This window comes from Phascolarctos cinereus, unplaced genomic scaffold (assembly GCF_003287225.1).
Source record: "Phascolarctos cinereus isolate Bilbo 61053 unplaced genomic scaffold, phaCin_HiC Scaffold_9;HRSCAF=440, whole genome shotgun sequence".
Classification (NCBI taxonomy): Eukaryota; Metazoa; Chordata; class Mammalia; order Diprotodontia; family Phascolarctidae; genus Phascolarctos; species Phascolarctos cinereus.
This window is the reverse complement of record NW_027556402.1, coordinates 131196320-131340498: the sequence shown is the minus strand read 5'-3', so window position 1 is coordinate 131340498 and position 144179 is coordinate 131196320. Positions and strand designations below refer to the sequence as shown.

Sequence of the window (144179 nt, the reverse complement as noted above, 5' to 3'; positions counted from 1 at the left end):
CTCAACAGAGTCTTCTTGGCAACTTGGGCACCTTCCCTGAGGCTATGTAGTTTTCAGTGAAGAACTTACCATTCATAGAAAGTGTTCCCCATCCTGTAACAACAGCCATGTCACCTGCTGAAAAATTCTGTGTGGCTTCAGGAAGACAAATGGCACGAATGTTGTTTGTGAAAGGGACTCCTTCAGCAAGATGCACCAAAGCAATGTCATCATGGGTCAGTTCAGGTCGATAATCTTCATGAACAATGATGGTTTTAATATTTCGTGTCATGTAAGGACGATTTATCACATTTCCAAAAGTGACAGTCCATTGTTTGGCGTCATTATTCCTAAGGGCAAAGTGTAATTTGGATATCCTCATCTCCATGTCAAAGTGGTGCTCTAAGGATTTATTACTTCATAATATTAAGATGTTTTTAGGTAACCTATTATGTCCACTTTTCACACCGATTCACCTCAGTCTATCTTTCCAGCTCTATCTCCCACATGCCACACAAAAACTCAATTCCAACCAAAACTCCTGGCAAACTGTTGTGTTCATTATGCCCATTATTTTGCACTTTCCTACTTGTAGTCCAATTTTCCAAAGTGATTTGCCTTTGCAAAATATATTTTGTCTTCCTAGAATGTCCTTCATTCCCACTGTATTTTTCCCCATCTCCTTTGAAATCTTACTGGTTCTTGAAAGCCTAGTTCAAATCTCACTTCTTCAGTGAAAAAAAAATCTCTGGCTGTCATAGATAGAAGTGATCTTTCTTCCTTCTGAACTCCTAGAATATTTATTGTTTGTGCCATTCATTTTATAGAAGTGCTGCCAACTTATTACTTTTTTCCTTTTAACATAAGATTTTTAAATATCATATTAATCTCTTGGGAGACAGTCTCATATATATAATAATAAAATCTCAGTTAGAAGAAACCTCAAAGAGTGACCAGATACCTGAAGTTGACTAGATAATAAGAACCAATTGCATTTATTTAACACTTTCTATAAAATAACCCTTTGAGTTATGTAGGGCAAGTATTATTTCCCCCCACTTTAGAGTAGTAAAAACTAGCTCCAAAAAGTTATGGTTTGCCTATGATCACATAGCTAATGTCTGAGGCAGGATTTAAGTACATCCAGCATGCTGCCTTGTACTTGAACACTGGAAATCATCTACCCTTTGTTTGAAGACCACCAGTGATGGGCGACTTGCTACCTCCTGAGGAAGACCATTTCATTTTTCTGTTCAAATACTGGCTATGCCACTTGCTGCCTGTAGGACCTCATGCAACTCACTTAGCTCCTCTGGTCCTCAATTTCCTCAATTATAAAATGAGGTAGGACCAGAAGATCTCAAAGATTTCTTCCATCTCTGAACCTAAGATCCTACGATAGTCCTTATTGTTAGGAGGTTTTTTCCTCTATAGAACCCAGTCTACCATTCTTAAAATTTGACCCATTGCTACTAGTTTTACCTTACGTTCTTGGAGAACAAGTCTGATCCCCCTTATAAGTAATGATCCTTTGAAAAGTAATTTAAGGCATCTATCACTTGCTTTACTAAGTCCTGTCTTCTCCAAGCTAAAAATTTCTCAGTTCCTTCAGCCAGTCTTCATATGGAATGATCTTGAAGCCCTCTGCCATCCTGATTTCCTTCTTCTGACTTGCTATAGCTTATCAGTGTTCTTCCTAAAATGTGGTTTTTGTATTATATTCCTCTGTATTTCCTATAGCACCAAGCAAAATATTTTACACATAATAGGAACACATAGAATATTTCTTGCTTGATAATTGTTATAATCCCACCTCTTCATATTTCACCTGTAGATCTGAACTTGGTGTCGGTACTCCAGAGCAGAAATATCAAACATGGGGCCTCTGCAGCCAGCAACACTACCAAGAATGGTCTAAACCAGTTTAAAATGTAATTGGGAAATATAAACAAAAATACGGTAAAACTTAGATAATACTACATTTTAAAGCTAATATTCAGCCTTCAGGGCTAATTGGATTATGTATTAGTGGCTCCCACCCTGTTTCTATTTGAATTTGGCACCACTGATCTAGAGAACATGGTAGTCTTAATTTAACAGTGGAATACATAAGAGCACAAGGCTTCCCAATTTTACCTCAGGTCTATGAGAAATTCAGAAGATGCTTTAAAAGCTTATCATTCCTAAAGGAACTATGATATATCTGAGATTATAGATGTTATTCATCTGCTGAGCTGAGCGTAGAACTGAGCTGAGCTGAACTGAGCTAGACTGGAACAGAAGAGAACTCTCACACTTCATATTTTATGTGCTGCTGTGAGCTATGTGTCACCAGCCATCAAAGGAAGTGGATCAGTGAGATAAGTTATGATATATTTTCAGAACTGAATTCTGTATACATAAACAGCAATGAGGAAGTGGTGACCCCATTTAACAGCGACAACTGAGCTAGAAAAGTATACCACTAATGTGTAGAGATAGAAACGTTGTAAAGCAAAAGGGAATTAGACATTGGTAAGCATAACAGGCCCTGGATTGCAGTGGCTGTGGCAGATGCTACAGTAGTGCCACTTGTAAAGGTGACACCAAGCAACATAGTATCAATATAGGAATTGGGACTATTAACTACCTATATTGGCTAGGTTGACCACAGATAAGACCAATTAATAGGGCTTGAATTGGGTCTTTCTTTTTTTACTAACTTGAGAGATTCAAAAGTCTCCTTTGAACTAAAGATACAGTGATAAGAGCACTCAATTGAGAGTCAAGGGACCTGTGTTCAAATTCTATTTGCCACTGAGTAGCCATGTGAAACTTGGATGATTCACTTCATCTCTCTGGTCCTCAGTATCTTCATCTATAAAATCTGAGGGTTGAACTAGAATGATCTTCCAGTTCTAAATCTATTATTTCCCTCACTTTTTTTTTAACTAGACCTGAGATTTCATTGCTATAAGGAACTTCCAATGAGGTAACTTTCTCTACCAATGTAGTTTATTGGCCACTCTGCAACTGGTAGCCTTAAATGTTGTATGGGCCAATGAGATGTTAAGCAATTTGTCCAGGTTCACACAGTCAGTGTATGTCAGAGGTGTGACTTGAGCTCAGCTCTTCTTGACTCCAAGGTAACACCTGAAGGAGTAACCTCAAATTTCATCTGTCTCTGGAGATCTTCCAATATGTGCTTTAAGTTCCAAAGGCCAATCTGTATTTATCCTTAGCTGTACCTCCATTAGAATGTAAGCTCTTTGAAAACATGAACTGTAGGGGCAGCTAGGTGGTGCAGTGGATAGAACACCAGCCCTAAAGTGAGGAGGACCTGAGTTTAAATCCAGCCTTAGACCAAACGCTTGACACTTACTAGCTGTGCGACCCTGGGCAAGTCATTTAACCCCAATTGCCTAATTAAAAAAAAAAGAAAATACGGGCTGTGTATATTTTTTTTCTCTGCATCCCCAGAGTATAACCACGTGTACAGCATGTAGTAAGTTCTTGTTGATTGATTGACTGATTGAAGTAAACATTCAGATCTACATTTTGCATGTGTTGTCATTCAATTGTTTCAGTCGTGTCCAACTCTTTGTGACCCCGTTTTGGGTTTTCTTGGCAAAGATACTGTAATAATTTACCATTTCCTTCTCCAGCTCATTTTATAGATGACGAACTGAAACAAACAGGGTTAAGTGACTTGCCCAGGGTCACATAGCTAGCAAGTGTCTGAGGCTAAATTTGAACTCAGGTTCTCCTGACTGCAGAGCTGGTGCTCTAACCATCATGCAAGATCCTAGGCAAGTCCTTATATCACCATTTTATAGCTAGGTAAACTGGGGCTCAGAGATAGTAAATGATTTAACTTAGCTCACAAAGCTAATACGTGATGAGTCAGAACTTGAAACCGAGTCTCATGACTTAAAGTGCAGTGCTCTTTAATCTGCACTAGACTGTTTCACTCTTTGCTTTTCACCTCAACTGATGAACTTACTTTGCAAAACAATGAGCTGCAGACACCAGCCACTTATTGCTGATCAGAGATGCCCCACAGCTGTGCTTCCCATTCAGTTTTAGACCAGCTTGCCATGGCCATTCTCCTTCCTCAGAAGGCTTTCCTCCTATGATTCTGTTATTTCTTGTGATTAAGTCATCTGACAACAGTCTTAGTCGTCTCCCACAGCCTGTCAGAAAGAGTTGTCAGTTTATGAGCATTAAGAACAGGAGTGCTGATTATGGTAATAAGCCACTGTTTCCATTGACTGGAAGAGAACACTAAATGTAAATGTAAACAGGGATGTCAAAACTGCAGTAAGTGACATTTTTCTTCAGGGATCCCAGTCTCCTATTCTATTCTGTTTTCCCTATTTAATAAAATCTTCATCTTCCCCTTTGGTGACCATTAACCTCCTTTTTTCCCCTTTTCTTCACTAGAATTAACTCACAGCAAACCCATTCACATTAAGGTTTGCTCACACTCACAAGAGGAATTGCTGGGCACTCTACATATAGTGGAAACCTTGGGAGGTAATAGCCTGTCATCTGAGAGTCACAAGGAGAGGAGAGTCAGGCGTAATTTGAAGTATAGCCTAGATTTTAGGAGAAGAGATTTCAAAGAGTAGACTCCCATAGCTTGAGATTATACAAAGAAACTTGGATCATCAGATATGAAAGACACTCAAGAATGAAATTCTGGTGATATAAACTGAGGTGCTCCAGTTATTTTTAATGACCTTCCTTAAAAGTGGCACCCAGACTTGAACACAATACTTTAGAAGACTTCTGACCAAGAGAGAGTACAATGGGACTATGGATTCCCTTTCTAAGGACACTATGTTTCTGTTACATTAACTCTTTTAACTCCTATGACACATTGCTATTTCACATTAAGTTTGTGGTCATTATATAACCCTAGTATGCAATTGCCATCCATTCTGATGAGGAATAATAATAACAGAATATGTGTGTGTACATATATGTATATATATATATATATATATATATACATATATATATACATATATATAAGCATATATATATGATACATATATGCATATATATACTTTTATACATATATGTGCATATATGTATCATATATATGTATATACATATATAAGCATATATATATGATACATATATGCATATATATACTTTTATACATATATGTGCATATATAAAGCACTTTACTTTCCACAGAGTTGGATAAAGACACCAGTGTGGCTGCACGACAAACTAACTCACTAACCACTTCAGACTTACAAGAACATGTATGAGAGGTGGAAGTAAGGGGCACGTAGCTGAAGACTCATCCAAAGAATATTATAAGGAAGGCTAAGGTCCAATATCCAGTGAGTCTTATAATAAATATTAATGAGGATAAAATTAACTTTTAAAGTTATGTGGGGCAAGAGGAAAATCAAGGAAAAAAATGGAACCCTGACTTAAAGTGGATGACTAAATGAAAACAGATGATAGAGAAAAGGAAAGAGTATCTAATTGCTAATTTGCTTCATTTTTTTCCTGCCAAATATGATCCTTAAACAGGAAAGAATAAAAACAAAAATGGCTAGTAGGAATTAAAATCAATAATATGTGAGGAGGTAGTAAGGGAAAGACAGTGAGTTTAGGAAGCCCCTGACTTGGATGAACTACAATCAGGACACTGAGGGTGCTTTCTGATAAACTTGATATGATTGCTGGACTGCTCTCAGGGATGTTTGAGGAACTCTGGTGAGAAAGAAAAGTGCTTTGGGTGTAGAGATAGACCAACCCAATTTTCAAATGGGAACGAATTGGCTTCTTCAAACAATAGTCCATTGCACTTGGCACTGATTCACAGCAAAATTTTAGAACTGTATTATTGAAAGGCAAGGCAGCAAGGGTGTAAGTACTTACTATGGACCAGACACTGTGCTAAGCACAGGAGATAAAAACACAAGCCAAAAGAAATATAGCTTAGATTCCAAGTAGCTTAGATTCCAATGGGGGAAGATAGTATGCAAAAGGACAGTGATTTGAGCTCTTTGAAAGGAAAGAAGTAATTGTGAAGAGCCCACAGGCATTCATTAAGTCATACCAGACTCACTTTATTCCTTTTTTTTTTTTGGAGGGAGGATGGGGCTACTAGTATAGTAGATCAGAAGAATGATGATGACATATATTTAGATCTATTCTTTGTGGTTAAGATGGACAAATATGTGCAAGATGATAGTATAGTTAAGTGGCTTCTGAATCTATTGACCAGATCCAAAGAGTGTCTAATTTCCTCATAAGTAAGTCTTAATGAAGTGCCTGGAATATAGTAGGCCATTAATAAATGTTGACTAAGTGACTGGTTTCTATAGCAGAGCTTCTGAGCCTTGAGTCCACGAGCTTATTTTTTAAATATTTTGGTAACTATTTCAATATAATTGGCTTCTCATGTAATACTATTTTTAAAAATTGTGTATTTAAAACATCATGAGAAAGAGCCCATTGACTTCACCAAACCAGCAAGGGGGGACCATGACATAAAAAAAGAGTTAAACTAGAAACCCTGTTTTACTGGAAACTCCCTCAAATAACTTTTTTGTTGCCCTCTTCTAGTCAATCTTTTTACCAAAGACTTAAACAGAAGCAGAGATGTCATACTTGTCAAATTTACAATTATGCATAGCTATGATGGAGGTCTAATATTGTTAATGACAGAACTTGGATAAAAAAATTATCTAAATACGCTGAAATGGTGAACCGGTGAAAAGAAAATGAACTTGAACAATGATAAAAATGAAGTCTTACACATGGGCTAAAAATATCAACTATATAATTACAAGATGAAGATATATCTGGAAAACAATAGATGTAAAATTAAAAAAATAGAGAAGAGTTTGAATGGAGTCAGCAGTATGTTGTGGCAATCAAAATGCTAATGTGACCTTTGACTTCAATAATAAAAGCATAGTGTTGCAAGGGAGACATTGATAGCTCCACATTTGTCTCTTCTGCTCAAACAGCATCTTGAACATTACATTCAGTTATGTGTACCATGTTTTATAGAGGACACAGAAAAGCTGGAGTACATTCACAGGAGTGTGACCAAGTACATGAGAAGAAAGCAACCATGCCACATGAAAGCTGGTTGAACAATGTAGAAAATAAAACAGTGACCTCAAGGGGATAAAGAATTACCCTAAAATGAGTGTTCATAATTCAAGATGTAATAATTTATATTGTCCCATGAAGTTTACTGTTATTTCATGTCTTCTCTCCTCAACTAGGTTATAAATTGCTTGAGGTCAGAGAATATGCATCTCCCATGGAACCTAGAACAACATTAATCAGTAAACACTTACTGAATGGTTTATTCAGCACCCTCTCTAGAGATAAGAAAGGTTCTATTCACATAGCGGGTGCTGTTAAATATTTTGTAACAGAAATGCTAAGAATATAAAACACTAGGATTTTTAACTAATTTTCCCCCTGGGATTTTTACCTCAGAATCAACCGTGTATGTGAATGAGCTATGAAAAGACATGAGTCTTCTAAAAGCATTATGTATTAAAATCCAAGCTAATGGTACCTAGACATAAAATCCTAGTTCTTTTAACTCCAGTGACAGATAGCTTGGTCAAAAATTTTGCCTTCACAGCCTGACTTTCCAAAGTTATTTCTGGGAGTTGATTCTAATTTCATAATTATCATCTATGACCATCTACTTCATCCACCCCACCCCCACTCTAGGCTACTGGGCATTGTTAGAAAAAAATTATAAAGCTTCATTGACTGGTTCCACTAGAAACAGTTGCCATTTAGCCATACTGAGGCTCTTGTTGGTGTTACACATTTCACTACTTGGTGATTCCCTGACACAGAGCCCACAGTTTCAAACGTTTTTCATTCTTCTCAACTCCCCAACTCTATTATCAGTCTCTTCCCACTCAAATCAATGGGTTTGTCTCTTAATGGAGTGTTTTAATGAAACAAGACCCCCTTTCATCCTTTATACAAATGTACTTGGTGCATCTACTTTGGAAAACATTACTACATATTTCAACATATGATGCATTTTAACATTTAGAGTGATGGTGGGAGATGTGTTGAATATATCTATGTGTATATTTCTACACATGATATATTTTTATTGTAATGTTTCTAAACTTACAGTTGATAACAAGCTTCTCAGCATCACCTTTGCTGATTTCTGGAATAAGAAAAAAAGTAAAGCATAAAGTTAGCAAGAATGTGATATTTCACCAAGAAGCTCAAGTTTGTTCAAGAAACAGAGGCATAGCTCGAGTTGGGTAGATAGGGTTTTTTCTTTGGCATTGACCTCCCATGGGAGGGTATATTTTCCCCCCATAATGGGCTGGAGACCAGGGTCTCCAGACTTGCAACTCTTCTGCTGGCCTGCCCTTTTTAGGGAATTGGGGAAAATTTGGGCTAGGACTTGATTAGGCCACACCAAAACTGAGGAAAGCAAGAAGTATAGATTATTCTGTCTCTCAGCATGATAGTACCCATGGTCAGACTTTCTGTTCTAGGACTGCCTGGACTCTCCACTCTTCACCCAACCACCTCCTTCAACCCTTTGCTCAATTGGACTTCCCCCAGATGCCAGAATTCCTGATTATGGCTCTGATAAGGATTTTAACATATTTTTGGAACCTGATTACATGAAGACAATATTAAGTCTTATCATTCAATTGAGTATATTAGCTGGGGTCTCTTACTTCTACTTGATTTAATAACAATACTCTATCTTGTTATATAAAGATGAATAAATGAAACACCCATTGATTAGTCACTCCGCTATGCTGCCATCAAAACAGGACAGGATATAAAAATCAAACTAATCAGTTTTACTATATGTGAGTTGATTTGGTGAAATGTTCAAAATCAAAGGAGCCTGTAATTAACACAAAAGACCTCTGAGATCCCTCCCAACTCTGTTGTTATAATATTATGAGTATGACTGAAATGTGAGATCAGGATTACCTATAGATTTTCTTTCCTAATCCCTATTATCATGGATAATTGAGAACCTACTAAATGTTAGGAAACATTTCATTTATTATAAAGGTTTTGTTTGATTTCATTTTTTCAATAAAGGAAAGGTGAAAGGGTACTAAAATGAATGCCTGTTAAGTGAAAAGTATTAAAAATATATTAAATAAAGCCATAATTTAATCCATGGAACTAGATGACTATGTTTTTGGATAAGAAGAATGATTTGTTGTGATTTCCTGTTATGGAATTACTGAGCTTAGTTCTTTCTTTCCATGGGAGAGGAAGGATGGAGTAGGAAGGAATACTACCCTACTCAACCTCTTTGACCACTGAGGGGAGAAAAGCTGTCCATTCCCATTTGACTAGCTGTTTCCTCCAGAGGAGTATTACTGTTCCCTTTAGATGTAATATTATAAAGTGTGTAGTATTATGTTATAATATATTTATAGTATACATACTATAAATATAATATAAGGTATTATTTTATGTAGTATTATAAAGTCTTTATTGGAGAACCAGTTGTTGTCTGCCATTTCAATGTCAGAGTAGGTCATAGCTCTCAGTCATTCTGCCTTCAGCTTTGTCAGGCAGCCAAGAAATCCAAGTTGACATCCAGGGATGTGAACAAATGGTATTTAATCATAGTATGCTACCCTCCTACAACTTGTTATCCAATAGGAATTCAATAATAATCTTTTGATTGGTAAATGTCTTACAAAGTATAAATGTTTACTACATGTAAAATACTCTAATTTACTCTTTAGGGACCTCTTCCAGTGCTTTTATTTATAAGAAATGGCAACCTTCTCTACCATTGAAATAAAAGTATTCCTTTTTTCCCTCTCCTCCCCCCCAAAAAAACCCCATTCTCCTCAAGCCCAGAATCTGCTTCCTACGAGCAAAACTGAAGGGAGAAGGAAGATGCTACAAGTGGAATGTTAAAAAACTATCCATCTTCCTACAAATAGCCTTCACCTACTTTCACATTTACATACCTTTTCTTTCCCCATTCACAAAGTGTACTTATATAACTTACTCACTGAAGTTCATTTTTTCTAAATAAATTCCTTAAATTATCATTGCTTCCAATGACCCATAAAATTAAGCATTAGGAAATAATGATAAATTAGATATCACACAAAGTGTTTTGCAATTCTAAATGTACTACATTTAGTAGTTAGTATTACTGTTACTATCACTGTTGTTATTATCAATATTAAATAAATGAAAATACCGATAATCTTAAGAGAAGAGGGGTCTGTGGTCAAGGATGTTTTGTTGTCCTTTAGCATTTGATGTAAGATACTTTCAATTTTTCTCCTCATGTCATCCCTCTTTGCAAGAACAAACTTAAATGCCAGCCAAATTTTAGCCATCACACCATTGGTCTCAGCACTAGAAACAATAAGAATAGTTCACTATGTTGGTAATAGTACCATATTCTTCGCTCTGATAGCTCACAATCTCTTAGCTCTTTTATGGATTTATACAATCTTCCTATTTTAATCATGAAATCTTTTATTGACCAAAAAAAAATTTACTCTATCCATGCCCGAGGTACAGTTGGCTTTGTCAAGTTTCTAAGGACTTGAGGAATGTGGTATATGAAAGGAAATGTGATCCAGAACTAGAATCAAATGTAATTATTACAAACATGTGAACTGACATCAGTGGGTCAGGCAATGGGCCAGACTGCAACAATCAATGAGCAGTGATGCTAGGATTAGCTTTAAAACCTCAATTAAGCTGAATCTATTTAACTAGCAGCCTCAACAATGTTTTTTCTCCTGATTTTTAGCATGTCACAGAAAGATTCAATTGGCTATTAATAAAAGCTGATTGTTGGGTTGTATTCAAAGTAACTACATCAAAGACAGGGCCACTAGGTACTGCAATGGATAGTGTGCTGGGCCTGGAGTCAGAAAGAATCATCTTCATGAGTTCAAATCTGGACTCAGATACTTACTAGTTGTATGACCCTGGGCAAGTCACTTAACCCTGTTTGCCTCAGTTTTCTCATCTGTAAAATGAGCTGGAGAAGGACGTGATAAACCACTCCAGTATCTTTGCCAAGAAAATCCCAAATGGGGTCATGAAGGGCAGATACAACTGGAAAAATGACTGAACAGCAATAACATCAAAGGCATGCCAAAGACGTCTGTAGCAATCCTGCCTAATCTACTCCTTCATTTATGGCACTGAATAAAAGAATTCGTTAACAGTGATAATTCTGAGTCATTGCAAAGAACCTGAATCATCAGAAAAAGAGTCATCTGTTTAATAGGCTCTTTTTAAAAGTTTTTATCCAAACCTGTGATTTCATTAATATGGAGAACTTCTGGTGAAGGAACTTCATTTACCAGCACAGAATGTCACCTGATCTCAAGCTTAGAGTGTTAGTTGTACTGAGAGGTTAGATGACTTAGCCAAGGGTACACAGCCAGTCCATTTCAGAGATAGCAGTTGAATCAATCCTTCCTTCCTCTGAGGCCAGGTCATATTGCCTCTGTATTCTCCTTATTAAGGATCTACTTACTAAGGCATGGCATTATTGTTTTAGACATTTTCCACAAGAAGAATTGGGGAGGAAGGGGAAGATTTAGTGATTAACACAGTTAAATATAATACCAAGTTTCTCACTCATAGTAAATGAGGGCTTTGCTATGATTCAATACATCCCCAGAATTGAGAATCCTAGGCCAAAATATTAGCCACTTGGCATATTTGGACTAGTTTAAACCTGAACAATCTATTCTGTCCCACAACTATAGTGGATCAATTCTGTGTTTAAGAAAACAAAATCTTGTGGGGAGAAAACAGTTCCTAGCCCTCATTTTCCAGAGTTCCAGGGATCCCCTATTCAAAAATCCACTTAAAGTTCCTAGTGGATCTTCAGATATTGTCCCCACCAATACAGGAGATCTATCAGAGTTGTCTAAAAGAAAAATGGATTGCCTTGGAAGGTAAGGAGTTTCCCATCATTAGAAATCTTCAAAAAGAGACTGGTTAATAATTTTTCAGGTGTGTTAAGTTGGGATTGCTTTTTGGATATAGGTTGGACTAAAATGGTGGTTGAGATCCCTTTTGACCCTAAAATGCTGTGATTCTGTTATTCTAAATCTAAAGGATAGAGGTGTTATTGTGACTTTGGGGACTGACCCAGGATAGTGTTGAATGATCCCAATTTTTATATAATGGAAACTATTCTAATTTATTATAATGTTATCTTGTTTATCACTTGATAGAGCAAGTGATGTTAGTTATCTAGTCAGCTGAGGAATCACTTAAGGAATTATGCTGGGTTAAGGGTCATGAAACTTGAGGGGTTCCTCAAGCTTTGTGTTGGGAAGTTTAGAGATGAAGGAAGTATTAGGAAAGAATGCAGGGGCAGCTAGGTGGTGCAATGGCTACAGCTCTGACCTTGGAGTCAAGAAGACCTGAGTTCAAATCTGGCCTCAGATACTTGACACTTACTAGCTGTGTGACCCTGGGCAAGGCACTTAACCCCATTGCCTAACCAAAAAAAAAAAATGCAAGAGGAAAGAATCCTGGAACCAAAGGTAAAGTTTCCTAGAACGATTCTGAGAGGAAAATTGTTCTCTTCTGATACCCTGGGGAAATTGACTAAGAGTCAATAAGGACCAGGGCTGGATTTTAGCTTCCTGTGTGCTTGAACAGTAGAAGGATTTATGACTTCTTCAGTCTAAAGAAATCCCTGCTTGGAAACTCCCTCTGCCATCACAGATTGCAACCAATCCATTACTTAGTAGACAAGACTAGGGAGTTGCTGAAGGTACACAGTAGTAAAATTTCATAGTAGTAAAAATTCCTTTCAAGAGAGGACATTAATGGTTCCGTTTGTTTATATACATTTACTTAGCTAGTGCTCTCCTGCACAAAAAGGGGAAAATGGCCTAGTGACACTATATCTCTGAAGAGTATTGTTTGATTTTTTTATCCCAAAGGATCGTGAAGTATAAGGTCTTGTAAACATTTGTCAAGTGTTAGCTTCTCATTTTGTCTTAATTTGGTGGGCAGTGAGTTCCCCACCACTTCAGGCTACATGACCACTTACTGGAAATGGTCTCTTCCAAATCAAAGAAGAATCTATGCTACTAGTTATTGAAAGAAATGACTTACGATAGACTGATGACTTGTGAGTTAATATACTCTCTGGATATGCTAGAATTATAAAATGTATCATATATCTGTGAAAAGAAAAAAAAAGTCAATAAGCAAATTGTCTTAGTATGCTTACATTTCCAGGAATGCTAGAATGAAGTAAGAATAGGCTGGCTCTGACTTACCAGATTCTCTGTTTTTTCAAACAGAGCTTTGCTTTCCTGTGAAGCTCTCTTCCCACAGTCATAACTGTCTGAGACACCAGCGACATGAAAGCTACCTTGGTAATAGTGGATCCTTTCTGTAAGAAAAAGAAATCTTTAGAGAAACAGACAGTGGAAAGGAATATTAAGTTCAAATCCCTAGCTTCAAACAATAATGTCCAGAATCATAGATATAGCACTAGAAGGCACCTTTGGAGCTATCTTGTCCAACTCTCTCACTTTCAGATTAGGAAACTGAGGCCCAGAGAAGCAGATAACCAAGGTCACACAGATCGTAAATGGCAGAGCCTATATTTTAATTTAGGTCTTCTGACTCTAGATAAAAATGTCCCTACTTAGGAATCTTTTTTTGGTTTTTTTGGACGACTAAAAGAGAAAACTGATTTTAGTCATTTTCCCCCCTAGAGTAGCTTTTGAGGAAAGAAAAGGCTAGAAATTAATTTATTTGGGCCACTTCATTGTGGTTACTTACTTACCCAAATTACCCTAGCCCAGTAACCATCCAACTTTATACTATCATGTAAGCAAGAATATATGGGAAACTCTTCCTGCATCCCTTTCTTCTTTGGGGAAGCATCTCCATCTTTCCAGTGTAACCCCCCCCCCGCCCCGCAACATTCATTGTTCAATGCCACAGAAGCATTTTTCCTGCACTTCTTTGTTCAAAGGCTTTGTGCTGTGCCTTATTACCTTCAGCATACTGCTATCAAGCTTTGCTGTTTCCTGGTTCTCATGCCCAAAGTACCCACTATCTAGTTCAACCACCTTATCCATACTCGTGTAAGGGGGCGGGGGTGAGTGCTGTTTATTGCTTTGTCCATGTAGGTTATATGTGTCTTTATGGGACTGTCTAGATATGTCTCATAAGGAAGCAAGAATATTTCTCTCTAGAGTAGGGGTGAGAAAGCTGTGGCCTTGAGGCCATGTGTGGCCCTCTAGGTCCTCAAGTGTGGCCCTTCAACTGAATCCAAACTTCACAGAACAAAACCCCCTAATAAAAGGATTTGTTCTGTAAAACTTAGACTCAGTCAAAAGGTGGCACTCAAGGACCTAGAAGGCCACATGTGACCTCAAGGCTGCAGGTTCCCCACCCCTGCTCTAAAGTCTCCTTTTCCTACTCTGATTTCAAGTGAGACTGATTCCTGTTGGGAGGGGAAGCAGGAGGTTTGGGCCAGAAAGTGAACACTCTGATCTCCTCAAAGAGAAGAGATACAAGTCTAGAGTTATATCCATCTGCTTCTTTAGCTATTGATAGTCTAGGGGAGATAATTTTTTAGATTCAAGTTGTATTTCTCATTATTATCCCTTAACAGGAAAGGAGGACCTCATGCTTGAATACATATGCAAGGCGTGCCCACCTTCCCGCCAGATTCCATTTCCACAATGAACACATGTAGTGAATAGTAACCAAACCCATTTATCCAAGCAAATAGCAAACAGAAATCAGAAGAGAATATATCCATATGAGACTATATATCAGATAATACAGAGTGAATAAGCTCTTGCTTTGAGAGTGACATCATTCCAGTTCAACTGAGAAAGTGTCTCAGATGTCACCCAAGAGGAAATTCCCCAAAGTCTCTAGTGTAACAAGCTGGCAACAGGATCATGATAGGGACCACCAGTTCCTCTACAAGTCAGCTTCTTCCCAGAGTCTTTTTCTCCCTTCAAGAACTTGAAAAGAACTAGGAAAGGTGGGTCTTCCCTCTCAAAACTGGAAGCCTGAAGACAGGAAGGAATAGATGTCTTCTTTCTAGCTCTTGTGAACTCCCTTCCTTATTCAAACATGGGACATTGAATAACCAATCTCCACACTTGAGGAGAGACCTATGCAAATGGCCATTTGAACCAAGGGTTTCATTGATATCTAACGTGAAAGAGAAAGATGCTATATTAGCTCCTAGAGATACAAACATGAAATGTCACAGTCCTATCCTTAAGATAAGAAAAGAACAAAAGAAAGGAAGGAGGGAGGGGAAAAAGAAGATACAACAAAACAAAAATTATTTCTGTGAAATAAGGTGATAGTTTTAGGGCAGGGGTGGGGAACCTGAGACTTTACAGTCACATGTGGTCCTCTAGGTGCTCAAGTGCGGCCCTTTGACTGAATCCAAACTTCACAGAACAACAAATCCCATAATGTTCTTTGTTTTCGGGAAAGATTATTGGAGTCCTCTCTTTAGGTTAAGATGTATCTCTAGAATGTTCTATTGCTATGGAAATAGATTACTTGTCTGAGTAACCTTTTCAACCATTAACATCTGCTAACATCTTAAAGGCTTTGCTTTTCAGCTTTACTTTAGTTGAAAAGCAGAAAGACAGAAAGGGTAGGTAAATTTTGATTAGAGGAAGTGAACAAGTATTTATTAAGTGCCTGTTATGTGTCAGACTCTGCACTGATGATTAGAGAGAGGAAAAATATGGAATGTGGGATACCATTAGTAGAGAATAGTGGGCTTCTGCGCCTAGAGAGCTGAAGGACATTAAAGGGAAGGAAAAAGTGCTAAAAGGAAAAGTGAGGTAAATATCAAAGACAAACTCCATCTTCTCAAGATGCTACCAAGCACCAGGCCTGTGGGTAAGTTAGGAGAGTGATTATTCTGTCATCAGGAGATCATAGATTTAGAGCTAAAAGAGACATTCAAGGATATCCAGCACAGTCTGCTCCTTTTACCCATGAGAAGATGAGGGATTAAATGATTTGTCCAAGACAGTGCAAGTTGCAGGGCGAGACTCAAATGTGAATCTCTGATTCCAAATCTTACTCACTTTGCACTACCACGTTGCCCTACTTATCACAAACACCAAACACAAAACTATTTACAAGAGAGAAAAATAAGAACAAGACAAGGCAAGAGTAGTTAACAAGAAGTTGTAAACTGAAGCAAAGGGTTGAAGAATATTGTCATGTATTCATTTTGGTTATCTGCTGTTAGAAGAACCATTTTCTGGATAATCCATTGCTATGGGGACCTTCAACTCAATAGCTCCACAGTTAGGAATAATAAATCTGAGATATTAAGGTGTAGTAAATAGGTTGATCACATTTTCTGTCATATTAGATGAAGGGTATATAAAAGTTTGACTACAACCAACTATACAGGACCACTATTGACTATTCAGTGTTCTTATCACAATCTTAGTCACTCCATTCCTCCCAAATACTCTCATCTTTCCACGCCCACCTACAATCACATAGTTGCATAGCCTATTTATGATGGTGTTTTAAAACATAAACCAGAAAAATAGTAGCTGAGTCAATTAATATTGCCAATGCTGGCTTTTTGTTTTTCAAAGGTGAACATATTGTTGTGAAATGAATATTGCACACCATAAAATAGTTTTTTCAGGACATAATCAACTACTCATAAGAGCGTATAACAATTTGAAAAAGGGAAGTAGAGTTGTTATAAACTGACAAAAATGAAAACATAAACAACACTGACCAATTGCCAAAAAATGAACAAGGAGACCAATGGTTACTCCCAAGATGGCCAGAATTCCAAACGTGATAAGGGCAATCATCCATAATGGTAGGTACGTCCTTTGGGAAGCTCTACCTGCACTGTGAAGGAGAAAGAAGATAAATAAGATAAAGAGTCAGGCTATTGCTATCTTATTTCTCTAGCTAGGTAACTAGAGCACTGGACTTAGAGTCAGGAAGAGCTGAGTTCAAATCTAGCTCCAGACACTATCTGTGTGATCCTGGGCAAGTCACTCAGCCATTATATGCCTGTTCTCTACCTAATGGTATCCCACATTCCATGTTTTTCCCCTCTCTAACCTCAATGCAGAGTCTGACACATAAGGCATTATGTGCCTTGTAAAACAAGGGGATTGGATTCAGCCTCCAAGATCTCTTCTAGCTCCAAATTTTATGATTCCATAATGATTTAGGTTATCCAACAAAATATACAATGTGCATTTATATATGACTCTTTGTGACCTTTGGCAAAGATATTGGAGTGGTTTGCCATTTCTTTCTCCAGCTCATTGTACAGATGAGGGTTTCCTGAAGCAGACAGGGTTAAGTGACTTGCCCAGGGGCACACACCTAGAAGGGTGTCTGAGGCTGGATTTGAACTCAGGTCTTCCTGCCTCCAGGTCCAGCACTCTATCCATTGCGCCCCATACAATGTAGTCACAACAGTGTTAAATTGGACAAAAATTAAAAGTCCAAAATAAATATATTAAAAATGGATAACATTCAGAAAAAATTAAAGTGGAAATAGCTTTAGCTATGTAAATGTAATATCAAAATATCTTCAATCAACTTGATTCAATTCAACAAAAATTTAGCAAAAAAATTAATTAATTCGGTAGGGGAAATTGTGAACTTTGGTTGTTTGGCACTGTGTAGACAAAACCTTAGAGATCACTATAGCCAGGCTTAGTCTAGTGTTTGCAACACTTAGGTCTATGATTATTTTACAGTTTTTAATGGCGATATACCTAATGTCATGGTCAGAGCCATATGAAAGAAATGATGCAGTAGATGGGTCCATTTTAAAAATTAATATAATATTTTATTTTTTCCACCAATTACATGTTAAAATAATTTTTGAAGTTTTTAGAGTTTTAAAATCTAAAGTTTAAATTTTATCCCTCCCTTCTTCCTTCCCTCCTCTCCACCCTTTCTGAGATGTGAGCAATTTGATATAGTTTGCTTGTGCAAGCATGTAAAACATTTCCATGTTAGTGAATTTGTACAAGAAGAATCAAATAAAAAAAGAATGAATGAAAGAAAGTGAAAAATAGCATGCTTCTGTCTGTATACAGATAGTATCAGTTCTTTCTCTGGAGATGAGTCTATTCTTAATTAAAGTTTCATCTACACTCTGTCATTTTAAATTCCATATTATCTGTAATTTCATCTCCATTTTCATGGATAAAACATACAACAATAGAAAGGCCTATACTCTGCAAGATGGGTTTGCCAACTTTGATGTTACCATTAAAAAGGGAGTACCTCATTAATGGCCTTTCTGTCCTTTCAAGAATCATCCTACTATGATAAATATATCCTTTTTGGATCTTCAGTCTTTACCACAACCCACAGTAATGTTTTTTCTCCATGCTGTTATGCAAGACTTCAGTCTCTGTTCTTAAAACCACATTCATTTCCTCTCCTTTGACCATTTGCTAATTAATATTTCTTAAGAGCCTTCTTGATTCTCAAAGAAATAGTCAATTCATGATGAATTCCAAGAATAAGTTCCTTTGCTTTGCATATTGTAATTTACCTGGTTCTGTTTGGAGCTCATTGGCAGTGCAGAAAGTCTTACTTATATTGGTGCAATGTTTCTTTCCTGTGTGACTTGATGACACATTTTAGAAGTGGCTTGTTGTTCAGCATTGTCATGAAAGATGTGCTGAACAGAGTGTGACTAGACAAGGGGTGTCAAAGTATATTTGTATATGCCACTGTGCTAAGCCCTTAATAAGTCCTCACAGATTGACTAATGGCAGGACAGGACTATGATTTCATTAGTATGAGGAACTTTTGATGAGGAAACTCCCTCTATCAATACAACTTGGTCTTAGATAATTGCCTTGAGGACCAAGAATGAAGTGACTTGTTCAATGTCACACAACCACAATGGATTAGAGGTAGATTGGACCCCAGCCCTTCCTAACTTCAAAATCATCTCTCCTCTATACCACACTGCCTCTTAATGGCATCATGACCCAAAATTAAACCTATTCAATGAAATCTATACTGTTCAGTTCAACTCAACAAATGTTTGAGTGCCTAGGTTATGTTAAACCATGGAACACCAGGATCTTCCCCCCCCAAAAAAAAAAACCAGTGATGGAAAGAGATGTGGTGGATGCAAGGAGCTGTGGCATATTATCATTTCATGTATGAGAAGCAGCATGAAAGATACCAAGGACATCCATTCCCAGAAAAAGAAGTAGACTAGTCATTTAGTGAAAGTGAAGAAATACAGAAAGATAATCTAAGTACTGCACTGATGCCCCTGAAGTAGCAAAAGAATCTGTTAAAGGCTTTGAACAGATTTTCTATGGTAGATTTGTAGGAGGCATGGTAATTGCACTAGATGGGAAGTGTGGAACAATGGGGATCCCTACCAGTGGAGAACATACTCACACAGATAAGATAATGGATTCAATAAAACAATGTTCAATCTAAGCAATAAGAATGAATGGCCCTATTAATACTTATGTAAGTACAATGTTTCTTCACTTGGAGACTGTGTGCTGTGTGGGTGACAGTTCAGATTAGTTCCTGATTTTCCAAGTAATTAATAACTTGAAATCTTTATGTACTGATTGCTGTTCAGTTGTTCAGTTGTGTCCTACTCTTCGTGATCCCATGGACCACAGCACATCAATACCATCCATGAGGTTTTCTTGGCAAAGATACTGAAGTAGTTTGCCTTTCCAGTATGTCCTGGTTACTTAATGTGTATTGTAGAAAAAACACAACCATTTTCCATCCAGAAAGCACCAAGCAGTTAAAATAGGAATTCTGGGGTTGTACAATGACATTACTTTGCTTTGTTTCTTTCCATTCCCCTACCCCTGTGGTCAGACATGACTCTTTCATGTATGGAAGCTCAGATAACCTTCAAGAACCCCTTGAGACTGATCCTAAGGACATTATAAATGCTGATCAGTGAATAAATAATGGTTCAAATGTTGGTTGTTAGTTCAAATGAGCTAATTTCTGGTGCAGATCACCACACAACTATCAGTCCATGCAGCCTGACAGCTTATACCACAGTTATCCTCTGAAAGCCACCTGAAACCACGATTACCTGGAGGAATTCCCATTCCTTTTTCCCTGTCAGAAACAATCAAGAGTATGCCCCTCTTCCCAAAGACACATTGAAAGAATTGCCATGGCTCACAAAGTAATGATTACACATGTTTTTAAATAACATCTCCACATGGCTTTTGCACTTTTTTAAATGCCCTAATTAATTCCTTTTGTAGTGAATAAGGCCCCTAGACTCTATTTACAACTTTGGATAAGGAGTGAATTTGTTGATGCTATGTTCTGAATCACTTTTTAAGCACTAATATGCTTGTAAATTATGTAACACCAAGAATAATAGTGGTAATATTCATATAGTAGCAGCAACGGCATCATCTCCAGTTCATTCCTTCCTTCGTTAGGTTAACTTTGGGTCAGATATTTCAGAAGATATAAGTTAATATTTCAGAATTAAGTTGAATTTAATTCAGCAAAGATTTATAGACAAAAATCAATCAATTCAACAGGAAAAGTCATTTTTAAAAAGTGACTAGTTAATAATTATATTCGATTTAAAATACATAGCTGCTTAAGTAAATTATAATTAATTACATTTCAGAATCTAAGAGACTTCAAGAATAGGGACTCTGTGGTTGTCGACATTCGTCATAGTGTGCTTAATAAAATACAATAGTATTGATAATGATAATCATTCTCCCCCACCACCTCCTAACCCCTATCTCTACCCTCTTCCTCCCTCTCCCCACCCCATGTTTCTTTGGACCAGAGGCTCACTATTTTATCCTCAGATTCCATGCCTGACACTATCTTATAGATATCTTTTTGCTACTTCGGCATTTAAACTTATCTGAATAAGGTCTAGCATTCAATCAATAAGCATTTATTAGCACCTAAGATATACCAGAAACCATGCTAGGCACTAAAGTTACAATGACAAAAATGGAACAGTTTTTTATCTCAAAGAATTTAGACTTTACAGGAGTAATGCAATTTCAGGGGTGAGGTAACCCTAACAACTAAGGGAACTAAAAGAGGGTTTTAGAGGAGGTAGCATTTTAGCTTAGTCTTGAAGGGAGCTAGCATTTCCAGGAGACACTGACACTTCTCTGCTCCAGAGAATGAGTGACTACTTTTGTGACTTTTTCTCAAACCTTAAGATTCTTTTTTTTTCTTTTTTCTTTTTTTGCTTCCTTGTGAGGCAGTTGGGGTTAAGTGACTTGCCTAGAGTTACACAGCTAGTATGTGTCAAGTGTCTGAGGCCAGATTTGAACTCAGATCTTCCTGACTCCAAGGCCAGAGCTCTACCCACTGCTCACTTAGCTACCCCAGACCTTTTGATTCTTGACTCTGCAGCAGGTGACCACATGGTCCATCCACTCTTTTTGTATATGCTTTCTTCCACTGGGGTTTGGGATACTGTTCTCTTTTGGCTCTCTTCCAACCTTCCTGGTCATTCTTTTTCCCTTCTCATATGTTAGACCAACATCCAAACCTCATCCCCATAGCTTAATCCCTACTGGCAGGTATTGCACAAAGCTCTGTTCTGGGCTCTTTTCTCCCTTTACATTTTGGGTACCAGGAACTCTTTATGTATAGAAAGATAGCTTAGATTAATGATGATAGATAGATAGATAGATAGATAGATAGATAGATAGATAGATAGATAGATAGATAGATATAATTACAAATAGAAAGATAACTATTTCAATACAGTTGGTTTCCTTCATAATTTTCTGTGTTTTATCTTATGCACCAAAAAACATTATTCTTGGGGCAGCTACGTGGTGCAGTGGATAGAGCACCGGCCCTGGATTCAGGAGGATCTGAATTCAAATCCGGCCTCAGATACATTAACACTTACTAGCTGTGTGACTCTGGGCAAGTCACTTAACCCCATTGCCTAGGGAAAAAAAAGCATTATTCTTGGAAGGAGTCCACAGGTGCTACCAGACTGTCAAAAGGGTCCATGATACAAAAAAAAAAATTAAGAATCCCTATTCTCTGTGATCTCATCAGCTCCCATGGGTTCAATTATCACTACCTTACGATGAACTCTGTTTTATAGGATGTTGCAGAATGCTAGAATCTGAGAATTAGAAGAAATCCTAGAGACCCTCTAGCTCAACCTGAACTTGAACAAGAATGCCCTCTGTAACATCAATAGTGCATTAATCACTAGAACTTCTGTATAATGATTTAAGATTTGTAAAAACACTTTACATACATGATCACATTTGACCCTTTACAACAACTTTGTGAGATAGGTACTACAGGTATCACATTACCGATGAGGTAAATGAATCTCAGAGAAGCTAAAAGACTAGCTCATGGTCATGCAGTCAGTGTCAGAGGAAGAAGTTGAATCCAGATCTTCCTGACACCAAGTACAGTGTTCCAAGTAGACACTCAGCTCTTCTTTAGAGTTTTCAAATGAAAAATAAAGCACTACATCCCAAAGTAGTCTCCACTTTGGAATCCTCTAATTATGAGAGAGTATTTCCTTATATCCAGCCTAAATCTGCTTCTCTAAAACTTCTACTCATGTCTCCCTGTTCTGCCCTCTGGGGCCAAGCAGGAAAGTCTAACCTTATGCCTGCATTATAGCTCTTCAAGAAAAAAGATAACTCTCTCATGACACTATGCCAGAACTTCTCCAAGCTGAAAATTCCAAAGTCTCTTAAGTGGTCTTCATATAGTATGGTCCCTGGGTCTCTCAACATCCTGGTTCCTTCCATACTGTATACACTTTAGCTTATCAAGTGTCTTTCCTAAAAAAGGCACCAAATCATCACTCTCCAGATGTGCTCTGAGCAGTGCTGAAAAGAAGATAATATCACCTGCCTTTCTTCAAAAGGAGGGAGGAGAAGGAGAGAAAGAAGGAGGAAAGGAGGAAAGGAGAGAAGAAAGGAAGGAAGGAAGGAAGGAAGGAAGGGAGGGAGGAGGGAAAGGAAGGAAGGAAGGAAGGAAGGAAGGAAGGAAGGAAGGAAGGAAGGAAGGAAGGAAGGAAGAAGAAGGAAGGAAGGAAGGAAGGAAGGAAGGAAGGAAGGAAGGAAGGAAGGAAGGAAGGAGAGAGAGGGAGAGAGAGAGAGAGAGAGAGAAAGACAGAGAGACAGAGAGAGCTACACTGCCCTACTGGTCTAAGGATTCTTATTTTAGAGTGTAGTCAAACAGCACACTAAAAATCCAGTAAGATTATTCTGATTTCTGGCTCATTTTTTTAATATTTTCCAAAGAAAATATAAAAGAAAAGAAAGGATTTCAATAATCATTATCACATTATAAATTAGGGCTAAAAGGAACCTCATAGTCCATCTAGTCTAACTCCCTCATTTTAAAGATAAAGATCATACCTAGACAATAGATACCAGGTGGGTAAATATCTAATAATTCTTTAAAAAGTTTCCTCCATATCACTCATTTCCCCTTCTAACAGAGTCAAATTTTAATGTTCTTCCTTTCTTAATGTGCTTCTATTTTTTCTTAAATACTTCTAAAATTATCATAAAATACACACTATAGATACCTAATCCCCCAAATGGAAAATTAACAATAAGCCACTCCCCTCAATCACATATTCTGTTTTTGTCTGAAAGTCATTATTCCAGTATCAACAAGCAAATCTCCACTTACTTAAACATCAGGTATTGATGGCAATGATAATGGTGATGATTGAGGTAAAGGGGACTTCTCTGTGTAGTCTTTGTCCTGATGAGTGGTTTGCAGGTTAATATACTACTTCCAGTGATAGGTAAGGTTTTATGGGCAGGGTGAAAATGCATAGGACAACCAGGATGAAACTTGTCTAGCAGGTGTCAATGACAGCAGTTTCTCTATGGTTTAAAAAAAAAGGCGTCATCTTAGAATGAAAAATGTCCTTGAGTCGGTTATTTAGGAAAAAACAATAGCCTCAACTTGGATTCTTAACCACAGGGATACACCCAAAATATATTACTATAGATCAATGAATCAGTATTCTGACTCAGTTTTTGACCAATTGTACCACAGTGTATGACGCCTTCTTAAAACCAACCATAACCAGCTAGAAAAGTTTTTAATAGGTGACCTGAATAGTCTTTTTTTTAAAACTATAATTAGTATTCTCCTCTTTAGAAGAAAAAGTATTATTTCAAGTCAACTTAATTTCCCTTTGTGTGAAACAAATCAATGTTATAGAACCAAAAGTTGGACCCCAATGGCTAAGGACAAGAGATGAGTAACACAAAGTGATAATAGGATCATAGATTTAGAACTAAAAAAGGACCTTAAAAACCACTGAGTCTAACTCTTTCATTTTACAAATGGTGAAACTGAAGCCCAGAGAGGTAAGCAACTTGCTTACTTCTCATAATAACTAATGAGTTCAAATCCAAATTTTCCTAACTCCAAGATAAGTGGCTTAACCACTATGCTAGGCAGTGTGCACTGCTCAGAAATATACATATACATATACATATTTATGTTCTCTTGGCTCTGCTTACTTCACTCTTCATTATTTCATGCAAGCCTTTCCATGTTTTTCTAAGATCATTGAGTTAATTTCTTATAGCATAGTAGCATTCCATCATAACCATATGCCACATTGCCAAATTGATGAGCATCCCTGCAATTTCTATTTCTTTGACATCACGAAGAAATCTTCTATAAACATTTTAGAACATATAGCTTCTTTTCCTTTTTCCTTAATCATCTTTGGAAATAGACCTAGTGGTAGTATTGCTGGGTCAAAGGGTATAGACAATTTAATAACTCTTTGGGCATAATTCCAGATTGCTCTCCAAAATGGTTGGATCAGTTCACAATTCCACCAACAATGAATTAGTGCCCCAATTTTTTCACCTCCCCTCCAACATTGTCACTTTCCCCTTCAATCATTTTAGCCAATCTGATAAGTGTAAAATGATATATCAAGGCTGTTTTAATTTGAATTTCTATAATCAATACTGATATAGAGCATTTTATATGACTATAAATTATTTTGATTTCTTTATTTAAAAATCACCTGTTCATATTTTTCAAATATTTATCAACTGAGGAATGACACATTCTTATAGATTTTGCAGTGTTCTTTATATATTTAAGATATGAGATCTTTATCTGAGAAACTAACTATAAAATTTTCCCTCAATTTTCTGCTTTCCTTCTGATCTTGGCTATGTTTGTTTTATTTGTACAAATTACACTCTTAATGGAGCAAGAAATGTCCATGAGGACATCTATAGTTAGTATAAATGATTTGTCATAGTAATAATTGGTCAGTCTCCAATCCTGGGTTGCTTGCCCTCTTCCTAACTCCATATTGGTTAGATCTGTATTTAATTCATATAACAATTTTTAAAACCGTAGGAAAGTGAATGACTTCCCTTCTTTGTATTGTATTACCTAGTGGGCATATAAATCAAAAGGCTGCATAAAATAATGAGATATGGTACAAATATAAAGATACAATAGAAGCACTCTACCAGAATTCTTTTATAAGAAAGAATATCTAATATCTAAACTAAGGAAAGATAAAACAGAGAAAGAAAACTATAGGTCAATATTATCAAGAGCATTGACTCAAAAAATTTAAAGAAAATCTTATCAAGCAGACTATAGAGATTTATATAAGAAATAATTCATTATGGTCAAGTGGGATTTATACCAGGGATGTAAAGATGATTCAACATTAGAAAAACAGTCAACATAATAAGATTAAAAATTAAAACATCCAAAACCACATGATCATCTCAATAGATGCAGAAAAATTCTTTGGCTAAGTACAACATTCTCTATGCTAAAAAACCCTACAAGGTAAAGGCATAGAGGGGACTTTTTAATATCATAAAAAATATCTATAGAAAACCAAAAATCAAGTATCATATGCTATGAGGATACATTACAACTTTTTCCAATAAATACTGGAGTGAAGAAAGGATACTCACTCTCTCCACTATTATTTGGAATAATTCTAGAAATACTAGTAATAGCTAACATGCGATAAAGAAATTAAAGGAATAAAGAGAAGTAAATATGAGATAAATCTATCTTTGTTGAAGATACGATGGCTTACTTGGAAAACTCTGGGGAATCAACAAAAATACTGAGACAATTAATAGCTTCAGAAAATTGCAGGCTACAAAATAAATCCTCAGAAATCAACAGCATTTCTATGTAATAATAACAGAACATGATAAGCCATAAAATAAATGTAAATGCCATTCTAAATAACTATAAAATACATAAAATATCTGTGGATCAGCCTCCCAAAGCTCACAAACGACTTGCGTAGATTCAGTTACAAAGTCCTCCTTAAAGAAATAAAGAACAACTTAAACAGCTGGATGAATATTCAGTGCTCAAAACTTAGTCATGTCAGTATAATTAAAATGACAACACTACCAAAATTAATTTACAGATCAAATTATAGCAGTCCAATGACTAAAGGGATACTTCATGGAACTTGATAAATTAATGACCAAATTTATTTGAAAAAAAATGAAAGAAGTAGAATATCAAGGAAAATGATGAAAAGAAGTAAAGTCAAGGAGAGAATAGCACTTCCAGGCTTTAAACTATATTATAAAGCTGTAGTTATCAAAACCTGGTACATCAAAATCTGGTACAGATTGAAGAATAGATAGATCAATGAAACATATCGGACAAAGGAGATTCAGAAACAACAGAATTCAATAACCTAGTGTTTGATAAAATAGACAACATAAATTAACTAGAGAAAAATACCTATTTAATTTAAAAAAAGGTGCTAGAAAACCTGGAAAACAGTCTAGCAGAAATTAGGTTTAGACGAACACTTTATACCACCCTCTACAATACATTCTAAATTCAAATGTGGCCTTAACATGAAAGATCATACTATTTTTTTAAATGACAAGAAATACAGATCGTATAACTCTCACAGTTATGGGTAGGAGATATATTCTTAATCAAATAGGAGATAGAGGCAATATAAAAGATAAAATAGATAATTTTGATTACTTGAAACTGAAAAACTTCCACATAGACAACATTAATGCACCTAGGATAAGAAGGGAAGGAGTTGAATGGGGGTAAAAGCTTTGTATCACATTTCTCTACAAAGGTTTGCTTTGCAAGATATATTATGTGTGTGATATATATATTTAAAGAGAGATGGAGAAAGGGAAGGGAGAGAGAGAGAAACAGCTAGGTGTCTTAGTGGATAGAGCACTGGGCCTAGAGTCATGAGGACCTAAGTTCAGATCTGGCCTCAGACACTTATTAGCTATGTGACCTTGGGCAAGTCATTTAACCTCTATTTGCCTTAATCCATTGGAGAAATAAATGGCAAACTACTCCAGTATCTTTATCAAGAAAATACCATGGACAGCATTGGTGCAATATGGTCTACAAGGTCATGAAGAGTCGGACACAAACCACAGCAATGCACCCCCCCATATATACATATATATATATGTATATATATATGTATATATATATATATATATGTATATATATGTATATGTGTGTATGTATGTATATGTATATATATATACACATATACATATACATATACATATACACATACACATATATCTACATACAATTAACTAATAGACTTCCCCAATGGTCAAAGGATATGAACAAGCAGTTCTCAAAAAGAATTGTAAATTATTAATAACCACATGAAGAAAATTGCTCCCAATCACTAATAATAAGAGAAATTCACAAAAAGAACATCAAAGTTTCACCTCATACTTTGCAAATTGAAAAAAAAATGACAAAAATGGCAGCAGTCAGCATTGGAGGTGCTATAGAAAGATAGGTACACTAACACATTGTTGGTGGAGCTGAGAAATGATGTAACGATTTTGGAAAACAATGTGGCACTATGCAAATAAAGTGACTAAAATGTCCATATCTTTTGAAGCAAAAACTTCATTACTGGGCTTATATCCTAAGGAAGACTACAACAACAACAACAGTAACAAAAGTTCCAATATACTGCAAAGAATTTATATCATCCCTTTTAATGATAACTAAGAATTAGAAACAAAGTTGATTCCAATCAATTAGGGAATGGTTAAACAAATTATGGTAGAGATAAACAACTTTGAAAGATTTAATAATTCTGATCAATGCAGTCACCAACCACTATACCAGAGAATCAGTGATGCAATATACTACTTTCCCCTTGACAGAGAGGTTATGGACTCAGAGTACAAAATAAATTATATTTTTTGGACATGGCCAGTGTCAGGATTGGTTTTGCCTGTCTATGCACTGGTTTATTTTCTTTCTCAAAGAAAAACAATAGATTTTATTTATTTACATCTATAATGGTGCTTTGTTCAGCATGGCCAAATCACCTAAAATTGAGGCACTTCTGTACAAAATGGCAAGGGTCTATTTCTGGGAGAAGATATCTTATATTCCCCCCACCACTGGGTACCCAGAACAGGCTTTGTCTTTAATGACTAGGAGAGTCCCCTGCCCCCCTCCACATCTAAGGCATATTAGATACTATTCACTAAGCTACCTAAGGGTAAAAAGGGGAATGACTAACTTCACTTAAGCCCTGAGGCCCCAAGAAATGGAGCTGAGGTTTTGGTCTGTTTCATTTGTCCTTTTCAGTTCTAGGTTCAGGCAACGAAGTTGCCTGGAGCCAGAAGCTCAAGCCCTTGGTAATCTGACATTGTCAGTTTGTTGGCATACAGTTGGGAAAAATAGCTCTTAATTATTGCTTTTGTTTTCTCTTCATTGGTGGTGAATTTATCCTTTTTATTTTAAATATTTGTAATTTTGCTTTTTTTAATTAATCAAAGGTTTATCTATTTTATTGTTTTTTTTAATAAAACCAGCTCTTAGTTTTATTTGTTAGTTCAATAGTTTTCTTTCTTTTCTTTCTTTTCAATTTTATTAATCTGTCTTTTGCTTTTCAGGATTTCTAATGTGGTGCTTAATGGGAAATTTTGAATTTGCTCTTTTTCCAGTTTTTTTAGTTGCATGCCCAGTTCATTGATCTGCTCTTTTTCTATTTCAAGTATTTAGAGATATAAAATTTCCCGTAAGTGCTGCTTTGTCTGCATCCCATAAATTTTGGTATGTTGTCTCATTATTTTCATTCTCTTTGATGTTGTTTCTATGATTTCTTGCTTGACCCACTCATTCTTTAGGATTTGATTATTTAGTTTCCAATTAGTTTTTAATCTATATTTCCATGACCTTCTGTTACATGTAATTTTTATTGCATCATGATCTGAAAAGGAAGCATTTAACTGCTTTTCTGCATTTGATTGTGAGGTTTTTATGCCCTAATACATGGTCAATATTTGTGTAGGATCTATGTATCACTGAGAAAAAGGCATATTCCTTTCTATCCCCATTCAATTTTCTCCAGAGCTTGTAACCTTGAAGTAAAGATTTCAGCCCAAATGTTGCAGTCAGCCCAGCAGGGAAGCCCTGAGAAGCCAGGATGCTGGGACTTGAGTTTAAAAAGGGTCTTTGGCACACCAGCTAGGTGGTACAGTGGATAGTGTGCTGGCCTTGGAGTCAGGAGGACCTGGATTCAAATCTGGCCTCAGACACATGACACTTACTAGCTGTGTGACCCTGGGCAAGTCACTTAACTCCAATTGCCTCACAAAAAAAAAGTGGAGGAGTGTCTTTGGATTTGGAACTTGGTAGAACTATGTTACATAGGATCCCAGTAAAGCTGTAAAACTAATCTTCTTCCTCTGTCCTCCGCATAGACTGAGGTGGTGTAAAACAGGGTAGAGAGCATATAATGCCATGTGGGGAAAAGGTGTTTATATGTTTAACTTTGTAATGCCTTTCACATGAACAATTGTTTGTAAAAGCTAATCTATTAAGTGCTTAAATGGAATTAGGGTGCAGTGAACTCCTAAAACTAGAGGAACACAATAGTGGGGGTCTTGAGCCAATAGCAGAGACTGGACATCCCCAAACTCTTTAAAAGAATTCTAGGGGGACAATTGAAACATAACATGCCCTGACCCCCACAGTCCAGTCTACCCTATTACAGGAGTATTGTGGTTGATTCTGGGCACCATATTTTATGAAAGATATTGACAAAACAGAGCACATACAGGGAAGGGCAACAAGCATGTTGTAATGGCTAAATACCATGCCACATGAGAATGACCAGGAAAAAGAACTTGAGATTTTTAGCCCAAAGAAGAAAAGGCTTGGAAAAGTGTTATAATCATCTTCAAATATTTGAAGGGCTATAATGGGGGGGGGGGGGAGAACAACTAGACTTGTTCTACTTGGCTCCAAAGACAGAACTAAGAGCAACAGCAAGAAGTGTCACGCAGATAGGCTTAAGGTCTGCAGAAAGAAACATTTCCTAATGATTGGAAATATCCTTAAATAATATGGGAATACTTCAGGAGGTTCAGGAGGTAGTGGGTTCCCCATCGCTATCTTCAAACATAGTCTGGAAAGCCATTCCCAAGGATGTTGTTACGGTGATTTCCATTGTAAGATAGACTGAATGAATTCTGAGGTCTCTTTCAGCTCTAACATTACGTAATCTGACAAGTCATAGACTGTGTTAATAGTAACTCTCATTTATGTAACTCAGGAGTTCTGAACCTTTTGTGTGTCATAGACTATTATAAATACCTAAGCTAATTACAAAGGGTATATGAAGGAAGAAAGCATCTGCATCCAGAGAAAGAACAGATAAATGGAAGGATGTATAAATAGTTTTATATATATACGTATTTGTGTCTAATGGTAATCATCTCTAGAGCAGGAGGAGATGAAGGAAGAAAAAAAGAAAAAAGAATTTACATGATAGCATTATTATATGATTAAAAGGAACAGCAAGTTGTACACGATAGATTGCAGTTTCATGTGCAACCTTTTTAAAAAATTATCCTATGTTATGGAAATGTTCTTTTTATTCCAGAAATTAAAAATTAAATAAAGAAGAATTTTGAAAAAAGAAATCAATGTACTCCTTCAGAATAATACTTTTGAGTGCATAAAATAAAATATATAGGATTACAAAGGAAACCAAAGGTTGGTAGAAATGAATGTGATTTTTTTTTTCATCTAGTTTCACAGGCTCCCTGAAATCTATCTACAGACATCTATGGACTACAGATTAAGAACCCCTGACATAGCTATTTTAAGTATACAAAATGCTGTATACAAATTATTGCGTTTGATTCTTGCAATAATCTTAGGAGTTGAGTGTTATTATTACCCCTTGTTTTACAGATGGGGAAACAGGGGCAGAGAAAGGTTGTGACTGATTTACCTAAGGTCACACAGCTAGTAAGTATTTAAGGAATGATTGAACTGAGGTCTTCTTTAATTGAAGTCCAACCCTCTACCCACTGCACTATCTGTTTCATTAAATCTCATTGGGAATATTTTCATATTTTAAAAGTACCCCAAAGAGAGAGGGAAATTAAAAACAAGTGAGGGAATTTCAGGTTTCAACCAAAACTCAGAGTTGGGGGACATTTTTAGAAAGGGTCCTTGCTGTCCTTCAAATCATACCTTTGAAAGCAGCAGAATGATTAATCTGCCTAGGCCAAAGGCCATATCTCACAAGACAAGTGCAATTCATATGCTGGCCTCTTCATTCTTTATTGTCTTCTTCATCCTACTTGCCTTCATTTTCACGCAGCTTATCCTCCCCCACTTGCTACCGCTAGCTTTTCATACTATTTCTAGAAAAATCCCTCATGTTTTTATTTTCTAGATCCAATTATAAGTGAAGGCCACGAGGAGTGATAGAACAGAACTAAGTTTTTTCATTGTTTTCTACAGCTATCTAAGATGATGTTTCACAAAGTTAGAGCCAAAAATAGAATCCAAACCCTCTAGGGTGGTCACTATTCTAGTATTACTTGTTTCTGTTTATGCAATAATAGGTATGTCATGAACAGAAAATTGAAGTTAGTTATTTTCCTAAATATTTAGTCTTTCTTTTTAATTCAGAAAAATTTTATTAAGCACCTAAACCCTTTACAATATGGCTCCCACCTAACTGTGACCTACTGCACATTGATCACCTTCTCATACTCTGTAGCTCAGACAGACTGGCCTCCTTCCTATTCCTCACCTCTAACATTCCATTTCCAGCCTCTGTTTCTTTGCATAGACTGCCTCATATGCCTAGAATGTTCTCCCTCATCATCTTGGTCTCTTAGAAAGTCTTACTGACCTTTCTGCAGTATTTGGCATTGTTGACCACCAAATTTCCATTTGGCACAGATCTGACCTTGGAATGAGTCCCCTATTACAAAGCTGAACAAGACTAAAATGTAATTGGGAAATATTTAACAAAAATAAATAAAAATACAATAAGGCATAGATAATGTTAATATGTGGTTTTCTAAGTCAATGTGCACCTTGAAAGGATCCTTATCTATGGTTTAGTAGCCCCAGTTTCTATTTTAGTTTGACAGCACTGTCCTACTCAACCAAGTCCAGTGGCTTCCTGTTGCCTCTAGGATAAAATACAAACTTTTCTATTTAGTTTTTAAAAGCCTGGCTTATCTTTTCAGCCATACTAGACATTATACCTCCACCTGGTATGGGGAGATTGAAGGGAGAGAAAATGCTTTTTTTAATTAAAAGTTAGATTAAATTTTAAGAAAGATTGCAAGTCCATTGTGAGTAAGAATTGGATCATTCTTTGTACTTGTATCCCCAATTCCTAGTACAGTGCCTGACGTATGATAGAAGCTTAATAAATATTTGTTGATTGCTTGATTATTAGATATGAAGTCCTTAAGCCAATTTTCAATAGTAGCGCCAGTTTTTCTGGGTACCTTAGGGTAGAGCACAAAAAAGAATTTTCTTAAACACAGGGCCAGGAGCAGCTAAAACACTGCTATATACTATCATCACTTTATCATTTTAAAGCACATTTTAAAAATTAAAATAGTTTTAAATGGAGAAATAAAATGATTCTACCATGCATTTCCAAATCACTTTCACTAGCTTCCTTCTGATTCAAATCAATTCAATGAACACATATTAAGCATCAACTATGTGCATACACTAATTTCTAGGGGCAGGTAAAACCAGACTTGTTTCTTACCTGTGGACTCAGTTCCATTGTGGCCCTATCATTCATCAAGCTCCCTACTATTTCTTGTAAGAGCTGTCTTGGTCATCATGTCCTGACTGGAAGCTATGATTCTCTAATTGGGCACTTTGGACCCGCAGCTTCCTCCTTAACCATCTTGTCACCCTTCCTTAGCCACAACTTGCCATATATCTTGCCAGAGAAGGAAGTAAAAAACTCCACCCAGACTTGTCTGAATCAAGTGCTCCAGTAATGCTGTCTAATCAAGTTAACTGACATCTCCTTATGTTCCATACAGCTATTACTTCCACATGACACGCTCTGGCTTATTTGCATACCTACCTTTGTACTAGGTGTTCTCCATGCCTGGAATGCTCTTCCACCACACCTTCCTATTTTGCTTTCCCTGGCTTCCAATTCTACCTCTGCAGGAGACCCTTCCTTTTCCTCCAGCTACTAGTGTCTTCCTCTCTGAGACTGCCTTCTATCTACTCTTTAAATATGCAAGGTACACTACCCCATTAAGGTCCTTTTCATAATGAATAATCTTGGGATAAAAAAGGGCAACAAATCATTTGTGTAAGGGAAATGATTTATACTAATTGTCAAATGATGAAAGGTTCTGCTGAAACTTCTCCTCGATAGTAATTCATCTAGGTCACTACAAAAATAATTCTCCGATTCACATATGTCAGAAATAGTCTTTCAGTTTGGGATCTAACCTTCCTGAGTAATATGCTACCATCCTTAATATTAGCAGTAATAATGGTGATATTGATTGTGATGGTAGTAATAGTAATACACATGGGTTCATTGTTAAAAGAACATTTTTTTTGAAAGTAAAAAAAAAGTGTGCTTCAATCTATATTCAAACAACATCAGTTCTTTCTCTGGGAATGGACAGCATTTTTCATCTTAAGTCCTTCAGAGTTGTCTTGAATCATTGTATTGCTGAGAATAGCTAAGTCATTTACAGCTGATCATTTTGTAATATTACTGTTACTTTTTATAGAGTGCATTTCACTTCACATCAGCTCATGTAAGTCTTTCCAGGTTTTTCTGAGAGCATCCTGCTCATTATTTCTTATACCACAAAAGTATTCCATCATAATCACATACAATAATTTGGTCAGCCATTCCCCAATTGCCACCAGAAAAGAGCTGCTATAAATATTTTTGTGTATATAGATCCTTTCCCTTTTCATATTTTTATCTTTTGGGGATACAGATCTAGTAGTGGTATTGCTAGATCTAAGGGTATGCATGGTTTTATAGCCCTTTGGGTGTAAAAGGAACACATATATTAAGGGGAATTGCTTTCTTTTGGCTTTTCATGATCCTAATATGACTATTGTGTCCCAGCAATAAGAGTAACATCACCAGAATATCTAGATGTTCCTTTTGGATTAGGGCCTAGAAGATTAAAGGCACCATCTAGAATCTCACTTCAGTGCTTAACATAGTACCTAGCACTTAGTAGGTACTTAATAAATGCTTATTGACTGACTATACTTACTGACTTAAGAATGAAATGTATCATAGTACTCACTATAATATTAAGAACTCAATTTCAATGAAATAGAAGGAATGATTCATTTAATAGGGTCTTTATGTTTTTATTTTCAAATGGAGGCCCTTTCACACTCGAGGTATTTTTCAGATGCTTTATAAGCAAAGTAGAAACTTATGTAAGAGATTTACACTAATTACTGAAAGAATCTGATTTCTGTCATCCTGTTTTTTGAAAATACTGAATCCATCATAATTCCTAAATGTATCAAGTAATACAGACATATCTAATTGGCATGGGTCAAGTAATAAAAATAGTGTTATGATTTTCAAAGCACTTTACATATATTATCTGATTTGATCCACATAGCAATACTATGTAATAGGTGTTATTATTTCAGTTTGACAGATGAGGAAACTGAGACAGGCAGAGGTTAAATGACTCGCCAAGGGACAGACAGCTAACAAACGTCTGAGGCCTGATTTGAGCTCAGGTCTTCCCAACTCCATATTCAGCCCTCTAACCAATGAATGACCTAGATGCCAAAGGAGGAACAAAATATCATTCCCCAGATTATCACCTTCCATTATAAAACTATAAAATTCCAGACCTTCTTGGATTGCTGATTTCCAAGATTAAAGAATGAGAGACATTTTGCTGCTTGTTGAGGATATAAATTAGTAATTGTACCCATGGTATGATGAGATGGTGAATGAGCACATGATATTCTTTCCTCAAAGGAGCTTAAAACAATCTAACAACTCCACTCTCCTTTTCTCTGTCTCCCTTCAATTCAATGTAACCCTCAGATGTCCTCACATGTTCTAAATCTAACCATGGCCAGGAGGAATGACAATTGGTTGGTCAAGGAAGGACCAGTTTTCCTATTCTCACCATTATCAAGGACTGCCAGATGCAATATGCAGCAAATAGTTGTTTCTTAATTAATATTAAAAATACATTATTGGCCCAAGCAACATTATTATTGGTTTAAAAAAAAACTTATATTAATAGTTACAGTATAATTGGGTGGGGATGGATCTAGACCTGTGTTTTTATTGGTTTAGAGAATTCTGTTTGTGGAAACTTCCTACCAGGAATTGACTGGAACTTAAGATCTTAGAGAACTGAAGCACTGAGAAATTGAATGATGTGACAGGATCCCAGATCTAGTATGTGTCAGATACAGAACATGAACCTAGTTCTTCCTAATTCCAAGAAACAGTCCTCTATCCATTATGCAAAACTGCTTCTTTGCAGTTATAATAGCATTTTAAACTGAACTTTAAGAACTAGTTAATTTCAATAGAATACATCTAATTAAATGTGTGTGCACACGCACACACGCATGTGCATGTGTATGTGTGGGGGGGAGAAAGAGTTTTAAAATAAATAAGAATCCTATTCTTACTATGTGTATATACGTAGCTATATGCATACAGGTACATCAAGGAAAATGTTACAATTTTTGACATGCAAATTTTTTTTCAAGAAAAACAAATTCCATAAGTCTTTAGAGTTTTTAGGTCCTGGGCTCAGTGCCTATGAGATCATATTGCCCTGGAAGAATTTCAGAAATTCCTTTAAACTAAGTAAATATACATCCTGACATTCAATAACTTTTATACATCTGCATAGAGGAAGCAAATGGTGTGTACACAACATGACCCAAAAGTCTTAATGCAGTTTTAACCTTTACGAATTTCAGGACCATAAAGTCTATAAACTTGAAAAAAAAAAGCATGATTTGAAATTTTACTTATTTAAATTTTCACACTTATTTAGTTTTGTGAATTTTTAATAATCAAAATTTTATTTTGTTTTTCTCTAGTTGTTCTGATTGGAGATGACAAACATTGAAGAAAAAGTCTATTATGTTCTCTGGCAAGCTGAATTCAAGGCTACAACAACAGGCTTTTCCTTATGGAGTTATATCAGAACTGTCAAGTATGCATCAAAATCTCATTCTCTGGATGTTCTTAAGGCTAGGATTACTGAGCAGCTGCTGATGAAAGTTTTTACAAAGTTTGAACACCAGCTAGAGTAATATATAGTATAAGATGTGGTTATATTGAAATTTAATAAGAAATACATAAATATTTTTAAATTCAAATAATTAACTTTTTAAATGTTTTTAATAAGCTTACAGCTTTTAAGTTTTTGAAATTATAAAACTTAAAAACTGCACTAAGACTTTAGGAAAAATGTACACATTTCTATTTAAACATGTATATACATACACACGGTTTACTTCATCTATTCAGCTATATGCATATGTGTACTTACACAATGTTGTATCATAAATACACACATCTATGTATATGTGTATAAATATACATATGCTCATTTTTATATGTTTGCACACATTTACGACTAGACCTATGATTTCATTATTGTGAGCAAATCCTGGTCATTCCTCTGCTAATGCAGATTGGTACCTTCTTGCAATTTATAGTTTTAGAGCTCCCCTGGGCACTGAGAAGTTAAATGAGTTTCCCACGGTCTCACAACTGGTTTGTGTTACAGGGAGAACTTGAACCCTAGTATTCCTGACTACAAGGCCAATTCTGAATCCGCTATGTCATGCTCCTCTTGCACGAGAAGTTATCATCCAATATATGTGTGACTGCAGGAGGAACTTGGCCAGTTACATAGTAAGAAATAACGTATGCAGAGTCTGGGTGCTTTATTGAGCCCCACAGAATGTTAAAAGACCTAAAGGGAGGCTTCCAATAAATTGGTTAGATGTGCTATGGGAGGACTGAGAATAGGGTTAGGAAGATAGCATGGGTAGAATGATTGTCTACATTGATGAAATGGTGGATCTGCTGAAATATAAATACTTAAGCTTACTTACATATTGCTTTTATTATCTCCTATGTTTTCTCTCCTAATACTAAATCCATGTTTTATGGTACTTTTTTTTTAAAAAATAACTTTATTTTCAATTAACAAACATTATTTTTCTTTCCCTCCCACCTCCCTTCTCCCACTGGGAAGAAAAAAAGAAAAAGACAATCCTTATGACAAAAATGCGTAGTCAGGCAAAACAAATTCCCACATTGGTCTTGTCCAAAAATGTGTCTCATTCTGCATATTTGATTCATCACATCTTTGTCATGAGGTGGATGCTCTCTTCATCATCAGCCTTCTAGATTACAGTTGGTCATTGTGTTGCTCAGAGTTCTTAAGTCTTTCAAAATTATTTGATTTTACAATGTTGTTGTTATAGCATAAATTGTTCTTCTGATTCTGCTCACTTCTCTCTGTATCAGTTCGTATAAATCTTCCTGGGTTTCTCTAAAACTGTCCCTTTCATTGCTTATTATGGCACAATAGTATTCCTTATGATACTCTTTGCTCTGACCTCGTTCAGATAGGAAAAAAATTCTACAGCACATATCTCTGTATATGTATATGTACATATATACACATTTGTTTTTAAGGCAAAAAATGGTTTATTTTGTCTTTTTTGATTGTTCACTGCCTTTACAAAGGCAGAAAATGCAACAATCTGTGAGAATGGATGGAAATAATTTCTTCATACTGCCATTTGAGATTCATGGCCTTAAGTCAAAATCTCAAAGACAGAAACTTTATAGAGATAGCATAACCAATACATATGGATTGTTTGGGGTGAGTATGGTCCACTCTGCATTTCACTTTACAAATCACTTCTCTCTTAGATACCAGTTTTGGCTTCAATCCAGTTACGAAAAGCAGTCACTCGAGTATAGACACCTGGCTTATTTGGTTCTGCACATTCATCACCCCAGCTCACTATGCCATAAAGATACCAGATGTCTCTAGAATTTGAACTGACCATAGGTCCACCAGAGTCACCCTAGGGAAAAAGCGGGAGAAATGAAATTAGTAATTCAGTTTACAGAAAGAAGTTTTGTCAGGAAGTTTCTATCATGCATCAATTTCAAAAGCATTTAGTATGACTCACTTCATCATGAGATTGGGCTAACTCTGACACTTACTAATGGAGGTTGGGTGGAGGTAGGGGGAGGGGGAGGAATTTGTTTCTTTCTTCTTTTAAATAGTTCATTATTATAAGAGATTGGTGGGGAGGGATGGTATGAAGTGGGAAATATTGGTGATTTTAAAAAAAATTATAGCAATGAAATTTTTTAAAAAGAATGCCATTGCTTTGTGCCAAAGAAGAGAGTATAAATGTAGAAAGATGGCAAGGTGAAATGAGCATAGATGAAATGGCTTATACAAGACAGTCTAAATCTCTTCAGTAAGAGCATAGCAAAGTGGATCTGCTGAAAACTAACATGGAGAGAAGAGGACTGAAAAGAGAAAAGAATTTTGGAAATAGCTTGCATGAGGAAAGAATCTTGCAGTGCTCAAGCGGCTGATCAAAGTGTTGCCAAGTAGAGATGAAGGCTAAGTGAAATCAGTGTGAATTTGTTGTAAGTTAAGTCACTAGAGTATTTTCCTCCTCTAACAGCACTTGATAACCAAAGGAGTAGGAGTAGAGAAAGCAGCAAAATGGTGGGAGTGGTTCACCTTGATAACCAAAGGAGTAGGAGTAGAGAAAGCAGCAAAATGGTGGGAGTGGTTCACCTTGATAACCAAAGGAGTAGGAGTAGAGAAAGCAGCAAAATGGTGGGAGTGGTTCACCTCTGGAGGTTTGCACAGTGAGCTTGACTGTATCAAGATAGATATGGAGCTTAACAATAATGGGGCTGGGGGTGGGGAGCAGCCACAAAGTAGCTGACCCTGGTGTCAAGGGTCTGAATGGAGTCTAGTGAAGCCAGAAGAGAGCTAATGGCCCCAGTAAAGTGAGAGAGTTTGAGAGGCAGTAGGTAAAGAAAGTTGTGATCATAGGAGGGCAGCATTGAATTTTAAATCTTCAAAAGGTGTTATATTCTAGCATAATGGTTGAGGTCATGGATCTTAGAGAGCATTTAGATCTTCCTTTCCAGGGGAGTTTTGAAAGAGCATGTAGTATATTTTTCCTGGTTATAATTACTTGGTGATCCTGCTTCCATTTACATATAATGGAAGGCTCCTTTCCCCCTACTACACCAAATGTTTTCTATACTACTTTTTATATTGACATTGAAATGCAAGAGATTAATGAAGGATGTTCAAATAATTATGCAGACCCAAGCATGCACTAAATATCTACTCTTGCCAATTACAAAATATCTACTGTCTCTAATGGTAGCATGTAAAAGCACTTTAGTTTACCTGGCAAGCATCTTTTCCTCCTTCCAAATAGCCAGCACATATCATTCCAGGGGTAATAGCATTGTTGTAAGCTTGTGGCTCATTGCATGTTTTAGTGTCTATGATATTCACTTTTACTTGCTGAAGACGGTTTACACTATTACCTAAAGTCAAGGAAAGGGTAAAATGATGTTAGTATTTAGAGGTACCAAAAAAAAGAAATGGATATTCAGATACATGTCTTGTATGACCATAGATCAAAAAGGTGATTCAGTTTCTGCACCTATTTTTTTCCAGATAGGACAATGTGTAACAGGGGACAGCACCATTAATTTACAATCTTGTCTAAATAAAATAGCTGGATGCCTAGGAAAGAATTCTCATTTTAATTAAACCCATCAGGACAATGCAATTACAGTAGGATATGTATTAGCCATGTTAGGTTGCCATCTAGACATCATAATGAAACGCAGTTATAATAGTATTTTCTCCCATTCTAAACTTAGTGACCGGTTAATAGTTTGGTGCCCTCTGATCACAAATTATCCTGTACATATTTCATAAATAATATTCCATGTACATGTTGTTCCTTTCCTCTTCCCAAAGAATGTATGCTTTCTGTGTCTTCCTCCATCAGTTCCTACTATTGTCCTATCATTAAGAGGTTGTTCTCCTTTCGGCCAAATTTACACTCTAGAAGAGGGAATAAGACATGAACAAAAAGAAGTATGCTATTGGCAAAATGGTATAAGTACAAAGGAAGCATCTAGACAAAGTGTTATAAGAAATATGAGGTGGGAGGTATCACTTTCATTGAGGAGAGTCAGGGAAGGCTCTGAGGAGGAGATGGTGCCTGAGTCACAGAATTGCAGTGAGGTCATCTAGATCAATCTTTGTCTTAACAAAAAACCCCTTGATGCCATACCTGACAAGTGGTCATTCAGCCTTTGCTTGAAGACTTTTAGTGAGGGGAACCTGACTTCCAGAGGGAGCCCTATTCACCCTCTGGAAAGCTTTAATTGTTAGAAAGTTGTTTCTAAACCTCACTCTCTGTAGCATCTACCCATTGCTCCTATCTCTGCCCTCTGGGACCAAACAGAATATCTAAACCTCTCTTACTTCACAGCCCTCAGAGTACCTGAAGATACCTGTAATGTGCCTCTTAAGTCTTTTCAATGATAAAATCTTCAGTTCTTCAACTAAGAAAGAAGAGAATTTCAACAAGTAGAGATATGAAGATCGGCCCACAGGACACTTTTTCTGCATGTAGAATACATGAAGGCAAAGAGAGAAAAATAAGGATAGAAAGGTTGGTTAAAGTCAGACTGTACAAGGCCTTAAAGGGCAGACTGAGGATCCTACATTTTATCCTTTAAGCAAAGGAGAGCCCCTGAAGCTTTTTGAGCAAGGAAATGACAGAGTGAGACCTATCTATTTGGGTATTTTAAATCAGCATTGTGGGCAATTAGGTGGCAAAGTGGATAGAGCTCTGGGCCTGGAGTCAGGAAAATCTGAGTTCAAATCTGGCATCAGACACTTCGTAGCTGTGTAACCCCGGGCAAGTCACTTCACCCTGTTTGCCTCAGTTCCTCATCTGTAAAATGAGCTGGAAAAGGAAATGGCAAACCAATCCAGTATCTTTGCCCAAAAGACCCCAGGTAGGGTCACAGAGAGTTGGACATGACTGAAAAGACCGAACAACAACAAAAATCAACATTCTATCATTTCACGTTCCAGCTTCATGTCATGTACAATTTTGATAATTGATATCAGCTGTGCCTTCATCTCAAGTTATTGACGAAAATAATAAATAAAATAGGGTGAAGAACAGAGGAATATGGCATTCTATTAGAGAATTCCATCTGGATTAAGAGCCATCCATCAGTCAAAATTATTTAGGTCTGATAGGAAAATATGTTGATTATTTGGTACAATTATACTTCTTTGTTGTAGGGGTGGAGTATGTGAGAAAAATTCACTGGGAAGTAACAGCAATATTTTGTTAAGCATCAATAAAATATTTTTTTAATTATTTGGGTCCAGTCATTCCAGTCAGGTGGGGTCTGACCCACCTATCATCATCCAATTTTGTCTACCTTTCCATTTTTTCTTGCTGTAATCCAAGTTATATTGTTCACATTCTGTTGATCTACTAGTCTAGTAATCCTGTCAAAATAGATGAGGCATTTCTTGTGTGACTTCTTATGAACAAACAAGGGAATCCACTGTCTCTCTCTAAGTGCTCACAAATCACACCTGGAATAAACTGTTCTAATATTTTTCCAGGAATTCATGTCAAGGTCACCAGCCTAGAGTACTCAGTTGGCTTCTGTGACACCATAATTTCCTCATTCTCTTCCTGCTTCTCATGATTTTTACTGCCTTGATTCTAGTTCAGGACCTCCTTACCTTTTGCTTAAATATCACAATCATTTCCTAATAGCCATTCCTCTCTTAATCTCTTCTTTCAATTCAGTTCATACCACATGGCCAGATTGGACTTTCTGATGCATAGGCATGATCATTTCAATCCATTGCTCAAAAATCTATGGAAAAATTTCCCAAACTCCTTCCTGACATTTAGGTATCTCCAAAATATGCCTACAATTTACCTTTCTCTTTGTGTCACTCTTCTCTCCAATTTATTCTTTGTTCCAGATAATCAAGATCATTTACTTTTGCCTGAATGCATCCCATTATTTACCACCTCTGTTTTTGCTGACATGACTTCCTTCAAATGGAATGCCCTCCGTCTTGTTCTGCCTGGTGATATACTACCCTTAAATCTTACTTCTTAAATGAAGGGCTCTCCACATTCCCCAAATGTTAATTATTTCTCCCTTATCTGATTTCATAAGATTTGAAATTCCTCTTGCCCACTTGCACTCTTTTTGTTGTTCAGTGATTTTCAGTCACGTCCAACTCTTTGTGACCCTATTTGGGGTTTTCTTGGCAGATACTGGAATGGTTTGTCATTTCCTTCTCCAGCTCATTTTACAGATGAAGAAACTGAGGTAAACTGAGTTTAGTGACTTGCCCAGTGTCACACAGCTAGTGTCTGAGGCCATATTTGAAGTCACAAAGATGAGTCTTCCTGACTGCAGGCCAGGCATTCTATCCACTTGTACCATCAGCTGCCTTTCTTGTATTCTACTTGTGTTTTATCTGTGTACATCATTTCCCCTTTAGAGTTTGCAGGTCTCATTTGTCTGTTTATCTTCTAGCACTCGGCACAGTTAGCTACAGGTACTCAAATACCTGATGGATGGGAGATTTCAATATCATGGGTACTCCCTCTTCCAGTGTAGACTATAGTCTATGACTTAGTAGAGAAGGCCCAAGAAACTTTCTGAAACACATAGAGGTGAAGTTTCTTGATCAGAATTACGTAGCTATCTAGTGCCTTCACGACTCCAAGTCCAGCATTCAATCCATTATTTTTGCCCTGTTGCTAATATGAATCACACATAGTAGACTGCTGTTTAGTAAATGCTCACTGAATGAATGTCTACTACAGCAGCAATGTGGTATCATAGTGATGGAAAAGCTTAGGGACATTCATCCTTAATTCCCCAACTTACTCCCAAGCCTGATTTTAACCCAATCCACTGGCTGACCAGCAAAGCTTGGCATCAGATAAAGTCAACAAGCCTTTATTAAGTGTTTACTATGGTGTAATACCCAAGCCTGTGGTATAGTGCTTAAGCCAGTACTTCTTAAGTGCTTAAGTAAATAAGAACTTACTATGTGCTAAGTGCTGGGGGTACAAAGAAAGGTAACAAATAGCCCCCGCCCTTGAGGAGCTTACATTCTAATGGGGAAGATAACATAGAAACAACTATATACATATAAGATATATGTAGAATAAACGGGAGGAAATCTCAGAGGTAATCACTAGCATTAAGGGACAATTGGGAAAGGTCTTCTGAAGAAGTTGGAATTTTAGCTGAGTCTTGGAAGGAAGCCAGGAAAAGCAAAGATGGAAAGCACATCAAGCATAGACTAAAGGCCCATCACGGGCAGCTAGGTGGCACATGGATAGAGCACCAACCCTGGATTCAGGAGGACCTAAGTTCAAATGTGACCTCAGACACATAACACTTACTAGCTATGTGACCCTGGGCAAGTCGCTTAACCCCATTGCTTGACCAAAAAAAAAAAAAAAAGAAAGACTAAAGGCCCATCACAAGACATTGAGTTAGGAGATAGGAGTGTGGTGTGGAAAGAACAGAAAGAAGGGTAATGTCACTGGATCATCAAGTACATGGAAGGGAATAAAGGGTTAAAACAACTGGAATGGAAAAAAGGGGCTAAATTGTAAAGGGCTTTAAAAGCCAAACAGATTTTATATTTGCACCATTATATTCTTCCCTATCAGTGGCTTAGAGTATTAGGTTCTACTAGTGCACATTTAGTTTCTGTTCAAGTGCCCACCATCATTCCTGAGTGCTCCAAATCCTGTGACGTACGCTGCAGAACCTGGATTAATTTGATGGGATGCATCTGGGAGGCACACTCGATGCACAGCATTAGTGTAAGTTACAGGTCTAGAAAGCTCTGTAACAGCAATGTCATAGTCATGAGATGGGTACTTGTAGTTTTCATGAACAATAATTCTCTTGAGGCGTTGTTTCTCTTTGGGGGGATTTATTGTCACACCAAAAGAAGCAGTCCATTGGGCAGGGTCCTTGTAACTGAAAAAGGAAATGAAAAGCACTTTCCATGAGCTGCCACTACTTTATAATAGCACACTTCACTTCATAGGGGTTCAAATACCTTGTTCTTTTATTGAAAGTCTAAATTTCAATCCACAAAAACAAACACTTCCCTCAGCCTCCATTGGTTAGGAAGAGATAGAAGGGGGGATGATTATAGAGTCAATTTATGGGGTAATTCCAGCAATATGCTTCCAAGAACTTCATTGTCTTCTCACCTGAACTATCAGGCTCCTTTCATCTCCATATAACGTTATGTGGCCTCAAAAACATGTGGGCAGAACACACATTGTATATGCAAAAAGGGAGAAATTGATTCTTTCTGCTCTTAACCCTACCATGCTAGTCTTCTGCTTTCTAATGTAAGCCCCTTGAAGGCAGAAATAATCTTGCTATTTGTATTTGTATCTCTACCATTCAGCATAATTCATACTCCATTCAGCTGTCTGTCTCTTCTGATAGTACCAACAGACCTGTAGAAGCTTAGGTTTGTCTCTTCCATTAACATCAGCAGTTAAGAATGTCCCCAAGACAACCTAGTTTCAATTAACAAGCCACTTACAATTCATCATCCATGAATTTGTATCAAATCTTTTTTTATTTCCATCCTTTACTCCCTGTTCAGATAAAGAAGTCCTTTTAAAAAACGCATCTAACTTTAATTCATCTAGGCTTCAAAATGATCCTCCCTCTTCTCAGAGTGAAACTCCACTCTTTTCTCACTCACTCAATTCCAAGGGGAGTCTCTGGACTTACTTTCTGAAGCAGTGAGCAGCGCTGACGAGCCACGTGGCACCGATCAAGGTTGCCCCACAACGATGAACCCCATTCCACCTCAAACTGGCCTGCCAGGGCCATTCACCTTCTTGCACTACTTCTTGTCCTCCAACTATCCTGTCACTTGTGCCAAAGCTTGCACCCATCCGTGTTCCGCAGCCTGTCACAAAGAGAAGGGGTGTTAGATTTTCTTCATTTTTGAGCATTGTAACTTTATTCTTTTATATACTACTATCTAGGAATTTGCTTTTTGTTCTTTTGTGGTTTTGCGTAGCAGGGGCAGGAAAGGTTGTTGGAATTTGTTTGCTTCCCACATATATACACCTCCTTAGATACAGCCTGGTAATGTTATAAAGCAGCCAATTTGCCTGACTGCTAAAACCATGCCAAAAGAGCTTGCCCACACTCACCACCTCCCTGATTCCAATACCTTCCATGACAAAGGAAGGAAGGACAGCTTTTAGGCAGAGTGTGTTAATGTGCTGTTATTCCTCACCTATTGAACATAGTTTCTGAATCATTGAACTAAAGTATGGGGACACTCATGTGGGAGATATGTATAGATCTAGAATTTGGGGATGAATACAAGGATTTCTTTGAGGCTTTCAGACATTCAGTTGAAAGCATTTTAAATGGCACCAGCTATGCGAGTATGGGATTAAAGGCCTAGCATGGAGACTCTGCATTTGTGGGGGCAAGGGTGGCCCAGAAATAGAACAAAGATATGAATTCATTGCCCCGCTGTCAAATCATTTTTAGAGAATGTTTGCAATAGTATTTAATAGAGTTTCCTGCTTAATAGTTTATCTACCTCCCCCACCCTCCCAGGAACAGTAAGACATAATACTTGCCAGTGATATAGGGGCTAACCTCTTGATTGGAAATGTGGCATAATGGCTAGAAAGCTAGCCTCAGAACTAGGAAAAACCTGGGTTTAAGTCCCACCTCAGGCTCTTGCTACCTATGTTATTTGGGTCAAGTTATTTAACCTTTCAGGGCTCTTGGCAACTTTCTGAAACTATAAATTACAGAGAAGGTGCCAACCTACATCTCCCACAGAGATAAGAAATGAATCTCCCTCCTCTATGCCAATGAAATTATAGGTCTGATCCCTATCCCTATAAATAACACCTGGTGCTATGTTCTCTCCAAAGATACTCCTAAAAATAACTCTTTAGGAGGAAGAAAACATACGCAGTTAAGTGAAGATGTCAAATCCATTATTCATTCCAAATTCTATAGACTCATAATAATTGTGGAGAGGATAATTAACTGGAATGGAAGTCATATCAGCCAACCCAATCATAGTCTGGATCATTATAGCATTTCATAGTAGGTGAAGTCACTCCTTAAGGTCAACACGGTGCTTTGATGCCATCCCACATGCATGTAGCTCTTTCTAGTGACTATACTACTAAACCAAATTGTTTCTGATTACTCACAAGAAGTATAACAAACCAGAGCAATTACCTGTTCCATACCCAAGATAACATCCCAAAGCTAGGCCCAATTCAAAGAGAGAAAGCCATACATCCTTAAATTTTGTTTTATATTAAGACAATTCTGTTGGCTGCTTTTAATAAATAACTTGAACTTACAGTTACTCAAATAGTTGTCTGTTTCTGTCTTGTTGATATCTGAAATACACAGAAACACAGAGCAAAATGACATCAGACTTCCATTGTACCACATCTGATCATTTTGAGTTTACTTAGAAATGTTGAATACCTAATGGGACTTCCATTGCAAGTCAAAGGCTAAGTGATAAAAAAAAAAAAACTGTCTGGAATCTGTTATGTGGAAGGCAACTGTGTATTTTGCTTATTTTTTCTGGCTAAGGAGCATAAACTTCAGAACTTTCTAAATTAAATTAACTGCTTTTAAAAATACTTATGCAAGAATTGAAGAAATAAAATTATGAATCAATCAATCAACAAGAATTTATTTAGCCACTAGATGCCAGACACTGTCCTAGGTACTGTGCAAGGATATAATTATGTACAAAGAATGAAATAATCCCTACCTGCAAGAAGCTTACATCCTAAGGGGTAGACAACAAGTATATCTATATAAATATATACAGACTAAATATAAAATGAATAAATGCAAATATAAAAAGTAGTTAAATACAAGGTAGTATGAGAAGAAGGGGAGTAGCAGTTGGGGAAATTAGAAAAGGTTTCACGCAGAAGATGTTGCCTGAGTTGCATCTTAAAGGAAGAGGATGCTGAGGCAGAGGTGAGGAAGGAATGCATTCCAGGCACATAAAATGGCTAACATGAAGGCATGGAACTGGGAGATAGAGGGTTCCTTTTGTAAGGAGTAGAGAAGGCTAGTTTGGCTGGATTCCCAAATCTGAAAGTGGGAATACTGTCCAATCAGTCTAGAAAGATACGTTGGAGCCAGGTTGCATGGAGCTTTAAAAGCTAAACAAAGGAGTTTATATTTTATCCTAGAGTTAATAGAAAACCACTGGAATCTGTTGAGTAAGTCATCTCATCAAATGTATACTTAAGGAAAATTACTTTGGCAACAGTATGGAGGGTAGGTTGGAGTGGGAAGAGCCTTGAGGCAGAGAGACCAATTAAAAGGCTGTTGCAGTAATGTAAGTGAGCGATGATGAGAGCCTGAACTAACCTTACAATATTATTCTCTATAGGTGTCCTGAAAAAAGAGCTCCTCAAAATGTTATTTTATAGCTACTGATTTTTTTTATAACTGCTGATTTCTTGACAGAAAAGCTAAAAAACTTAAAGCTAAATTGCTAACAGCCACTACCGAATGACGTTTACGCAGAAATTAAATGGCAAAGTATGCCTAAAATTATTATGTAAGTTAAGAATAAAATTGATAGTAGACACTTGTTAAAGGCGCATATTGCTGACTGACGGATTAATTTACATTTTTAAGAAACATCAGCTGGACGTAGCAGGATTCGTATGACTAGTCAAAGGCTACAATTTGGTGGTTCAATTCAGGAATACAGCTTCTCCCTAAAATTACTATACCTATCCTGTAGCTGGGAGGACCTAGCCACAGGGTCTCAGATATCATTTCAGAGGAAGGAACTGGTCCCAGTGGATTTTCAAAATCCCTAAGATATGCTGGTTCAGGGTCCCCATGGGTAGAAGAAATAACCCCTGTTTTGGAGAGAGAAGGAGGGAAAAATCTGTGGGAAATCTTACAAACCCTTTTAAATCAATTACCTCTTGATCTCTGTGACTATAACTGATCTATTGTGGGACTTAGGGAAATCTAGAATAGAAGAGCAGAGCCCTGATTTCTCTAGATCCCTGGAATTTGTATTTAGGGAACCTGCCTTTTATGGGCCTCCAGTCACCAGTAACATCACAAATATGAGAACTTGCAAACTCAAGTCACCTTCTCATGATGATAGGGGTATACATGAACAGTGACATTTTCTGTGCAGGGACTTAGACTTTGGTGAAGAATACTCCTTTTTTGCAATATTTGATTAAAAACCACTTTATTTTCTTTAAATCAGGCCTGTCCCACAAAACTATAACCTGTAGCCAATATAAATATGCCTGACATAATAACTTATAAGAATTCCCAAGAAAAGTACCCACAGATGCAGTTTCCTTCTGATCAGAGGCAAAAATATTTACTCAGTCCTCACCAGAATTGCTATTTAAACTACCTCCTCGCAAAGATTGAATCACTATGTACTTCACAGAGTTCTAGTGAAGGTCAAAGGAAATAATATAGATAAAATACTTTGTAAACTAGAAGGTTATCTCTCAATGTGAGTTATTAGGGTGAGAGGCAGCATGGCATAGCAGGGTGCCATGAAAAATGCGCTTCATTTAGAGTTAGAGAACCTATATTTGAATCCCAGACTAAATATTTATCATCTGTGTGACACTGGGCAAGTAAATGTCCCTCTCAGCCTCAATTTCCCTACTTGTAAAAGAGGGGAATTAAATTATCTATAAGCCTATAAGGTTCCTTCCAGGTATAAATCCCATGACACTATATAAGAAGCCCACATCTGAAACGGTTTTCCATCAAAATTTTTAATGGTACTCATCTGGCAAGCCATGTGATTACTCAGTGTTTCACACAAAGGAATAAATTATTTCCCCAAATTGCACACTAATTGCAACATAAATTATAGAACTAAAAGCAGTTTTAGGATATTCAGTCCAAACTCACTCATCTTATAGATGAAAAAACTGAGGCCCAGAGAAGTTGAAGTGACTTTCGCAAGCCACATAGCTAATCAACTTCAGAGCTGGGACCAGAATCCGTATTTTCTATTTCCCTGGAAGTTCTATTTCTACTACAATGTGACTAAGGAAATAGTGACTTCCTCAATTTGGTCTTTCCTTAATCTAAAATAATTTAAGATCCATCACATTTAAATGAATTTCGAATCGATTGAAACATTGTAAATTCCTTTGGCTTGTATTTGTCTTCCCAGTGCTTATCAAAGTGTCTGGCACATAGCAATAGATACTTGTTGACTAACTGCCAAACTACGATCAAGGGAGTGTGGCATATCAATACTGCATTACATACATACACATGCACACAAGTGAAGAAGGAAAGGAGAGAAAGGGGGACAGAGAGAATGAAAGAAGGTGAGAGGAGAGAGAAAGAAGGAGGAGGGCAATGTGGTAGGCTGAATGACTAGAAAAGCCAGGAAGATATGGATTTAAGTTCTGCCTCTGACACATACTGGCTGTATATCCCTGGTTAAGTCACTTAACTTCTCAGGGATCTAGGTAACTTTTGTTGTAAAGAATTTTAGAGAGGATATTGACCTGCACTGGTAGAGGAAACTTTCTTACCTGGGAGTTTCCTATACCACTGAAATCATGGGTCTAGTTCTTATTCCCTATTCGTATATGTGAATATGTATGTATGTTTATATATGTATGCACGTATGTATATGTACATGTACTTGTGGAGTGCTTTGTATATTAATACTACATTTATTTTAGAAGGGAGGTGAATAGATGAAGTCTTTTTGACTTATTACAACTTCAGAAGAACTCATAGTAGCCTAAGATAGGAGAGAATCATGGTAAGAAGACGATCCCCTTGTACTATTTCTAGTCATTTTCTATGGGTGATGGACAAGATAATCTTACCCAGAGTCATGAGAAGGATACTCTGTCAGATGTCTTTGGAAGCTAAAGAGCAGCACTGAGCGCTATCCTATTTTAGAAGTATGAGGGTACTTACTGTGCAATCTCATTTTAGGAGCTGGTTAGACTATACAAGAAAGAGAAGAGAGGAAAGGAAAATGCCCCAAACCAAAAATTAATACTGATCTGTGCAAGAAAGGTAAATTGCAGAAAACTGGAAAACTTGCTTGTGAGCACAACTGACGAAGGGTCTACTTTGGGGGGCCCAGTTGCATGTTGGAGTTTCTCGTGCAGCACACGTTGAATTGTTTTCTTTATAGATTCAGGACTCTGAGTAGAGGGGAATCTAAAAATCATCAGCATGTGGGCCACCACTCCGGGATCCTGGGGACTGTGCAATACACAAAACAAAGCAAGACAAAAGCAAGACAATAAATTCAGAAAGCGAATAAAGGCCCTAATAATACTAACAGCTAACATTTGTATTGTACTATAGTATACATTATTTTGTTTAGCCCTCACAGCAATCCTATGAAATACATAGTCCAAATGTAATTTTCAGGCAAGGAAACCAAAGTACATGGAGGAAAAGAGAGATCTACCCACAGTTAGGCAGTTAATTAATTTGGAAGTTAGGATTGAAATCCAGGTCTACTGCTTTCAAGTCTACTGCTCTTTCCACTACACAATGCTATTGTTTTTCTCTGCCTTCTCCTTTTGTTTCTTTACTCATTTGACTAGTAAATGAGTGTTAGATTATTTTCTGGATCAATATTAAGCCAGTTTATAGGATCACAGATTTAGAGCTAGAAGACATCTTAGAGGTCCACTAACCCAATAACTTTATTCTAAGGCCTAGGATAGTGAAATGACTTGTCCCAAAGTCACACAGGTAATGTGCATCAGGAGCAGGATTTGAACCTAGCTCCTCTGACCCCAGAGTCAATGCTCTTTCTATTATGTTGTTGCTGTTCAGTCATTTCCGCCATGTCCCACTATCTGTGACTTCATTTGGAGTTTTCTCGTCAAAGATACCAGAGTGGTTTTCTATTTCCTTTTCCAGCTTATTTTACAGATGAGGCAACTGAGGCAAATGGGGGTAAGTGACTTGCCCAAGGTCACACTGCTACTAAGTGTCTGAGTCCAGATTTGAACTCAAAAAGATGAGTCTCCCTGACTCTGGTCCAGGCTCTCTATCTGCTGGATCACCTCGCTGCTACTTTCCACTGTACCAAGTCATAAAACTGAAATTAGAAGCCAGGTTATCAGACTCCAATTCCAGTTGTCTTTCAGTCAGTCAGTTAATAAATATTTATTAAGAGCCTACTAGGTGCCAGGTACTGTACCAAATACTGGATATAAAAAGAACAGTAAGAGTCCCTGCCCTCAATTTGCTCACAGTCTAATGGGGGAGACAACATGCAAACAATTCTGTACGAAAAAGGTATAGACAGGAAAAATTAAAAATAAGCAATAGAAAGAATGCAATAGAAGTAAGGGAGGCAACTAAAAGGTTTACCTCAGTTTCCTTATCTGTAAAGTGAGCTGGAGAAGGAAATGGCAAACCACTCCAGTACCTTTGCAAAGAAAACTCCAAATAGGGTCACAAAGAGTTGGACATGACTGAAAATAACTAAACAACAAATCAAAATAAAGGGAGATCAAGAAAGTCTTCCTGAGGAGGTAGGATTTAGCTAGTAATTAAAGGAAGCCGGCGAAGCCAGGATGGGGAGATGAAGAGGAAGAGCTTTCCACCACACTGCAATAACTCATACTTAGCTTCACTCATAATAAAAAAAATTTTAAATCTGCTGTGACCACAGAATGTACCTCTGACAACAGCCACCCATAAAATGAATGCATGATATTGGAGTTAGAGGGTGTGAGTGATATATAAGAACACAATATCAATATTATAAAAATATTCCAATACAAACACACTCTAATGACTACATCAACATCTATCTTCATATACAAAGAAAAATTCTATATGTCCACATACCTGAACTTAATAACCTGGGACTTTATGAATTCTCTCCTTAAGCTGGATTGAGAAAATGCATTTTTAACCTGTTTCAGAAACATTCAGAATGTTAATAAGAGGTTATTGGCATACATATTGCATCACAGAGAACTCATTGGGTCATTTTGAACAAGGTTGGCACATTTCACTCTACTCTGAATCTGCCTTGGAATAAGGCTAGCACAGTGGTTGCTAATCTTTGTGTTTCATATACCCCTTAGGCAGTCTGGTGAAACCAATGGTTGCCTTCTCAGATAAATGTTGCAAAACGTATGAGATTACAAAGGAAACCAATTACATTAAGTTGAAAAATATTTTGTTTAGAAAGTTCACATACCCCAGGTGGACAACCCCTGCTCTAAAACAAGGAAGAAGGGGCAGCTAGGTGGCACAGTGGATAGGGCACCGGCCCTGAAGTCGGGAGTATCTGAGTTCAAATCTGCCATCAGACCAAACACTTCACACTTACTAGCTGTGTGACCCTGGGCAAGTCACTTAACCCCAACTGCCCAAAATAAATAAATAAATAAATAGAAATGAAGCTAAGAAGGAAAAAAACCCATGTCACCATAGTTAGAGAGAGAAAAACCACATTCAGAGATGATGCAGCTTTGGCAGCTTCAGATAGCGGAAACATTGGCAGCCACAATTCCAGGTGCCTCCTGATAATCAAGAATTATTGACTGGGAATTAATTACCTAAGGGCAACTTTACATAGCCCCACCTTTTGTTTTAAATTTTAAATTTTTTGCTTTTTGGTTTTAATTTATTTTATTTTTAATTTATAGAATAAAGCAAGCATTTCCATAACATAGCCTAATAAAATAATTGTACATGAAACTACAAATAGATTATGTACAACTTGCTATTCCTTTTAAATGTATAATGAAGTTGTCGTGTAAATTTCTTTTTCTTCCCTCTGCCCTGCCCCTTCTTAAATTGAGTCAATTCAGAGAAATACCCCAGCCCCTCAGTAACTTTAGATGCCCAGGTCTGACCACCTCCTCATCCTTCCCAGACTCTCAGTGTCTGACTATTGAGAGAAGATAGTCAACTTTAGAAAATGAGAGAAACAGAGAGCATAGTGGTCCAAGACTAGGGAAGTCTTCTGTCTTCTGTCCCACTGTCTTCTGCAGTGGTAAGACCACATATGGAGTACCAAGTTCAGTTCTGGGTGCCACATTTTAAGGAGAACATTGATAAGCCAAGATCATTAAGAGGAAGGCAACCAAGATGGCAAAGGGCCTTGAGTTCATGTCACATGAAGATCAGTTGAAGGAAGAAGCCTGGGGAAGATGTGGGAGAAACATGGAGATTTAAGGGGAGTATGATTGCTGTCCTTCAAGTATTTGAAGCACTGTCATGTGGAAGAAGGATTAGATTTGTTCTACTAAGCCCAAGAGGATAAAAGTAGGTGAAGAAAAACTTCCTAACAGAGCTATGCAGATGTAGAATGGGCTTCCTTGAGAAGTAGTGGGTTCTCCCTCACTAAAAGTCTTCAAGCAAAGGCTGAATGTCCACTTTGGGGGTATATTGTAGAGGAGATTCTTATTTAGCTATGGGTCAAAATCAATGACCTCTGTGGTGCCTTCCAACTCTGAGATTCTATGACTCTGTGGTTGCCTACAGAACAAAGTATAAAGTCCTTACCTAACATTTAAGACCCTACAGAATCAACTTCTAATTTGTCTTTCCAGGCTTACCTTCCTTCATGCACTCTCTATTCTGGTCCAACTGGAACACTATTATTGTTCTGACCATATCCTGTGTTCTCTTACCTCTGTGCATTTGTTTAGGCCATCCTCCATGCCTAGAAACCACATCCTTCACATTTCTACCTATTAAAAGCCTCTTGTTTTTTTTCAAAGCTTAGCTTGAAAAGGCTTTTCTGATTCTCTCCCAGATGAATATGAATTCTCTCATCTCTTAGAAACCAAACACCCTTATCTTCACACCAGGTTATTTTTAGCCCGACCCAAATGACACCACTACACCTACACTCCCACTTCTACCCCTTTCTCTAAGAAATGTAACCAAATCACCTCTGGAAAATGTGTGTTAATGGAATGTTCCATTGTTCCACTTACCATATTCGTGATTTCCCAGCCATCACTCTTTTCTCCAGCCCATCATTCTCTTTTATCTCCCTCAATAAAATGTAGGCTTCTTTAAGGCCGGGCTCTTGCTTTTGTATTTCACCCTCAGGATTAGTCCATTGTTTGACACATACTAACTGCTTAATAAATTATATTTATTCATTCATTCATTCTCTCTAAATTTTCTTAAATCATTTCACCTGTATCTCTTCTTTGCCCCATCACATTCTACCTTATATCTACTTAATTGTATGCATATTATCTCCCTATTAAACCATAATAAAATACTTAATTGATCAATTAAATGTATACCCCTATTAACTTGAGGGAAGAAACTATGTTAGTTTTTACCTTTGTATCCTCAGCACCTCACCTAGTCCTTTTCAGAAAGTAAGTGGTTTTGATGAATTTATATTTGTCTTGTTCTTAAATTCTAATTATTTCATGCTGCTTATGGATAATGGAAACAATTTGCTTTTTGCTAATCTCTACCATTGCAAATTGGTTTCAAGACTCCCCACTTGTTTAATTTAATTGAACTTGAAAGTTGGGTTCTACAATTGAGAATAAAACCAATTTAACACATAGTACATCCTCCAAGAAGAGCCCATGACCTTTTTGCTGCTTTTATTTCCTCCAAATTATTTTAATGACTACTAAGATATTCCTATGTCTATATAATCTACAGTCAATTTGGATCTGTTAGGATATCAAGAATTCCAACTTTTTCATGATTGACACAGAAAGCAAAAGGACTAAGGATTCATTTCTTTACCATTTAAGTTTTTCATACCATTAGACTGTGAGCTTCAGGAGTACACAGGACTGATTTTTGCCTTTCTTTGTAACCCCAGTGTTTAGTCTTTCAGGCTCACAATCCAGGTCTCATTCTTGACTTCTCATTATCTCTCACTCTTATATTCAATATGTTGCTGAGGCTTATTACTTTCATCTTTGCGACATCCCTCAAATATGCCCCCTTCTCTCCTCCAACACTGTCACCCACTCTAGTGTAGGCTTTTATCACCTCATACCTGGAAGATGGCAATAGCCTGCTGACCAGTCTGCCTGCCTTGTTTCTCCCCATGCCAATCCATCCTGTATTCAGTCACTAAAGTGATTTTCCTAAAGCATAGGTCTAACCACATCACTCTTTTCCTAAATGAACTACAGTGCTCCCTATTGCCTCCAGAATCAAATACAAAATCTTCTGTTGAGCATTCAAAGCACTTTATAACCTAGCTCCCTCCTGCCTTTCCAGTCTTCTTACATATTATTATTCACTATGTATTCTTCTATCCAGTAATACTGGCCTTTTGGCTATTCCAAGAACAAGATATTTCATCTCTCAGGTCTGGGCATTTTCTCTGTATATTCCCCCACGTCTGGTATGCTTTCCTTCCTCATCTCTGCCTACTGGTTTCCTTTTTTTTTTTTGCTTGTTTTTAGCTTTTAGAAAAGCTATTTACTGAGAAAGAAAGCAAAAATAGCAGGCACAAAAATACTTCTCCCTCCAAGTGTGGAGTAGATGATCCCAGAAGTTCCAACAAACTCTAGGGAAAAGAGTGAGCTTAAACTTAGAGCAAATTATAATAAGGCTCACATGTAAATAATAGCTATGGCCAAGGTGTAAACCCATAATTCTTAGTCACTGGAAGTCCTTTCTGAGTACATAACTAAATTTAACTGACTTCCTTTAAATAACAACTGAAGTCCCATCTTCTACAGGAAGCCTTTCCCAACCACTCTTATTTCTAGTGCATTCCCTCTCTTAATTATTTCCTATTTTTCCTTTATATGTGTGTGTATACATACATACACATATATATATACACACACACATATATAGATATAGATATAGATATAGATATAGATATAGATATAGATATAGATATAGATATAGATATAGATATAGATATAGATATAGATATAGATATAGATATAGATATAGATATAGATATAGATATAGATATAGATATAGATAGATATCTTGTTTGTACATATTTATCTGCTTGTTGACTCTCCCTCTCTCCCATTAGGTTGTGAGCTCCTTGAGAGCAGGGACTATCTTTTGCCTCTTTTTGTATTACCAACACTTAACACAGGGTCTGGTATATAGTAGGCATTGAATAAATGGTTATTACGTGAGTGAATGGAAGCTACAAGAACCTAGAATACACAGATAACTGGGAACAGATGTGATTGACTAATATTATTCTCTCCTTGCATCAGAGCAGAAATCTGAATCTTAGCACTCAAACTAGATGACTGGGCTTGAACTCCTAAGTTTGGGGCTTGTCTATGGGCTAAAAAGATTGCTGCTGCCTCTGCCTCAGAGAAGCCACAGATGTTTAGCCTATGCAGTAGTTATTTTAATGTATTCTTTTTCCCATGTGGTATGAGTAAAGAACTGTATATACTTAAGCTTGAAACAGTTTTCTCTTAGTGGGGGCTAATTCAAAAATCTACACACACCACACACTCACACACACATCACACTTTTAGACTAAATGAGGAGTGTTAGCCTTAAAATCAATCAACAAGCATTTGTTAAGCACCTTGTACATGTCATACACTGTCAAAAGAAGCAGTTTAGTGAATAGAGGTGGCAAGCTATCCTAAAGATACAGTGTTTTGAATTTCCCCAGAGTGCCCTCTGGTGTTGCATGGAGTACATAAAAGAGATCATGAGCACCTTACTGCCACTACCAAATGCTGCTAAGACTTGGCTATAAGGTGCCTTTCCTGCCCTAGTAGGTAAATAAATGAGGTCTTATTCTTTCCTCCCCCCAGAAAAATTCTAGCTATCCTACAGACCACCAATCAAGAGCAAAGCTCCCCGCAGTTTAGTGTGGTGATGGCTAGAAGTCATCAGACTCTGAGGTTCAACTCTAAACTGTTACAATTTTCACTTGTTTTAAGGAGCACTTTGTCCTCTTCCCTATGAAGATGCTCGCTGTTTAAGGATGAGCATCTGTATCATCTTCCAGACCAGCCACTAGACGGAGCCTGACTGCAATCAACTCTCACTGTGTTTCTCCTTACAGGAATTTTTATAGTTCCATCAGGAACTGTTCCAAGACCTAGGAACTTAAAAAGAAAAATCTATCCTGCAATATTTCATTGTTATTGAGTCATTTAAGTCACATCCAACTCTTTGTGATCCCATTTTGGGGTTTTCTTGGCAAAGACACTGGAGTGGTTTGCTGTTTCCTTCTCTAGCTCATTTTGCAGATGAAAAACTAAGGGAAACAGGGTGACCTGTCTGGGGTTAAACAGCTAGTAAGTGTCTAAGGCTGGATTGGAATTCATGAAGATGAGTCTTCCTGATTCCAAGACCAGTGCTCTATCCACTGTACCACCTAGCTGCTCCATCTCACAACATATTCAATAATAAACTTTGCCCTAATAGAATTACTCATAATATACTTCCATCCATATTTCTATACAGTCATTGGAAATACTTCCATATCATTGTACTAGTACTAGCCAAATCATTGTCATTTTAGAATCTTCTGAGGCTAATGCTATTACCAAGAAGCGTACACCTTAATAACTTTGCATCCATGCTTGGCATATCAGTGCTACCCACTTTCCTGCCAAGTTTACCAAAATAACAATTCATACTTCTCAAGCAGTTGACAAAGTACATTTCTCCCAACAACCTTGGGAGATTTGCAATGTAAGCATGCTCCTCGTGTTTCAGATTAAGAAGGTGAAGCTCATAGAGTTGAGTGATTTGCTCTGGATCCCATAGGCAATGGGTATCAGGGTCACAGGACTTGTTACACCTTGTGGCCATGATAACCTCTGCCCCTGACCATTCCACTGTAGAAAGAGGAAGATGGAAGAGCATCATGGAAAGAATGCCAGATTTCGGGGGCAGCTAAGTGGTGCAATGGATAGTGCACCAGCCCAGATGTCAGGAGGATCTGAGTCCAAATCCAGCCTCAGACCAAACACTTAACACTTACTAGTTGTGTGACCCTAGGCAAGTCACTTAACCCCCAATTGCCTAAAAAAAAAGAATGCCAGATTTCGAGTCAGAGGACCTGGGGTTTGAATCTTAGCTCTGCTACTTACTGGGTATCCTTGGACAAGTCACTTAAGCTCTTGCAATCTCCAATTCTCATCCAGTAAAATGATGGGGCTAAACTACCTGTTGCAAAGGCCCCTTTCAACTCTAAATCTATGATCCTATGAAAGTCACCCTGAAAGCAAAATAGAAATGGAGAACCATCAAAGAATTAGGTCATACTAATGCTTTAAAGCTTGCAAAGTGTTTTGCAAGTATCATCTGATTTATCCTCACACCAACTCTGGGAAGCAGGTGACATTATGATCCTATTTTACAGATAAAGAAATAGAGACAGATAGTAGTTAAGTGACTTACTCAGTGAGGTCATACAGCTGGTAAGCATCTGATTTAATTCAGGCCTTCCTGACTCCAGGTCCAGTGGTCTATCTATCACACCACTTAGCTGCCCTACAGGAGTAATTTCTCTGGGTCCTCCATTCTAATATCCCTTTTTCTCCTACTGCCTCTTAGAATCTCTTATTCCTTTCAAAACTCTACTCAAGTGTTGACACTTTCTACATGAAGCATTTCTTGATTTCCCACCCCAACCTCACTGTGCTAATGGTCTCAACAACCCCCACCCCCAAAAAACTTATCTTGTATGTTTTGTGCAAGATTTATTTATTTATTTATATGCTGTCCTCCTCCCCTCTCCCACAATAGAATGTAAGCTCCTTATGAGAAGAGATTGTTTCATTCTGTCATTATAACACCATTGCCTACCATATGGTACCTAACACATAGGAATTTAACAAATGCTTGTTGATTGGTTGATTCTGAAGGATCATAGAATCATCAGCTTGGAACTAGAAGAGACCAGAGTGGTCATCTCGTCCAACACCCTCATTTTACAGATAAAGAAACTGAGGCCCAGAGATTTTGTGACTTTCCCATGGTCACAGAGGTAGTAAACATTAGAGAGTCAGAATTCAAATCTAGGTCTTCCGATGCCACATATATTCTTATATTTTTCATATTCTTATATTAATCAGCTGTTTGTCTGGACATTCTGAAACTTTAGTTCTGTGCTAATATGAGAAAGACATTCAGAAAGTTTGGAATAAAGAAATAAATTTCACTCTCATAATCACATTTTAATATCTCTCAGCTATGCAGCCCAATTGGGCATCATCCCCCATTAGTGAAAAAGGAAAAAGGAAAAGGAGTAGGCAAGTGGAATGACCAATCATTCCAACCTTGCCAGGGAGAACTCAGTTCAAGTGCCTTATCAGTATTAATTGTATTACTGTAAATCAAAGTAAATTAAAGTGACGCAGAGGGAAGAAGATTCTGACTTACCATTGTTTCTATCCTCTGACTCATTTCTGTGAAATTTGTGGTAGCTTCTTTATCAAACTCATGGTAGTATTTGTCACTGGTGAATGACAACGTGCTATAATAATTATAGTTCTTCCGGGTATCTGGGAGAGGGAAGGAGATCTTTGTGAGAAATGCCACTGGATTCCTAAGGTTAATCTATAAACACACTAACTGTTGACAAGTTACTCAACTCATTCCTGAAGAGGCCACATCAAAGTCTCAAAGAGTCCACAGACAACAATGGCTTCCCAATTGGACTACACCTTCATGTTCCATGGATCAATTGCCTCACTATGCCAGTGAAGAACCTATTTTTTGTTTATTCCTCAAAGTATTTGCATACACCTAATTTTATCATTTCTAACTCTCCCTCCCTGCTTGTCTGTCAATCTCATTAGATAATAAATTTAGAGCTGGAAGGTACCTTAGATATTATTGAGTCTGTTACCCGCATTCTACAGATGAGAACATTGATCACAGAGAGATTAAATGACTTATCCAGAGACACACAGCTAGTAAGTGCTTGAGATGGAATTCTAGCATTCTATTTATTATGCCATATCACCTCTTTCCTTCCTTCCAGGAAAAACATGGAATAAGTCAGAGGCTATCCCTCTGAAATCTAGGATGGATACTATTTTTGTTGTTGCTCTTACAAGCCGATGCATATCATAAGCCCTTCTCTCTTTCACCTTGTAAAAAGGTGAAAAGGGAGAGAAGTAGGAAGAGTAGGAGGGGGTCAGAGCTTTTCTCCTCCATATCAGCTGTAACAGTAACTTATTTCTTTAACAGCCATCCCAGCAGTATCTCTGCCACACAAGGTTTAAATAGAAAGTCATATGACTGATCTTTTCATATTCCAGAATTATCCAATGACCTGATCTAGCAAGAGCAAAGTAAAGAAAATAAAGTTTTAAAAAGGCCTCTGAACACCTAAAATAGACATCACACAACCTATCTACTACAATTCATACACTTTGCAAAGATCCCTTCAAGCCCTCACTTAGAGTGTTTACTCCCACAAAATTCTAATGAACTGGTTTCCAAGCCTATACATTGAAGGGCAATGAAAAGGTTGCATATGGCAAGTACACTGACAACAGCAAAAAAAAAAAAGGCATCTAGCAGTACAGAAGACACAGTATTTAAAAAAAAAAACAGTCCCAAGAACTCAAAAGTCACAGCTATCTGAAACATTGAGTATAGCCCCAAGTAGTCATAATCATCTCAACAGAGTATCATAGTACAATTAACATTGAGAAAATGAACCTAAGTTATCAAGGAGTAAATTATGTTATATATATTTAAGACAGAATAATATATGATACATTTTAGAAAGATTTCCACATAAAATTGTTATTATTATTATTATTATTATTATTATAGTTTTCTGCTCAAAGAAATAAACCTTTGTTTACCCGGAAAGATCAGTTATTCAGAATGAATCATTCTTCCAAAGTTGCTGGCAGTACAGATTTTACTCTGTCCAATAGTGTTATCACCTTCAAGACACTCATAAAACTAAGGTTGCACTCATTCTAAAGATGTGATCACTACCCAGAGCATTTTTTGGAATTTCTCTACTATATCTGCCTTCAAAGCCTGAGTGATATTGTTTTGAATATCTTGAGTGAAAGAAATCTTTCCCTTTGGGGGTAGACTTAAGAAAGACTAGATCTGTGATTTCACTGGTAAAGTGAAATCCTGATGAGAGAACTCCCTCTATCACACTATATCAGTACCTGCTCTACAAATTACAGTCTTAAAGAATTACCAGGGTTGTTGTTTGTCCTTCATTCTCAAAGAGGACCATGAAATCAAGGAGGTGATGCCATGACATACAAATGAATTGGATTTTAGTGAGGGAGGGCTGTGCAAAGTTACCAAGCCTCATTCTCTCCTCCAGGGCCATCTGGGTCCACTGACAAGATATATGACTATAGATCAGGATGACTGGAGATGGCTCTGGATACAGTGGGAGACTTTGGCCTTTTTAAGCTAAGGTCTTTCACAGGTCTCAGTTTGACTGAGGCAATGCCCAATAAGTGATTAAGGCTAGGTAAGAAATGAGGCAAAGAATGATCTCTTTTACCTAGTCAAGAAAAAAATCAATCTGGGAGGGGAAGACCCTCCGGTTTTCTGGACAAAACAGAAACAATTGCTATTTACATTCACTCTGAGCCAGTCAGGGCCTGAGGCACTGAGATCCTTAATTTACTTGCCCAGGATCATGCAGCCAGTATCTGTCAGAGACAGGACCTGACTGAAGTCTTTCTGACTCAGATGCCAACTCTATCCATTATAAAACATTACCTCTTCTAATGTCTTAGCTGCTTATAGCAGAAAGTTTGTTTCTATTCAGTGTCAAAAGCAAAGCGATGGGATTCATTTATATCAATCAATAAATCAATAAACATTTATTAACTTCTAACTACGTTCTAGGCACTGTACTAAGTGCTAGGGATACAAAAAGAAGCAAAAGACAATTCTTTCCCTCAAGGAGCTTACAATCGAATGCGGGAGACAACATGCAAAGAAATATGTAAGAAACAAGCTATATACAGGTTTAATAGGAAATAATTAACAGAGAGAAGGCATTGGAATTAAGACTAGTTGGAAAACACTTCCTGTAAAAGGCGGGATTTATTTGGGATTTAAAGGAAGTCAGAGAGCATTCTAGGCTTGGGGGATACCCTACCTTGTTTATCCAACTAGGAAAAGTTTAGAATGGAAAATGGTGGCTGTTTTTTTAGTCTATCTTTTTTTTTAGTATCTCTACTAAGTCAACTGGGGTTCCTAACTTGTATTTCAAAATAAATGATATTTTGATTAGAAGAAGCAAAACAAACAAACCAATATTTTAGATGACACAGCTTTCTCAATCTTCCATCTAAGATAAATCATGGGTCATAACTATAATTTTTAAGGTCTCAAGTTTTCTTCCTGAACCACGACTATTTGAATTTACAATTAAGTAAAAACAGTAATTGTCCCAACCCAATGGAAACATGTGTATATGCAGTACACATACGAATAATTCAACCATTTTATGAGATTTATTTGTATTTATCAGGACCTAGCTGCAAATGCTGTGAATTTATTAATTTTTAAAAGAACAAATAAGCCTAGAGGGAAAAACAAATTTTGATTCTAAATCATAATTTTCATTCATATGTGGCATTCTGGTTTTAAAACTTTAAACCTTGTTCTTTGATAAGTACATCTTCTAAGAAATTTGGGGGTTTTCCCCTCAGTGTTGGTTAAAATTTTTACTCTTTGTTCTCTGTTTATTATAGAATATATATTTGCTCTCTACATTATCTTATTTAAGTTGCATTTTCTCTTCTTACTTCTGAAAGAAAAGTGAATCCACTGGCATTCCAGACTTCTAACACCCAGAAAGAAAATTACAGACTAGACCCAGTGATCTCTGCCTTGCCTTGGAAAGAGGTTAGGGAAATTAGTGAGCCAGAAAATGGGCCCAGTCAGGGTTACCTACACCTGAATTGCAGCACTTCCAATTAAATGACTTAAAGTATTAACAGAAGTGGATTGCTAATTGTTACATCATCAGGTGGGTAGGTAGTAATTCTTCACAAGGGCTAGGAAGCATATAATTTGTAAAAATCATTAACTTAGTCATTTTTATAAATAAAGCATTTCATTACCCCATGAATAATCTCCATTGTTCTCCAGCACAAAATACTTCTTTAAATAATTCCCAAACATGTAGATGTCATTTTTATGAAACAGACATATACATCTTCTTTCCCCATTTCCCTTGGCTCAGCCACTAAAATGAAAGAGCTGGAGAATTGTCATTGACAACCATTCCGTGGAATTGCTAAGTGTATTGACTATTCTGTTGATGGTGTTCATGTTGCAACAGCACATTTGACTCATAGAGGTGGCAGAAATAGCCACACCAAGAAACCCGGCATATATACATTATGCCAGAATTTCACATAGTCACAGAGCCAGGGTATGAAAGACAAAATGTCACGTTATGTGCCTACATGCCTCTCCTCTACCCCTAGTACTAGATACCACACCAAACACACCCCATTTATCTGAAATAGATTAGCCCCTGCCGTAGCTGAGAACAGTAGGTTGTCTTGTTCGTTATGTGAGGAAAGCAGATTCTCCTCAGTCAAACAAAGGGGGCTTAGGTATGTCTGTTTTCCTGCAGAGTATTTTGTTGCTCTGTTTGTGTCTTGCTTTACTAAACGCCAACTGCTAAAGGGCTGAGCCTGAGTCTGTCCTATGTTTATCTCCTGAAACACAGAAGACAGATAAGAAGTGTGACACAGTTATCAAAATCATAACAACCATTGTTTATTCAGGTGTACAGTGAGATGTTGTTCACCTTTGTTGAGGGAAATACTTTAGTGGAAGTTCCCTGTTGCACCTGAATCATCTGAGAAGTAAAAACTACCTACATTGGAGACCACAAAATGGATTAGCTATTTCTCGGATAGCTTTGGGTCACATTTAGAACTTTCAGGGAAGCAAAATGGCCTGTGGCTTAGATTTGGAAGAGATACATAAATGATAGTTATATCTCAACTAGCGAAGTGTTTACACAAATATGAATACAGAGGTTCCAAAGGATGTTCTCAATTTGAATCTCACAGGTGCCATACATAGATCTAGAGCTAGACTAGATTGCAAACACTGTTGGACATTACTGACAAGCGTTAAGTCATTTAAAAACCAAACATATCAATAAAAACTTATTACAAAAAATAAAGAGAACCTAAGCATTCTTCAGCCTAGGTCTCAGCTATCAAAAGGTCAAAGCAGAGAATTCTGAGGCCATTATCTGGGTGGATCCACCACCAACAAAAACAACACCAATAACAACAATAGTTAACATTTATGTGCCAAGCAATATGCTAAGTGCTTTACAAATATTATCTCATTTGATCCTCACACCAACTCATGAGGTAGGTGCTATCATTAACCTCATTTTATAAATGAGAAACATAGGCAAACAGAGGTTTAAGAGGCTTGCCTGAGGTCACACAACTAGCAAACATCTGAGGTTGGATTCAAACTTAGACCTTCCTGGTTCCAGACCAGTCACTCTGCACCTTGTTGCCACCAAAATAAATAAATAAATAACAATAATGAAATAATAAAACCTTGGGTTCATTTAAGATTTTGCTCAAATTACCCAGAAAACAGCGTTTATAACTAAACCTCTGTTTAGAAAGTAGGGATGGAAACCATAATCATTCAGAATGCTGTCTGATGACAGAGCTGTATGACCTGAAGCAAATCATTATTTGAGAAACATTTAGCCCCTGCTTTTGTTATTATTCTGTCGTCAGACTCTTCATGACCCCATTTGGAGTTTTCTTGGCAAAGATACTAGAGCAGTTTGCCATTTCTCCTCCAGCTCATTTTATAAATGAGGAAACTGAGGCAAATATGAGGGTAAGTGATTTGCCCAGGGTCACATACCTAATAAGTATCAGAGGCTGGATTTAAACTCAGGTCTTCCTAACTCCAGGCCCCATGCTCTATCCACTGAGTCACTTAGCTACCCCAGCTTCTACTTTAGCTGAGAATAGCAGGTTGCTATTCTGCTTTCTTTTGTTGACAGGAAATCAGTTTCTCCACATAACCAACTATAATAAGACTAACATCCATCGTGTATCAGTGTTTCCCCACAACATGGCAGCCCATGTCTGCTCCTTACTTCCAGAAGCAAGGATTTATTTTCCCTAAAGGACACAAAGTCGTGCCTTAGAAGTATTTGGCCTCTGCTGCCATGACTGCAGCTTCATGGTCATCTAAACTCATAAAAAATTCTCACCCAGGTGGGGTAAGGGCTCTTTCAAATTGGTTCATTTCTGAAGCCTACAAAAGTCACTGTACCCTGTTGATTAGGATTCATTTACATGTGGAGAGAAAGGGTGCAATATATAGAGAAGCTAAGGACCACTGTATCCTTCTTGCCTATCTTTGCTGAGTTAGGGAAAAGTAAACCTCCTTTTGTTTAACTGTTCAATGACTTGTGAGTGCCTTATTCCATTCCAGTTATCAAATCTACCAATCTAGAAACCATGCATGGAGTGATGAAAATTCAAAGAAGGCTTATTCATAAACAGCTTAAATTATGGATCTGAAAGAACAAATCTAAAACAACTTGGAAAAAAACACAATTGATACTTACTATATCTCACATAATGAACAATGAGTCCAACGCACACTGCCAGAACAATCATAGATATAAAGGTGATTAAGCCAATAACCCATGGCTCTAAACAGCTTCTTTTTCTAGCAGGTACAAGAACAGGTCTGAAAAAAAAAAGGGAAATATATTACCTTACAATGTGACAAACATTACAGTGACAAACCTTAAATCTAAGTGAATCAGATATTTCAGTGGAATAAAATGCTGCCCTGTAGGAGATTTATTCCTTCAACAGATGTGTATTCACAGAATAACAAGATCTGAGTTGGAAGGAACTTTAGAGGCCATATAGTTTTATAAAACTATAAAAGCCAAAATGAGAGACACACACAGAGCTAAAATGGAGGGTTGGAGTAGAATTTATCACACTTCAACTGATGCAAAAAAAAAAAAGGGCAGGGTAGCAATTATAATCTCACACAGTGTTATGGCTTAGATTAAATTAAAAGAGATAAACAGGGTAACTACATTTTGATAAAAAGTATCATAGACAATAAAGCAATATTAATACTGGACTTATATGAATAAACCTAATCTTCCTTCCAGGTTAAAGTTCTGCAAATACTTGAAGATAGCTATCATGTCCCCCTAAGTGTTCTCTTCTACAAGCAAACCATTACCAGTTGCTGATCTTCATTTGTGTGGCCTCAAGACCCTTCACTATCCTGACTGTTCTCCTCTGGATTCTCTCCAGCTTATCAATATCCTCTCGAAAATGTGGCATTCATAACTAAAAATAACACTCCTGTTGTGGCTTGATGAAGTCAGAGAATGGTAAAACGGTCACCTCTCTGATCCTAGACACATTCTGTTAATGCACCCTAAGATTGTTTTTCTTTCTTGGCTGCCATATTATACTATAGTCTATTAAAATCTCTATATCTTTTTCAGGTGACTTGCTGTCTAGCCATGCCTCTACCATCCAGCACTTGTATATCTGATATGTTAAACTCTAGTCTGACTAATGCCTTTCCTCTGTTGATTATCTCTGATTTATTCCGTATATATCTTATTTGTATATAGATGTTTGCATATTATTTCCTCCATTACACTGTGAACTCAATAGCCGCGATTGTCTTTAGCTTTTCTTTGTCTCCTCAGCACTTATCTCAATGCCTGGCACATAGTAGGTACCAAATAAATGCTGATTGGCTGACTAACTGGTTTGTACCTATTAAATTTCATCTTTTTAACTTAGCTCAATGTTCTATTTTTTCCTTTAATTGTAACTCTTGTCACCCAGTGTGTTAGTCATCTCTACCAATTTTGAGTTGTCTATGAATATAAAGCATGCAGTCTGTTCTTTTTATCCAAGTCTTTGATAAGATAGCAGAGGATCAAGCCCAGATCCCTAGAGAACTCCATTAGAGACTTTGAGATCACCACTTGTTTTTTTTAGATTCACAATGGTTCACTCTCTATACTTTTCAATATACATTCTAAAATTTTGCCAAGGATCAAAGTCAAGTTCACTGGCCTATACTTTGTAGACTTCATCCTCTTCCTTTTTTGGAAGATTATGATATTTGCCCTTCTCTGGCCTTTCAGTTTGCTGTTACTATTGTGCAGTTGTTTCAGTCATGTCTGACTCCTTGTGATCCCATTTGGGGTTTTCTTGGTAAAGATGCTGGAGTGGTTTGCCATTTTCTTCTCCAGGTCATTTTATAGTTGAAGAACTGAGGCAGACAGGGTTAAGGAACCTGCCTAGGGTCACACAGCTAGTAAGTGTCTGAGGCTAGATTTGAATTCACAAAGATGATTCTTCCTGACTCCAGCCCAGCACTCTATCCACCTAGCTGCCCAGTCTTTCAATATCTCTCCCATTTTCCATGATCTCTCTTTTTTCCATTTAATTATTTCATTTTCTTCTCAATTACATATAAACAAAAATTTTTCATTTTTTAAAATTCTGAGTTCCAAATTCTTTCCCTTTCTTCCTCTTCCTTCCTTGAGAAGACAAGCAATTTGATATAGATTGTACATACATAGCCATGCAAAACATTTCCATGATCTTTTACAGCAAAGAATCACCTACCCAGCAAAACTGAGTATAATCCTTCAGGAGAAAAAAAATGGATATTCAATGAAATAGAGGACTTTCAAGCATTCTTGATGAAAAGAACAGAGCTGAATAGAAAATTTGACTTTCAAATACAAGACTCAAGAGAAGCATGAAGAGGTAAACAAGAAAGAGAAATCATAAGGGACTTATTAAGGTTAAACTTTTTATATTCCTACATGGAAACATGATATTTGTAACTCATGAGACCTTTGTCAGTATTAGGGTAGTTGGAGAGGGAAAAAAGTATATGTATATATAAGTAGATAGAGAGAGGGCACAGAGTGAGTTGAATATGAAGGGGTGATATCTGGAGAATAAAAATAAGGGGTGAAGGAGGATTATACTCAAAGAAGAAAGGGCAGGTAGAATGGGGTAAATTTTCTCCCATAAAACAGACAAGAAAAGGCTTTAACAGTGGAGGGGACATGGGGGAAGGTGAGAGGGAGTGAATGAATCTTATTCTCATAGGATTTGGCTTAAGGAAGGAATAACACACGCTCAGTTGGGTATGGAAAACTATCTTACCCTACAGGAAAAGAGGAGGGAAGGTGATGGGAGGAATGATACAGGACAGATTGGGGGAGGGGGTAATCAGAAGCAGACACTTCTGGGAAGGGACAGGATCAAAAGAGAGACTAGCACAAATGGGGGAAAGGATAGGATGAAAGGAAATATAGTTAGTTTTTCACAACATGACTACTATGGAAATGTTTTGCATGGCTACACATGTATAACTGTATTGAGTTGCTTGCTTTCCCAATAAGGGTAGGTGGGAAGGGAGGAAGGGAAAAAATTTGGAACCCAAAGTTTTAAAAACAAATGTTAAAAATTGTTTTCACATGCAACTGGGAAATAAGATGTATAGGCGATGAGATATAAAAATCTATCCTGCCCTACAGGAAAATAAAAGAGAAAGGGGAAAAGAGAAGGGGGGGGGAGATAGAAGGGAGGGCAGATTAGGGGAAGAGGTATTCAGAGTGCATGCCATCTTGAGGTGGGGAGAGGGGCGAGATGGGGAGAAAATTCGGAACTCAAAATCTTGTAGAAGTGAATGTTGAAAACTAAAAATAAATAAACTAATATAAATTTTAAAAACAAACAAACATTTCCATGATCTTTCAAAGATCACTGTCAGTGGCTCCATAATTACTTCCTTTAGTTGTTTCAGTACTAGAGCGTATAGTTGGCCTAGGCCTAGTGACTTGAACTTCTCAAGGCAGCTGACTATATCCATACTCATCCTGAATATCCACAAACTATTAGCCATTTTTCTTCAATTCTTTTTATCCAAAGACTGTTGTCCTTGGCTGAGGAAAGAGAAGCAAAATAAGAAGTGAGCAGCTCTACCTTGTGCCCATTGTTGATACTTTCTTTGATCCTATTTTTCCCCTAAAATAATGAGGCTGGAGGCCAAGAGACTGTTTTTTTCATTGCTGAGTTTAGTTTTGCTCAGTAGCCTCAGCTTATTCTGAGCTTTAACATTCTTTAAGCTACTCTTACAGAATCACATTATTCCATCAGTGCCTATTAAGTGCAGGACACCATACTGGGAGCAGAAAAGAGTTCAAACTAAAGGTATGGTCTCTGCCCTCAAGGAACACCCTTGTTCAAAAACTCAGGGATTTCTCTTTGCCTACCACATAAAGCTCAAATTGTCCTTTGGCAAATACTCAAGGCTCTTCTAAATTAGGTGTCAATCTAATTCTCTAGATTTATCTCCCACTATTCCCTTTCACAAACCTACACTCCAACCAAATTCAGGGAAATTACTGTTTCTGAGCATGGCTTTTTGTTTTGTTTTTGTTTTGTTTTGTTTTGTTTTTCCATCTTTGCATATTTCTTCACACTCCTTCCAACTTCTGGAATTCTTCTCCACATTCAATAAATTATAAACTCCCTGAGGATAGAGACCATATCTTAATCTTTTTTTAACCCTCATGATACCTCATATAGAGGATTTAGTCCACAAAGTGAGCACTGAATTATTCGAGCAAATACTAAGAAACCTACTCACCCTTTAAGGTTTTGCTCAAATGCCACCTTTTCCAAGAAGCTTTCCCTAAGTCTCAGCAGTGGCTCTTTGCTTCTTACCTTCAATGACTTCTCCCTCTTCTGAAGTTCATAGCTCAAGTTTATACCTCCTATATACCTGTGGCATTGTATTTAGTTATTTTTGTTTCCATGTCTCTTATTAATCGATCAACAAGCATTTATTAAGCACTTACTAATACCATCAGGCATCTTGCTAGATACAGAACATAGAAAGAAAAAAAGTGAATCAAGCCCTGTGTTGTGTAAGAATTTTTTATTTACTTTTGTTGTTTAGGACTCATGGCCATTCCTCCTGCAAATTTTGGTTAATATTAACCTCACCTGACCAAAACTTGTCCCAATGGATGTGAAAATTTATGTAAGAGCCTTAAACATTCCTTAGTTAAGAAACCAGAGGAAAAATTTCTACTGTCTCTGATTCTTTGGTGACATGGAAATTCTTCTCTTCAATCAATCTATTTGTGAACTCTCTAAGTATAGTTTAATCTGTAACCCAGTTTAGTTTACCTATAGAGTTTGACAAAGAAGTTTGTTTTCTTAAAGGATGTATAAGATTACGACTTTGTTTAACTAAGCCTATTCAACTTTTATGACAGTGAAGGAAGTGTGGGATTATGGGTCTATCTTCACTTTAACTTTAGTAGGCTAAGAGGAGTGTTTGAGATTGTAATATGTAAATAAACTATCTCTCTGTCACTCTGACATAATTTTGCCTATAAGAAACGGTTTTAGAATCCTCATGATTGCTCAGTCTATGCTTGAGCATAATAATATGAAACCTAGGTTTTATTTCCATAATTTTTGCATTGTGGTAAACATAACATTTGGCAGCAGTTACCCATCCCGGTAAACTTAGTGATATTTCTCCTACTAACACCTGCCCTCAGAGAATTTATAATGCAACATATGATTCTTTTAGTTTGTTAAGATCCTTAAGGTGAGAAAACCTGACCCTATTCACCTTTGTATCTATGCTTGTCAAGTAAATATTTGTTGAACAGCAACAACAAAGTAACAGCTTGAACCAAACCAGATGCACAGTGTTTTTTCTATATGAGCACTCCCCTTGCAAAGGCTTTTAAAATCGAAGCAGTAAGTATGGCAAATGCGCAATCAGACCAGCTATTGTTTCCATTGTCACAGAATAATGAATGGATTGCAGTCCTTTGAGGCAAGAACATTGAAGTTCAAATCTTGCTGTTAATATTTGCTAGCTGTTCAAATTTTCCTCTGGTTATTTTCCTCTTGCTCAAAGCTTGCTGCATCTCTCTTAACACTCTCAAACAGCTTAATAAGTAGGGAAAATCTAGATTTGGAATCAGAGGCCCTGGGTTCAAATCTCACCTCTGCCACTGGTCTTTGAAGACTTGAAGAGACAGTGAGATTGACTGATGTGGGCAAGTCTGCCTTACTTAAATCTGATTCATGTCAAAATCAAGACATCAGTCCTGATATAACACAGTGCATTTAGGGTTAGGGTTAGGGTTTATATGACATTATGCAAATCATTTTATCCCTCTGGCCCTCAGTTTCCCCATCTGTAAAATGAGAATTGGATTAGATGTCTCTAGATCTACCCACTTTAGTCTACCATTTCCCCCATTCTAAGCTCAACCTGCTGAGGTGATTCTGAGTGCTCCTTGGTTTGAAAGTTGCTGCTGTTCACCCTCTGTTTTTGAAGAAAACCAGTGATATCAGATCTGGTGTGTTGACTTGCACATGAATCGGATTTAAGTAAGGCAGACTTGCCCACATCAGTCAATCTCACTGTCTCTTCAAGTCTTCAATATCCAGTGGCAAGACAAAAGTCAGAATGACTGGCTATGGCCAGGGATGCAGAGGATGACCTTGGTATCTTCCATGTTTTGCTAAGCTTAAAGCACTTGCTTCAGACACCTCCACAGCCATTGGAACAACTTGTTCTCATCCACCCATTCCACAGGTGTCTTCACATGCTTGGGGGATAGGCATTCTCCTAACTCACCAACGGGGTTTAAAGCCTGTAGGCTACCCTCAACCTGGTTTAGCCCATCTGCTGACAAGGTTTAGTGGGTGTGGCCACTGTGCATGGTACAGCTTCTTGGAGCCACAGGTGAGAGTTGGGCAACAGGTAGACACCAAAGGTGGATGAGCAGCCCTGAAAAGGGCTGAGCAAGCCCTCACATCAGAGGTTCTAGTCCTCCATGAGCACCCCATACACATAGTTTGAATGTATGCATCAGCTCAATACTTTGCACAGGTGCTGAATAAGTTCTATTGTTATTATGCTTCTAAATCGCAAAAGGTACTTTTCTCTTGGCAGATTCTTCCTGCCCAAAGAGCACTATCTGAGGGAAATTCAGGTGCACTGACAGAGCAGGTAGGAGGACTGATTGTTGACTTGAATCAGGAAAAGTGGAGCCAGGAAATGATGACATCAAATTGGGTACATGAGATGGGCTTCACCATTTCCTGATTCGGCCTCTTCCGTGATCAGTGGAATGTGGTGGGAAGCTCCAAGCTCTGTTAATTTTCTTGGCCTCAGCCTTGTGCCTGATGCCTCTCCCTTTGGACCATGGCCAAGTAAATAGATTCTTATTCTTCCCTGTATTGAAGTCTCTGTCGCTCTCTCTCTGTCTTTCTATCTCTCTCTGTCTCTCTTTCTGTCTCTCTCTCTCTGTCTGTCTTTCTGTGTCTCTCTCTCCATCTCTCTCTCTTCCCCCCCCCACCAAAGAATAATTGGTGGAGACACTAAGCCCCCGAGTAGATCAAGAAAACAAGCAGAAGACAGTGTACTCTTTACAGAGTAATCCAGCTTTAGTGGGAATCATTTTATTTCATCTTACTTATTTCTCTAAAAGAGACAGAATCATATTTTTTAAGGCAATTGGGGTTAAGTGACTTGCCCAGGGTCGCACAGCTAGTAAGTGTCAAGTGTTTGATCTGAGGCTGGATTTGAACTCTGGTCCTCCTGACTTCAGGGCCGATGTTCTATCCACTGCACCACCTAGCTGCCCCCAGAATCATATCTTGCACTGGAGATAAGATTCCATTGATCATATCCTGATTCCATTATTTACCAGCATTGTAAATATAGACAAGTCAACCCAACCTTTCTGAGAATAAGTGGAAGAGTAAGAAGTCTCCTCTTCAGTTCTTTCCTGAGAAGATCAACAAATGACTACTGTAAAGTATAAACATTCCTTTTAAGTTTCCAGATGAACCTGACGGGAAAGTGATGTTAGGTGTGCAAATAGGTACCTGAGAAGACCATAGGCTGATCAGGATTCAGCCCTAGCTGCCGTGGCTGCTTTTGCTGCTAATCTGTGCCTGACAAAGGGGAGTGAGGTATGGTAGAAGGTGAAGAGAGCCAGTGGGGAGGAGTTGAAATATAAGAGAATCAAGGAGGCAGGGGATTTGTGTCTCTTCTAATCTTTTATTCTAATTCAATTATCCTGTCCCTTAACCACCGTCTCATTATTGTCCACATGGTACATTGGGAGCTCCTCCAATACAATATGACCTCCTTAACTAAGCAAGGTGATGTGGCAAATAAAGTGCTGGACTTTGAATCAAAAAGACCTGAGTTTAAATTTCCTTCAACCACTTACTTCTCTGAGTAACCTTGGGCAAGACATAACTTCTATCTGTAAAATAAGGATAATAATAGCGTCTACCTTATAGGATCACTGAGATAGGCTGTGTAAAGCACTTTGCAATGCTATAAAAATACTAATGGTTATTACTGAGGTCAGGGACTGTGTTTGTCTTTCTTTGTATCTCTCGTACTTAGCACAGTGCCTGGCACAGAGTAGGCACTTAAAAATTAAATTCTCATTGACTACCTGGATGACTGTATGAAATAGAGATGAGTCCAGAATCCTCCCAACCAGAAACAATTTGGGAAGGAAAATGCAAAAACACACGAGCACTTTGAGATGGGGAAAGGGGGGATGAGGCACTGCAAATAACATGTGTTATGATTATCATTATCATTGTTTTTGTCATCATTATTATTAATGACAATGGTGATGACGATTGCTCCCTGAGCTCTTTGTTATTTTTAACCTTAGTTCTTTGCTTCACAGTCTGCTTAACATTGCTTTGCAGACTGATTCACCCAGGCCTTTAATTACTTCAACATATTGCTGTTTTCCTTAACTCTTTACTTCAACTTTAAATGGTTTCAAACTGGGCTTCACAATGCCAGCATTTCTCTAATCCACTTCAAGACCTCCTAGGTCTGCCTCAAGTCACTTCTAACAAGCAGCCCCAGGTAAGGGCAGGGATTGTATCATTTTTATAGTTGTATCCCCAGTGCCTGGCGCAGAGCCCAGAACCAGTACCTTCTTCTGTAAAATGGGCAGCTAGGTGGTGTAGTGGATAGCAGTATTGGCTTAGAGTCAGGAAAACCAGAGTTCAAATCTGATCTCAAACACTAGCTGTGTGGGTCAGTCACTTAACCTCTGTTTGCCTCAGTTAACTGTAAAATGGGGATAATAATAGTACCTCCTCCCAGGGTTGTTGTGAGGATCAAATGAGATAACAATGGTAAAGTGCCTGTCACATAGTAGGTGCTTTCCCCCCTTTCTCCTTGTAAAATGAGGATGCTTGTAGTCCTTACCTCAAAATGTTGTCAATAGAGCTCAAATGAACTAATGTATGTAAAGCATTTTACAAATGTGATATCACCATATAAATGTAAATTGTTATCATTATTTGCATTTCCAGCCTCACCACATAGTCTGTCAACAAACATTTCTTAAGCACTTACTTTGTGCCTGCAGAACATGAGTTTGAACTAAGTCTTGACCAAGGAAGTTGGAGGCTGAGTTGAAGGGAGAGAACACAACCAATGAAAATGCAGAGTCAAGAGATGGAGTGTGATGTGTGAGGAAATTCAAGTAGGCCCATCAGAGAATGGTAGAGGGAGATAAAGGGGAAAAGACTGGGAAGGGAACAAGGGGACAGGTTGTGAAGGGCTTTATCTAAACAGAAGATTTTATAGTCTTCATGGATAGAAGATGTCCATACAGCCTGGAAGACACGGTCAAGTCACTTAACCTCTTATTACCTCCAGGAAACTCTCTGAGTCTGTAGTTTTTAATCTTTTTTTGCATGTCACAGACCTCTTTAGCAATCTGATGAAACCTACAGATTCCTCCTCAGAATGATGTTTTAAAAGCATAAAATACATAAGCCTACAGAAGAAACCAATTATATTTAAATATAGTTATCAAATTGTTTTTAAGTTCAAAAAGCCCAGGTTGAGAACCTTTGTTTATGACCATAAGATGCAAAGCAATGGCCAGGTACAGATTTACATTGGCAAAGGGAGTTTCCTTATTGAGAGTCCCATATAGCAATCAAAGTACAGGTCCATTTAAATACATGTGTGTATTGCTGATTTTTTTGTGTGTGTATACATATAGATAAATGGCAAATTACATGTGTGTACATCCCTCACCCTCCCCATCATTCACTCACTTGCCAAATCTTGCAGCAATCCAATAACCCTCACATCTATCCCCTTTTTTCTCTTCATTTCATGACCTCCCCAGTCCAGATCCTCATCTCCTCTTCTCTGAATGCTGCAATAGCCTCCTTGTATTTAGTCTACCGTCTCCAATCCATCCTCCATACAGCTAGTAAATTGATAATCCTACCTCGCAGTTCTGAGCATAGCATTCCTCAAGCTTCAGGAAGCCCCCATGGCCTTTAGGATGAAGTATAAACTCTTCTGTTTAGCATTTAAGGCCCATTACAATTCATATCCAGTCTACCTTTCCAGGCCAATTACATACTACTCCCCTACATGCACTCTATGTTCCAGCTAAACAGACCTATTTGCTTTTTCGTATTCATAATGTTCTGTTTTCCACTTCCACAATTTTTCACAAGCTGTCCTCACTACTTGGAATGCTCTCCTTCCTCATCTCTACCTCATAGAATGTTCAGTTCTCTTCAAGGCTTAGCTCAAGTGCCACCTCTTTCAAAAGTCCTTTACTCTGATACAACTATTCTGGAAAACAATTTGAAACCATGCCCAAAGGGCTATAAAACTGTGCATACCCTTTCATCTAGCAACACCACTACTAGGTCTGTATCCCAAAGAGATCATAAAAGAGAGAAAAGGACCCGTATGCACAAAAATATTTACAGCAGATTTTTTGTGTGGTGGCAAAGAATTAGAAATTGAGGGGATGCCCATCAATTGGGGAATGGTTGAACAAGTTGTAGTACATGAATGTAATGGAATACTATTGTGCTAGAAGAAATGATGAGCAGGCACATTTCAGAAAAACCTGGAAAGACTTACATGAACTGATGCTAAGTGAAGTGAGCAGAACCAGGAGAACATTGTACACAATAACAGCAACACTGTGCTATGATCAGCTTTGATAGACTTAGCTCTTCTCAGCAATACAATGATCTAAGACAATTCCAAAAGACTCATGATGGAAAATGCTATCCACATTCAGAGAAAAAACTATGGAGTCTGAATACAGATCAAAGCACACTATTTTCTCTCTTTTTTTTTTGGAGGGTGGGAGATCTCTTTCTTGTGTTTTTTCCCTCTTGTTCTGATTCTTCTTTCACAGAATGACTAATGTGGAAATATCCCTTCCCAGTCTTTTCACCCGTTACCTCCCTCCACCATTCTCTGATGAGCCTACTTGCATTTCCTCACCCATCACACTCCATCTCCTGACTGGCTCCAGGCAATACTCTCTGCCAAAAATTTTTTTTAACATATTTAATTTTTTTAAATATAGTTTTAATAATATCCTTTCCTGCCCACTGACCTTTCAAAGTCCATAGTGTAGATGAGGGGTTCTGAACCTTTTCTGTGTCAGTCTGGTGAACCCTTTGTCAGTCAGTCTGGTGAAGACTTTCTCAGAATCATGTTTTTTTAAATGCATAAAATAAACTATATATAATATGTACATGTATAGCCTAAACCAGATTACTTGCTGTCCAGAGTTGGGGCGGGGGGGGGGAGGGAGAAAAAAATTTGGAATTCAAAATCTTATAAAAGTGAATGTTGAAAACTATCTTTACATGTAATTGGAAAACTAAAATAAAATACTGTTAAATGGAGAGAAAAGTCCTTTACTGATTGTCTTGTTAGTCTTCAAATTGCTAGTGTATTTTGTGCACACTATATTTATTTAATCTGTGTTCATGTTGGCCTTCCACAGTAGAATGTAAACTCCTTGAGGGCAAGGTTATCTTACTTTTGTATTTGGCTCCCTAATGCCCAGCACATAGTAGGTATTTAATAAATACTTGTTGATACATTGCTATCATTAGACACAATCTCTGCCCAAATGGGTTTCTGATATAACTAAGAAAAACAAAACAAAACAAAACAAAAAGTTAAAAATAGTACACACTTTACAAGGCAATCAAGCTTTGTTGTTGTTATTGTTCAGTCGTGTCTGAGTCTTCATGATGCATTTGGAGTTTTCTTGGCAAAGATACTGGAGTGGTTTGCCATTTCCTTCTCCAGCTTGTTCTATCAATGACGAAACTGAGGCAAATAGGGTTAAGTGACTTGACCAGAGTCACACTGCTAGTAAATGTTTGAGGCTAGATTTGAACTCAGGAAGATGAATCTTCCTGACTCCAGGCCCAGCACTCTATCCACAGCACCACCAGCTGCCTCTCAAGGTTTGTTGAGAATAATTTTATTTCATATTTCTTTCAAAAATATTTCTCTAAGGGAGGCAGAATAGCATATCAGCATTATAATTATAGGCAAGTCAGCTTAATGTGTCTGATCCTCAGTTTCTTCATTTGTAAGAGGGAAAACAATACTTAAACTACTTATGTTATAAGGTGGTTTTATAAATTTCAAAACATGATGTAAGCATGACTTATTTTATTCTATTATTATTATATGCCATTGAGCTAAATGATTCCTAAGGCCTTATTATCTATTAATCTTAATATGATTCAATTTTCTATTATTATTTATCATTTTTGTTCTTGTTATTAAAGACCCTGTCAGAGATGGCATAAAATGAAATTAAGGGAGAATATTTCAGTAGTGTTTCAAAATTCTTGCAATAACACATTTTGGTAGAGGGGGAGAGAGAGAGACAGAGAGAGACAGAGAGAGAGGGGATAGCTGTGTAGGTAAACAGGGATATTTTAGAGATGTCTAAATAAAATCCCTGAGAAATCATGTGTCTCATCTAGGGCTACTCAGTGGGTTAAATGGTTGAATATACTCAACACTTCTAAATCCTTTGCCAAGTCTATTTCTAGGTTTGAGTTTTTTGTTTGGTTTTTGGGAGGTTTTTTGGTTTTTGACTACTAAACAAATATTTATCTGTTCATTAGTACCTGGGAATCTTCCTGCTTCCCCTTGCCAGTCAAGAAGTAGTTTACTATGTAAAGCTTTAATTGTTGTTTGTCTCCAGGGAAAGATAATCTCAGAAGGTAGTATACATGCACCTCCCTTTCTAAGAGCAAGACTACATGTCTGTCTGGACTAGATACATAGTGTTTTATATATAGTATAGTTTTAGAGAATGAGAAGTTCTCACTAGCTCCAGGCAAAACTCTCTGTCAAAAAAAATTTTTTTTAATATATCAAAGACCTCCATAACCTGACATTGCCCTGTCTAACATTGGTTCCCCTCAAGGGACTCTACACTACAATTAGACTTCAGTATTCTGAGCACCATATTTCGATTTGGCTCACCTAATTCCCTGCATCTGGAATTTCCTACCTCCTCCTCTTCACCTACTGACTGCTTACTCAGTCTTTAAAACTCAAATGCCACCTCATCAACTACTATCCCCTCACTGATCTCAATAGACATTTTCCCCTAGATCTCACATATCCTTTTTGGTTTCCAATGCTATTCATTTCTTCTGCTCTAGAATTCATTTGGAGTCATTTTTTACAGGTATTTGGAGGGGTTTGGGGCAATTCTATTCATTTCTTCTACAATCTTATTTAACAAACGTTTACTAAGCACCTCTTACAGGCCCAGAGTTATTAACTGGTGATAGGAAGACCAAAAAAAATGTCTCTGCCTTTAAGAAGCTTTCATTGTATTAAGAGATACACTAAATACAAATATAGAGCCTTTATCAGCCAGGGTGCTGATAAGAAGTGTAGTTTTTCATAACTGAAAGGAGAAAATAAAGTATCATGGGATGCAGAAGCTGTGCAGGATCGGGAAAGCTTGGAAACCTTTGGAGCCTGGGGGTGGACACAAACTAGATGATCAGCCAGCAGATTGCAATTGAAGGGTGCTACTGCTGCTGCTGCTAGCCCAAACTAAATATAATCATGAACAGTTGAAGTCTTGTCTGGTTGACCGACCCTCGTAAGGAGTGATCTATCCTGACAGAATTTGCTGCCACCATACAAGCTGGTGAGTTTATCTCCTTTCTTTCCCCTCACCCTCCTCTGCTTCACTGCTGCCTGATGAATTGATATCTCAGGAGTTTCATGCTCTCTCTAAATCATGTTTATTTGCTGTCTGTATTTTTATAATGCCTTTTGCTACAGATAAAGAGAGCTATTTTTATTGCATTTTTGAGCAAATGTTTGTTATAAATGAGTCGACCTCACTATGGAGAAGAACAAAAGTGTGAGCCTATCTTGAAGATTCTCTGTCTCTCTCTTTCTCTCTGTCTGTCTCTCTGTCTCTCTCTCTCCCTCTTTGTCTCTGTGTCTCTGTCTCTCTGTCTCTCTCATACAAAGAGGAATTTCATATATAAAATCAAAAAGAAAACATGACAAAATAATTGGGGGGAAGCACTATCACCTGGGTAGTTCAGGATAAGTTTCTAATTGGACATGATACTTGAGCTTTGTTTTCAAGGAACCTAGGAATTCTAACAGAGATAAAAAAGAAAGTACATTCTAGGCATATTAGAGGCAGTGCATACAAAGGCCCAAGACACAAGATAGAATGCACTTTGGCCATGGGGAACAGCTGCTAAATATGAAATGTATCAAGAAGAGGAACATGAATAAGCCTGGAAAAGCAGGTAAGGGATCCAATTGGGTAGGACTATAAAAACCAAACAGAGGAGTTTAAATTTTGTGATAGAGGCAAGCAGAGGGAATCCCTGGAGTTTCTTAAACTGGAAAGTGATATGGTTAGAACTGTGCTTTAGGAATGTCAAATTACTGGCATTATAGATAACCAACTAACATTGTGGTTAATTATCACTAGAGAACAAGCTCCAAGAGGGCAAAAACCTGTGTTATCTAAATCTTAGACTTGCCTCACCACACAACACAGAACTCTGCATATTAAATACCAGTAGGTATTTAATATTTGTTAAATGAATATTGGTTTAACAGGCTTTACACAGCCATCCACAAAGCACTTTTATTAATAGCGCTTAATGGGATTTTTTTTATGTTTGCTTTGATGATGTCCTAGGATGGAGGGTTTAGAAATCATCTGGTTCAATCTCTTTATGTAACAGATGAGAAAAATAAGGCCCAGGGATCCTGTGGTTTGTTTACAGTTATAGGAGTAGTAAATAGCAGAACCAGGATACAAACCCATTCTTCTGATTGCCAACCCAGGGCTATGTAACACGGATTAAGACTTCCCTTTATGGAAAGATAGCTCCCTCAGTCCGTAGACTGTTCTCTCACTGATTAGCTATTATCCTCCATAATCCTTCCATGCCTTTATTTGTTGTTCAGTCATTTTTCATTTATCTATGATTTTCATTAACCTATTTGGGATTTCCTGGGCAAAGATGCTTGAGTGTTTGCTATTTCCTTCTCCAGCTCATTTTTACAGATAAGGAACTGAGGCAAACAGAGTTAAGTGACTTCCTCAGAGTCACACAGCTAGTAAGTATCTGAAGCCAGATTTGAACTCAGGAAGATGTCTTCCTGACTCCAGGCTCAGCACTCTATACACTGCCACCTAGCTGCCCCATGCCTTTATTTAGCCATCTAAAAAATACAGGCAATAATTTCTAATTCCACTTACTTTTAAAAGGACATTCTGAAGATAGCATATCACTATCTCTTTGAGCTCAAAGAGAAAGGTGCAAAAATATTAATGGAACCATAAAAGTATAGGAATGTCTGTGATCTAAGGTATATGATATCAGCAAAGCTCTCCATTAAGCTCCTATCCAGGTGCTCAGAAAAGTGTGTTGAATATATATAGCCTCTGCCTTCTAGGACCTTAAAATCTAAGAAAGAAGATTGTGGAGGAGAGTGAAGGAGTTTATGAAGCAAAATAGTATACATTTATGCTCTAAAAATGAAACCTTCCTTCAGTTAAGTTCTTGTTTGCAAATGACATTTTGCAGATTGCATCAAAGCCTCTAACACTGCAGAGCCTCCTAAGTGACATCTATAAGAGATAGGGACCAGACCTATGATTTTATTGGTATGGGAAATTCCCAAACGAGAAAAAGAAAACTCTAACACAATACAGAGTGGCATCTTCTTTACAACATTTAGTCTTAGAGAGTTGTCAAAAGCGTGGTGATTTCTCCATGGTCAAACAATTAGTGTCAAAGGTGAAACACAAACCCAGGTCTTTCTGGTTCAAAGGTCAGTTTATCATCCTCTATGGGATGCTACCCCTTAAATGAGATGCATCATCACTCAAAAGTATTTGGCCTAACTATCCACAGAGGAAAAACTGAATGAATCGTAGAAATATAGATTTAGACCCAGAAGGAACTTTAGAGACCATCTAGTCTAGCTTCCTCATCATATAGATGAGGAGACTGAGGCTGAGAGGTTGAGTGACTTGCCCAGGGTCACACAAGTAGCAAACATCTGAGACAGGATTTTAATCCAGGTCTTCTTTACTTCAAGCCTACTGTCCAGACCAGAGATTGGCAAACCATAGTCCATGAGCTAAATTAAGCCCACTATCTGTTTTTGTAAGTCCCAAGACCTAAGAATGACTCCGTTTCAGACTATAGTAGGCAGTAGATTGAACAACCCGTGGAGTTTGTACATCACTGCACATAGACAGACCTTGCAAATGGACAATGAAATGGGCCTAAAACTGAATAGGAGAAAGAAGGCAAGCTAGATCGTATTTATGAAATTGTGCAGTACTATTAATGATCCCAAACTCCTCCCTAAAAAAAAAGCGTGTCAATATTCTTCTGGTGATGCCATATTACAGTGAGTAATAATATAACACAATCTCCAAAGAATTAAAATTGCAGGTCATCCAAAGGACAACAGAGAGTGTAAGTACACGAGCAGCCTGTAAAACACTGCCAATGAAGAACTGCAAAGGAGAAATGGCAAAACAGATATTGTCATTTACTGTTGTTCTCCCTTTCATAGCCAAACTCCTAAAAAAATACATCTCTACTCATTACTTCCACATCCTTACTTACCATTAACTTCTCAACTGCTTATAATCTGGCTTCTGACCTCACTACTCAACATATTCAAAAATTGATCTCATTCTCTTGCTCCCATAACCACCTTTCCTCCAAAATTCATTTTTTCTATTAAGGGCACCACCATCCTACCAGTCACCTGAGTTTAAAATGTCAGGACCATCTTCGATCTTCTCTCTCATACATCCTATAGACAATCAAGTGCCAAATTTACTGATTATACCTCAAGAACATATTTCAACGCTTGCTTTTTCTCAACCCATAAGCCACCATCTAGTTTATACTCTCATTGTTTCCCTCCTGCACTATTACAATTGTCCTAATTGGACACTGTTGTCAGAATAGTCTTCTTAAAACATTCCACTCTCCTTCTCAAGACCCTACAATGGCTACCTATTGAGTATAGCACTTTTAAAGTACAAACTTTTAACCTTAGCCTCTAAAGCCCATCACAGCCTAGCCCTAGCCTGTCCTTTCCAGACTTATTTCACATTATTATCCTTCGGGGCTTCTATATTTCATCCAAACTTGCCTACCCAGCTTTCCATACACCTTTGTGTCATGTCACAGGCTGTCCCACAAGCTGAATTTTAGTTCTTTCTCACTTCCACTCCTTTAGAATCTCTACCATCATTAAAGATTAAAATCATGTGCTAACTCTTAAAGAAATCCTTTCCTGGTTCTCCTAGTTTTAGTTCTTTCTTTGCTCTCAAATCATCATGTAGATGGCATTTACATGTTATATCTGCTGAGTTTCCAGGGAGAAGAGACTTTTTTTTGTTTTGTTTTGTCTTTGTTTCTCTAGTGCCCAGTATAATGCCTTGCACATAATATGTACTAAATATAGCTCAATGTATTGATTTGGGAACATAGAGTGAGAAAAAGACATGGGTAGGTCATGTAGCAAGTGTGAGGAATAACGAATGTGTAACCTATGTCCTTCATCGATAGACATCCATTAGACTGAATTCCTCCATTAGATTGTGAGTCGAGAGCAGTGACTTTTTGCTTTTCTTTCTATCCTTCATATTTAGCACGGTGCCTGACATATAGCAGACACTTAACAAATTCTTGCTAACTTGACATTCAATGTCAAGGGTTTTAAAAACCCAGCCTTGGCCTTGGAAAAGAGAAAAAAAGGGAACCTACAGATCTAGCAGAAAAGAGAACTAAGCAGGAGTGTCCTGAAAAAAAAAATGCTTTTTCAGGACACTCCTGCTCAGTTCACTCTCTGAGGGAGGAAAAAAAAGCAGGCCCATACACTTTTCACTTTAATCTTCATTATTAACATTTTTCCAATACTTTCTTAAATCTCAACATCAACAAAACAATAAATAAACCCTTATTTGCAGTATTTGTCAATTTCCAAGGCATAAATCCTCCCACTGATAATTTAACAATTGGTTCTGGGAGCTGACTCTAGTTCAGCCCTGGAGCTGAGTACAGAAAGAGGCCAGAGCTGAGCATAGAGAATGGAATTTAAGGCTTGACTCATTTACCCATGTATTCTTCATGCAAGGAAAAAAAAAAGCTTGGAAGGGTTACTAAACAAATAAATATTATAAAGGGGAAGGGGCAGTGGCATGCAATTTACCTAAAAGAGGGATAAATCATTTTTACCTATTTGTTAAACTCATCTGCTCTAAGAAACATTTCTAGAAATGGTTCTGAGACTTAGAACTACCTATATAGAGAGAGGTAAATTGCATTGCTGAAGTCTGTAGCCAATATTTGTCATAGACAAGACTTAAACCTGTATTTCTGACTTGAAAGCCAGCACTCTAGCCATTATAACAAGCTGCCTCTTTTGCTAGCTTTGCAGAATAGTTAAGTATATAGGAGGGAGTGTTCCTTAAAGAAACACTGGCCTTAGAGTGCAAAGACATGGGTTCGAGTCCTATCCCTAGTACTGACTAGCCTTGTGACTTGAAGCAACACTGTACTTTTTAGGCCACGATTTCTCACCTGTGAAAATGGGGATAGTAATATTTGTGACATCTATTTCACAGGACTATTATAAAGAAAGTTCTTTGTAAACTGTAAATTGGTATGCCACACATATGTATTTTATTAAATAAAAGGAATAACGTGAAATTTATTTTTAAAATAACATATTATTCAGACTGCTTGTTTAGTCACTCAGTCAACATACATTTGTAAAGGACCTACTATGTGCCAGGTACCATGCTAAGTGCTAGAGATACAAAGTAAAGCAAAAACAGTCCCTGTTCTCAAGGAGCTCACAGTCTAACGAGGGAGACAATATGCAAACAACTATGCACAAATAAGATTTATATACACATACATAATTGGAGATAATCACTGAGAGAAAGCACTCGCATTAGTAGGGATCAGAAAAGGCTTCTTGCCAAAGGTGAGTCTTTAGCTGAGACCTGAAGGAAGCCAGGAAAACCGGGAGGCATAGGTGAGGAGGGATAATGCTGCAGGATAAGAGACAGCCAACAAAAATGGTCTGAGTCCGGTGATGGAATATCTGGTGTAAGGAACAGCAAGGAGGCCTGTGCTACTGAATCACAGAGTACGTTGAGAGGAGTGAGGTGTAAGAAGACCAGAAAGGTAGGAAGGGGCCAGGGTAATAAGGGGCTATGAAAGCCAAACAGAGTATCTTATATTTTATCCTAGAGGTAATAGGGAGCCACTGGAATTTATTGCAAAGGCAGTGATATGGTCAGATTAGTGTTTTTGGAACATCAATGGTACAGCTATGTGGAAAGTGGATTGGAGTGGGGAGATACTTGAGGCAGAGAGAGCAATCAGCTGGCTACTGCAATAGACCAGGAATAAGATGATAAGGGCCTGCACCAGGGTTGCACTTTGTGAGTAGAAAGAAGGGGTCATTAACAAGAGATGTTATAACCAGAGAAATAACAAGATTTGACAACTAATTGATATGGGGGAAGAGAAAGAAATCAGAGCCAAGAAAGATACTTCAGTTTTGAGTCTGGGCAACTGGGAGGGTGGTGGTACCCTCAATAGTATTAGGGAAATTAAGAAGACAAAAGGGTTTGAGGGAACAATGAATTTAGTTTTAGACATGTCAAGTTTAAGATGTCTATGGGATGCACATTAAGCAACCAGATTCAAGACCAGAAGTCAGAAGAAAGGTTAATTCTGAGAGAGTCATTTGAGAGATGATAATTGAAAGCATGGGGGAACTGAGGAGATCAAATGAAATCGTATAGAAGGAAAAGAGAAGAGAACCCAGGACAGAACATTGGGAGTCCCATCACAGTTAGAAGTCATGACATGGATAAAGATCCAGCAAAGAAGGTACAATAGTGACCAGAGAAATATGAGGAAAACCAGAAGAGAGAAAACCTAGAAAGAAGAGATTATTAAGAGGGTGATTGACAATGTCAAAGGCTGCAGAGAAAGCAAGAAGGATGAGGATTAAGAAAAGGCCAAGACTTAATTCCAATGATTCCAGATTAGTGAGGTTTAAATATACTTGCATTTTTTCCCCTTTACTAATTCAATTCAGGATTAAATTCAGTTCAATAATCATTTATTGAGGGCCATACGCAAGGGTCTCAATTATTTCATTGTTTCCACTGATAAATTTAAAAATCATAACAGTGATTACTTGCCAGACAATTTGGCCTAGTGTCTAGTGAGCAAACTTTGAAGTCAGAAAGACTCAGTTTAAAGTCTTGCTTCTGGTACATACTAGCCACACAAACATGAGCTAGTCACTTAATTTCAGTACTCCAAACAATTCACTAAGAGTAGAAGTTAGAGCTCAAATTGCAAATCTGCATGATGAAGGGAGTTTTTGCACCTAGAGTTCTCCACATTGATGAAATCAGTATGAAGCAAAAACTTTAAGGCTTGAGCACTTTGTTAAGTGCTTGAGGTACAAAGACAAAACAAAAACGCCTCTTCCCTCAGGGAGCTTACATTTTCCTGAAGGAACTTAACAGGTATCCAAATAAATAGAGATTGAAGAGAGTAAGAGTAAACAGAAAGTGAAGAGGCAGTACTAACAATTGAGAGAGATAAGTCATGGAAGTTTAGGAGGTTAATAAACTATGAGACCAGGGTACTTGAGAGTACCTCAACATGGATTTTGAGATTCCCTTGTAATTTCAAGTATAAGAGCAGACATTGAATTAGATCAGGGACTCTTAACCATTTTTATGCCCTAGACCCCTTTGGTAGTCTGGTGGAGCCTATAGACCTCTTCTCAGAATAACATTTTTTTATGCATAAAATAAAATATATAAGAATACAGAGGAAATAGTTATTAAATTATAGGGAAATAGTTATTAAAATATTTTAAAAACAAATTCATGGACATCAGACCAAGAACCCATGAATCACAAAATTCACCTAGCTACTGAATTTCATGAGAAAGGAGAAAGAGTAGCCAACATGTCACAAGAAACAAAAGAGCAGAAGCACCTTACACTGGGAAGGGTGGGCAGGGATGCAGTGTCTTCTGGGAAGGCCCAAGTTTCCAAGAGTGAAAGAAGATGGAAAGAATGTGAAAAGAAAAGAAAAATTGGGGTGAATCGGCTGTCATCAAGGCAGAAGGCTTTTCTTCAATAATTTCCTCTGAGAAAAGAAGGCTTGAGAAGGGAGGTGTTACATTTGTTGCATTTCTTGTGGTTTCTGCCTAAGGAGATGATCTCACCAATTATTACCCAACCGACTCTACACCAACACTTCTGCTGAGACCTCTACAGAAAATTAATTGTCAGTCATGAGGTATATGGTTTGGAGCAACAAGCTAGAATGCTGGTATCTGAGACCTCAAACCCCAGCTTTCCCACTTTGCCCTGTGGAATGTAGACCAAATTACTTAATAATAGCTTGGGTAGTCTTTATAATTTTTATGACATGCTCAAAGTGCTTTACTTATATTTATCCATTAGTCTTGACTATATGTCTGTGAGTTTTATAGTAGGCAAGGTTAATTATTCCCATTTTACAAGTAGGAAAACTGAGAGACTGCGAGGTTGTGACTCACCTTGATTCAAGGGCATTGCTACTCAACCAGAACATATCCTCTGGTCCCTATGCTTTTTCCACTATATTTGACCTCTCTCTCTTTTAATAGTTATGCTGATCTACCTCATAGAATTTTGTTATGCAATAACGACTAATAAAAATGACTGTGTGCTTTTATACAAGTTTGTGATTATTATTATTACAGTAATCATAATTAGTCAGCTGTACCTTCAGCTTTTGTCAGGTGTTTGAGGGTGAAGTCCCTGCTGCCATGCTGCCTTAGGAACTTGCCGCAAGAAGCACTGGTAACCAACTGTTCTTTTCCCATAGTCTATCTGCTTTTGCCTCCTTCGAAGAACAGTTTCATCTGTTTCTACCTCCTGCCCCATCTGCCAGACTCCATGACTGGACCTTCTGTGGCTGGGCTCTGTGCTAACTCCCACACTCACCATCTTCACTGCAGAGGAAGAATTCCCAAGTCCAAACATCTTCTTTTGAGGGATATGGGTTCTGTACTCACTGGATTTTTCCCAGGTACCATTCAAAAGAAGTAAACCGATGAGGGCGGAGGAGAAGGGCGGTGCAGGCTTTTTTTTTTTTAACAACCCCCTGTTTGGTCTTTATTTTGTATTATACTTTTCATTTAGATTGAATAAAATCAAAATACAACCCCACAGTAAGCACCTGGGTATTTTTTTCAGTTTCTAACAATTCAATGTGCCTGAGAATTTCTTTGTGCAAATACAGGTATTCTTCCATTAAAAAATATGCATAGCCCACTCTGGAAAGATTCCTTTCCAAAGTTCTGTATAATTGAAATCTGCTGCTTGATAAGTACTACCTCAGTGGACAGACAAGTCAAGTCAATTCAACAAATACTTATAAAATGCTTTCTATGTGCAAAGTTCTGTATTAAGCAAAGAATAAGAAACAAAAATGAGAAAGACACAATATTCAAGGAGTTGTCAATCATATGCCTGTGTAAAGGAGAAAGAACAGAAGGGGAAAAGAAAGATACGTCTACAATAACTCCAGCTCAAGTTCCAAAAGGAGACATAGTCCTGTGGGAGATTCAGAGGCAGGAGAAAACACATCCAGCTAGGGATATCCAGAAAGTCTTTTTGAAGGAAGTGATATCTGAACTGGACTGAGAAGGATAAAAATATTTTTGACAAGTGGAGATGGAAAAAGAAGGTTATTCCAGAAAGAAGAAAAAGCATGAACAAAGGCACAGAGAAAGGAAATCATAGGGGTGTGTTCAGAAAACAACTAATGATATGGTTTGGCTGGACTACATGATAGAGGACCACAGATTTAGAACTGGAAGAGACCTTATAGATTACTGAGTCTATCTCCTTCATTTTACTAATGAGGAAATTAAGGCCCAGAGAGATTAAGTTAGTGACCCAAAGTCGTATGGGTAAGTACGCCAGGATTTGAACCCTCGTTTCCTGACTCCAAATCCACAACTCTTTACACAAAATCAAGACTCTTTCTTATAAAGGAAGCAAAGAGAAATTAAATACAGAAAGATAAGATGGAATCATGTTGTAAAGAACCTCAAATGCTATACTAAGGAATTTAGTATTTAGAATTTGGACTCTACTTGGTAGACAAATGTCAGCTACAGAAGGTCTTTGAGCCAGGGAAGGAATATGATCAGAGATGTGCTCCAAACAACTCTGGTATTTATACATAGGATAGATTGGAGAAGGGAAAGATTGGAGGCAGGGAAACACATCAGTAAGAAATTTCAATAGTCTAGATAACAATAATAATTGGTCCAGACCTGTGATTTCATCAGTGTTGAAAGTTCTCGGTGATGAAACATCCTCCACTGAGGAAAACTGTCAACTTTTCTGCAACTTAGTTTTAGTTTAGATGTAGAGGTGGGGAACCCCAGAGGAACACTTGTGGCCTCAAGGCTGCAGGTTCCCCACCCCTGGTAGAGAATTATTTCAGGGTACTGAAGAATTATGATCACACCTACCTGTGATCACAGAGCTATAGGTATCAGAGGAAGGACTTCAGCCAGGTCCTTCTGACTCCAAGGACAGCTTTCTATCCAATATAACACACTGCCAATTATTTGTAGCAGTAGTAGTAGTAGTAGTAGTAGTAGTAGTAGTAGTAGTAGTAGTAGCAACAGCAGCAGCAGCAATAGTAGTATGAATAATAATAAATTACTGTTTTGTTACTGATAAAATAATAACTAATAAGTGACAAAAATCATTTTATATACATTAGATCTTTTAACTTTTTACAATATCCCTTTGAGGTAAATTCTACAGGTTTAACTTTCTCCATTTTCCAGGTGAAGAAAGTGAGGTTCAAAAAAGTTAAATGACTTCAACAAAATCATTCAACTAGTAAGTGGTACAGTAGCATGATAGTAATCAGAGCTTTAAATGAAGGTGATGACAGTCGGAAGGTAAAGGAGAAAGAAAAAGATGAGTGATGCTGTGGAATTAGTTCTACTAGATTAGCAACTGATTGGATATAGCAAGGTAATGTCTAAGGAGAAAAAGAAACAAAAGTGATGCCAAGATTCCAAGACTGTCTTTGAAAACAGTGGTGCAATTAATAGAAATAAAAGAATCAAGATTAGCTGTGTTTGGGAAGAGGCTGGTGAGTTCGGGAATGCTTTGAGTTTGTGGTACTTATGGAATGTTCAGGTAGAGTTGTCCAACAAGTTGTTGGAAACGTAGGCTAGAATCTGAGAAGGGAATTAGGGCTATATTGGAAAAATAAGGGTACAGATACAATAGTGGAAATTGTGGGGCTGGATAAAATTACCCTGTATAGAGAGAAAAGAGAAGGTTATAGACCTTGGGAAATGAGTATATTCAGGACTGAAGAAGGGCCTATGAACACAAAAAAGAAACACTAACTCATATTGCTATAGCATATTACAAAATGCCTCCCTCACAACAGCCATGTGAGGTAGGTAGTGCTAGTACTATTATCCATTTTTTACATGAAGAGAGTTGATCAGGGATGTTTAATAGTCAGCTTGAGAAGCTTAGAAGCCTAGAAGAAATTGTTTAGTACTTTGATTCTGGCTTCTTACTGAGATGTAGATGTGCCCATTGAAAAACTCGTTGAAAGAATTTACCAGGGCATACCCAGTAATACCTAATTAAACATGAGGATATATATTCTTCTGTTTTATCTACTGGAATGAGTTGATTGGTTTGAGACTGAAAGGTTAAGTGATTCACAGCCCATTGTCACATAGCTAGTAAGTGTCAGAGACAGGATCTGAACACAGGTCTTCATGGCACCAAGTCCTTCTCTTTACCTGATTGGATCATATGACCAAGCATCAATCTGGACATGGATGTGTCCAGGCTTAGCAGTGACCTTGTGAATTCAAGAGGCCCAAAGGTTTTACTATCTCCCCTGCTATTGCATCCCAAGGTTCTCTGAGACTTACCTTCTTGCCTGCTTCTCTACTCTACAGATCCCTGATGCTGTCACATAACTTACTGAGGAAGTACACCTAGACCATGCCATCTTCCCTTCTGCTACATTCTTAGATTTTCTAGGATTCTCTTGTTACCCCACAATTGAATTTTATTTTATGTGTCGTCTCTACCAAATAGGAGAAACTTGAGAAAAAGATTGTCTTGATTTTTCTATGTAATAGAAAATTTAGTTTTTAGTATTTAGCATTTAATAATTTAGTTATTTAGTATTTAGTTCAGTGCATGGCAGACAGTAAACACTTATTAAAAAAAATTTTTTCATTCAAGTTCAACAGTTTTTCCATTCTGCTACACTCTCTGTAGGAATAGAATCAGAATGGTTTGGTATCACAGAAATTAAGAAAAGAGAGCATGGTCAAGTGTCAAACACTACAGAGATACTCAAAAGGCCAAACACTGAGAAAAAACCATTGACTTTGGCAAATAGGAAGTCACTGGAGCCATATAAGGAAACAGCTTTTAGTGGTGTGATGAGTAGAGAGAATAAAAGTGCAAGGGACAAGAGATTAGGGAGAAAGCAGATGGAGAGGAAATGGGACATAGTGTAATTTTCAAGAAATTTAGCATTAAAAAGAAGGAAACTTTTTAGAAGATATGAAGAAGAGTTGAAGGGGAGGACGAAGGAAAGGAGCTAAAGCCCTTTATGATCTGCCTTCAAATGACTTTCCCAGATTTCTTTCACATTGTTCTCCTTCACTTATTGCACATCCCAATCAAACTGGATAATCTAGACCTTCCCCAAATTCGGGCTTCAGTCTCCCATACAGTCTATATCCCAAGTCTAGACCTATACTCCCCCTTTATCTCTATCTGCTAAAATTTTTCTCTGTTTTCCAGGCTCTGTTCTTAGGTTTTTCCTGATATCAAAGTTTTCCTCCTCAAATTTTCCTAGAGTAAGTATTCTTAGTTTTTTTTTTCTGTATCATGGACCCCTTTAGCAGTCTGGTGAAACCTATGAAACCTTTCTCAGAATAATGTGTTTTTAATGCATAGAATAAAATACATAGAATTACAAAGGAAACTAATTATGTTGAAATATAGTTATAAAACAATTTAAACAGCAATATCACAATGATAATCAACAAAGACTTGATGCAATGATGAAAAACAATTTTCTCACTTTATTTTTCTTGCTTTTTTGTAACATGGCTAATAAGGAAATATGTTTTGCATGACTTCAAATATATAATTGATATCATATTGCTTGCCTTCTCAGAGAGTGAGGGAAGGGTTGTAAGGAGGAAGATTATTCGTAACTCAAAAAAATTTTTTTAAGCTAAAAATAAATAATCATTTAAAAGAAATAATTTAAGTATATGAACTCTAAGTTAAAAATCCCATCCTGTAGAATTTTGTTCAGATTTTCTCTTTTGCCTGCTTCTATGTAGTTACTGTGCCCACATTGTATCACCCCAATAGATTATGAGCCTTTCATGGGTAGAGTGAGTCAGTTTTCACTTTTGTTTCCTCAAAGTTAGCATTGTACCTTGGCCATAGTAGGCACTTCATGAAGGTTTGTTGCACTGGATTCCTCAAAGACAGAAGCAAAGTAAGGAGATCTGGACTCAAAGTTAAGATCTAAGTGTGAGTGGTACCTCTACCACTCAGTAGCTGCATGGCCGTGGACAAGTCACTTAACCTTTCAGGGCTTCTGGTCTCTCATTTGTAAAATGAGGAGCATAAAATTAGAAGGACTCTCCAGTCTCTTCCAAATCTAATATTCTGTAATACTGCAAGAAGTTCTATATATTTATTTCTCCCACTGATATCTACCACATGACTTATTCACTCAATCACATGACTGAATGCAAATGACCTAATCTTTAGGTACATCAGTCTCTTAATCTATAAAATGGAGACAATAATCCCTGCTATTTGCCTTCTTCAGATAGCTATTGTTAAAATTATCTACTAACCATAATAACACCCTTTGGGTTTATAAATGCCATAGAATTACTTACTGACAAAATCAAGATAAAGTAGTAATCAGTGAGATGAGACATCTTAGTCAGTCAAACAGAAAAGACTTATGGTCAGACAACTCAACTGGGAGTCAGGAAACATAGATACCAACCTTAGTTCTGCTACTAAATGTTTATCTTTAGATAACATACTTAACATAACCATATCTTGGTTTCTACATTTCCAAAGAAGAAATAAAAATATCTGCCTGTTTGAGATAGAATGTACATAATGAAGTCTTATACTCCTTTGAACTCTTTGAAGAATGATACTGTATAAGCTAATTATTATTTATCAGTATAAAAACCTCAGAGATTGTACAACACAGAGAATGTATGCTGTACAGAAATGTAACTAGGTTCCTGAAGCCTGGACAAATTGAAGTGTTGGAGCATTCTGGAGGTGGGTATATAAGGGGTATTCTGGAGCCAGCTCATACCAATGCACCAGAGCTGATTATTCATTTTTCAGTTGAATATTTACTCCTCACAAACTGTCAAATGCTGTAAATCAGAGCTTGATTTATTTTGTTGATTGTCCAAGCTTAAGAAAGTAGGGGAGAAAATACAAAAGTGTTTTGTGCAATTTTTTTTCATAGAGCCTATTGTTAAATATTTACCAACATACTCCTAGTCCAGTTACCCTATGAATGCAGTAGTTAGGCATCTATCACAAGCCAATGCCACATGGCAGATGGCTCTTGAGTCCCTAGTATCTGGGAGAAGAAGAGGAAGGCAATGGGTGAAAGGGGTATGTAATGTGGTGACCTGGAAACTGGTCAAAGGAGTGGAGGTAGCATTACACAGGACTAGTAAAGGACTTTCAATGCTCATGGGCAACAGACTTCCAGTTCATAAAGAGGAAGCATGTTTCTGGATTCAGATATCCTCAGTGGTCTAGGGCAAAATCCTGATTACACACACACACACACACACACACACACACACACACACACACACACACACACCCCTAGTTTCTTTGCTGCTGTATCCTCAGAGAATTTTTAACAGTCTGACATGCTGCAGTGTTACAGTAGCTTTATTCCTCATTCTCAACAACTACAGTATCATAACTTTCTAACCGACATAAGTCAAAGATGAACAAGTCACACCTGAACTTCTCAGAGCACTTTTACACTTCTAAACAATTCTCTTGGTGAGAATGAGGGAGGCATAGTGGAAAGAGAGACAGATCTGAAGATCAGAAGACCTAAATTCAAATCCTGACTCTGATACTTGCTACCTTTGTGACCTCAAACAAACCATTTCACCTCAAAGCCTCAGTTTCCATATCTACATGATGGATTAAATGGCCTCTGGGGTCCCTGTTAGCTCTAATTTGTATGATTTTGTGAGTATGTATAGTCTAAGTATGGAATAGTCTAAGAAACTATATGGAAAGTATAACATGAGAAACTTCCCAAACTTTTATCTCTAAGTCAAAGCTAACACAACTAGAACTTTAGTTCAACCAAATCTCTTACTTCCGTTGGGCTGGGCAACAGATCCTCCAGGGGGAAGGAGAGAAGAGAAAGAAACAAGCATTTAATAAGTGCCTATTCTGTGCCAGATACTGTGCTAAGCATTTTACAAATATTATCTTATATGATCCAGGGGGTTAGAGCCATCTTTAATTAGTGTCATTGTTGAAGCATAAAACATGATTATGGGGAATGAGGAGTCCTTGTTTGAAAACAAGTGCCTCCACCTGTCATAGGCATTTGCAAGAGCTAAGCAACAGTGATTGTATTATGTTAGAGTGCCAATCTCTCCTCCCCAAATGTAGATGTTTTCATTGAGAGGTGGATTTAGTCTTTTTCCTATTCTTCAATATTTAGAACAAAAACATTTCTTTCAGCATGTAAATTTCACACCTGGCCCATTGAAATGGGACAGTAATCAATGATACATTACTAAGATACTCTAATATGAGATAGGTATGTCTGCTTACACTAAATTATATCCATATTTCTTCCAATTCCCTAGGGATTCTCTCTGTCAGGAGGCAATGGAGTGACATTACTTCTATAAGCTCATCAACATCTTCAAAATCTTAAGAAATTAAAAAATCCTTTCAAAAGACAATACTAAAATACAGATTTGGAATCTAAAAGTCATATTCTAAAAGCAGAAACTTTTATATAAAATAGGAGATGAGAAATAAAGATTTTGTTAGTTGGACTTGATAGGTACACAAAAATATTCTTTAAAGAATTTGTTGGGACTCCTTTTTAAGTATATAAAGAAATAAAATATAAAATAATATAAAGACAAATAAAAGAAATTTTTTCTAGATTAAAAAGTGGTCAAGAAAGTTTAGTCAATAGAACTTAAATAACGATGTGTTTTATATTCTTTTTGGTTTGGCTGTTTTGCTTTCCTTCTCTAGACCCTCCCCACCATTGAATTTTTCCAGGTGTTGGAATACCACTTTTCTGTTCTATTGAAATCAAAATAAAATTATAGGAGCCCACCCCATCCCAGCTCTGATAACTCCTCATCCTCTCTCCAATTATACATCATTTCACTCATTAATTTGTATTTATCTATAAATTTCTTTGTGGATACATTTTTACCTGTTCTATGTATGTGTGTGTTTTCCTTCTCTCCTCAATCACAGCCTAAATTTCCCAAGTGTGACGTTCGGACAACTCTAAAATGTATTGGTTCCCAAACTGTGTCTAATTGCACAGGACTAGGACTCTGGTTGTCAGTGTCCTTTGGATAAAGAGTCACTTTTGGAGATGTCATCTTTGGCTTTGTTTCTTTCATGCAGGTTACTGTATCCAAGTTTTCCTGGCAAACAAATGACCTTTTAGCAGGTACATTAGATTACTCCTCCTGGTTTCACTCAAACTCCCTAAATTGTTCTTATAGCCTCTCTTTAGCTTCTTGTCCCTTTTAAAATCATCCTTTACTTTATAATTAGCATGACTATAAATGCTGTAGCCTCTAGGAGTACAGGGCACTCACTCAGAAGAGAAGGTTATCTAGAAGAGAAGGATGAGAGCTGGGGCAGTGTCTCCTATTAAGATTTGATTGTGTTGGCTTAAATAAGACAAAGGGTGGCCTCTTTAAAAACTGACCTATTTTAATCTAATAGGTTGTAAAATCACCACCCTATATCCACCCTGATTTCCTTTTCCCTAAGCCCTATTCATTTTGAAATGCCTTAATCCCTTCCATGTAAATCTATTTACATGTAACTTTGTATTCAAATCTGTTGAGGACTTTTCTTTCATTCATCTCTAGTTGGTTAATTATGAGTTAACATGGTCTTCTCACAGTAGCCTTCTACCCTTCTCAAACACATCCTGGCTATATAGTTGATAAGATCATAAATTTAGAACTAAAAGAGACCCTAGAAGATATTCCCTCACTTTATAGACGAGGAACCCAGAAAGGTGAAAGGATATACCCAAGATTATCCAGGTAGCAAATAGCAGAGTCAGGATTTGAACCCAGGTCCTCTGACTAAATCCAGCACTTTCTACCCCTTTATGCTGTCTTCCTTTATCTCCTGCTCTCCTGCCTATGTGCAAATTTTCTCAACTTTTATGGTTTAATAATGCATTTATTTATTTACCTCCCTATGCTCAGGATGGGAAATGGACTAAAATAAAAGTTTAAGGAAAATGACATAATTTGTAATATTCACTTTGTCTCAATACCTACTTCAACTCTACTCTTACCCCTCAGCATTTTACATACCTGTTGTCTTCTATCTTGCCACAGAAACCTTGAAGATTTTTTCTTGCATAATTTCCTGTTGGCAGTATTACTTCATGAATCTTGAAAACTGCATTTAATTCCTTCTCACTTATGCCCTCCTTAATATCTATCACACCGACTTGTGAATTCATGCATACCTCTATGCTTCAAGGCATTCCAAATCTGTATTTATTGTTTCATTTCTTTAAAGGCATATTTATTTTATTCTGCCTGTGGATGCTCCTCTGAGAACAGGAAAATTAGGGTCTCTATTCGTTCCAGTCTTCATCTTCCTCCACCCACCCCACCTCTACCTTTCCAGCCTTTGATTCGGAGTCAAACAGTTCATTCTTCAGATCTGGTGTGGGCAAGATATGGTGTTAGTTTTGAAACAGAGAGACTTCCTCAAGCACTCAAGTACAACAATATGATCTTTGAAGATAAGGAGGACAGAGGGAGGAGTACAAGAGTCATAGGTTAAAAGGAACAACCCAGATTTCTAAGACAACAATGGGTAGGGAGCCTTGAAAAATCTGATTACAATTGAAATCAACTTGGAGACACCAAGCAAAGTATGCCTTCTGAAATCCCTTCCAGTTCAAAATCTTTTATTGTATATATGCTATGTATTGAGAGAAGAAAACACCAAATGCTATGAGAATTTTACTAACAGGTAACTAGATTTCTAAATTATATATACATACGTTTTTATTATTAATATTAAGAAATGGAAAATGAAGGAGTGCTGGGGGGAATTAAGATATACGCTTATTTTTCTTAATTTAATTTTCCACTTTTTTTCCCCCTTCAGTAAATGAGCTTAGTACAATGGAAAAAGCATTGATTCAGGAGTCTGAGTACCTGAGTTCAAATCCTATTTCTGACACTACCTGCATGACATTTAGGAATCTATTGTACGATTCCTATGGAGTAGTGGAAAAAGTAATTGATCAAACTCTCAACAAATGTAACTCAGGGGAAACAAATGTTTAACCTGAAGATGCTAGTCACTTTCAGAATGTAAAATACCACACTCAAACCTTATTATGATTTTTAACTTGGGGAGATGGGGTACAAGGAAACAAATCACTGTCTTGTAATAGTTCATTAGATTGAGTCTATGAATCATTTCTAGTGAATTTATTTGGATTCATCAGTGGATCTCCAATAATTCCAGTCTTCAAGATAAATTAACTTCATCTCCAATCAATCAACATGCATTTATTAAGCACCTACTATGTTGCCAGGCTCTGTGTTAGGCACTAGGAATACAAATACAGAAGTGAGACTGTATCTGGGCGTCAAGGAGTTTACATTCTGATATATTTTCTTTTAAAATTTCTAAAATGCACATTATTTATGCTACAATAGTTTAAATGTTATTAATAAAAATAATCTCACTAATACACTTATTTTATCTAATTTCTCACATATACACTTGAAAATAAAAGGCACTTCAGTTTTTATAAAGCAACAAGATAAAATCATTTTCTACTGTAAAATAAACAATAGCCCTCCTTCCCACTACACAACTACCATTTGCAACCATTCAAATGCCTTTCCAAAGCTTATATGTTAATGATCTCTGGAAAAAAAAATAATCTGACCATCTGAAAAGAAAGACATCAATCACAGAAATCTCTTTTTTGACATGGTTTCAAGGGAAATTTTGGAAAATATTTTCTCTAATACTCACACAGGCTAATGTGGTAAGCATCTCTATAGCATCATTTGTCCTGTTTTAAACTAGAAATAACCTAAAGTCCAAGAAGCTAAGAGTCAGTTTACTTACCGGTACATCTTTGGTAAGCAATGCAGAGGCCCAGAGGAGTGCCGGAGAACTACAGACAAGTCTTTGCATCCCAGGCTATACCAACAGCTTTGTGAACTAAATGAAGTCGAGGACAGAAGTCGCTAGCAATTTAAATGGAACTAGTCTGACTGGTCTTGGCTAAGGTGGTAGTGATTGGCTGTGCGACTGATTAGTGAGACAGATTAAGGAATGAGAAAGTATATGTCATTTTGTAAGAACTCTTTAGAAATGAACAGTTAAAGTCAAAAAATCCCTGAATGAAAAACAGGAAAACTCAAAGTTTTGGGGAAAATTATGGAATTTCACATGACCCAATCATTTTGACAGTATAGAAACTGAGGCCCACAGAGGTGACTTGCTCAAGGTCACACAAGCTAATGCTGTTTCTTCAACTGGTGTTGTGGATTTAATAATGACCCCTTTGCATGGATATTTCCTATTCCATGTTATCTTTTGAAAATATATTGGGAGTAAGAAAAACATGAATATTTTACCAATTTCCTCCTAAAAGCCCAAAATGTTTCAAAGATTCTAAGCTCCAACAAGGGAGGATATCCATCCCCTTTCATATAACTTTGTGACCTATTTCTGGGGCAAAAAAAAGTATAAATATGGTATGATGTATTCATGCATCTGTGTATGTATGTGTGTAACACACTTCTGAAAATCACCTTTAAAAAATTATGTTCAATATTTCTACTTAATTAACAAACTAAAGTCAAGGCTGAGGGGAATAAATTAAATGGGTATAGAGACATAGGACTATTGACCTGTTTGACTGGGTTGGGGGTCACCTATAACTAGAACCAGCCTCTAGAAACAACCCGTAAGACCTGAAGGTTTGCAATGGAGTTGTAGATGCCTCAGAAGAATAGCACTACCAGAGTCAGAAGGACCTGAGTTCAAATGTGGCCTCAGACACTTGACACTTACTAGCTGTGTGACCCTGGGCAAGTCACTTAACCCTGATTACCTCACTGAAAAGCAATAAATAAATAAAAAAGAATGACATATTAAAAAAAAAAGAATAGCACTACATACCTAGCAGTACTTAATCTTCGAATGTAACATCTTCTATTTGTACATGCAGCACCTTTCATATATACAAACATAGATATAGGTCTCGGGTTTAGGGATTTTTACTCCTCTTATATTTATGCTTCTTAAAAGCCCAGCAGCCCTGATACACTCAATGAAAGAGATAAATGATGTTGAATCATCAACACTGCTTCCTTCTTGGTTTTCCTATAGGTCACCCAAGCCCCAAATATGTATTGACTGTGATTTTCTTACTTGTCAATAGCTGGTTTACCAAGAAGGATTTTGCTAGGAAAAAAGAAAAAAAGAAAAAAACTTTTTCTTTCATTGTGTGGTTTATGATTCTGCCATTCTGATGACAAATAGTCTCTTTGTTGAGACTTGTTAGATGGATTTAAACTTTATTGCCTGTAACTTCTTTCTTCACCAACATTTAACCTACAAATTTCAACATATTCTTAGTGCTATGTGACAAAGTATTTATGTTCCTATAGACACAGAGAACTCTAAAGATGTAGATGCAGTGGAAGAAAGCCTAGAAAGATGAGGTGGAATGTAGGGGAAGCTATAAAGCAAGGACAGGTGAATAAGAGCTAAGGGAATTGTGTGAGCTTGATGAAAACACAGTAGTTAACTGGATAGTGATATGGCCAATAGAAACAATGAGATTGTGTTCCTTTTTTTTTTTAACAGACTCCAAGCCTTTTTACTCCATATTTTACACTTCCTTATGATGTCTCTGCTGGGGAAGGAGAGATTCAGGTGATGGGAGAAGAAAAAATGGAGAGATAAGAGAAAGAAACAAAAGAACTAATGGCTTATCAGGGTTTTTATTTTATCTGTCATTTGTACGTCTGAGTTTGTGTGTGCATGTGCACAGGCACATCCAATTGTTCTGTTGGGTTGTGCTACGAAAAAGCTTTGAAACTTTTTTGAAGGACTTTGAAACCTGTTGCTACCTGGAAGAAACACCTTAGAGTGAAAATGTTTGTTTCTTTCTACTGTTGCCCCAACTTGTTGTTTAGGAAATGGCAAATCTGATCCTCTAATCTCCAGGTCATAAACTCAGTTGGATGAAGGTGGCTGGATGAACATACACTGTAGACTTAGAGCTTTGAGGGATGCTAGGTGGTTGTGTCAATCATCCAAATAACTAGAAAAAAATTCAACCAGACCACAAATATTTTTATTAGCCTGAGCATGTTCCCAAAGTCCTTCCCACACAAGGTCATAGCAATGATACACCCACTTGCTATGACCATAAGTGAACTTAAGAAGTACACTCATTGTCAGCGTACCTAGTCATGAAGTGAGAGGTTGTTTGCTTATTTGTTTGTATTATTCAAAATCTTTCCTTAACCTAGAATGAGATCTTGGAGAGAAAGAGAGGAAAGGAAAGCTGAGTATTTAACTTAATTTAGTTCACATCAACGGTATTTTTTTATTTGAATTAAAAGATGAAAATGAAAAAGACTCCCTACCCTCAAAGATGTTTACATTCTACTGGGGGAGTCCAACATGGACACAGATAAATAAATACAAGACAATTTGAGGAGGAAAAGAGGACTAACAACTGGAAGGGGGGTCAGGAAAACTTCCTGGAGGAGGTAGCACATGAACTAAACCTTGAAGAAAGCTAGGGATTTTGAGAGGTGGAAGTTACTGAAAGCCTATCCAATCTTAAAGACTAAACTAGGCACAGATTAATCCCTTAGTATCCCATCAATTACTTTGGTCAAGGAAGCAAAATAACTAGTTATTTATCTGCTAAGGATTGGTTGGTTCAAATAATTGACCAATAAATCCATCAACATTTTTGAGCACCTATCATGTGTCAGACATAGTGCTAGACATTATGCTAGGGATAAGCATGCGACTAGGGATAAGACAAAATGAGATAGTCTCTTCACTCAAGGAGCTTACATCCCATTGGGGGAGTATATATGTACAGAAGTATAAAACATATAAAAAAGCAAGGTAATTTTAGTGGGAAGGGCATTAGCAGCTTGAGGAATCAGAAAACACAAAAGAAGTTGGTGCTCGAATTGAGCTTCACAGTATTCTAAGAAGCAGAAGTAAGTAGAGAAGGCATTGGGGACAGACTATGGAAGATACAGAGATGGGAGATAAACTATTATGTCTGAAGAAATGCAGGAAGTACAGTTTGGCTGTATTGTAGAGTACAGAAGAGGAAGTAATGCATAATAAGACTGAAAATGTGGGTTGGAACTAGATTCTGAAGGGATTTGAAAGTCAAAAAGAAGAATTTATATTTTATCTTAGAGACAAAAAGGAACCATTGAATTTGAGAGGCAAAGTTCTATAATCGGATCTGTATTTTAGGAAATTTGTTTGATCCAGCCTCATCATCATTTCTTACAGCAAAATAGTATTCCACAGCATCCGTGTACAATAACTAGTTCAGTCATTCCCCAATTGATGGATATCCATATATACATACATACATATGTTTATATAAATGTATACATATCCTTTTTTTTTCATAGAGATGATATGTAAATCCATTGGAGCTGATTAGATCACCAAGTAAGTGTGGAGAAGATGGTCCAAGACAAAGTTTCAGAGTACATCTGCAGTTAGGAGGTTAGCTATAGAAAATGAACTCTCAAGAGATTAAGAAGGGATATTCAAACAGGGAGGAGAAGAAATAAGAGAGAACAGAGAAAAATAAAAACAGAGAGTAGAGAGTATCCAGAGGGAAAGGATGGTCAACAGTGTTAAATGGTTCAGTTAAGTCAAGAAGAATAATGATGAGGTGATCAGATTTAGCAAATAAAAAATCATTGGTAGCCACTTATATTTATACTATAGTCACATAAGCACAACCAAGTATTGGCTTTTCTTTCCTGACTTTTATTGCTATGCAGATATCTAGTCATTTTTTTAAGGTTAAAAAAACTGAAAGCACCAGCCATTTAACTATCAGTTGCCATTCTTCTTGGTAAGAATTGATTGCTATACAAAAGAGCTGTTGAAGAACTTATTGCCATTGTTTTGGTCTCCAGTTCTCTTCTACTTTTATTATTAGGCTATCCAGCCTCACATGTGGCTTCTTCATCACATGCCTCTACTTGAAATCCTGGAACACCTACTGTTATAATGCTGGGAATTATGTGTCTTTGTGTCATTGTCCTAAACTTTAGCTGAACCTCATAAACTTTAGGGTATTAAATGATAAAAAATTTTGAATGTATTTTGCAAAAACATGAGGCAAGATGACATTCTAACAACATTGGAAATCATTCTCAGAAATCCACAAATGCTTTTCCAACTATGAGCAGTTTTACCTTCTTTGGAGCCATGTTTCACACTTTTAAGCAAAACTTGCCCAAAATACAGTCTTCATTGTATTTTTGAGACACAAGTGTTGATCTCTTAAACACTTCGGTAAAGTTTTAGATCAATACATTTATAATCTTTTTGTCATTTGTGTTCAGATATAATTATGGCCAGATGTAAGGTGGGGGGTGGCAATGGGAAAAGCACACCAGTATTTCCTGCTGCCAAGGAGGGTGGAGCTGGTGGATAGCTCAAAGAGGGGAGTTCTGGGCTGCAGAAAAACTCAAGTCGATCTTATATCTGCACTAAGTCCCACACCAATATGGTAATCCCCCCCCGAAACTGGAAGGCAGGGGTATCATGCTGCCAAGGACGAGGCAAATCTTCCCCAGTCAGAAATAAAGCAGGTCAAAGCTTCAATGCTGATCATTAGAGGAATGAGGCCTGAAAGCAGCCACTGTACTTCCAGAGTAGGAGACAGAGACAGAGAGAGACAGAGAGAGAAAGAAAGATTTTGTGTATACTTCAACTTCTATTAGAGTATCATTTTCTAGAGGGCATGGTCTGAGTTTTGTACTTATTGTTTACTGGTTCAGTTGTGTCCAACACTTCATGACCCTGTTCCATGCACGGGGTTTTCTTAGCAAGGATACCAGAGTGGTTTACCATTTCCTTCTCCATTGGATAACCTTTTGTCAGAACTCTCCACTATGACCTTTCTTTCCAGTGTAACCCTGCACAGTATGGCTCATAGTTTCATTGAGTTACACAAGCCCCTCCACCACAACAATACAGTGATCCAGGAGGGGAACTGCTAGTCTCCCTCAATTCTTATGACTCATTAAATAAATCATTTAGCTAATCTAGAAGTTTTTGTTTCGTTTTGTTTTTTTACAACTACTATGTGCCCTGTTTGTGACTAGTCACTGGGGGGTAAATGAGAAAATACTATCTTCTTAACCATAGCTATGTAGAATTATAAACCTTTTGTTATGAAATAATATAGTAATTTATGACAGATATAAAGTGGTAATGGGATAGAAAATTCCTCAAGTCAATATGATAAGCATTTATTAAGCACCTACATAGGCCAAGCACTGTACTAAACACTGGGGATGCAAAGAAAGGCAAAAGCAGTCCTTGCCTTCAAAGCTCACAGCATAATGAGGAGCACAACAGGCAAACAACTCTATACAAAAAATTGATACAGAAGATAAAAGGAAGAAAATCACAGGGGAATGCACTAGCATTAAGGGGCCCTGGGAAAAGCTTCTTATAGAAAGTAACAAGGAGCCAGGTTACAAAGGGTTTTGAACACAGAAAATTTTATATTTGATCCTGGAGGAAATAGGGATCAGTGGAGTTTATTGAATAAGGAGGCAACATGGTCAGATCTGTGCTTTAGGAAGGTCACTTTGATAGCTGAGTGGAGAATGGACCAGAGTGGGGAGATGCTTGAGTCAGGGAGGCCAACCAGAGTAAGGCTGTATCTTTTCATCTCTGAATCTTTCACAATGCCTAGGACTTTGATTTGTGCACTGTAAGCCCTCAATAAAATATATGTATAATGAATGAATAATTAACCCAGAGAGAAAGTTAAAGTCTGGAAAAAAAGAAGTCTTGGAAGGGACATGATAACTTGTCTTCAAATATGTGAAGAGCTGCCCTCTGAAGGAGGCATGTTCTGCTTGGCCCCAGAAGGCCCAACTAGGAGCAATGGGTTGAAGATGAGTGAGAGAGAGTGAGAAAGTCTGGGGGTGGGGGGAAGACAGAGACAGAAACAGAATGAGAGACAGAGACCAACACAAAGAGATAGAGGCAGAGAAAATCCAAGACAGCAGTTTATATAACAAAAACATTGTAAAAACAAATAACTAAGAAAGATTTAAGATCTCTTACCATGGCAATGACCAGCCATGATTCCAGATAATGGTCCATGCAACCCACTTCCTGATAGAGAGGTAAAGGATTCAATTCGCAGAAGGAAATATATGTTTTGGGGATAAACAATGTAGGAATTTGTTTTGTTTGACTATGCTCATTTGTTATAAAGGTTTTTTTCCCCTCTTTTATACGGCAGAAGTGGAAGGGAAAGAAAACAAATGCTTGTTAATTGAAAAAATAAAATAAAATGGAAGCAGAATGACTTAGGCTCAATATAAGGAAAAGCTTCCTAAAAATTAAAGCAGATGAAAATTTTAATGGAAATTTCCTGAGGCTAATTACTAGAGGTCTTCAGGTAGAGGTTTGATGACCCACTTGTCAGTTATTCATTCATTCTGTCATGAATTCAACAAACATTTATTCAATGCCTACTGTGTGTCAGGTACTCTGTAAGCACAGGGATACAACAGCAAAAACAAAAGCTCCTGCCTTCAAGAAGTTTACATGTTACTAGGGAAAAACAACATATTCACAGATAAAATAACTATGTGTATACATGTATACAGACATACAAAGTAAACACCAAGCAAATGGGGGTAGGGGGAAGGGTTTCACTGAAAATGACTGGGGTTGAAGAGGGATAAGAAAAGGACTTCAGACCCTTGAAGGGAACCAGGAATCCTAGAAGGCAGAGGTGAGCAAGGAGTGAATTCCTCACTTAGGGGAGGGTGACAGTCTTTACAAAGGCACAGAGGCAATCATCGGAATGTTGTGTATGGATATAACACCAAATAAGCAGGTCTGACTAGGTCATTGTTGTGGTATGGAGTAATGTGATATCAGCTAGGAAAAATAGTAGAGCATTTTAGAGGAGATTTTGATTCAAATATCATTTGACGCAGATAACCACTGATGTGCTTTTCTAACTGATTCTATGAGTGACTCAGTGAATAGTTTTACAGAAATTTTCCTGCAAAAATTGTGTAATTCTGGTTTTCCTGTAACTGGACCTAAGTCAAACTAAGTGAATACATTTTTCTTTTATGGGATATCAGATAGGTTGCTTTGAAGTTACTACAATTTCTGCCTAGTTGCTATTTCATTACAACTTTCTTCATGTCCTGGATTCTTGCTTTGTGCCTTAATTAAGCTATGGCAGGTCCAAAATCCTTGTGTGAGAATGACTTCTGAATCATATGGGGAATAAGCTTAGATAATGTCACAAAATACAGAAACAGAAACCTGAGTCAGTTGAGGTGATGTCAAGAGGCGCATGCCTTTTTTTTTACATAGAGAAAGCCACATATACAAACATCCCAGTGGTCCAGAGCCACATCCCCTTGCATATGAAAGAGAAAAAGCAGCTGATTGAGGGTGGAGTAAGAAAGAAAAAGTCAAGACAGGATGTAGTCTTGTTTTTGTTAAGAGGAGAATCTGGAATTACTACATTACCACAGGTGGGCATGACACAACCCCGGTAGGGACCTCTCCTTAAATGTTCCTCTCATCCAACCCCACTTAGTCAGACCTGATTAACTATGTATACAAGAACAATCCTTAATATTCCAACCACTGAAGGGCCCTCTAACTATTGGGTGTGTCCATTCCCAAAGTTAAATTTTGCGAGATGTTTTATTTTTAAGTAATCATATCATACTTACCCATGTAGGACCATCCCTTATTAATATCACTATCTTCCAATCTTCCAGTAAAAACCAGAGAATGAATCATTAGTTGTTGGTTACAGAGACAATAGGGAACCTCTAGGGGATAGAATAAAAGCTGAATTTGAAGATGCTATGGATCACAGATTTAGAGTATAAAGGGACCTTAGAGATCATCAAGTCCACCCTCTTTGTTTTATTTTATATTTAAATTTGCTTTATTCTAACTTTAACAAACACCAAAATCTATAGTCAAGCAAAACAAACTCTCCTAATAACTATATACAAAAATATATACATCTCCTGTTGCACCCTAAATCTGTCACAGCCTTTCCAAACTTCATTCTGCCCTTTTCTGTACAATGTTTTAAAAAATCTAAAAGATCTTATTTTAAATTTTCTTCTTTTGTTTTGTTTTGGTTTTTTGGAGGGTTTTTTGTTTTTGTTTTTTTTTTTGGCTAAATGTATTCCTCTCTCTAAATCCTACTCCAGCCTCCGTTTAAAAAGTAGAAGGGGGAAAAAAAACTTGTAGCAAATAAACATAGGCAAAAAAAAAATCACATGATGACTATATCTGAAAATGCATATCTCTTGGTGCACCTTGACACCAACCCCTCTCTTTCAGGAGGAAAGTGACACATTTCATCATTGGTCTTTTGGAGTCATGGTTGGTCATAATCAAAGTCCTTAAGCCTTTTAAAGCTGTCTTTCTTTATGTTGCTATTTTATATAAATTGTTCTCCTGGTTCTACATTTTACTCTGCATTAATTCATATAATCTTCCCAGGATTCTTTGAAAACATCTTTCATAATTTCCTAAGACCCAATAACATTCCATTCTTCCACCATAATTTGTTCATCTATTTCCCAATTGATAAGAACCCCCATCATTTCTACTTCTTTGGTTTCTTTTCCCCTTTTAACCTCTACTTAGTATTTTCTCTCTGAAATTGAAGTTTATTTTGCTTGCAACTATTCCTTTCCTCTCCTCCTCTATCTTGATCCCTCTTTTACCTATTCCTGACTCTCTGTTGAGTTTGATGTATTTCCACACTAAACTCTGTGTGTGTGTTTCACCCTCTTTTGTCAGATTTGGGTACATAAGGTTCATCTCTCTCCACCTCCCCGCCCCTTTCTCCATCTTTGTATACTCTTCTTCTCTCATTCCCCAATTACGGGAGAATAAGTTATTCACCTTCATTTCTCCTCAGTGATTTTGAAAATACCAAAATTCCAAAGAAGAATTTGTTTCTACTCCTCATTATTAGAATATTAATACTTCATTACCTTATAGCCCCTTCTAATTGCTGAAAAAAATTTACCTTTCAAAGTTTCTTTTAAATCTTGTGTTCACATTTTAAAGTTTGTACTACACTCTAATTTTTTCATTAGTGATGTTTGAAAATCCTCTATGCCATTAAAGATCCATTTTTCCCCCCTTTAGGATTTTTCTCAGCTTGTTATCTACTATTTACTCAGGTTGTTATTCTTGGTTTAAAGCCTATTCTTGGTTTTGCCTTATATAACCCAACATCTCTTGTTCATTGTAATAATAATAGTAGCCATAACAAGAACTAGTGCTTTAAGGTTTACAAATTTGATCACAACTTATTTTTCAGAAGAGGAAATTGAGAGAGAGAGGTTAAATTACTTGTCTAGGGCCACATAGCTAGTAAGCATCTGAAGTCACATTTGAACTCAGGTCTCCCTGACTCCAAGTCCAGCACTCTGTGCACTGTGCCAACAAAGGGGCAAGGTCTTCTGTAATGCTTACTGTGGTTTGGTATTGTAACTCTTTCTGGCTCATGGTATTTTTCCTTTGACTTAGAGGCTCTGGATATTGGATGTGACATTCCTGGGTCTTTTCTTTTGGGAGTTTCAGGAAGTATGTTCTTTTTATTTTTATTTTGTCTTCCAATTCCATTAGATCTGGGCAGTTATCATTTATGATTTTTTGAAATATGGTGTCTAGGATTTTTTTTATAATGGTTTCAAGCATTCTAATGATTCTTAAATTTTATCTCCTTGATAAGTTTTCCAGACCAATTATTTATATTATATCAAATATCTGCTATTTTCTTCTATTCTTTCAATCTTCTGATTTTGATCTAATATTCTCGCTGCCTCAAAGAATATATTGATTTGTATTTGGTCTTTTTTTTTTATTTTCGAGGGAATATATTGCTTCAGTAAAGTTTACCAACTTCTGCCCCAAGCTATTTATTCTCTTTCCAGTTCTTTCTTCAAAGCTTTTATTTTGGGGCAGCTGGGTAGCACAGTGGATAGAGCTGTGACCTTGGAGTCAGGAGAACCCGTGTTCAGACACTTGACACTTACTAGCAGTGTGACCCTGGGCAAGTTACTTAACCTCGATTGCCTCACAAAAAAAAAAGAGCTTTTATTTTATTTTACTTTTTGTGTGTTGCTTCATTTCTTACTTTATATAGTTCTTGTAGAAAATCTGTTTCTTTTCTTTGAATCTCTATAGTTTTAGAGTTACTCTTTTATTCTAGGTTGGATTCTGGGCTCTCTCTGGATCAATAATAACTCTTCACAGTAGTTGGTATCTTCTTCTATTTATTCATATATCCAGTCTTAGTTCCTGAATGACAGCTTAATCCAGGACTAAGCTCTGCCCCCAGCTGTATTTTCAAGTGGGGTTGTCAGTTCTTCTCATTCTCACCCTCAACTGCCTAGGTCCCTATGTGCACCTCCACGTACTAGGGTGTGTTTATGTGAAGTGTAATAGTAGGTTTAGGTTCCTCTGTATCTTTAAGGTTCAGAGTGCTAGATCTTCAGGATATTCTATTGCATCTCAGGGAAGAGTACTACAGACTGGTGTCCTATGTCTGGTTTTTTTGCCAGCCCTGATTACTTCCAAGGTCCCTAGTGTGAGTTCCTGACCACACTGTGGCTTTCTCAGATGGAATCCACCACTTTTGCCACCTCCAAATACAGAGCCCTAAAGGCCACAGGTGTCTCTGATTGGTCTTTGGTTAATTTCACTTTTTTGCCCTTGGTGAACTCACTTTTCTGATAGGCTCTTTTTCCTACAGCCCATGAGCTTCGGCCTGATATTCTGTATTTATAGAATGAATGAATTCACTTACTATAGATTTTCTTTGGATTTCTTGATCATTATTCAGTCTGGTGCTATTTTTAGAGGTTTGTTTGTTTGTTTGTTTGTTTTTCCAGAATAGGTATGTAGAATAGGCTCACTGTCTTCATTCATAGGCAGCCACATTAACTGGAAGTACCCCTCTACCTCATTTTACAGATGAGGAAACTGAGACCCCAGAGAAATTGAATAACTTGCCCAAGGTCATGCAAATATATTAACTTATTTGCTTTGCTTTATACACATTAGTCTTGTCTCCTCAATTAGACCACAAGAGTAAGATTAACAAAAAAAAAGTATAAAAAGCAATAGAATTGGAAATTTAATGTGATACTGTAGGTGTTCTCTGTGTGTTTATAAAGAAAGTCCAGACTGAAGATGGCACATTTTTCTTAAATCACTCACCCAAATTATCAAACTTTTCACACTTATTACCCCTAACTATGCCAGGGCAGCAAGCAGAACTAGGAAATGCAACCTTTACCATTGCTTGCATTATTAATCTTTTGTTTCTTATAATACCATAATGGGCAGACAAACAAGAGTCAGTGTTCACCCAAGGGCCCTCACTGCCAGGAAACATTCCTTATCTCCTCTTATCCTTATATCAACATAATTGGATCACCCACATAACCCTGTGCACCTGCCCACTCTTTCTTGTCATTCCTCTGGGATTGTGCATCCTGGATAAGAGGTAATGTTAAGCAGGTAAATACTCCCTGCTTGATACCTCTGAGCAGGGGTTGGCATTGTACCTCCCAGGTGAAGGATGTTGTTCTCACAAATGAGCTTCATGGGAGGCAGGGTCAGTACTCAATTCAAATCAGCAGACATTCAGTAAGCACCTGCTAAATGCCATGTTCTGTATTAAATGGCAAGGATACAGAGACAAAAAGTACAAAGTCCCTGCCCTTGAGGGGTTTACACTCTACTCCAGTGAATGACCACTACAGATAAGATGATCGTTTTATATTGAGCTGTACTTTCTCAGTTAAAGATAGGGTGCCTGAAGGAACATAGGATTTGAGCTAAAAGGGAACTCAGAGGTCATCTCTCCAACCCTTTCATTTTACAGATGAAGAAACTGAGAAAGGTCACTGGCCCAGAGACACACAGGTATTAATAACTGACATTTATAGAGTGTTTTTAAGTTGTGAAAGAGTTTTACATACATTATCTCATTGGAGAATCATAGCAAACCTCTTAGGTAATTAGTCCAGATGTTATTATTCCCATTTTGCAAGTGAGGAAACTGAGACTCAGAAAGTTTATTCCAGTCAGGAAGTATTAAAGGAAGGATTCAAACATAGGCTGTCTGACCATGCTCATCCCTGACATATTCCTGTGGGCCCACTCCAGGTTGCCTTTCTGTCATGTGGATTCATCCAGGTGGACCTGTTCACATTTTCCACTTCTAATTAGGGATGAGGGTGAAATCTTATCCATCTATCATGAACTCTGCCACCTCATTAAAGATGCTAAGTGAAGTACCTCCTCACCAAGCTCTAGGCAAAGGCAGGGGTTCCCTGGCACTGAGTCTAACATTGTTTTGTCCTGCTGATTCATTCTTTTCTATGTCACTAAGATGTGCCCTTGTGAAAACAGGCAAGCTTCAGCAGGATCTACTCTGGTAGTCATTCAGTGGCATTCTCCACACTAACCAACTGCACACCCTTATCTAAGTGTAATCTTCTCCAATAATTTTCTGCTTTTTCTAAGTCAGCAGAATTTCCTAAGGAGAAAATATCATTTTTTCTGAATTAGTCATCGCCTACCCTTGAAAGGAGTAAAAGAGATTATGACACATCTAACTCAGGAAAAATATAGTGAAAAAGTCCACAGTGATCTAAAGGAAGGTATCTGGCCATTTTGGGGTACAGTTCTCACTTTAAAAATACATTGTGCTAAAAATCCAGCATGTGCCTGCATTCTGCTATGTTGAGCTGTATCCACATTTCTCTTCTGCATGTTATAATCACATGAAATTCTTAAAATGAATTCATCAGAAATGACCAAACCATTTGGGGTTAGATGGATGGACAAATGTACTGCCAACTAGCTCTGTTTCACTGCCTTGGCAGCATATTGTAGTTTCCCAGTCCAAACAATTACTGGATAAAGGAACTGAAGTATGAGATTTTATGTGTCCATTAATTTGTTTAACAAACATTGATTGTATGCCTACTAGTTCAAAGCTCAGTGGTGGGCCCTATGGGGAATGAAAACAATGATGGATAAGGTATGGGCCCTGTCCTGAAGAAGCTTACAGACTAGTACAGTATATAGGCATCACATTGATAGTTTAATAAATACGGTGCTTTCTGCAAACAGTTGTTTGCTATCCCTTTCATCAGTATCCGCAAACCAGCCTCAGATATCTATAAACTCATCAGTTTCTCCACAGTACAACCTGGGTCCAGCTTCCTGCCCTAGTCCCAATCACATCTCCAAACTCTGAATTTAAAATGTCCTCCATGTCTCCCCTTCCTCCTTTCCTCAGACCTACCCCAAGTCACCCCGGCACCACCATATGTGCAGATGGATATGGGAGCCCAGGAGTTTATATTCTAATGGAGGACACAAATATGTAAACACAAAACATATATAAAGACAATACAAGTAATGGCTGCTAGGTGGTGCAGTGGAAAGAATGCTGGCTCAGGGTCAATAAAAACCCAAGTTCAAATCCTACCCCAAACACTTACTAGTTATATAACCTTGGGCAAGTCATTTAACCTTTTCAGCCTCAGTTTCCTCACCTGTAAAATGAGTATAAAACCACCCAACTATAAATTTTTGTGAGAATTAAATGAGATAATGTATGCAAAGCACTTTGCAAATCTTAAAGCTCTAGATAAATCTGGCTATTATTATAAATACCGAGTAGTTAAGTATAAGGTAGTTATGGAAGGAGGGTATTAGCAATTGTTTGGATCAGTAAAGATTTCATGTAGAAGATAGTGTTCAGATTGTTTCTTGAAGGAAGAAAAGGAGTGTAGGAGGCAAAGGGAATACATTCCAAACATAGAGAAGAGCCAGTGCGATGTGGAGGTAGGAGATGGAGTTTCATGTATTTGTCTTTGTATGCCCGGCATCTATTGTAGCATAGTGTCTTGCACACAGTAGGCACCTAATAAAATGTAATTGGATTGGATTTTAATGACCACATTATTATTCCTGTGTTCCAGGCTAGAAACCTCCAAGTTTCATCAATTGTTCTCCTTTTCTCCTTATGCTTAATTATCACCAAGTCCAGTCAATTCTTTCTCCAAACTATCCATCAGATGTCCTTTCCTCTCCGTACCCTCTACCACTGCTTCGGTACAAGCCTTAATTCACTCTGTGAGGACCTCACCAACAGAGGGGGAAGAGGCAAATTGTTTGACATCCTTTACTATATTGTAACCTCTTTTTGGATAGGTTTTTCTATCCAAACAGTGCATATCCTTGCAAGTTCTCATGCTGAAGATGCCAAAGAGATAATAAGCATGAAGTTAAAATGTCTCAAGCAAATCAGTTTCATACCATCTTTGCCTTTGACACCTTCTAGGTGGGAATAGTTCAAAGAAATGAAAAGGAAAAGAAAAAGCAAAGCCAGGAGGGATCATATGTTTAAGGTATTTTGTTACCCTTATTATTGTGAAACCTGTGAGTATTGAAAACATTCCTCTCATGAAGGAGGACATAAGCCATGAGGCAGCAATATCAACAGAGTGATGTGCAGAGGTAGTAGATGGAGAGAGTAGGTGGGTCAAGAAAAGAAGTCCAAAGTTGAGTAATGTCACAGTGTGTCTGTTGTCACAACTCTGCCAATGAACTGGGAGTTAAGGATTGGTGGGAAAACCACTAAGGGTTTAAATTTGAAGACAAAGAAGAAGGTGAGGCTAGGAGATTCAGTGCTAGGAATAGAATGCCAGTCTAAGGCAGTAACATGAGGAAGTCAACTTCATCCACAAAGCCAAAACAAATCATTCCAGTCTAGTTACTAAATTTGCTTCAAGCAAACAACCAAATCAGGGATAATGGGTAAAGGATGAGAAAGAGATAGAACTTAAGGAGCTGGAATCATGAAAATCTTTAGGAAAAATGGAAATAGAGTGCTAAAGCCAGTGCAAAAAATAAATTAATTAAATAAGCCCAGGGGAGACATCTTTAGAATTCAACTAAGGAAGGGTTTTGCTCAATCAGAGATCCCAGGGACCAATGATAAGTTTCCTTCAAGCTCCTGCCCAGAAAGCCTAGAGAAAGGGAGATGGCTAAGTTCCTAATAGTCTGAAAGCCCAGGAGGAATCATCTGTAGCAGAAGTTATTAAACTGGTTCTTCACACACACACACACACACACACACACACACACACACACACCAGGAGTCTATGGATAGATTTCAGGGCAGTATATGAATTTCATTGGGAAAAGAATTACATCTTTATTTTTCACTAACCTTTAATTCAGGGTTTCTTAAGTTTTTTCCACATTACAGGCCCTTTTGGTTTCACTGGTAGTGCAGCCAATGTGAAGCCTTACTTAGAGTAAGGTTTTAAATGCATAAAATAAAATAAAAAGAATAAGATTATAAAGGAAACCAAGTATATTGAAATGTTATCAAAATAATTTTTAAATGCCATTTTAAGGACCACAGGTTAAGAATGTCTGATCTAACTGAAATTGAGCATTTCCTTTAATTATTAATATTTTTAAAAACACATTATTCCAAGAAGGGGTCCATAGGCTTCACCAGATTTTCAAACAGGTCCATGACATGGAAAAATAATAAGAACTCTAATTAAGAGGAACAGTAGGAAGGGGAGTTCAGAATGTAGGCTTCAGATATCCCCACACAGAGTTTAGGGTTGGGTAAGCAAATTCCAGAAAAGCTGAGATGCCTGAGAGCTTTGCCAAATGAAATTTATTGGCTAGATACCTAGAACTTCATCTAACATCCTGCCTAGAAAGAAGACATGGAAGGAAGAGTAGAGAAGAATCAATCAGGCAAAAGAAAAGGAATTAAGAACAAGTCCAAGTCTCCTTTAAGTATGTATGTAGAACCAAGACTGACAGATTAAAAATATGTAAATGATTCATGGTAGAGTAGAAACAGAATGGGACTTGAAATATCTAACAGTTTGGTCAACCTCCCTAAGCTTTGGTTTTCTGTTTATAAAAACAAAAGTTCTTATGCAGACCAAATGGAGTAACATGTAAAAATGTTTTGTAAACCTTAAAATTTTATTAAAATGTCTATTCTAATTGTTTTGATTTCCTACACATTATCCTGTAGTGCCTGGTATGCTTTAAATGCCTAAAAGAAGAATGGTGCATTACTTTTCAGTGCACTGAACTGGAAAGAAGGTAAAGGTTTGTCAAAGAAAATCTTAAAACTTTCTGATGGAAGGAAAGAGTAGGAGGAAAGAAGGAAGAGTGCAGCCATGGAGCCACAACCTCACAACTAAGGACTCTAATAACATCCTCATTCATCTCCCTGCCTCCAGTCTCTGCTTGCCCCAATTCATACTATATACTGATGCCAGATTAACTTTCCCAAAACATTGCTTCCATCATATCCTTTTCTACTGCTTACTGCATCAAATCTAACCTCCTCTGCCTAGTTTTTAATTCAAGTCAGCCCATGTGAGGGAGGACCTACTCTGTGCAAGGAAATATAGCCAGAGATTTGACTGGAAAGTACAAGTGGGAGGCAGCATTAGGAAAGGTCTTCCACAGGAGATAGTTCTTAAGCTGAGCCTTGAAGGGATCCCAGTAGTTCAGGAAAAGGTGAGAAACCAGGATTCAGGTTCATTGCATGAAAGTGGGAGGTAAAATATCATATGAAGAATGTGAACATGTCAGAAATGGAATGTCATATGAAAAACCAGCAAGCAAGTTTGCCTGAAATGTAGACTGCATGAACAGGAATAATGTGAAAGAAGCCTGGAAAAGTAGACTTGCAGCTGGATTGTGAAGATGTTTTAAATACCAGTCTGAGAAGTCTGCATTTTGTTCAAGAAGCAGTAGGAAGCCATTGAAGTTTCTTTAACAAGATAGCAACTTGTTCAGCCTTTAGGAGGAAGATTTTGGTAACTATTTGAAGGATGGATTAGGTAGGATAGAGACAGAAAGCCAGGACTCCACTGAGAAGGCTGTTACAATAGTCCAAGGGATCAATGAACTAGGGTTGGGTTATGTAAGTAGAGAGAAGGGGATAAATATAAAACACAACAGAAAAGTAAAATCAATGAGAATTGTAAATGATTAGACTGCTGGGGGTGGGAGTGGGAAGACTGAAGGAGATAGAAAAGTTGAGGATCACCCTTGAATTAAGGCCACCAGAAGGATGATGATACCCTTAAAAGAAATAGAGAGACATGAAAAGGGGTGGGCTTAGCATGTAAAATGAGTTGAATTTCCAATGAGTTGAATTTGAAATGCTTACAGGACATCTAATTGGAGATATTCAGCAGGTTGCTGATGCATAAGTGAAATAATGTTGCATAAAATTAGGCAATGCAAGTATAGATTAATCAAACAACAAAGAGGTAGGAGTGGGAGAGAGGGAATTGCCCAGGGTCACACAGCTAGAAATATCAGAGGTGAGATTTGAATTCAAGCATTCCTGACTCTAGGTGGTGCTCTATCCCCTCTGCCACCTAGCTGCTGAATTAATAATTACTACTTCTAGTACAATTTCACTGGATTTACCAATAAAAAGTAAGCAAATTCCAGAATGGATTAGAAAATAATAATCAACAAATTGCTGCTTATAATAAATTCATAAAATCCATAGTAATTTCTGTAGTTTTAAAGGGAAGGGCTGGGATTAAATTCATTATGGATCAGATGAATCAAAAAAGGAGTGGCAAATATTTCAGAAAGAATAATAAGAAACATGGCTTCCATGCTTGAGAAAAGAAGGGAAACTACATTATGATTAAAAGCACCAGCCCTATCCACTGAGCCACCTAGCTGATCCAAAAAGGCAATGCTAACTAAAATTTAAAAAAAAAAAGAGCTAAATAATGAAATGCTAATTTCAGTTGTTTTTAATGTTCCTCTTTCATGACTGGATAACTCCAGAAGAAAAATAAACAAGAAAGAAACTAGGAACTTAAAATATTAAAGAAGAATTGTATTTGCTAGGCCTGTGGAGATTTTGAAGAGGAGTTTTAGAAGCTACATTATTTCTCAGCTTCTGTAATACTCAAAAATTGATCAAGGTCTATGGCACAAAAAAAAAACCCTTCAAAGAAAGGACAAGGTTTTAAACATCCTTAAGTGAAGACACTTTATCAAGTTCTTTAATAGTATTTTGAAATACATATGGAACGTATTCCCAAACCAGAAAGGGATAAAGCAGAGAAATAGAATTACAGAACAAAATTACTGATGAACCTTCACGCAAAAATACGAAATAAAATACAAGCAAAATGATTTCAGCAAAATACCCAAAATTATTCACTATATGAGTTGGATTTACACTAGAAACGCAAAAGAAAAAAACAGTTTAATATTAGAAGAATAGTATAATAAATCATATTAATAACAAAAGCTATATAATTATATCAGTAGTGGCAGAAAATATGCTCATTGAAACAGAACACTTATTTACATTAAAAAACATTTTTAAAAGCAAAAGAATGAAAGGACTTTGCCTTGATATGATCAAAAGCATTTGTATAAAACAAAGACTTAGCATTATGTGCAAATTACAAAAACAAGCAAACAAACAAACACTAGAGGCTTTCCCAGTGAGAGCAAGGATACATATTATTACAAATATTATTAAGCATGGGGCAGAGCCAAGATGGCAGAGTAAAAGCAGTGACTTGCTTGAGCTCTCCCCTAAATCCCTTCAAATACCTATAAAAAGTGGCTCAAAACAAATTCTATAGCAGCCCAAGACAATCTGGGTGGTTGATTGGAAAGGTCTATTGTCCTGATCTGAGAGAGGAGCACAGTTCAGCATAGGCCACACAGGCAAAGACCAGGTCTCAGAGAACCTGGAGCAGCCCTCAGAGGAATGAATCACTGGCATCTGTGGCAGTTTCCAGACTTCTCAACCCACAAACGCCAAAGACAACTTAGAAGGTCAGTAGGAAAAGTCTGTGGGACCTGAGTGAGAAAGGAGCACAGTGTGGCCTCAGTCTTGGCATAGCCCTGGGGTGATGGCTGCTTCCAGAGCTCTAGGCCCACAGATGGTGGGGGAATCCAGCAGCTAAACAGAAGGGGATTGCAGGTATCTCTTTGCTGGTGCTGAGACAGGGTCCTCTTGCTTTGCCTCTGCTTGGATCTGGCTCACAGGTGGTCCTGAGGCAAAGAGGAGTGCTGGCATGGTGGAGCTTGTAGTAGCAGCAAAGAAGGAACCCTCCTCACAGTTCCAAGGCAGAAAAGGGTGCTTGTGGGCATTCATAGACCAGATCACAGGCCAGGAAAAGAGTAAACACCTCTCCTTTGATCATACTACCTTGGAAGAACTGAAAATTTACAAGTCCCCAAAACCTCTGAAGCTTAGGACAGTACACCCTCCACACTAGAAGCAGAGCCCCACCTTAACAAAGAGTTTAAAACTCAAGTAATTGGCTGGAAACATGAGTGAACAGCAGAAAAATTCAGACTATAGAATCTTACTTTGCTGACAAAGAAGATCAAAACATACAACCATCAGAAGACAACAAAGTCAAAGCTCCTATACCCAGGGGGCAGCTAGGTGGTGCAGTGGATAGAGCATTGGCCCTGAAGTTAGAAGGACCTGAGTTCAAAGCTGGTCTCAGACCAAACACTTGACACTTACTAGCTATGTGACCCTGGGCAAGTTACTTAACCCCAATTGCCTTAAATAAAAAAAAAATTTAAAAAAAAAGCTCCTACATCCAAAGTCTCCAAGAAAAGTATGAATTGGTCTCAGGCCATGGAAGAGCTCAAAAAGAATTTTGAAAACCAAATAAGAGTGGCAGAGGTAAAACTGGGAAGAGAAATGAAAGTAATGTAAGAAAATCATGAAAAACAAATCAATAGCTTGGAAAATACTGAAGAAAATAACACCTTAAAAAATAGAGTAACCCAAATGGCAAAAGAGGTCAAAAAAAACCAATGAGGAGAAGAATGTCTTCAAAAGCAGAATTGTCCAAATGGAAAAGAAGTCCAAAAGCTCACTGAAGAAAATACTTCTTTAAAAATTAGAATAGAGAGACTTCCTTTTCCAGGAGCCAAGATGGCGGAGTGAAAAGGTAGTCACTCTCACCCTCCCCTATCAACCTCTGAAAACCCAGAAAATATCACCCCAGAAAAAAAAAACCTGGAACAGCTGAACTAGAAGAAAGATGGGGAACAGCAGTACAGCAGCCCAGCAAATGGGTTCCCCAGTGCCTCAGCAAAAATAGGGGAAGCAGCTCTACAAACGGCCCCAGGTGGACAAGCCCCCTGCAGAATTCCTCTGAAAGGTAATAAAGAAAGCAACCTAGAGTCTTCCTAAAGTCCCAGCCTTGCTGATTCCAATCCAACACCAGGTAAGCTGTCAGAACCCTACAGCCTCCAACAATCAACCAAGAGGAGATCCTGCAGCCCAGGTGGTAGAGAAGGCAAACACCAACACCTGGACCTCCGAGTGCCTCAGTGAGGGCGGGGGAACCGGTGGAAACCAGCTCAGAAAACCACCAGGTGCCTCAGCACTCTACTGCAAAGGAATCTCCCAGTGCATTAGGGAGGCAGCACTGCAAGGGGCCAAAGGCAGATAAACACCCTGCAATACCATCTAAAAGGAGCTGAAGAAAGTTAAAGGAAAGGACAAGCAGGCAACCTAGAATTGCCTGAAAGTCCCAGCCTTGCTGATTCCAGCCCAACACGAGGTAAGCTGCCAGAACCCTACGGTCTCCAATTGCCAACAAAAGAGGCCCCAACACACAAAGCCAGTGATCAAGATCTAGGCTCCCAACACAAGAAGCTTGGGTCAGTGCTCTCTGTTCCCCAGCAGGAGAGCTCAATCTCTTTAAAGGCCAGGGAATAAGGAAACACAATGAGTTAAAGAAATGTACCATAGAGTCATATTATGAGAAGAGTGAAGATCGAGACAGAAATTCTAAAGAGGACAACATTGTCAACAAACCCACATCTGCAACATCAAAAGGGAATATGAACTAGTCTGAAGCCCAAAAAGCCTCCTTAGAGGAGCTAAAAATTATAATGGAACAAATGGAAGCTAATGACTCTATGAGAAGTCAAGAAATTATAAAACAAATCCAAAAGAATGAAAAAATAGAAGACAATGTGAAATATCTCATTGGAAAAACAACTGACCTAGACAATAGATCTAGGAGAGATAATTTTAAAATTATTGGACTACCTGAAAGCCATTATAAAAAAAAAAAAACAGCCTGGACATCATCTTTCAAGAAATTATCAAGGAAAACTGCCCTGATAGTCTAGAACCAGAGGGTAAAATAGAGATGGAAAGAATCTACCAATCACCTCCTGAAAGAGATCCCCAAAGGAAAACTTCTAGGAATATTGTAGACAAATTCCAGAGTTCCCAGGTCAAGGAGAAAATATTGTAAGCAGCCAGAAAGAAACAATTCAAGTATTGTGGAAACAGAATCAGAATAACCCAAGATTTAGCAGCTTCTATATCAAGGGACCAGAGGGCTTGGGATATGATGTTGCAGAGGTCAAAGAAGCTAGGATTAAAACCAAGAATCACCTACCCAGCAAAACTGATTATAATCCTTCAGGGGAAAAAAATAGATGTTCAGTGAAATAGAGGACTTTCAAGCATTCTTGATGAAAAGGCCAGAGCTGAATAGAAAATTTGACTTTCAAATACAAGACTCAAGAGAAGCATGAAGAGGTAAACAGGAAAGAGAAATCATAAGGGACTTATTAAGGTTGAACTGTTTACATTCCTACATGGAAAGATCATATTTGTAACTCATGAGACCTCTGTCAGTATTAGGGTAGTTGGAGGGAAAAAATATATGTAGATAGATAGATAGATAGATAGATAGATAGATAGATAGATAGATAGGTAGATAGGTAGATAGATAGATAGATGGCATAGGGTGAGTTGAAAATGAAGGGGTGATACCTGGAGAATAAAATTAATGGATGAGAAAGGATTATACTGGGAGAAAGAGAAAGGGACAAGTAGAATGGGGTAAGCTATCTCACATAAAACAAGCAAGAAAAGGCTTTTTCAGTGGAGGGGAAGTAGGGGAAGGTGAGAGGGAAGGAGTGAATCTTATTCTCATCAAATTAGCTTAAGGAAGGAATAACATACACACTCAATTGAGTATGGAAATTTATCTTACCCTACAGGAAAATATGGGAGAAGGAGATAAGAGAGCAGGGAGACAACAGAGGGGAGGGCAGATTGGGGGAGGAGATAATCAGAAGCAAATACTTCTGAGGAAGGTCAGGGTCAAAAGAGAGAATAGAATAAATGGGAGGGGCAGGATAGGATGAAGGGAAATATAATTTGTTTTTCACAACATGACTACTATGGAAGTGTTTTGCATGACTACACATGTATAAACTTTATCGAGTTGCTTGCCTTCTCAATGACAGTGGGTGGGGAGGGAGGAAGGAAGAAAATTTGGAACCCAAAGTTTTAGAAACAAATGTTAAAAATTGTTTTCACATGCAACTGGGAAATAAGATATGCAAGCAATGGGGTATAGAAATCTATCCTGCCCTACAGGAAAATAAAAGGGGAAGGAGATAAGAGAAAAGGAGGGGGGAGATAAAAGGGAGGGCAGATTAAGGGAAGAGGTATTCAGAATGCACACTATCTTGGGGTGGGAGAAGGGATAAGATGGGGAGGAAATTTGGAACTCAAAATCTTCTTGAAGTGAATGTTGAAAACTAAAAATAAATTAATAAGAAGTATTGGGAAAAACTATTATTAAGTATAGTCCTTGAAATGCTATCTATAAGAATGAGATAAGACAAAAATTAAAGAAATAATCACTTGAGGGGGAGAAGAAAATAAACATTTATTAAGCACCTACTATGTGTGAGGCACTGTACTAAGTGCTTTACAAATATATCATTTGATCCTCACAACAACCTGATGAGATAGGCATTGTTATTATCTCCACCTCGAAGTTGAGGAAAATTAGGCAAACAGAGGTTAGGAAATAACCTGCCTTGGGTCAAATGACCAGAAAGTATCTGAGGCTGCATTTGAGCTCAAGTCTTCCTGATTTCAGGCCCAGTGCTCTGAAGGTAGAGCTGCATCCCTGGCTGTCTCTTGAAAAGAGGAAGAAAAGTTACTTCTATTTGACAATAATGTGATACTTAGAAAACTCTAGAGAATCAACCAGAACTTGAGATAATAGCTTCAGAAAAATAATAAGATAAAAAAATCCACATAGAAATTATCAATGATAAATCAATGAATCAATTAAGAAGCATTTATTGAATGCTAATAGGTGCCAAGCACTGTGCTAAGAACTAGTTACACAAAAGAATGAAATAATACAAACTCCCAAGGAGTTTATATTCTAATGGAGTAGGGGAGACAGATACATATTTAAATGCATATATAAGCCTAAATGTGTAATGAATAAACACAAATAAATATAAACTAGTTAAATACAAGGTAGTTTGGGAGAGAACAAACTAATAGTTGAGGGGATCAGCGAGGTCTTCATGCAAAAGATAATCTTTGCATTGTATCTTAAAGGAAAGGAAGGGCTCTGTGAGCCAGAGTTAAGGTCAAAGTGAATTTCAGGCATTTGGAATGACCAGTGCAAAGGAACAGAGCTGAGAGATGGAATGTAGTATGTAAGAAACAGGAAAAATACCATTTTGACTGGATTGCAGAGTATGAGAAGGGAAGTAATGTCCAGTAAGTCTGGAAAGATGAGTAATGGCCAGGACTCAGGGATGGGGAACATGTGGTCTCGAGGCCATATGTGGCCATCTAGATCTTCAAGTACAGCCCTTTAACTGAATCCAAACTTCACAGAACAAATCCAGGAAATCAGTCAAAGGGCTGCACTTGAAGACCTAGAAGGCCACAGGTTCCCCACCTCTGGCCCAGGTAATGAAGGGCTTTGAAAACTAAACAGAGAATTTTATATTTTATATTTTATACTAGAGACAATAGAAAAATCACTGCAGTTTATTGAAAAGAGTTTAAAAAACAACGTTATAATAACAACAGAACACATTAAATATTTGGGAGTAAACCTACCAATACATATAGAGTTTCATAAATATAACTACAAAACTATATTCACAGAAATAAAGAAAGACTTAAATAAGTGAAGAAATAGTCAATGTTCATGGAAAGACTGTACTCATATTATTTTTTAAATGATGATACTATCCAAATTAAAGCACATCACACCATATCACTTAGCTTTTAGTATGTTTTGAATATTTTATAGAATTAAACAAATATTTATAGAATTTACATAAAGGGAAGGAAAAGTCAGAACTGTCTAGAGAAATAATTTTAAAAGTAGGAATGAAGGGAAAATGACATCTTATTTCAAATTGTATTTTAAAGTAATAATTATGAAAACTATCTGTAATAAATTTTAAAATATTACATTTGATCAGATTGCAATGTCTAGTTGTTATTTCAGAAGACTAATGATGAAACCTGTGTTCCACCTCTGCATAGAGAGATGGTGGACTATAGATACAAGATGAGTCATACATTTTCATATATATGTTAGTTCATTTTGCATGATAATACTTACTTATTATAAGGGAGAGTTTCATTGGTGGGAAGAGATGTAATATAATTGGGAAATGATAGTGCTATTAAAAGAACATCAATAAAACATTTAAAAAAAATTGTCATTGGAATAGATTTGGTAAGACTTGAAAATACACATGTACTTTAGTTTTTTTAATAAACCCAACAAAACAAACTATTAGAGAAAGAAACTTTTATTCAAAATAATTGCTAAGAAAACTGGACGGCCATCCAACAGAAAATAGATTTAGGGCAATATCTTACACCATATACACAATAAATTCCAAACAGACAAAAGAGCTAAATATTAAAAGTCACACATTACAAAGATAGAAGAGTTAGAAAGAGACATTAAAAAGTATTATAAAAGTAAGAGACAGACTACAGTATATAATTCACCAAATATTCTCAGAGAAAAGTGTCAAATTATCATCAAATTCTAGAGTTTTATTAAGGGATTTTAAAATAACTAAGAAGAAACACATATTTTATTAAAGAGCCTCAATTTTAATAGCACAAGATTATTCATCAGCCATGAAAATGCAAAATAAAGCCCAAGAGTGATTTACAGAAAGTAAAGGGAAATAAGATATCACTATGAGAATTTTCTGCTTACTAAACTAGGAATAATAATTGAAGATTTTAAAATATTTATTTACAATTTCACCCCTCCCAAATTTTCCAGCATTTCTAGGAGAAATAGGAAAATTGCCTAAAACTTTAAATACACAAGGCTATCCAGAAACAAACTTCCAAGGTTCCAGGCTAAACATCTTCCCTTCCAAAGTTTTCCCCACAAGCAGAAAAATCTTAAGGTTCAGCATCCATGATCCAGAGCACTAAAATTCCTCTCTCAGACTGTAACAGCCTCTCCATGCTGACTATATTTGCTTTGTGAATAGAAAGGGAGATAAGGAAAGCTACTGTCACTTAACTAAACCAGAAATGAGCCAAAACCAAAACCAAAATTACCAACACATACCCTTATCCTATTTTTGACAGTTATAGCCTCATAAGCTAAGTAAACCTATATCTTTATAGGAAAATAAAGCCTTGTTGGTGTTGGATAAGTCATTTATACCATCCTGATACCTGAGTTTAGGATGTCTGCCAACAGTCCGTGTATGACACCCTCCTGGAAAACAATTTGGCATTGCTCAAGAAAAATCACTGAACTAGTCATACATTTTTACTTAGCGATCCTGCTACTGGACCTGTATCTTAAACAGGTCAATGACAGAAAGAAAGCTTCCACATATAACAAACTATTATGCCACACTTTGCAATACCAAAAATCTGAAAACAAAAAAGTAGAACCAAGAGAACAATGTAGATGACGGTGATGATGATGTAAATGAAAACAACACTAAAAGATAGTTGACCTAGGATTAGTTGCAACAAATGACCTTCATTCTGTAGAACAGAGAGGATGAAACACATCTCCCTTTCCTTAGTAGAGAGGTGCAAGGAAGGGAGAGGAAAAGAGTAATATGGGTACCATGTAACTATGTTTAATAAAGCCACCAAAATTTAGAAAACTGAGATGTGCAGGCATGGAGCAATAAGTGTCTATCAGTCATTTAGACACCTGCACCCAGATTACAACTGAGATTATTGGGAATGTTAAAGGTGAACAATCTATGATTTGGTGGCAGGGGAGTGGAAATCATGGTTAGCTTTGGTAGATATGTCTTAGTCAAATGCTTCATCATGGCATAGAGGTAACCCTGGGTAATGAAAGGCTAACCCAAGAGTAAGGACCCTAGCAGGTTCTACAATTTCTATACTCTGTATTTCCATAAACCTCTAAGGTTTGCAAAGTGCTTTACTTGTTTTTTTTTCTCTCATATGACGCTCACACCAGGTCTGTGAAATGAATATAATAGGCATGATTATCCCCAATTCACAATGAAAGAAACAGGTGCTCATAGAGTTTAGTTGTTTTGCCAATGTCACACAACTCAAAGAATCAGAGGCAGAATGCACATACCATGAATGTAGGGGTTCCTTTGAGACATGCCAGGTACTTCTTTTGTTATTTTTATCCTGGTGCTGATGAGATGGTGCTTCATCCAAACTTATTCATAGTCCAAAGTCTTTACTTTTATCAACACCACAATGAAGCCAATTGATTTAACCATTCCATGCCATAAATAGACTTTTGAACACTACTTCTCTAAAATAAATAGTATCTTTCCCTGTCCCCAGCTTCAGTTTTCCCTTCTTCATAATACCTGCTTTTTGTTGCTCAGTCATTTCAGTTGTATCTGACTCTTTATTACTCCATTTGGGGTTTCTTTGCCAAGAAAACTCCAAATGGAGTCATAGAGTTAGATCCAACTTTAAAATCAACAACAACCACAGCTGGCAAAGATACTGGAGTAGTTTACCATTTCCTTCACTAGCTCATTTTACTGAGGCAAATAGGGTTAAGTGACTTGCTCAGGGTCACACAGCCAGTATGTGTTTGAGGTCATATTTGACTTCAGGTCTTCCTGATTCTAAGCCCACCACTCTATTCACTTTTCCTCTTAGCTGCCTCTGGTACCTGTTAGTTCAAGATATTAATATTATTTTTTTTCTTTCTTTCTACTTCTATAGTTTTAACAACCTCAAAGCATTTTCTTCCTATTATATGACTGAACAAGAAAAATTATCATTTTTAAAAATTTTAACTACAACCTTCTTTCTATGGCCATATATATGTAGTGCTTTCAACAGAGCTTTAATATGATGTTACTCATCCTGGGAGCCCCTGCACCAGTTCCAGCATGTTTCTAAATGCATAAATAAGCACCAATAATAGAATTCAACTCTTGATACTTTGAAGCCTTTCACTTGCAGACTTCATGGCAAGTTCATGCATTAGGAGCCATAAAAAGGGATATTCTATTTCATAAACCACTAGGATTATTAGAGTACTCTCAGAGCTAAAGAAAAAATCAAGTGGGAATAAAGGGAGGGAACAATCTCCAAAATTTTTGTATGATCACATTCCTAAGTCAAAATAGATCCTTAGGAAACCCTTTTCTTCCCCTAACATTCTTCAAAAACTGGCACAAAATCTATTTTGTTTACCTTTTTGGAACAGTAAGCTTCTTGTTTCCATCTATATGGAGGAAAGAATGCTGTTGTTATCATTCAATTGTGTCCGCTCTTTGTGACCCCATTTGGGGTTTTCTTAGCAAAGATACTGGAATGGTTTGCCATTTCCTTCACCAGATCATTTTACAGATGAAGAAACTGAGGCAAACAGGATTAAGTGACTTGCCCAGGGCAACAAACCCAGTAAGTGTTTGAAGTCATATTTGAATTCAGGTCTTCCTGAGTCCAGGACCAGCACTCTGTCCACTGCACCACCTGAAAATAAAAGCTTGTATTATCTCAGGACAGGCTGCAGCAACAAAGGTAAGCCAAGATCTGACTTATCCGGAAAGGAATAGAGGCTTCGTCTTCAGAATGTGAGTACTTCCTACGTGTAAAGCCTTCTATCAGGGGTTTGTTTTTCAGTTTTGGTTTTGGTTTTTTGGAAAGGGATGATATGAAAGGCATAGAAAAGTGAAGTGGGAGAGGATTGTAAAGATGAGTGGGTACCTGTTATAGTATGCCAGGTATATATGTAGCAGATAGAGTTCTGGACTTGGAGTCTGGAAGACCTGGATTCAAATGCTGCTGCTGCTCCCTTACTGTGTTACCATTAGCAAGTCCCTTAAACTCTCTGCACCTCAGTTCTCTCAGAGATGAGATGAGGATAATAACTGTAGTACCTACCTCATAGACTTGTTGTGAGACTCCAATGAGATAATCTGTGTTCCAAATTCAACCACAAGTCAAGACATCACCCTTGGGATAATGTATGTAAAGCTTATATAAAAGCCAGTTATTATTATGCATGACACATAGTCCCTGCCCTTAAGAAGTTTAGCCAACAATCCAGAACAAGGTGGGGGGACTGTGTTTGTAAGATCTCAGCCAACTGCTCCTGCTGCTGAGGACAAAGCAGTGGCAGTTATTTAATTCCACCCCTTTCGTCCAGGTTTAGTAATGCTGAGGCAATGGGCCTCAGACTCCCAGGTCTGACTCTGCCTCCCTACAGCCCACCTCTACCTTATGTGTTGTCTCCCCCAGTTAGAATGTGTGCATTTTTGGAAGCAAGAACTATCTGGCCTTCTACTTGTATTCTCAATGCTTAGCACAGTGCTTGGCATATAGTAAGGTAGTAGTGCAATGGATAGAGCAGAAGCCCTGGAGTCAGGAAGACCTGAGTTCAAATCCAGCCTCAATAGGCTGTGTGACCCTGGGCAAGTCACTTCACCCCGTTTGCCTCAGCTCCTCATCTATAAAATGAGCTGGAGAAGGAAATGGCAAACCACTTCAGTGTCTTTGCCAAGAAAATTCCAAATGGGGTTACAAAGACTCATCAATAACAACAAAGCACTTAAAAATGCTTTTCATTCCCCATCCTATAGTGGGTTTAATCTGCACATGGTAGGAAGCAATCATCTTTTCTATTTTGTCCTCTTTCTTCTAGGCTTCCTCACCTGACCACCAATGAGGATACAGTTTTTAAAAAATGTACTTTTCAATTATTGTTAAATTAGGTCATTTTGAATGTGTTTATCTGACTGTGAATGAAATAAATGTTTATCTATATAAGCAGCATAAGCCATGCCAATTGGCAAAAGGAGATAGTCCTCTCATCTGGGAAATGCTCTTGCTCAATTTGAATTTCAGTTATATTTTCACCATATACTGTTTAGACCTTCTGACAAGGAGTAACTCCAAGCAGCTAAACAAGCCAAAAGGCCTTTGTTTGGGATTTTAATGATGTCTTCTAGATAAGACACAAGCTGTTAGATAAAGCACTGAGCCTAAAGTCAGGAAGACCTGTGCTGGAATACTGCCTCAGATATTTACTAGCTGGGTAACCCTGAGCAAGCCATTTAACCTCTCCCAACCTCAGCTTTTCATTTGTTAAATAGTACCTGTCCCCCAGGGTTGTTGTGAGGATCAAATGAGACAATGTTTGCAAAGTGCTTTGCAAAACTTAAAGGGCTATAGAAATGCTAGATATTTACTATAAGAATGGGAACATCAACCAAGCATCTATTAAAACCTGTTTTGGGCCAATATTCACCAATGGACCACTTCTTTATCATCTCACAATTGACTAAAGAATAAGGAGAATATAAGATCCTATTAAAAAAAAAAGACCTCTATAAGTAGTTGTTTTTTTAGCCAGATGTCTCCTATCCACATATTAAGAGCATTCACAGTTCCTTAGAAGATTTTACAAGAGAGATAAATCTGTTTGATGACCCTCTGATAAGAAATCTCAGCTGAAGAATAAAACAGAGAGATTTATGGTTGCCAACAAATATTCCCTATTGTGATAAAGGAGATCCATCACAGAATACAGGTGAAGGAAGGATTCCTAGTGGTGCTGAAGGTCTTTAGATACTCCTGTTTGTGGATGATATTACATTGATTTGTTGTTGTTCATCATTTCAGTTCTGTCTGACTCTGACCCTATTTGGAGTTTTCTTGGGTAAAATACTAGAGTGGTTTGCCATTTCTTTCTCTAGCTCATTATACAGATGAGGAAACTGAGGTAAATGGGGTTGAGTGACTTGCCAAGTGTCACATATATAATAGGTGTCTGAGGTTGGAATAGAACTCAGCTCTTCCTGACTCCAGGCCAGTGCTCCGCCCACTGTGCCACCTAACTGCCCCATCACACTGATTACAGATCTGTAATCACTCAAAGGAATTAGGCTTGTTCATCCATATAGAAAATGGATAAAGAAGGTCTATTGCTCATATTTCAATAAGCATCTGAACGGTCACCCTATAGGACTTATCTGATGTGAGGGGGCCTCCTGAATTTGTTTTCTTGAGTAGCCATATTTTCCACAGGGGAAGCCCCACTCAGCTAACTGAATGAACAGTGATTTTTTTTAACTGAACCCTATTAAACTCTTCAGTGTCCTTGAAGCCAAATCAGCCACTATCCTGCTCTGGCTAGATAAACTGTGCAGCTGGGACCCTTGTAGATAAGAAGACCACCATATCTTCATAGTCTGTGTGGGACAGCCACCCCAACCCAAATTAAACTCAGAGACTTCTCAAAGTGGAAAGCAAAGGTTACCTTTATTACAATCTCGCGAGATAGCTGTCTGCTCCTCCAATACACGTGGAGAGAGAGAGAGACCCCCTGACAGGGGCCGCCTAATATAAGCAAATCTCCGCCCACCATGAAAACAAGTCTCCACCCACCACTATCCCTTACTCCCTTAACTGGGGGTGGGCTTACATTCTAAGCTTGAAAGTTTCTTCCTATCCCCTTAACTGGGAGGTGGGGCTTACATTCCAGGCTCCAAATTCAAAGCCAAGGACTAACGGCTCAGGTTGGGGGTGGGGCAGGGCTTATTCTTTCTGTTAAGTGCTTAAAAACAGGGTCTGAGTGGGGGAGGATTTTGAAAGTAGTAATCAAGAATTATTGGAACCTTCATTTCTGAGAATGTTTCTCACACTACCTTCTGAACTCATTACCTTAATTACACTGAGAAATCTTCACTGGGACATCCCATTCAGTCTAACAATTACCGAGGGAAAAGAATGCTGCTTTTGTCATCCTACCTACTCATGTTCCCCCTCTTTTTCTTTCATCTTTCTCTTCCCCTACAAGAAAAGATCTTTTCCCCAAGCCTACTGCTCCCTTCTTCCTCTTATGCCACGCCTATTTAGGAAGGGATTGCTTTCTACTCTTCCCCGCCTTACAATTCATAAATATTCAAGTTTCTGCTTGGATCCTGAACTCCTTTGTACTTGCCATAGGAATTCCACATACATGTTCATTTCTCTTGTAATAAATCCAGTTTCAATGCACATCTCATGGTTTGTTTTGGTTAACACTAATAAATAAGGAAAGTGGGCCCAGAGTTGGAAAAGGATGATAGGATCACTAATTTGGAGCTAGAAGAGACCTCAGAAACCATCTAATCCAATCTTCTCATTTTACAGATGAGGAACTGAGACCCAGAGAAGTTAAATAACTTGTCCAAGGTCACACAGTTATTAAACGGCAGAGTTAGAATTTGAACTCATGTCATTTGACTCCAAATTCAAATTCTTTCCACTCTACCACACTGAGGAGAGCAGGCAGAACTGCCTTCAGGAAATTACAAACCACTTTAAATGAACCCAAGCTCTCCCTAACAGCAAAGGCCTATCTTTTCAATAAAAACATTTCACTGTTTACAGGTATGTTATGCATATAAGCTTGTGGCAGTGAGGCCCAGAACACTACTGACTCTAGAACTAAAGATGAGCATTGTATAGAGGGCAATAGAAAAACGTATGGTGGATGTGTGAAGGTTGCCGAATGTAACCTGTGATGAATTCTGAGGAAGCCTAGGAATAAAGACTGCCATGAAGGACTTATATGACTATAAGTGAGTTGAATTTTAGTGTGTATAAAGTGGATTTTTTTGTTATTGTTTCTTAGAGTTTCCTTTCCCAGAATCCATAGCTGTAACAATCTCTAGTTTCCGGTGTTAGATAGGCGTTCTCATGATGATGGTTCAAAACAGTTTCTTCTGCACAGTAGCAGTACATACAGGGATGAAGCAATGTAAAACTGTGAGGCTATTGCTGGCAATATGCTTTCTTTGTCTGTTGCCTTGTAAAGCAAGTGGGCACTGGTCATTGACTGGGGACCCCCTCAGGGGTGAATGCATAAGCTGGAATGCTCTATGTGCCTTGATTGGTCCCCATCAAGGCTTGGGAGGGGGAATCTGTGTGTTTGCCTCAACTGGCCCCCATTAAGCCTTGAGAGGATTTAGGGGAGAGCACAAGTTGTGCTTATTTCAATTAAGCCCACGGAGATAGAGGAGTAGCTGCCTCCCCCTCATGTTGGCCCCTGCAAGAAGGGTTGTTAGAGAATGCTGTAGGAGTTGGTGCTCCCATTATCAGCAAACTCCTTTTGAGAAGACTAGATTAGAAAAAAGTATGCTTATTTAACCCCTTATTATGATTCCATTCCTGTCTTCCTGTCTAACTGGTCAAAGGGAACCTGCTAGTGAGAAAGGTGCTAGAAGTCCTCCTGTGTCTTCTACCTAAGAAATGGTGTACCTATCTAACAATGATCTAAAGGGAAGATGAGTTTATCATGATGTTAAAGTGAAGACTGGACAGTTAGAATGAATCACGGGTACCCTCAAGAAATTTAGGAAAGCCTACAACATATTAGGTGGACTTCTTGTGAGGAACCTTTGGGAGGGCATGAACAGATCATATAGGATGGCATGGCATGAACGCTCAAATTGATTGGATTACAGATCCATTTGAATATTTCAGTATAGAGTCAGGCATCCCCATTAGCCCTCTCATTTGGGACTTTAATCAATCATCCTCAATGAGATTAAAATAGGGCAAGTATTCAGTTGAGAGGTAATCCCCACATCCCCTGATAACAGTAACCGATAACAACAACTAATACATAGAGAGAAGTTCAAAGTTTCCAAATGCTTTACATAACATCATTTCATTTGATTCTCAGGACAATCCTATAAAGCAGGTGCTATTTTTCCCATTTTATAGTATGAGGAAACGGCGGCAGATAGAGGTTAAGTGATTTGCCCAAGGTCACTCAGGCTTTGTGTCTGAGGCAGGAGTAGAACTCAGGTCTTCTTGATTTCAAATCAGGAAGTAGCTCTAGTCACTTCTACACATAGCTATCTGTTCCTTATCAAGGCATGTGATTAAAAGTCCACACAGACCTCATCCTTTAACCTTAAGTTGTTTGGGCTTACTCCTGGTGACCTCTTCTGCAACTGAATTTATTAATACTATTAATTCCATGAACAAACAACTCTTGGGTAGTGGCCATCCTCAGAGTCAAGGTGAACTATGTTCAAATCCTGACAGATGGAATAGCTTTGTGGGCAAATCAGCTAACCTCACAGTGCCCCAACCAACTCTCCAAGACTGAGTTATAAGCCATTTAGAATCAACCTTAGTGGAAGGAGTTTCCATGCAAGAAATTCCCTATACTACAAAAGCACCTATTAGGAACAATAATATTAATTCTGTGAGTTTTCATAGCACCTTTCCTTGACGACAAATTCTGTTTCATGTATTTTTTTTATTTCCCATAACAGAGAGCAAATATTGCTTCCATTTTACAAAGCATTAAAGCCAAGAACAAAGAACTAATTGCATGACTTTTTCAGTGTTCACATGAGAACTAGTATTCCTAATATTAAATTCAGTGTTCTTGCTGTCAGATTATGGTGCCACCCCTTGTTCCAGGAAAATTACCAAACCACAGTGAGCTACATGTCAACTCAAGGGAAAACAAAGCAAATATCATTGGCAGAACATTCCAAGAGATGCTGGCACTGAGAATCTAGTTTTTGATTGTCCTGGACCTGACCTGTTCTAGTCTAAGGCATTCCAAAGACCACCTGATTCTTAGACAATTATCTAGCAGTGTAGCTAACCAACTTGAATAGGTTAGGCCCCACAGATAATTTTTTTTTTTACTTGAGTATTCTGGTTTCATTACACTGGTCATGCTTTGTGAATGGGTTACTCCATCTTTCTTTTTTTCTTTATTTTTTCTTTTCCTTTTTTTTTTTTGCTTTATTTTGTTTTTTGACAATGCAGACCTGAAGGGCTATGGGACTCACATTGTGAAAGTCTCTAGTAACAATGCTGCCCAGTGATTCAGCTGTGCGTTAACTGATTGCATATACATTTAGGTATTTAACACCATGCTTTGTGAAAAATAGATGGCTTTTCTTTCTCAGGCTTCTCTTCCAGCAGCATAATGTCTATGAACATCCTTTGCTTATACTAAATTAGTAAGTTAGAAGGCCATATGTAAGATTATTTCATTTTGTTTTTGTCTGGGCTTTTCATTTCATTGGTATAAAGAACTTCCAATATGGGAATTCCATCTACCAATGTAGACTGGCAACTGTTCTGCAACTTAAAGTCTTACAAAATTACCTGAGACATTGAAAATTAAGGGAGTTGCCCGTGATCTATTCTAGCCAGCCAGTGTATGTCTGAGAGGGGACTTGAACCCCAGTCTTCATGACTCCAAAGCTGATTCTATCCATTACATCATACTTCCTCTGTTAGACCAGATGATCACAACTCTTTATTACTAAAGTATTTTCTTCAACAATAAGTCGATATATTTTGTTTTCTCATCATATTCCTGGAGGCAACTTACCCTGACATAAAGGGATACTCAATATGAAGTCTCAGCCCTGGTCAGACATTTCTGGAGTACTGTGTTCCATTGTGAATGTCCTATTTTAGACAGGATATTGCTAAAAGAAAGTATATCCAGTGGAAGGTGACTATCACAAAATTACTATATTATGCCATAAAAGGATCAGTTGCAGGAACTAAAAATGTTTAAACTAGAGAGAAGAACAGAGGGGGACAGGGAAAGAGGTGTGAAAGTTGTATTCAACTATATATAGGGCTTACCTGAGAAAAGAGGGGCTTGTTCTGCTTGGTCCAGGGGGAAGAGCTAGAAGTAATGTAGAGATACCAAAAGGACAGACTGAGCTTAAATTTAAGAGGAAACTTCCTATCCATTAGAGCTGTCTAAAAGAGAAAGAAAAGGGAAACAGTCCAATCTTAGGAAGTGGTGGATTCCCCATCACTAGAAGTTTTCAAGCACAGGCTGGATCATCCCTTGTCATGGAGGTCAAAAACATTCCTATACAGATACAAGTGGCACTTCATGGCTTCTGACATCTTTTTACACTTGGAGATTCTGTAGGTAAAGATGGGCAAGTCAGACAAAAGAGTGAGGAAAGGCCTTATTTTTGTTTAGGGCCAGAATTATGTGATAGACAACACTAATTTGGTAGTAGTTTATTCCTTTGATTGTTTTATTCTCTTGCTGCATATAGGTTCTTACTGTAACCTCTTTTTAAAAAGCCTGAGAAATAATGTCTGATTATTTTGTTTTGGGCTTTTTTTTTCTCAGTAAGGGTCTGAACGAAAAAGCATCCATTTGCCCATCAGTCGGGGAATGGCTAACCAAATTGTGGTACATTAATGTAATGGAATATCACTGTGCTAAGAAATGATGTGTGTGATGAAAACAGAGAAGCATGGAAAGAAATATGTGAATTGATACAGAGTAAAGTAAGGAGAGCCAAGAAAACAATATTCACAGTAACTGCAACAATGTAAGTAGAAAAAAACAACTGCATACCAAAAAATCTGTGAATGTAACATTATAAAGATCAGGCAAGATTTAAATGAAGAAACATGAACTACCACTCCCAACCCACCCTTTTGTAAAGGTGGGAGGTCCACAGGTGCTATACATTGCATGACTTTTTCAAGTTTTTCAATGAATTGATGCATTGTATCAATTTTTTTTCTTTAAAAAATACTATTTTTTTTATATAGGATGGTTCTCTGGGAGGGAGAAAGGGATGATGTAATAAATGGCAGACATCAATGAAAAATTATTTTTAAAAAATGAAAAAGCATCTATTAAGATTTACTATGTTCCAAGCACTGTGCTAAACTCTGGGGTTACAAATACAAAAGTGAAGATTATGCCTGCCACCAAAGAGTTTACATTCTAATAGGAGGAGATAACATTTTTAGGGAAATAATGACCAGGAACTGATATTTTAATTTGTGAAGTTATAGATATTTTGGTTTCTAAAGTTGTTATTTTTGTGAGTTCAAATCTGGCATCAGACACTTAATAATTTTGTGACCCTGAGCAAATCACTTAACTCTGTTCTTCATCCGTAAAATGAGGTGAAGAAGGAAATGGCAAACCATTCTAGCATTTTTGCAAAGAAAACTCAAATTGGGGTCATAAGGAGTCAGATACAACTGGAAAATGGCTGAAAAGAACATATAGATATAGATGTAGATATAGATATAGATATAGATATAGATATAGATATAGATATAGATATAGATATAGATATAGATATAGATATAGATATAGATGTAGATGTAGATGTAGATGTAGATGTAGATGTAGATGTAGATGTAGATATAGATATAGATATAGATATAGATATAGATATAGATATAGATATAGATATAGATATAGATATAGATATAGATATAGATATAGATATAGATATAGATGTAGATGTAGATATAGATATAGATGTATAGATATACACATACACATATATATGATATGTGTGTATAGTATACATATATGTGTATGTGTATATCTATATATCTATATATATATATATATATACATAATTTATTTTTCTCATTTGATCCTAACAGAGCTTATTTAATTATGGTTTCAGAACTGAAATGGGGAAGGAGGTAATAAATTATGTATGGGCACAGAAAAAAGCCAAATAAAGAAGTCATATTCTTTCCAATGAAAATGGATAATCCAGGAAATAGAAGGAATGCAGTGTCAGCTGTGGCACAGTGGATAGAGCATTAGCCTGGAGTCAAGAAGACCTGAGTTCAAATCTCCCCTCAGATAATTACAAGCTGTGTGACCTTGGGTAAGTCATTTACCATCAGTTTCCTCAACTGCAAAATGGGATAATAATAGTACCTTTCTCACAGGGTTGCTGTGAGGATAAAATGAGACAGTATTTGTAGAATGCTTAGCACATTTCCTGGCACATATTAGATGCTATATAAATCCTAACTCCTGTTTTCATACATCATTTGTATGTTTTGCTTCTTAAACCAGATTCAGCAGATTTTGTTGCTGCCTAATTCCCAACTAGTATGAGAATGAGCCAACAAGGAAGATAGGCAAAACTCACTAATTTCTCAACTACTGCACTTCCCCATTTTCCATACAGGCTTGGGCCTGGGAAGTTAGAACAGCCACTCCCTCTGGCAGAGTCTGGCTCTTCTGCTTTGGCCAAAGAAAGTAAGATGCTAAATGAGGTAAAAATGATTTGTAATTAACTGTTGTTTTCAAAAATAGCCAGATGTCCCTTCTTCTCCTATGAAATATTATCAGCAACCAGGTAAGCATGTAATAAATATTATTTGAATTGTTCTCCTAAACTTTTCTTCCTGTGTTCAGAGAAAATGAGTATAGAATTTCCAGCTTTGTCTTTCTTTTCTAGCCTCCCTTTCTTTGAGTTGCTATTTCCAAATAGGACACTCAGTACTCATAATGTTATTATTCCTGGAAGATTATGCCTTAGTATCATCCAACCACATAAACGCCATGCAATTTTCCAAAAACATTATAAAACCATTTTTAAGGGAGCAATTGTCAAATGGTCCTGACATAATCACATGTGTGTGTGTGTGTGTGTGTGTGTGTGTGTGTATAATATATATAAAATACTCTTATTAAGCATGACAAATGCCTAATGACATGTAGAAACTAACTTGGGCATACTCCCCAAAACAAGAAAAGATCTTCCTTTACCATGCATTGGACTAGAGGCTTTGCCTCAGGGAAATGAATCTAAACATATTCATTACATGACTCCACCCAAAAAGTAGTTTGAAAAGTAGCTCTCAAAGTATAATTACATTTGCAAAATGTTTCTTTCATGTGCAAGAAATGTTGCATTTAGGTAGCCAATAAAACATAATAAAATAAATCACATTATAATTTCCTTTTAGGTCATCACATCCTCTTACAAGTTTCACTATTACTCTTTTCTTGTGAGGGGAAGAGGAAAATAAAACATGAGATACTTGGGAAAGCTCCTTCAGATTCTGACCTATCTATACACTCCCTCCCTGGAAAAAAGAGTTGGTCATTCAGTCAATGAGTATTTCTTTATTTTTTGTTTGTTTTCCTATTTATTGTTTTCAACTTTTTTTTTTGGCTTTTTGGTGAGGTGACCAGGGTTAAGTGACTTGCCCAGGGTTACACATCTAGTAAGGGTCAAGTATCTGAGGCTGGTTTTGAACTCAGGTCCTCCTGACTCCAAGGCCAGTGCTCTATCTACTGTGCCACCTAACTGCCCTTCAATAAGTATTTATTGAGCACTTACTGTATGCCAGGAACTATGCTAAGTACTGAAGATAAAAGAGAAGGAAAGGCCCTCCAAGTGCTGGTGTTCAAATGTGAGAGACAATGCAAATGACTGTTAAATAAGATAAGCACAATATAAATTGGAGGTGATCTTAGCAGAGAAGGCACTAGTAGTGTGTGTTTGTGTGTGTGTGTATGTGTCTTTATGTGCATATATATGTATGTATGTATGTGTTTACATGTATGTGTGTGAGACACAGATATGTATATATAATTTGGATGGATGAAAAGTGAGAAAGTTTGGAAAATGCTTCAGTGAACATTAACCTCTAAGGTTTTAAAATGTATATATTATAACATAATAAATAACCTCAGAGGAGGAGGAACAATCATCAGTCTTATAATGTGCTTCTTTTTAGACTTCCATTTCCAAAGTTAATTATTTTAAGCCCTCCGTGTTGATTTACTCCATAGCATATTTAGTATATTTAGTATAGTATATAGTATAGTATATTTAGACTTTTGACAAATTTCACACAAGCAAGAATGGCATAGGAAACACAATTTCCTACATCAAAATCCTTAATCTAGATAAAAGCCTATACTCAAAAAAAAAATCTTTGGGAACAGAATGCAAATTATTTGTTAGTGATGACTAAGGGAGGCCTTTAGATAATAGGCTGAATCTGGTCTTTAGTCCTAAAATACAGTAGAAATTGTTTGTGTTAGTAGTAGTAATAATAATAATAACAATAGTAATAATAGCACCTAATATTTATGTAGTACTTTAAGGTTTGCAAAGCACTTTTCAAATATTACCTTTGATATTGTATCTTCATAACAACCTGGGGAAGTAAGTGTTACTATTATCCTCATTTTACAGATGAGGAAACCAAAGCAAAGGTTTAAGGGACTTGCCCGGAGTTACAGAGTTACAGAGCTAGAAGTTTTCAATTCAGGACCTCCTGACTCAGGTCCATTTTTTCCATCCACTGTGCCACCTAGTTGTGAAACAAAGTTTCATGCGAATGGAGTATTTTGGAAATGTGGTAATATAGTTTCTGGAACAGGTATCACTATATTTGTTTGTAAGTATATACTTATTTGATAGTTTCTGTGGAGAAGTTGACAGCTTGCTAGTTTGTTTCCTTTGGAAGGGGAACATTCCAGTCCATTGTAATAGTTTTGAGGACTTCGGTTTTGCAAAAGGTCCAGACCAGCCAGTAATGCTTAAAGTAATTCCCATGCACTTCAGTTCACATAAGGGTAAGCTTAAGACTTAAGTGGATGCCAAAGATGGATGAATGGGGCAGAGTGGCAGAGGAACAAGGGGAAACCACGATAAGTGTAGTTCACCTACTTTTCAGGCAACCCAACTGGAATGGTCACCAAACCTTGAGTATAATGGTCTCTAGGCCACAACAGGAAAGAGAAAGGGGTTTAAAATTGAATTGAAATTAAATTGAAACTGTTCCTAAGTTGTGCTCCCAGATTCAACTCTTCCAATCATTCCTCCTAGTCAGTATTGGAAAAGGCTGAGATCTTATCTTCTCCATCAGGGTGACATGGCAACCCTTCTAGTGCCAAGCAGCCCACTAGGATGCACTCTGCAACTTAAAACCTCTTCTACTTCCTGCCCTCAAGAGCCTACACGAGGGGCAGCTGGTGGCGCAGTGGATAGAGAACCGGTCCTGAAGTCAGGAGGACCTGAGTTCAAATTTGGCTCAGACCAAACACTTGACATGTACTAGCTGTGTGACCCTGGGCAAGTCACTTAACCCTAATTGCCTCTCAAAAAAAAAACCCTACACCAGGACAAGCAAGATACTCTGGCCTTTTGATCAGGCTCCCATACTTACTGCCAGCTCCTACCTACTGTCAGATGGTCCTTCTTGGGTTTCACAGGACATAATATCACCATCTGACAGAAGGCTGAATCCCAAACTTAAAAAAATATGATCTCATGACTCCCTCAATGATTTTCTCTTCAGCCATGGATACTCTATCTGGATTCACTCACTGCTAAGTGGTAAGAATGCTCCTATCCCTTTATATTCATTCCATCCAATGATTCTGAACTCCCAACTACAGATGTATAAACCCCATTTCCCATCCTTGACTTGCCTGTCCCATAAGCCTATCCAACTTAAACCTTTCCCCAATCTCACCCCAATGGTGACTTCTAGTTCTGCCCACCCACTCCACTATGTCCTATAGAATACCTGCTCCATAATGAACAAACTTTCTTTCATCTTAAGCCTATTTCTTTCACACTCCTTCCAACTTCTGGCCCTTCCTGACTCCCTTCCAAGAACACCACTTCCCTTGACACCTTTTCCAGCCCTTGCTACACTTTCTCTTATACCCAAAATGTACTGGTCATAGTGCAGAAATGAGTATTCCTCACTCCCAGTTGCCACTTCCAGACACTCTCTCGACACTTTCACTGAGTAACCCCTCTTCCTTTGAAACTTCCCTTCTGTTAACGGGATCTTACTGAGTCAGTCTCTAACCAGAGACAAAGTGCCAGTAATCAGGTAGCCATTTAATTAATTAGTTTCATTACAAGGAACAGATTTGCAAATTGGGAATTCTCCTGATCAGAATTCTACCTTATTGAAGTGAATACGTAAACCACAAGTGGGAAGGGAGGGGGGAAAGGTAGATTACAAACTATGTTTTTCTGGGCTTGAGTGGTTTCCCACAACAAACCTACAAATGGAAGACAATACAACAATTCTGGAGTCCTGGGGGAGCAATATTGCTAAGGTCCTTGGGGGTTGTTACTTGGTGGGTCATGGGATCAGAGTTCTGTGATGGGAACAGGTTCTACAGTCTTTGATTTGCTTCACTTCAGGTACACAGGCAGAAGGATACCAGTGATTGTGAGCCTTGTCAAATTTTGATTTATCATTTTAAGCTGTATTGTGAGCTCTCTCACAAGGGAGGAAATTCTGAAATATTTATTTATTAGTACATTCATTACACATATCATATTGATTGTTGTAAAAATCATAATTCCCTTCACATCCTCCCTTTCATCCAAAAAGGTCAGAACAACCATTGAAGGCCAATGAGGAACATTCATTTGAAATATGATTTTAATTTTGTGTAAGAATAAGTAAGTTACAAGTCTAATGCCAAGGTAGACAGCAAGGAAAATAAAGAAAAGAAATATCAGACCAGGGAGGGCAGAACAGAGAATGCTGCCAAGGTTTTCAGGCAACCAAGAAAGTAGATCAAAGGAAGGTAGAGAGAAACAGGCTTCAGAATGTTTTGACCCCTATCTCATAAATCTTTTCTTGCTTGTTTAAAGCACTAAGGTTTTCCTTTATTTGAGAGAATTAGTTGACATAGACACAACATTCCCCCGCAATGATGGGGCCATTAGGGCATCCTGCACCCCACAGTTTTGCAATACCATGAGGGCAAGTGAATCAACCTGTATTTGGAGGCTGGTGACAGGCTTCCCTGTACACTGTAGGTCCATGGCTAGTTCTGCCCAGACATTCCTGACAGATGGATACAGTATGCCAAAGGTGGCCACAGTACCAGCCAGGTATCCAACAGATGTCAATAGGGCTGCAATGGGGAGAAAAGCAAGCCTTTGCTGCCGATGAAGGGATAACTTTAACTGGACAGGAACTTCAATGGAGTGGTTCCCTGGGAATAGGGACAAATTTGGCATAGTGTAGACAAAAGCACAGAAGCTTTCCCAGAAGAGAGGGAGACTGTGATATAGTGTGGAGCCACATGAGAACAGTCCTGTGAATGGGGCAATTCAATAGCAAAGGTACAGGTATCAGAGGATGAATCCCAGGCACAGCGAGTGAGACTCATAGAACTCAGTGCCTCCAGGCATGGGTGTTTAGCTCTGGCATGGTTAAGGAAGAAGAGGCCTTTCTGGGATTCCCACAATAGCTGGGAAACTGAATAGATGCCTTTACAGTTGCCTTTGTTGTGGGTAAAGGTCAGAGGTCTAATACCTGATTTGGTGGGGCAGGCCCTCACACTCCAGGCAGCTTCTGCAGTGTTATAAGATGCCCCAGTCCCATTTAGGGAAATCTGCAGCTGCAGGAGCAGGTCAGAAGAATCAAGTGAGCCTCTTAGGAAAGCAACCCATGTGGAGTTCAGAATAAAGGTGAAATTACATTGCATGGGATTTAATGATCCAAGGTGGGGGCCCATGTTGTCACTTGTGCTGTGGATGCAGAGTGAAACCTGTGTCTCTAGTGAGACCCCTGAGTGTAATAGACCTTATAGGTAAGGGTCTGATAAACTAGAGACCCTAAAACCTGCTGTGAAGTCCATTAATTTTCTATTAATGCGCTTCTTTTTCTTATGGGCAGCTATAGTGCTTGCAACTGTGGCAGTGTCCTGAGAATAGTGATAGAAGTAATGGTAGGAAACACTAGCTGCTTTCTTCACATAAGCTGCTGCTCTATGAAGAAAACTGGGACTGGGTAGATTCTCAGTCCAGGGAGGAACAGGAGTTTTCAGAGCATGTCTCGGAAGGCTAGTAAAATAGAACCCTCCCACTGGGGTCATGAGCCAGGCTTCTAATGGGGTGGCTATGGCTAAAGCTTCAAGGGGTTGGGACCTTGAATAACATGCCCAACAGACAGGGATTAGGAATAGGACAAACATTTTGAAAAGTAAGAGACCAGAGACTACTATAGTAGCAAGAAAGAAAAGGCTTAGTTCATAGAAGGGGTAATTGTAAACATCTGGTTTCTTGGGTCAGTGGTCTTCAGCAGCTGTTGTCTTCTTCTTGTCTTGGGTTCTATCTACCTCAGATGCCAACTGCTTCTGACTCTGTTTAATTCTTAGAGTCAGGTCACTTGTAAATTCCACAATCCAGGTAGGCCCTTTTAAGGTGTGACAGGATCCAGGACTCCACTACCAGGAGCTTGGCTGCAGTGGGGGTGGTGAGCAGGACTTCAAAGGGACCTTTCCACTGTAGCTAGAAGGAGTGTTTTTGGAGATGTGTTTCTAGTAGACCTCAGTTACCTGGTGGATTAAGGGCTCAGTCTCAGCTGGAATCTAAAGAATGTGACTGTGAGACAAGTTGGTAAGTGATATTTTCTGAACCAACTCAGTACAGTATTGTAGGAGGTAGCCTTTGGTTAATATGCTTCCCACCCACGAGTACAGTGGCAGTGGGTGTCCTGTTACTATATCATAGGGACTGAGCTTATGGGAACCAAATGGTCTAGCTCTAAGGCTTAGTAGGCCTAAAGGAAGGGCTTTGGGCCAAGGGATAGATACCTAACTCATCAGAGAATTTAGCAAAGGTTTGAAGTATTCCATTTACTTTTTCAACCATTCCTGATAACTGGGGGTGATAGGCACAATGGGTTTCCTTAGGAGCTCCCCATAATGTAATGATTTTTTTCTAAGAAAATTTTTACTACCCCAGAGGCTGTGGCACCTGATCTGTACTCCCTATCTATGTGACCACAAAATTTATTGTGGCCTCAGTTTTTTTTTTAATCTGTTAGATAAAAGCATTTGATAAGATGACCGCTAAGGCTTTTTCCAGCTCTTAATCCCATGAGTTTATGATAATACACTGACCAAAAAAATTCTTAACTATTCCAATTCTAGTGCTGGCCAGGAGAGGGCAGCCTAAATCACGATGTAATTTACAAAAGCAATAGGAGAATTTGCTAGACTTTGAGGGAAAAAGAAAGCAGGATATTCAATAGCCTCAGATATGTATAAACAGAATAGCATTGGAAGAGAATTCAAAAAGAACTTTAGGAATGTAAACAAATGGAATATGTGTCTTTCCAATTTCAATCCTTTTATATTCAAAGGGTATTTGTTAACTGCTTCTTATGTGCCAGGCACTGCTAGAAATCGAGGGTAAAAAGACAGGAATAAAACAAGGCCTAGGGGGCAGCTAGGTGGCTCAGTTCACAGAGCTACCGTCCTGGAGTCAGGAGGACCTGAATTCAAATCCGACCTCAGACATTTGACACGTACTAGCTGTATGACCCTGGGAAGGTCACTTAACCCTAATTGCCTCACCAAAAAGCAAAAAAACAAAAAATACAACAACAACAACAAAGGGCCTGTGACAATACCTATGTTTATAAATGAGGAAATTGCACAATGTCAAAGTAATCCTTTGCCTGTCAGTGTTGGTTAAAACTCACCTTTTGGGAAAGGGGAGACTTGGCTATCAGAGTTTCTTTATAAGTAATTGTTTTCATCTATAAAATAAGAGGATTGGCCCAGATGAAGCCTGAGGTATTTACCTGCTCTAAGTCCTATAACCCCATGCTTGTGTTTTCAAACTCTGAAAAACATCCCTCCAAAAAATAAGATCTAGCCCTGACAAACTAATACTTACTAATAGTTTCTAATTTTGGTTCTTTTTTTTTAACTAAATTGGTTTGATAGGGCTAGGGATAATATCCATTCCAAATTACCATGAAGTACAGTATTGAGGGCTATAAATGATAATAAAACTTAATTTCTTTAAGTTAAATTTAATACTGCTAAATTAGGTCACCACTAAAGTGTACATGCCAATTTTTATTTCAGCCAGAGAAGGCTTTCTTTAATGAGCATCTCATTCAGCAGTAAATTGAATCTAAATCTACTTTTTATTCAAAGTCTAGAATATTAATGATTTTGCATTGAATATTGTTATCTTCCTGATTATTTGACTGCCTTATCTATGATATTTAAAACATTTTAATTTATTATTTTTTATTAACATTCTTTTATTTTTAAATTTTGAATTCCAAATTGTCTCCTTCTCTCCCATACCCACTAAGAAGTCAAGCAATAATATAACAATGTGAAATCTTGAGAAACAAATGTCCACATTAGTCCTATTTTATAAAGCAAAAAAAAAATTAAAAAATAAACAAAGAGAGAAAATGGGAGCCAAGATGGTTGAGTAAAAGCGCTGACTTGCTTGAGCTCTCCCCCAAACCCCTCCAAATACCTATAAAAATGATTCTAAACAAATTCT

General features: G+C 37.6%; 2 protein-coding genes across 2 annotated transcripts in view; both read right to left on the bottom strand.

Moving 5' to 3' along the window:
* Positions 1-14072, bottom strand: part of LOC110217404 (transmembrane protease serine 11B-like) — a 15337-nt gene extending 1265 nt beyond the window's left edge. Inside the window, exons 1-7 of the mRNA XM_078148854.1 lie at positions 14000-14072; positions 13260-13375; positions 13093-13160; positions 10187-10347; positions 8108-8146; positions 3962-4151; positions 70-329 (exon numbers count right to left, since the gene is read on the bottom strand). Of these exons, the coding sequence (XP_078004980.1) occupies positions 70-329; positions 3962-4151; positions 8108-8146; positions 10187-10347; positions 13093-13160; positions 13260-13375; positions 14000-14072 (907 nt within the window). The remainder of the gene's footprint in view (positions 1-69; positions 330-3961; positions 4152-8107; positions 8147-10186; positions 10348-13092; positions 13161-13259; positions 13376-13999) is intronic.
* Positions 14073-37554: 23482 nt separating this feature from the next.
* LOC110217408 (transmembrane protease serine 11E-like) lies at positions 37555-98565 on the bottom strand. Its single transcript, XM_020999805.2, has 10 exons — positions 98484-98565; positions 66072-66196; positions 59870-59991; positions 52376-52443; positions 50601-50764; positions 46858-46896; positions 45239-45419; positions 44202-44461; positions 39789-39931; positions 37555-38424 (listed from the first exon to the last, which is right to left on the bottom strand). Exons 1-10 carry the CDS (start codon positions 98489-98491, stop codon positions 38263-38265), a joined length of 1272 nt encoding a protein of 423 aa, XP_020855464.1. The 5' UTR covers positions 98492-98565; the 3' UTR covers positions 37555-38262.
* Positions 98566-144179: the final 45614 nt, after the last annotated feature.

Coding starts and splice junctions, on each gene's coding strand:
- LOC110217408 (XM_020999805.2), bottom strand. Junction 59,992..66,071: donor TGTTCATTATGTGAGATATA/GTAAGTATCAAT, acceptor TCCCTCTCCCAG/ATACCCGGAAGAACTATAAT. Junction 39,932..44,201: donor TGGAGCACTCAGGAATGATG/GTGGGCACTTGA, acceptor CCTTGACTTTAG/GTAATAGTGTAAACCGTCTT.